General features: G+C 38.7%; 1 protein-coding gene across 1 annotated transcript; it reads right to left on the reverse strand.

The window, feature by feature from the left end:
* Positions 1-17,519: 17,519 nt before the first annotated feature.
* Positions 17,520-118,508, reverse strand: SLC25A12 (solute carrier family 25 member 12). The gene is made up of 18 exons (XM_055397322.2): positions 118,407-118,508; positions 117,412-117,459; positions 97,810-97,952; positions 82,925-83,040; positions 74,782-74,921; positions 63,516-63,662; positions 61,239-61,377; positions 60,336-60,429; positions 58,669-58,753; positions 45,392-45,473; positions 43,928-44,086; positions 40,882-40,934; positions 40,419-40,499; positions 24,890-25,030; positions 22,733-22,871; positions 20,150-20,308; positions 19,936-20,026; positions 17,520-18,624 (listed from the first exon to the last, which is right to left on the reverse strand). Exons 1-18 carry the CDS (start codon positions 118,416-118,418, stop codon positions 18,426-18,428), a joined length of 2,028 nt encoding a protein of 675 aa, XP_055253297.1. The 5' UTR covers positions 118,419-118,508; the 3' UTR covers positions 17,520-18,425.
* Positions 118,509-121,896: the final 3,388 nt, after the last annotated feature.

A 121,896-nucleotide genomic window follows, 5' to 3' on the forward strand; every position in this document is an offset into this window, starting at 1 on the left:
TTCTAGGAGCTTTATGGGATCAAGTCTTATGTTTAAGTCTTTAACCCATTTCAAGTTAATTTTTGTGAGTGATGTAAGATAGGGATGTCGTTTTTTCTGCTTGTGGTTATTCAGTTTTCCCAGCACCATTTATTGACGAGACTGTCCTTTCCCTGTTGAGTGTTGTTGGCTCCCTTATCAAATATTAGTTGATTGTGTATGCAGCGGGTTATTTCTGGGCTCTCTGTTCTGTTCTACTAATCTGTGTGTTATAACATACTATTTTAATTACTATAGTTTTGTAGTATAGTTTGAAACCAAGAAGTGTAATCCCTGTGGCTTTTTTCTTTTTCAGGATTGCTTTCGATATTTGGGGTCTTTTGTTTTAAATCTCATATGAATGTTAGGATTATTTTTTCTATTCCTGTGAAAAATGCCATGGGAATTTTGATAGGGATTACATTGACTCTATGGAGGACTTTAGGTAATATGGACATTTTAGCAATATTAATTCTTCCAGTTTGTGAACACAGGATATCTTTCCATTTGTTTGTGACTTCTTCAGTTTCTTTCATCAAAGTCTCATAGTTTTCATTGTACAGATCTTTCACTTCCTTGGTTAAATTTATTCCTAAATGTTTTATTGTTTTGATGCCATTGTAAAATGGGGTAATTTTTTTTTTCTTTTCAGATATTTTGTTATTGGTATTATATAAATGTGGGGCTTCCCAGGTGGCTCAGTGGTAAAGAATCTGCCTGCCAGTGCAGGAGATGCAGGCCCAATTCCTGGGTTGAGAAGATCCCCTGGAGAAGGAAATGGCAACCCACTCCAGTATTCGTGTCTGAAAATTCTATGGACAGAGGAGCCTGGCAGGCTACAATCCATGGGGTCACAGAGTCAGACATGACTGAGCATGCATGCATGCAAATATAAATGCAACTGATTCTGTATATTGATTTTATATTCATATCTTTTACCAATGTGTTGTATACCTTCCCATTTTCATGTCACTGACTAGCATCTTTTCATTCCAGCTTCAAAGAACGCCTTTCAGTGTTTCTTGCAAAGCAAGTCTAGTGGACTCCCTCAGCTTTTGTTTTTCTGGAAAGTATTTCTCCTCCATATCTCAGGGGTAAGTTTGTCAGATAAAGTATTCCTGGCTGGCAGTTTTTTTCTTTCAATGAACACTTTGAATGTGTTATTCTACTCTCCTGACCTGTAGGGTGAAATTTGCTTATAGCCTAATGGTGGTGCCTTTGTAAGTGATATAATCTTTTTTTTCCTGCTTTCAGAATTCTCTGATTTTTTGACAGTTTCATTATAATGTGTCTTAAAGGAGGTATTTTGCATTGAGATCATAGGTTGACCTGTTATCTTCATGAATTTGGATATCCAAATCTCTCCTCAGGTTTCTCTTCAGCTGTTATTTCTTTGAATAAATTTTCTGCCCCCTTCACCCTCTCTACTCTTTCTGGAACACTGATTATTCATACATTTGTTCTTTAGATGGAATCTCATAGATAACATTGACTTTCTTTACTCTTTTTCACTCATTTTTCTTTTTTCTGCTCTTAGTTCAAAATTCCTGTCTTCCAGGTCATGTATCCTGTCTTCCATTTGCTTCACAGAGCTATAGATGCTCTCTATCACATTTTTCATTTCCTTCATTGAATTTCTTCAGCTCCAGAATTATTTTTTATAGTATCTATTCCTTGGGTAAACATCTCATCTCGTTCATGTACGTTTTTCCCTGATAAAATTGAATTTTTTTTTTGTAACTCACTGAATTTCTTCAAAATAGTTGTTTTGAAGAATCGGCTAGATCACAGAACACCATAGCTATGAGCTCAGTTATTGGAAAATTATTATTTTGGTGATGATGTGTTTACTTGATTTTCCATGTTCTTTGTAGCCTGGCATTGCTGCTTTCACATCTGAGGTACCTGACATCTTAATTTAATCTTTACTAGTTGGCTTCAGATGGGGTATACTGTTCTTTGGGGCTGTTACATATGGAGATTTCTTTGCCTTTGTATAGGGATACCTACTGCACTCTTTTTGCTCCCTCTTGTGGCAGAATTCTTAAGCTTTTATGTCTTCTCTGGTTCTTACCACTCGGCTGACTTGCTGCAGGAAATCTCTTGTTTTCCAGAAGATGGCGCTATAGCTCCAGTTTGTGGTTGCTCTCTTGCCCACAAATCCTGGTGTATTTTTCTGAGTGTTCACTTGCCTTATTCTCACAGCTGCACCCCAAAAGTGCATAAGGACCTGGCCACAGAGTAGGGGAGACAGTTTAGCACCTGGGGCATTAGGGATGCCTGTGGATCCAGTAGGGTGATCCTTGGGTGAGGCACTCCCTGGGGATTATGGGTAGGCTTCCTGGTAAAGCCTTGAACATTGTTAGCAGAAACTGCATTCCTGTAATGCCTTTTGATATTCTTATCTGCCTCTTTCCTGATAACCCCCTAGTCACAGAGGTCCTGCCTCAGTACTTTGGGTACTGCTGGAGAGAAACTGGTTTCTCCAACTTGTGTCCTACATTACTGGGGTAGCTGGGCACACACTCATTACTCCCCTTTTTTTCCAACAGAGGTTGCCACCACTGGATAGTTCAGCCCCTTGCAGCGTTGCTTGGAGGTGGGAGAACAGCAAAGGGAAAGTTCCTCTTAATAGTCATCCAAACTTGGTGGGGGAGGTTGTTTGGTTTTACTTTTCTGATGGTAGGCTGGAATCTCTCCTTTGCAAGTCTGAATTTCTACAGATTTTCTGCTAGCATTATATCTGCGAAGGTCAGCACTCCGCTGGGTTTTTTCTGATTGGGAAAAAAGGGTTTGGGATAGTTTTGCTTGTCCCACAACCTGTTACTGCATTAACAGGTTGGGGAGACTCCTCCTGGGTCCCCTGACATATGGTTGTTTTCACAGTAGTGCTTTTGAAATGGATAGACATCTAATTCATTGCTTAAAAAGGAGGGACAAAAAGGAATGTCTTACCCCACCATGATGCTGACCAACTGAGTAGTTTTTAAGATCTATTGTCTAATCTTTCAGTGCAAATAAAATAGGGGTCACAAAATAATATTCAGTAATAACCTAAGAGTATTCACTAGTAGGATTTGCTTTTGAGTATCTGTAGGTTCATCACAAAGTTGTGCATATTAGGAAGCAGAGAAAAGAGCTGATATTTCAATAATTCCTTGTAAATAATACTTTCTGTGAATGGCTAATAGTACAGTACATTTTGTAACTATAGGACTAGCTCAGAGCCACTGCAGTACTAGTTCTTAACAATAAAATTAACTGGAGCAAAAGGAACACTACAAAAATTAGCTGTTACATAAATTAACATGGTAATAGTGAGCCTGTATGAAGGTGGCAGGTGGAACAGAAGCATCTACTCTCTCAACCCTAAATTCCATAAGGGGCTAGAGTAGAAGAAAAATAAGAAATATGCTATAGCACTGAAAATGACAGGGCTAGGATTGGAAGTGAAATTGTGAGGAATGCCAAAAAGATAGAGTGCAGATGGGATTAAGGCTAAAAATCACAACACTAAACAGAGAGAGGAATGGGCTGGAGCCCAGAATCAATAGATACAAAAAAGTAGGAGAGTGCCCATGGATACTTGGCAGGGTGGTTCATTAGGGAGCTGACTGAAAATAGCTAGACCAGTCCCATCCCCCAATCATGGGCCAAATTGGGTATTGATGGGGTGTGTACACCCAGCCTATACTCTAACAGTGAGTGAAGCCATTGGAATTGAAGAAGCAGGGCAGTGCCTCACAGGTACTTGCATACCATCAAGAGGAAAAAAAGCCCATATCCAGAATTCAACTACTGATATATCCTTGTCCGGAAGCACAACCTACCTATCCCATCACTGGCTCAGATAAACAGAACAACATCCACAAAAAGAGGCTCTCAATCTAAATGAGCAACTAAGCAAATTACAACTATGAATCACCAAAATACTTCAAGAAAGGCCTAAAGAAAAACTTGAAAAAAAAAAAATCCACAGAAGAAAGAAGATAAGTGATTCCATATCCCAAGGGCAGAGAAGATATCATAGGCATTAAACAAAGACTAAATAGTAAAGGGGTACAGCTTAAGAGAAAAGCTGTGAGCAGGATGACCATAAAGCAAGACTCTCATTACTCAACCTATAAGTATAGATGGAGAAAATATCAAGGAAAGCTGAAAGATACAGGTTCAAATATTCCAATATATAACTAAGGAGATAAAAGTATGTAGAAAGAGTAGAGTAGATTTAGGCATGGGGGGTGGTCTGAAAAGTCTTAGGGTTCATCCCTACACAGCACAGAACCAGATGAATTTTTAAAAGGCAAAATTTCAAAATAACCATGATTAACAAGTCCTAAAAGCTGCTAGCTGCCAAAAAACAGGTTGTGTACAAGTTAATACTACTGTCATCGGGCTTCTCTTTGACAAACAGTGTATGAGAAAGGAACTTACTTTGAACCAAGGATCCTAGACTTCCAGTTTCCAGTCCTGCATGTAGGCAGCTTATACACTGCTAGTCCATCATAAAAGGAGGTAAAAAAGCTAACTGAATATAACTCCTCCTAGATCCATAAGGGAAGTAAGGTCACAGGGCAAAGCATTGTCTCCAGAATTAGACTGACAGGCACATCCAGAAGATCACAACATATGGTAGCAGTAACCTCTTTAGAAATGAATGTCAGAGTAAGGAAAGCTGAACCGTAATAGACAAATCATTGGAGGTTCAGTATGGACAGCTCTCAGTTAAAACTCCAGGGGAACCCAATCGTGCAGCGGGTAGGATGGGGACACTTGTGAGTCTTACCTTCTCAGTGTCTCCCAGTTGCTCACAGTGAATGTATGAGAGTAATTCCAGTGTGTTTCCGGGAAGAGGAAAGGAACTATTCTGAAATACCTGAGGGCATTTTGCTTTATCTACTAAAGTCTACTTGGTGATGGACAGGGAGGCCTGGCGTGCTGTGATTCATGGGGTCACAGAGTCAGACACGACTGAGTGACTGAACTGACTGACTGCCCGACGCTGGGAGAAACTATTTGAACAAAGCCAAACTGACCTGGGAGGACAGAAGTGCCAACGAACACTCGAGCCATCCTGTCCCACCTAAGTGTGGTGGACTGGGGGACTGAGAAGCACATCTAATTCACAATCCAGAGGGATCAGTCAGACTGTTTGCGACCCCACGAACTGCAGCATGCCAGGCTTCCCTGTCCATTACCAGCTCCTAGAGCTTGGTTCAAACTCCCTGTCCATCAAGTCAGTGATGCCATCCAACCATCTCTTCCTCTTGACGTCCCCTTCTCCTCCTACGTTCAATCTCTCCCAGCATCAGGGTCTTTTCTAATGAGTCAGTTCTTCACATCAGGTGGCCAAAGTATTGGAGTTTCAGCTTCAGCATCAGTACTTCCAATGAATATTCAGGACTGATTACCTTTAGGATTGACTGGTTTGATCTCCTTGCTGTCCAAGGGACTCTCAAGAGTCTTCAACACTAGGGGATCTTCCCAACCCAGGGATTGGACCCAGGTCTCCTGCATTGCAGGTGGATTCTTTACCATCTGAGTTACCAGGGAAGCCCATCCAGAGGCTCACTGAAAGGCTAAGCTCTAATCACAGGCATATACATGTCTCCTCCCACACCTCACCACATCACCAAAGGCCTATTTACATTAATTCCTTTTACTTGGTTCGTCATGCTCATTTGTCAGGAAAAAATCACAGGCATACCGAAACTTAAGACACACAGTTGGAAGAGACAGCAAATATAAAAATTATGTAATATGGCACATTTGTCAAATGGCAGATGTGGAGGGATGCTGGAATTATCAGGCTAAGATAAAACTATGAAATGTTAAGGACTCTATTGAGGCAGCATGGAAGAACAAGTGAGCAACTTAGCTGAGACAGGAATTCTAAGACAGAATCAAATGAAATGCTAGAGATAAAAACTCTGCAACAAATGAATAATGCCTTCGATGGAGTTATGAGGCTTGACATGGCTGAGAAAAAATCTCTGACCTTGAGGGTATCTCATTAGAAATCTCTAAAACTGAAAAACAGAGAGAAAAGACTGTAAACAAACAGAACCTCCAGAATATCTAAGAACTGTAGGACCACTGCAGAAGGTGTAACATATGTATAATGGGAATACCAGAAGGAGAAGAAAGGGACAAAACAAATATTTGAAACAATGAGAATTTTCCCCAAATTTATGTCAGACATCAAAACCACAAATCTAGTAAGCTTAGAGATAAATGCTAAAAAACAAACAAACAAACAAAAAAACCTACACTGAAGTACACAGTATTGAAACTACAGATCAAAGATTAAAAAAAATCCTGAAAGAAGCCAGAGGAAATAAAATTCAATTTATCCTCAGAAACCATGAAAGCAAGAGGGGAAATGAATGAAATATTTAAAGTGTTGACAGAAAAAAGAACCCACCAACTGAGAATTCTATTGCCTGTGAAATTATCCTTCAAAAGTGAAGGGAGAAGGAGTTTCAAAATGTTGAAATAGACTCTGAGCTCACCTCCTTTCATGGTTCACACCAAAATCACAACTATTTATAGAACTATCAGTGAAAAAGGCCAGAACCTACAAGAAAAGATCTACAACTAAATAGAAGGAACTACAAGACAGAAAGGGTAGAGTTGTGGTATACTCAGGGCACATACTCCCAGGTGGGTGACCCAGAAACAGGAGAATAATTACAATTACAGAATTCTTCCTCAGCAAGGATCTGAGTCCCACGTGAAATCCCCCAGCCCAGGGGGTCTGCACCAGGAAGACAAAAGCCTAGAACATTTGGTTTTGAAGGCTAGAGGGGCTTTACTTTCAGGAGAATCATATGGCTGTGGAAATACAGACTTCATTCTTAAAGGGCACGCACATAATCTCACACACACCAGAAGACAAGGCAGAAGCAGTCATATGAAAGGAGCCTGGTTCAGACCTACCTGTTCATCTTGGAGAGTCTTGAAGAGGAAGGTGGCAACTGTAGCTTACCCTGGGGACACAGATCAAGGGATCAATTCAAGAAGAATACATAACAATTCTAAATATATATGCAACCAAAATAGGATCACCTAAATACATAAAGCAAACATTCCCTGGTGACTCAGAGGGTAAAGCGTCTGCCTGCAATGCAGAAGACCCAGGTTCAATCCCTGGGTCAGAAAGATCTCCTAGAGAAGGAAATGGCAACCCACTCCAGTATTCTTGCCTGGGGAATCCCATGGACGGAGGAGCCTGATAGGCTATAGTCCATGGGGTCACAGAGAGTCAGAGATGACTGAGCGACTTCACTTTACACTTTACCAGACATAAAGGGAGAAACTGATAGTAATAGAATAATAGTACGGAATTTAACACTCTACTTACATCAATGGACAGGTAATCCAGACAGAAAATAAATAATAGAAACACTGGCCTAAAATGACATATTAGACTAGATGGACTTAATAGATTATATATATGTAGGGAGAGGGCAGAGAAGGCAATGGCAAGCCACTCCAGTACTCTTGCCTAGAAAATCCCATGGATGGAGAGGCCTGGTGGGCTGCAGTCCGTGGGGTCGCTAAGGGTCGGACACGACTGAGCGACTTCACTTTCACTTGTCACTTTCACACATTGGAGAAGCAAATGGCAACCCACTCCAGTGTTCTTGGCTGGAGAATCCCAGGGATGGGGGAGCCTGGTGGGCTTCCGTCTATGGGGTCACACAGAGTCGGACACGACTGAAGTGACTTAACAGCAGCAGCAGGGAGAGGGAACATTCCATCCTTAAGCAACAAACTACATGTTAAAGTGCTCACAGAACATTCTCCAGGATAGACTGATTCCATGCTAGGCCATAAAACAAGCCTCAGTAAACCTAAAAAAATTGAAATCATACTAAGCATCTTTTCCAACCACAATGCTATGAGACTAGAAAACTATGAGAACAAAACACAAACATCTGGAAGCTAACCAATATGTAACTAACCAACCAACAGATCACTAAGGAAATCAAACAAGAAATTAAAAAATACTTGAAGACAAATGAAAAAGAAAACACAATGATCCAAAACTTAAGGGACACAACAAATACAGTTCTAAGAGGAAAGTTTATAGCAATATAAGCTTACCTTAAATATATAACCTAAACTTACAGGAACTAAAAAAAGAAGAACAAAACCCAAAATTAATGGAAGGAAATCATAAAGATCAGGGCAGATATTAAAGAATAAAGGTCAAGAGCTGGTTTCTTTGAAAAGATAAAACTGATAAACCTTTAGCCAGACCCCTCAAGAAAAAAAGAGACAGGGGCAAAACCAAAAAAATAAGATATAAAAAAGGAGATGTTACAACCAACACCATATAAAACAAAAGTTAAGAAATTACCATGAACAATTAAAAGCCAATAAAATGGACAACCTAGAAATGTACAATTTCCCAAGACTGAAACAAGAAGAAAATATGAAGAGACCAGTTACTAGTAATGGATTTGAATCAGTAATTAAACAATAACAACAACAACAACAAAAAAACCCAACAAATAGAAGCTGAGGACCAGGGGCTTCCCTGGTGGTCTAGTGGCTGAGACTGCGCTCACAGTACGGGGGACCTTGGTTTGATTCCTGGTCAGGGAACTATACTCCACATGCCACATCTAAAGATCCCTCATGTCACAGCTAAGACTTGGTGTAGTCAAATAAATAATATTTTTAAAAAGTCAAGGACCAGATTTGCTTCACAGGTAAATAATACCAAATATTCACAGGTGAATAATACCAAACATTTAGAGAAGAGTTAACACCTATCCGTCTCAAACTATGCTCAAAAAACTGCTGAGGAAGAATTTATGAACTCATTCTGAGTTCAGCATCCCCCTAATACCAAAACCAGACAAAAATACCACAAAAAAAGAAAAAGGAAAATTACAGGGCAATATCACTGATGTACACAGATGCAAAAATCTGCAACAAATAGCAAACTGAATTCAACAATACATTAAAAGGATTGGACCCCATGATCAAGTGGGATTTATCCCAGAGATGCAGGGACAGTTCCGAATCTGCAAATCAATCAATATGATACATCACAACAAGAACAACCATCTCAACAGATGCATAAGTAGATAAGATCATCTCTGACGGACGCATAAATATATATGATCATCTCAATAGATGTATATAAAAAGCTTTTGACAAAATTCAACATGCGTGATCACTCAGTTGTGTCCGACACTTTGTGACCCCATGGACGGTAGTGCGCCAGGTTTGTCTGTCCATGGAATTCTCCAAGCAAGAATACTGGAGCAGGTTGCCATTTCCTACTCCAGGAGATCTTCCCAATCCAGGGATCGAACCCATCCATGTCTCCTGTGTCTCCTGCATTAGCAGGCAAATTCTTTACCACTGCATTAGCAGGGAAGCCCATAGGCTCCTTCATCCAACAGCAACAGAATACACATTGTTCTCAAGCTCATGGTGAGCATGCACCAAGATAGACCACATTCTGGGCTATGATATATAAATGAATTTTAACCAATAGAAATCATGTTGTGGTGCTGAAGAAGACTCTTAAGAGTCCCTTGGACAGCAAGGAGATCAAACCAGTCAATCCTAAAGGAAATAAACCCCGAATATTCATTGGAAGGACTAAAGCTGAAGCTCCAATACTCTGGCCACCTGATACGAAGAGCCAACTCATTGGAAAAGACCCTGATGCTGGGAAAGACTGAAGGCAAAAGGAGAAGCGGGCAGCAGATGCTTCGATAGCAACACTGACTCACGGACATGAATTTGAGCAAACTCCAGGAGACAGAGGAGGCCAGAGGAGCCAGGTGTGCTGCTGCCATAGGGTTGCAAAGAGTGGGACCACAACTGGGCGACTGAACACAATGCCTCCTCTAAGACCCTGATGTAATTAAACTAGAAATCAGTAACAGAAAGGCAACCGGAAAAACCCATATGTGGAAATTAACATACTTGAAGTAACATAAGGGCCAAAGAGGAAGTCTCAAGAGAAATTTTTAAAAATATTTTGAATTATCAAAATTTCTGGGATGCAACAAAAAAGTGGTCAGAGGGCAATATTGAGTGAACATATTAGAAAGGAAAAAGACCTAAAAATAATCATTTAAGATTCTATCTTAGAAAACTAGAAAAAAAGGAAATTAAATCTGAAGTAAGCATCAGCCTTTGACTGCATGGATCACAATAAACTGGAAAATTCTGAAAGAGACGGGAATACCAGACCACCTGACCTGCCTCTTGAGAAACCTGTATGCAGGTCAGGAAGCAACAGTCAGAACTGGAAATGGAACAACAGACTGGTTCCAAATAGGAAAAGGAGTACGTCAAGGCTGTATATTGTCACCCTGCTGATTTAACTTATATGCAGAGTACATCATGAGAAATGCTGGACTGGAGGAAGCACAAGCTGGAATCAAGATTGCCAGGAGAAATATCAATAACCTCAGATATGCAGATAACACCACCCTTATGGCAGAAAGTAAAGAAGAACTAAAGAGCCTCTTGATGAAAGTGAAAGAGGAGAGTGAAAAGGTTGGCTTAAAGCTCAACATTCAGAAAACAGAGATCATGGCATCTGGTCCCATCACTTCATGGCAAATATATGGGGAAACACTGGTTGACTTTATTTTTCTGGGCTCCAAAATCACTGCAGATGGTGACTGCAGCCATGAAATTAAAAGATGCTTACTCCTTGGAAGGAAAGTTATGACTAACCTAGACAGCATATTGAAAAGCAGACACATTACTTTGTCAACAAAGATCCGTCTAGTCAAGGCTATGGTTTTTCCCGTGGTCATGTATGGATGTGAGAGTTGGACTGTAAAGAAAGCTGAGAGCCAAAGAATTGATGCTTTTGAACTGTGGTGCTGGAGAAGACTCTTGAGAGTCCCTTGGACTGCAAGGAGATCCAACCAGTCCATCCTAAAGGAGATCAGTTCTGGGTGTTCATTGGTAGGACTGATGTTGAAGCTGAAACTCCAGTACTTTGGCCACCTGATGTGAAGAGATGACTCATTTTAAAAGACCCTGATGCTGGGAAAGGTTAAGGGCAGGAGGAGAAGGGGGCGACAGAGGATGAGATGGTTGGATGGCATCACCGACTCAGTGGACATGGGTTTGGGTGGACTCTAGGAGTTGGTGATGGACAGGGAGGCCTGGCGTGCTGCGGTTCATGGGGTCACAAAGAGTCAGACATGACTGAGTGACTGAACTGAACTGAAGCATCAGAAAAGAAATTATAAAAGCTAGAGCAGAATTAATTAAATTAAAAGTAGGACATTAATAGAAAAAATTAAAAAACAATTTTTTAACTGTTTCTTTAAAGATGTCAATAAAATTGAGAAGTTTCTAGTTAGGCTATGAAAGAAAGAGACTATTAATCACTAATAACAGAGAAGAAAGAAGGAATATCAGTACAGATTTCAAGGACATTAAAAGGACAATAAGCAAAACTGTGAAAAATTCTGCCCACATACTTAATGATAACACCTAGATGAAATAGACTAATTCCCAAAAGACACAATTTGCCAAAACTCACAAAAGAAGAAACAGATCATCTGAATAGGATTATATCAAAGAAATTGAATCAATAATAATTAACCCTCAAAAAAAAGAAAGCAGTACACCCAGAAGAGTTCACTGGTGAATTCCACCAAACATTTAAGGAAGAAATTTTACTAATTCTCTACAATCTCTTTCAGAGGATACAAGAAGGAGGAATATTTCCTAACTTATTCTATGAGGACAGCATAACCTACTACTAGGCCAGACAAAGCACTACAAGAAAACTATAGACCAGTATCTCTCTTAAGTACAGATGCAAAAATCCTCAATAAGATGTTAGGAAATCAAATTTAATGATGTATAAAAAGAATTATATAACACAACAGATTGGGATTTATCCAAGGTAATACTGGTTCAACATTACATTTGAAAATCAATGTAATCCACACCAATAAGCTAAAAAAGAAAAATCACATGATCACATCAATAAAGAAAAAGCATTGAAAAAATGAAACATTCATGATAAAAACTCTCAGTAAACTAGGAAGAGAGGGGAATTTCCTCACCGTGATAGAAAACAAAATCTACAAAAAAATGTAGACTAACATCATACTAAATGGTGAGAAACATGAAGCTTCCTCATTAAGAGGGAAGAGGAACAGCTTTCCACAAGGAGGAAGAAGGCAAAGATATCAGAGAATCTGGAAACGAACCCTTTGATGCACAGTCAATTCATTTTTGACAAAAGGACCCAAAATTCATTGGGGATAGGACAGTCTCGCCAACAAATGACGCTGAGAAAATTAGATAGCCGAATGCAAAAAGATAAATTTAGACAAAAAGATAAATTTTATGTATGGTGCAAAATACCATACATAAAAATTAGCTCAAAATATACATACATACATACATAAAAATTAGCTCAAAATATATCACAGGTCTAAATGTAAGAACTAAATACTCATTGGAAGGACTGATGCTAAAACTGAAGCTCCAATACTGTGGCCACCTGATGCAAACAGCCGACTCGCTGGTAAAGACCCTGATGCTGGGAAAGATTGAAGGCATAAGAAGAAGGCCGTGACGAGAGGATGAGATGGCTGGATGGCATCACTGATTCAGTGGACATGAACTTGGACAAACTCCAGGAGATAGGGAAAGACAGGGAGGCCTGAAGTCTGCAGTCCGTGGGGTTTCAGAGCTGGACATGACTTGGCAACTGAACAACAACAAAAGATAAAGTAAAAAAAAAAAAAAAAAAAAACAGAGAAAATATTGATGGTCTTGATTTAGGCAGAGTTTTTAGATGATACCAAAAACATGATCCATAAAAATTAATAAATTGGACCTAAAATGTAAAACTCTTGGGTTTCAAAAGACCGTTAAGAAAACAGACTGGGAGAAAATAATTGCAAATCTTATATAGGACTCATATCCTATAAATATGTATAAAGAACCCTAACAACGCAATAATAGAAGGGCAAATCCCATCTTAAAAATAGATTAAAGACTTAAACACAAATATCTACAAGCACATGAAAAGATGCTCAACATCTTCAGTCCTTGGGGAAATGCAAATGTAAACCCAAATGTAGTATCACTTCACACCCATCGAATAATTATAAGATAGACAGTAATAAATTGTTGGTGAGAATGTGTAAAGTAGATATGTATTTTCCCTGGGGGAGGCGATGGAAACACATTAAAATTGGATTGTCGTGACGGTTACACAGCTCTGTAAAGAATACCTTGCTGCTGCTGCTAAGTCACTTCAGTCGTGTCCGACTCTGTGTGACCCCATAGACGGAAGCCCACCAGGCTCCCCCGTCCCTGGGATTCTCCAGGCAAGAACACTGGAGTGGGTTGCCATTTCCTTCTCCAATGTGTAAAAGTGAAAGTGAAGTCGCTCAGTCGTGTCCGACCCTTAGCGACCCCACGGACTGCAGCCCACCAGGCTCCTCCATCCATGGGATTTTCTAGGCAAGAGTACTGGAGTGGCTTGCCATTGCCTTCTAATACCTTAGTAGAGCTATTAAAAGAAAATTTCACTGCTAAACTAACTTCCTGTTTACACACTGGAACAAGTGAGACAACACCATGAGGAAAGAATCAGGTGTAAAATGTGGGACATTCTGTAGGAAACAATTTACAATGTTAAGGACAAACAAGCAGGGGATTGTTGCAGAATTAAAGACTAAAGGTACACAGCAACCTAGAATAACGCATAATCTCGATCAGATTCTGCATTAGAAAAACAAAAGACATTTCTGGAGTTGTTGAGGAAGTCTGAATTTTGACTGAATATTAGATGATATTATGAAATTATTGGTCAATTTTTATGCATGATAATGGTATTGTTCAGTTACAGTATGTCCTCTTTCTTAGTATATAGATGCTGAAATATTTAGGGATAAAGTACCATGTCTGCAACATATTTTAAAATGGCTCAGCAAAAATAAATGTGTATTTGTAAAGATAAAGCAAATAGGGAAGTGAACCTGGCTGAAAGGTATTAAAAAAGTTCATTTTACCTCTTCAAACTTTTCTGTAGGTTAAAAATTTTTTTTTTAATAAAAAGTGGGGAAACCTCATTCAGGCATACTTGGAATGACATTAAGAAATATATATATGTGTGTATATGCCTGTATACATGTGTATATATATATAGCATCTAAATATATGATTTACATAGGAATGAACATATATATTTACACATACAATGTTCAGGATCTCTTTGGTGATTATAAAATTTTATTAAGACATTAAAAGGACTTAGAATAAGACATATAACATGCTCATGGATTAAAGGCCCAATATAATGACACTAATTCTCTCCAAATGGCCCACAGAATCATGATCAAATCAGGCCCACCCTGTTTTGTTTTTTTTAGTTTTGGGGAGGAAACTGACAAGCTGTTTCTAAAATGGACACGGAAGAACAACAAACCAAGAAGAGCCACAAGCTCTTGAAGAACAGCAGCAAGGTGAAAGGACTTCCTATACCATGTATTAAAACTTTTTTTAAAAGATAGAGTATTGAAGAGAGTATATACAACACAGGAGAAATCAATAAAACAAAATTAAAAGTCCAGAAATAAATCTTTGCATAAATCAACCCTTAATATATAACTGAAAAGGCACTTTAAAGCCGTAGGAAAAAGGAAAATTTTTTTCAACAAATGATACTAGGATTAACCACACAAAGATACAAAAAAAAAAAAATACCACATGTCAAAGACAGTTCCAAGTAGGATGAAACCTCAACGAGAGAGGTAAACCTATAAACCATTTAAGAAGAAAATATCAGGCATATTCATAACCTGGAAAGAGAATAAATTTTTAAAACTTTTAAAATATAAAACATGCTACCCATAAGCAAAAATTAATATATTTGAACATATGAAAATGTTAATCAAAATAGTATAAAAAGACAAGCCACAAATTGAGAAGAGATTCTGCAATACCACTCATAAAGGAGTAGTATCCAGAATATATAAAGAACCCCCTGTAAATGCTTAAGAAAAATGGACAAAAAACTTGAACACATATTTCACTCACCAAAGATGAAATCCAAATAGTCAATAAACTTACAGGAATTTTCCCATGCTATCAGTCAGAAAGTAAATTAGTAAAGTCTTTTCTGAAGAACAATGTAGTAATATATATGAACAGATGAAAGGTGTTCAGCCTCATCTGATGTAAGGAAAATGCTAATTAAAACCACAAGATAACATTATACACTTGATGGAATGAAAATCAGCACGAACACATCTGGGAAAGTTTGGCATGATCTAGCTAAGTTGACTGTAATAAACCCTGTACCCCTGGGGCTCTGCTCTTAGGTATATTTCCTTTTAAAAACACATGCAGAAGTTGCTTTTTAGTCACTAAGTCATATCTGACTTTGTGCAACCCCATGGACTATATCCCACCAAGCTCCTCTGTCCATGGGATTTCCCAGGCAAGAATACTGTAGTGGGTTGCTATTTCCTTCTCCAGGGGATATTCCCAACCCAGAGATCCAACCCAGTTCTCCCGCCTGTCAGGCTGATTCTTTACCACTGAGCCAGCTGGGAAACCTTTCAAAATACATACTCCAAACTTGAAAAAAAAAAAAAACAACTCCAAAACACACATACAAAATATCTAGAGCAGCACCATTTGTAATATCCCCAAATTCGAGACAACCCAGATGCAGATGTTCAGAGTAAAACAGCAAAATAAATTATTATATTCAAACAATGGAATAAGCAAACTACAGCTTATATAGCAAATTACAGGGATGAATCTTATAATGTTTAGAAAAGGGAACAAGTCTTGAAAGTGTACAGTATAATTTGATTCACAAAAATTTCAAAAATAGGAACTAAAAAGTGTGTTTAAGAATGTATATGTGGCTGGTAAAACTATAAAGAAATGCGAAGAAGTGAAGAGCCAGGATGGTGCTAAAGAGGACAACAGGAGTTGTGATGGAAGGATCCTCTGAGGGAACTTCTGAGGTGTTAGAAATATTCTTTCTTGACCTGGGTAGTTACATAGGTGTTTATGACCATCTCCTTAAAAAAAATATCTATATGTATATATCTGTGTATATATACACATAAAGATGTTTTCATAGACTTTCTGCATCCTCTATAATAGTAAAAAGATACACAAATGGTCAGTAAATGCAAAAAGACATTTGCCCTCACCAATAATTAGTAAAATGAAAACTAAAACAGCATTGATGACCTATCATGATTTGCCTAAAATGTCAGATCGACACTATCCATTTTTGCTGAAGTTGCAAAGAAATGAGAGTTCTCCTTATGCTGTCAGAAGGAAAGTAAATTCGTAAAGCCTTTTTGAAGCAACGTGACAACACATATAAAAATGTAAAACCCATATATCTCACAAAGTACCAATTCCAATTTTAAATATCCATCCTAAGGAAATACTAGCACATGTACAAAATATGTGTAGAAAGGTGTTTACTGTTCACTACAGCTTTGCTTGCAATAGTTAAAAAAATGAGTAAGTGTCAATAAGGGAATATTTATGAAAAGTATCATAACCCATACAATGGAATACTATGCAGCTATTAAAAATTAAGATAAATCTTTATGAACTGACATGCAAAGATCTCAAAAGTGAACAAGTGAACAAAAGCAAGTCACAGAACAATACACAGAGTAATTCTATTTTAAAAATATAAAAATGTATATGAATTTATATATATATATATATGTATGAAAACAGACTAAAATTTTATTCTCTAACTTGTGAGCAGTGATTACCTTTGGGGCAGGGAGGGGAAGGGAGAAGTAGGGTAAAGAGGGTACTTTTACATCTTACGCTATATTTCTGAATTTTTGTAAGAACACATCCACAGACTACTTGTTCATTTTTAACAGGTGGTAATAGCAAAACAACTGTGTTGCTATTTATTCCATTCCAATGAGAACTGAATACATTGGGAAATAACTTGCTTTCAAAGCTAATTCTTTTGTTCCTGGAAGGCCTCAAGAGAGCCTATCATGTGTTACAGGGCTGTCAGCCATCAATTGATGAACCATGTGTAGGATATTAAGTGACTTGGTTCATCTCCAGGCTCACCCCTTGAAAATATTTGCATACATTCTCCTATCCCAGCTCACTGGCAACAACAATAATGTTTTTCCAAAGCACTTTGCTAAAGTAAATAAATTCTGATGCTACACATCAAATCACAAAGACTAAAGTGTAGATGTGGCTGTCAAGATGTATGTTTAGATCTAAATTAGCAATCACACCCTTGGTGAGTGACTTTTGGAATAAGCAGTTTGTATTTAGATTCATAAGGAAGAAGCTACAGCCCACTAAATCTTCTTCTCCACTTACTCCACCATTGCCCTTTCCAAGTCAAATGATTTCCTATAAAAGTGGGAAGGAGGGAAACCTGATCACGAGTCATTGGAACTGGTAGTGAATCAAAAGTACTATCAGTGCATTTATGAAGGAAAATCCAACTCCATGCATACATTTTGGTGTGCATTTTATTTTTGATTGGAATCATATCCATACGAATGAAAACTGCCAAAGTAGTCTTTACTCTTTTGAAAGCTAGGCCCTTGCCTTGTTGTGTCAGAGGAAGGCAAAAACTAAGCCGGTAACGCTGGAGACATCCCTGCTTCCATATGCACAACGACAGGAGAGGAGCTGTCCAGGAAATGCCTTTTGGTTGATGAACAGAGGAGAATCTATACACACGTGAAACACAAATGGAAACACATCAGCACACGCAATTCATTAGCCCGGGCCTCCGGCATCCGCGGGCATGCGTCTGATCCAAAGGGTCTCATTCAACGGTGTCAGCACGTGGTCTTGTTATGCCTCTTATCAGCAAACACACCTGTCTACTCCAGAATGGAAAACAAGCTAGGAATTAATTACATCCAATATTGATGCATTATTTCCATAAGTCACCAATAAAAGAATGAATTTAATTTTAATACATTTATTTTCGTGTGATTCTTAATAAAACACTTTCAAAACATTCTGTACATTTCAAGCCACTCAGAACTGCATTACATTCTATAAATGAGATTTGCTGGGATGAGGTGCCAAGATGTCTCTGTACAAAGATGTACAATATGTACAGTCGCCGTAAGTGCAAGCTGTGCAAAGCAGTCTAGAACACTAATTCATGCCAAGGCTTAGAAAACATTTCAACACATAAAACTAAAGCTTCAAACTGCATTGTAATTTTTTTTTCCTGGGCAGATGATTAGTTTATAAACAAATATATGTATATGTCATATAGAAAGAATAATTTGATTCTTCAGCTCAGTCAGCACCATGCAGCTGACTGGATACATTACAAGGCTGCTCTCCTAGGCTTCTCTTTCTAGGGCGCCATTTCTCCACACTGAATGGTTGTCTTATCACTGAGCTGCCACCACCACCTTTGGCTGAACCACAGCAACACTAGGAGGTTTAAATTTGGGGAGATAAAGGCCAAACTTGTTCTCAATGCCAGCAAAAGTGGCGGTGGCGAGTCTGTATCCACCGATGTGATCAGGATTGGCAGGAGGAAGGTCTGCGATGCGTGACTTAGGTGTTGGTTCTGAGCCAGAGGGTTTGCTGTTGATAGGAAAAGTCAATGGTCAGTGTGTTCAAGATTGATGAACAGCAGACACACGGCACTGTGGAGCAACTATACTCCAAAAAAACAAAAAAAAATGAAGAAGATGACACACAACTGAACACTTTCAGTCTGACCCATGTGTCACCAAGAAGAGTGTCCAATTATTTCCTTGTCAATTATGCTGCACTAGTCATGATTTATAGCTACATTGAACGCAACACATTCACATATTTGATTTAGAAGAGAAATGGCCTCCATTTCATACACATAAATTGATCCACAGAAAGAGAGGCTGGAAAGAAATACACTCATATATTACCACTCTGGGAAGTAGGAATACAAATGATTTTTCTATTTTCCCAATTTTTTACACTAAGCATAAATTAACTGCAGAAAATTTACATTTTCTTTTATTCTGACATAATTTTAAAAGCTAACTTTTTAAGTAATAAGCTCATGAAGGTTATTACTAAAATTATTTAAAGAGAAGTAAATATAATTCTTACTTTTTCCAGAATGCAAAAGTATTGAAAAGCCTGAAACTAAGTCCCTCAACTTCTTGGTTCAACAGCTAACTCCCTTACCTGGCTTCTGAGCAGGAAAAGAGTTCATAGGTTTATGCAGTAAAGACTCAGATACAGAATTTGATCTTCTGCTGAAAAGCTGGTAATTGCTTGCTTTGGGTACAACCTTCCCCTCCCAGCAAATTCAAGTGATTTCTCTTGTCCACGGTGAAAGCTTCAAGTACTAACCATCAAAAGGCCTAATTTGTGGCCTAAATCTCACCAGTGATTATGTCCATGGGCATAACCTTTCTTTGAACCTTTGTTTTGTTTTTTGCAGAGAATTAGTTCTAAGAACTTCTAAACCTATCTAATAATAAATTATGGTGAATAATGAAATCATGAGGGTGTGAAAGGGCTTGACTGAGTTTTCAAAAGTTTACAAAAGTGTAACTAACACAAATTTATATTACTTCTGGTAAAAAGGCCAAATAAGGACCTAAATCCATAAGCTCAGTATCTGCATACACTAAAAAGGCAACTATTCATATTACATTTTAATTTGCTTCCTCTCTAAACTTTCCCCAAGCAGTTGCTTAATGCTGTGTATGGGGTCACCCTGTCCAAGTCTTACTCCTCTAACAGTGAAGAGTCTTAAGCCCATGGTTTGTTTTAAACGTATTGCTCCTGCAGGGTCCTCTGTCCTGTCAGTTGCTATCCCAAAAATGCCTTTATAGACTGAACAAACACCTGTCTGGGGTTTTAGTGCTTTGTTTATAAGGGAGTTTGAAAAGTTACACTTACAGGCCTCCAAAATCAATGTAAAACCACCGTTGGAGAAGTTCATAGGTGACCAAAGTAACACCAAACTGGGGAGAGGATCGAAACACTCGAGCTAAAAGAGACAGAAACGGGGAGGGGGCAGTTAACAGCAGATGGCTACAGCAAAGACCACAAGTGAGTAATGGCAGCAGGACCCCAATGCCAACCAGCCTTTCCTCACGGCTCCAGCCCCTACCTGCAGTTCCTTTCCAAAATGCTGAGGGCCCTTCTTCCCGGAGTATCTTCCTGAAACAGTCGATGACACCACTGTATGTCGTCTGGCCAGCGCGGGCAGCCACCTGCAGTCTTGTCTTGATGACATCAGCAGGGGTCACCAGAGAAGCAGCAGGCACACCTTCCAGGAGAAAGGCACATTTAATTCATCCCAAATACCTTACAAAGGATAGATATACTGCTAACGACTAACAGTACAATTAGCAACTTTAACTGCTTTAACTCAGTGCTTCTTATACAGACACCTTGGGCACCAATGGAAAAAGGATATATAATCCCACTAGCTGCTTCAGTGGAATCAGGGCAAAACTCTTCTATTCGTTCTGAATTAGGAAAATCACTTTACATTACATGATCCCAAAGAACGGTGAGAGGAATAAATGAAGCAATTACTAGGACAATTCCCAGTGTTCCCCTTTGCGTTTCAATTATTTTATTACCTCTTTCCTTTTCTTAAATAAGACAGTAGTTTCATGTATAGTAAAGAATGAGGATAATATCAATTTAATGAGTGGCTAAATATATCTGATAGCAAACTGTAGTTTTTGTTTTTTTTTTTGCTGATTCCTGTCACCTTACTGTATGAGGTGAATATCAATACTCATATCCACTCACCCTTTGAGGGGCTAACTTGACAGTTGACTGTGACTCCTTTCAGACATGCTTACATGACAGAAGTCATTACAACTGAAGCAGAGGAGGCCAGGCAACCAGTTAGGGAACAGTGGGGGAACTGATCATAAAAAGGCCTTGTCAGCCATTTCCTGTGCCCTAGCTCCCTGGGGCCACGCTGAGATTCATCAGCGGCAGGACACTCAAGAAGGATTTCATAACCACACCTTTCACTTATAAAACAAAACAGGGAACAAAGGAGATAATCTTCCTCAGGGAGAAGAAATTCAATTTGGCCTGAATTTCACTGAATCATCACTAGGCAGCTGAAGCTGGCCACTCAGGGTAGGTAGTTGGGGCAGGCGTGGGCAGTGCTCTGTTAGAGACAATGCAAATTTCCTCTCACGAAGCCCTATACCTTATTCACATCAAACTAGGTAAATTGCTGCCTTTGGAATGTTCTGAATCCTGAATGTTCATAGTACCTGCCAGCAAAACTTTACAGGTAAAAATTAGAAAAATTCATTTCTAATTCTGAAAACTGACATCAAATGTCTGTGGGCAAGAAGCTGGTGCTGACAGCTCCATGAAAATGTTTACTTGGTTCCATCAGCTACTGGCAAAATGCATTTCCATGATTAGAGTGTTCTTTGCTGCTGTCTGGATAGCAGAGAGCAAAGATGAGGAAAGGTGTGCTGGCCCTCACTTCAACTGGGGAGGCTTTGGTGAATACCTGAAAGGAGCTGGATGAACACTCAGTACCGAGACTGAGCTGGCAGCTTTACTGGCTTTTGAATTATAACTGCAAGTGACTGCCCCAAATAAGGGCTCAAGGCTCCCTGGCAGAGTTTCTTAATCGTCACCAGTCATTCCCTGTCATCATGGATAAGAAGAATAACACGTCCACCCAGCACCCCTGGAACCCAGGGTTCCTGCTACATACCAGACCCCCAGGGGTGCCCAGTCTGTCCTGCTTTGCTGAGCCAGCAGACCAGAGGAGAAGGCACCCAGTGAGAGCCACGCAGTGCAGGAGCCTGGGTGGTCAGAGCCACCTGAGCAGCCAGGGATAGCACTAGGCTTGCGTTCATTCACCTCGCTCGTCTCTCTCCCTAAGCAGCAGTGATGGCAATTAAACACACACCCTTTCCTTCTTCTGCCAAGTCTGAGGATTGCCGCAGTGAAGGACAACCTGGTCCTCCCCTTCTATCTGGAATCAGCTCCCTCTCAACACAAGAGAAAGGCTGGAGCATGGAATTGAGAGGAAGCTTCTCAGTACCTTCCTACATTTGAAACCCCTGCCTTCGTGGGGCTCCGGGTACAGGAGAGAGGGCAGAATTTATGTAAACAACCATTAATAAAAGACAGAGCATGTTAGGAGCCAAGAAGAGATGCCACCGCGGGGTGGTGCTGCTGAGGAAGTATGGCTTTGTTTGGCCTGATGAGGATGATGGTAGAAGGAACACGGACAGTTTCAAACTTAAGTTGGAGCCAAATCATGTTGATTCCAATATACAGAATAAGAAAGTGAAGGGATGCTAGATCTGTGCATCAGGATGAGATGCAACAAAGCAGCTGATGTGATGAAGAACTTCTCTGTGTTAATGCTCAGCTTGACTGCACCCAAGGTTTCAGGGGCAGAGGAGGCTAAGAAACACGGTACTGATGAAAGCCCAAGTGAGATGGGCAGAGCTAATTTGGCTGCGAGTTCCTAAGCTGCATTAAGCTGTTTATCCACATTATGCAAATGTAATTAACGCTCATCAGAATTATAGCACACCCCACAAAGGAGAAAAAGTGATCATATTTAAACTAAGTCAGATACAAACAATAACCTTTCCAGAAATAAAGAAGAGGCGCACAGAGATTCTGTACTTAGAGAATGGGGGTGGGGTGGGTAGGGATTCTTTTGGCTTAAAAAAAAAAAAATAGTTACCTGCCATGGCTCCAGCTGCAAGGAGATTTATACCTCCCACGTGTCCGTTTTCATCAGCCAGAAGTAGTTTGCAGTGAGCATAAACAGGAAAATAAATTGCAGAGAAGGGAATGTCTCGGAGGAAACACGCTTTGGCACCCTGTCACAGAGTCAGGAAATAGTGCAAAACAGTTGTATAAACAAGGTGTGAACGACCCCGAGGGATCCAGGGTGACAAGCCTGAGATGTGCCGCAGACAGCATTGAGACTGACGTGGAAGCAAAGCAGGATAACAAGTCAGGCACAGGGACATCGAGGCGTGGCTCAAAGTTTGAGAAAGTCTGACGGATCTGGGAGTCCTAGAGTGAGTTAACGATGGTATTCTGACAACTAAGAATTTTCTGGCATTTCCAGTATGGATTTAGATTTTAAGGTTAATAAAAATTCAGTGTTCAGACCTCTAGGCTGCTTGTTCTGGTTCGCCTTGGTGAGTGCCAGGGGATGGGGTGTGGCTGGGAACAGACTTAGAAAAGTATGGATAGCTTGATTTCAAAGTAACCAACAAAGGCAGCTCCGCAAACTAACAAATTACCAACTCAATCCACCTCAGCTTAGAGCCCCCGAAGTACCAGGTAAGAAGCTATGGGTAGGAGCCATGGAAAAGGAAGGCAAGCTTCCTTGGTGGCTCAGATGGTAAAGAATCTGCCCCCAGTGCAGGAGACTTGGGCTTGATCCCTGGGCTGGGAAGATCCCCTGGAGAAGGGAATGGCTACCCACTCCAGTATTCTTGCCTGAAGAAGCCCATGGACAGAGGAGCCTGGTGGGCTGTAGTCCATGGGGTCTCAAGGAGTCAGACACAACTGAAAGACTAACACATTCTAGGGAAGGGGAAAAAGAAACCACCAAACTTCCCTCCTCACTTCCCATGTCCTAAATTGGCAGAGGACAGGGAAACCCAGACACAATACTTTAAGAGGAAGTTTCCCTGAGAGCAGAAGTCTAGTCAGACAGCTTGTCTGGCTGACTGACACTGCTCCGTCCTCAGCCCACACGCGCCTACTGCTCAGGCTTTAGCCGCCGGGGAAACTCTCCACCTATGGTACTTGTTTTTTGGATGGCTCTGTTTTTAAAGACAAACTCAAACATTAAAGAAAAAAAAAATTCCTGGGACTCTCTGAGAGATGCTACAGAGAGAAACAATTTTAATAAAGTCAGTTTTCAAAGGGAATTCTAAAAAGGATTGCAGTTGTGGGAAGAAGGGAGAGCATGTACAAAACTCTCAGGACAGGCATCATTGGTTTACTGGTCTCCTAAGAGCTTTGTAGCTGTGTGATTCTAATCGAGAGAATTTCTAATTTCCAATTTGCAGCCACAGAAGCCAATTTACACATTTCTGCAGTGATGGATCTATAAATAAATCAGACGCTGAGGAAACGCAGTTGTCTATAAAAGCTAAATTTTCGTATCCCTCCCCTTACACCAGGCAAAAGAAGAGAAAGAAATACTCTTCCTTGTTTAAGAAAAATAATAGCTTCTGCTCCATTACATCTGATCCATAATGATGGGAGTAAGCATACCTGCAGGGAAGGAATCTGTTGACTGGCATTTTGCTAAAGTACAGTACACTCTGGTTTGCTTTTGTTTTGCTTTTTTAAAATGCAATTCGTTATTGACAAATCCCACCACTTAACTTCTTAAAGACCTGAATCCTACCAAACTCTACTACTGCTTCACTGTGGTCAAATTATTAAGACAAAGAGAAGCTCCTACTGGGAAGATAACAATAGAGATAGCTCAGACTCAAAATAAACATAAGACTATTTTGAAGTCAGTCCTAAACCAGCCCCAAAAGAACACCAAAGAAACTTTTCCCATATCCACCGGTAAATAAAAGGCTGTGAGCCTGAAGCCAGCGGGTCTGTGGTGCTGAACTCCCTGCTGGCAGCTTCATAAGAGCGTGAAGATGACAACACGACGGCATGGCTGTACATCCCACTGCCTCTAATAGAAGTGGCCTGATTTTTTCTTTTTGTTTTGATTTTCTACTATAGGAACTACCCTGCTGGACAAGATTGCTTTTCCATTTATGGGGAGGAAGTCTGGTTTTGACATTTTTTCACATTTCTATGGAGTACACTCCAACCCCTCTATTGAGATAACCCAAGGGAATCTACCCACCTTATACAGACCAAAGAGCCCCAGGTCCCGGAGCACGTTCAGGGCGCTGACCCTGGGTCCTGTGGTGATCTCTCCAGCTACCTGTAGGCGAATCTTTACTATCTCCAGAGGGTTAGTAAAGATGACCTGAGAGCCGCCAGCCTGCAGGCAAGAAAGGAGAGACAGAGCAGATTTCCATATCAGAGCCTGACTGACCCGGAGTACAGCCAAAAAAAATCTGGGGACCTCCACACTGTACCTCTTTACTCCTCCCCCTTTGCAGGGAGGGGAATGAGAGTCCGATGCTTCAGGTGATGCTGGAAGGGCTCACAGGGATGGCCCCAAACTCTCTCTCAAATCAACTCATGTCTAGTTTTGCTTCTATTTGAAATGTCAGGAGTGTTTCCCAGACCCATCTTTCCTGGGTCAACCCAGCCATATCCAAAATGGCAAAACTAATAAACTCATTTGGAAAACAAAAGTGAAGCCAGATGTGGCAGCTGGTGTTCCAGTGAAAGGGGAAGAGATGGTAGGAGATTGACTGGGATCTTCTACCAAGCTGGAGCTAAAATTCGGATCTACATAGCTTCTTTCCTCTTCTCAAGAGCAAGCAATCTCCTTAGTTCACCCACTTGCTGCCACTTTCCTGGAGTGTAGAGCAATTAACACAGAGGTGTTTTTGCCCCACGCTAGTCAAAGGTGGAAAGTCTCCTCTGGTTCAAATTCTAAAATGGATTATCCTGAACAAAACTCTGCAACTACATCCACACAAAAGAAGATAATTTGGAAGGACAATTGCAGTATCACTTCAAGACCAAACTAGAAACACCGTTCAAGACAGAGATGGGAAATGGAGCATCTAGTTATCACAAGTACAAGAGAGGGCAAACCAAGGCCACACTCCACACTCACCCCTGGTGAGCGACCACAGATATTTAAATTGAGATAATGAAAAACAGTGGAAACAGTGTCAGACTTTATTTTTTTGGGCTCCAAAATCACTGCAGATGCTGAATGCAGCCATGAAATTAAAAGACGCTTGCTCCTTGGAAGGAAAGTTATGACCAACCTTGATAGTATATTAAAAAGCAGAGACATTACTTTGCCAACCAAGGTCCATCTAGTCAAGGCAATGGTTTTTCCCGTGGTCATGTATGGATGTGAGAGTTGGACTGTGAAGAAGGCTGATTGCCGAAGAATCGATGCTTTTGAACTGTGGTGTTGGAGAAGACTCTTGAGAGTCCCTTATACTGCAAGGAGATCCAACCAGTCCATTCTAAAGGAGATCAATCCTGGATGTTCATTGGAGGGACTGATGCTAAAGCTGAAACTGCAATACTTTGGCCACCTCATGCGACGAGTTGACTCACTGGAAAAGACTCTGATGCTGGGAAAGGTTGGGGGTGGGAGGAGAAGGGGACGATGGAGAATGAGATGGCTGGATGGCATCACCGACTCTGTGGACATGAGTTTGAGTGAACTCCGGGAGTTGGTGATGGACAGGGAGGCCTGGCGTGCTGTGATTCATGGGGTCGCGGAGAGTCGGACACGACTGAGCGACTGATCTGATCTGATCTGAATGAAAGTGTATCTGCACGGGAGAGGGGAGATCTGTTGGGGGGAGGGGAGAGAATATTTAACAAAACTGCTACCAACTCCTTTTTTGGTTTCCATAAGAAAAAAAGTGTGTGTGTGTACACATATGGATACATAAAAATAAACAAAAGTTTAAAAACATAAATATATATACATTTCCATTCATGAAGTGAAAAAAATCTCATTTGCACATTGTCATCTTAAGTGTAGCTGTTTACAGTATATAATCAGAACCACACTCGTACAATCATAATTACATTACATAATCATAACTTGACTGTAATAGCATGTCACATGTGAAACAGGTGCCTCATTGGGCACTGGAATTCCACAGGTATAGAAGGACTATAAACAACACCATAAAGCCCACAAGCAACATTCATGCCACTTCAATACTCCACCTTCACCCATATTCCTGTTCATTTTTCTAAAACCCACAGCCCTCCAGACCCCGTTTCCAAGGGGCAGCAGAAAGTCCCAGACCATTCTCCTAACTGACTAGGGGCTGTAAACCAACAAAACACTCCTGTTCTCACCCTGATCCCTCATTCCTATCAACACCCACAACTGCCAACACCGACAGAAGATTCCTTTCCTCCTGGTGGGAAGTTGATGGCCCTGGATTCCTCAGGGCCCTAACCCTCTTTCTTTCCACCACGTACTGAGGGTGCAGCAATTTGCTGTCTCTCTCTGGATTTCCTGCACCTCCCAAATCTACGCAACCCAGACCACTGCACAAGGGCTCCTGAATGGCGACTGACCCAATTTTACATGTTGACTTGCCCCTGCTTCTGTCTCTTAATCTGTTGCACCGCAGGCAGGAGAAAGTATTTCAATGTTCCAATCTAAGGAAACAATACTCTGAAAAGGATTGCTGGGTGAAAAATTATGTTAAAATGATAATCCAAGTAATTGCTCCTGTAGCTAGTATTAAAGACCAAACCAATTACAAAAGTTTACTACTTCCTTGAAACCTCTTGTTTAAATAATGGTTGCAAAGACTATCTCTGGGAAAATGAGCTTTATGTTCTAAACTAAAGCAGATTAAAAAAAAAAAAGCATAAATTTTTATTATAATCCCCCAAATTTGCCACCACCGGATGATGTCAACCCCTGGGTTCTACTCATTAAATATGGACGTTATGTTTAAATAAATACAAAGTTCTTTCATGTTTTTAATCATGAGTAAATTATAACATCCTGCAGAGTAGGAATACTCCAAATAGCACTGTGCCCTCAACCACACAGACACAGTTTCCTCCTCCCCTTCTGTCTCTCACAGACCCTTCTAGAAATAACTGTCAGTTTAGTGAAGTCTGTATTTAACAACTCTCCAAATTTCTTTCTACATGAACATGTAACAGGCTTTCAATTAAAACAGTACAACTAAAAGAAGGAAAACACAAACACGTTAACCATTACACGCCTTTAAGACCTGTTAGCCAGCACCTGGACTGCATATACAAAAGGGGCCATACAGTCAAAGCTACGGTTTTTCCAGCAGTCTTGTACAGATGTGAGAGTCGGACCATAAAAGAGGCTTTCCTTTCAGCTTTCTTGCATCAGTTAGAAAGAATTGATAACTTCGAACTGTGGTGCTGGAGAAGATTTGACAGTCCCTTGGACAGCCAGGAGATCAAACCAGTCAATCCTAAAGGAAACCAACCCTGAATATTCATTGGAAGGACTGATGCTGAAGCTCCAATACTTTGGCCACCTGATGCGAAGACATGACCCACTGGAAAAGACCCTGATGCTGGAAAAAATTGAAGGCAGGAGGAGAAGGGGGCGACAGAAGATGAGATGGTTGGATGGCATCACCAACTCAAAGAACATGAGTTTGAACAAACTCAGGGAGATAGTGAAGGACAGGGAAGCCTGGCATACTGCACTGCCTGGCGTCACAAAGTTAGACACGACTGAGCAACTGAACAATAACAGCATATACCAAGTCTCATCAACACATTGGACACAATCACAAAACTAAACATATAAGTATTTATGTTCATATATATGTAAAATCCATGAAATATAACAAGTGAATGTGTAAACAATGAAATGACACTATAAGCAAGGCACACACCTATGTGTTTGTTTCACACCTATGTATGTACTCTACTATGATTGAAGGAGAAAATTTCTACCAATTTCATGATCTATATATTCTTTAAAAATAATCACTTTTAAGAACTTTACGACAGACTTAGGCATATATAGACCATATCCAGATGAAAAGGAACAAGACCCTGTGGGATCCTTTCTGTCTCCTGTTTTTGGTTTGTAGGAAATAGGCTTCCTTCAGCCTCCCTGACCTTCCCTGAGTTCCAAAGGACAGATTCAAAGAGTTGCTTTTCAGGAAAGGGAGGGAGCAAAAGCCCAGAGATGAAGCAGGAGCAGTCTAGTAACAACAATGCAGCCGGGAGCCAGGGTTCTGGTTCCTCCCCAAGAAATATACATAACAAATTACCTTTGACTTCTATAGGAACTGAGTCCCCCATGCAGGTGGAGGATGGTGACTTCAGGCTTAGGACGACTGCAGGAGCACTTCCCTGTTACCTCACCACTGACTCTGTACACAGTGGAAGATAATGAAGACTGATCCCCCTCCCCAAATGATTCTCCCTTTAAAAACTTTCACGGTTGAGCAGAATCTTTGAAGTTGGTTTTTGGACACGAGTCTGCCTTCTGCCCAGATTGCTGGCCTCCTGAATTAAGCAACCTTTCCTTTTCTAACCCACACTTACTTCTCAAGCACTGGCTTTCAAGATGCAAGCAGCCAAGCCTGAGTTCAATAACACAGAAACACTGAATAATAAAGATTGCTATCTAATTTGTCTAAAACTTTGGGTACGTTATAACACTTGAAGGAAAACACACAAGGCAAATATGCACTGTCCTTTTTTAAGCTCTGAGGTTAATCACTATCATACATATTAAACTGGGAACAGGGAGAAGGGGGAATAAAATCTGCAACTAATTCAATTACTCTGATAAGAAATCTAGCGACAAAGAACAAGATTATGATGTTATCACATCCTTAACTGTTTCCCCTCTGAGAAACAAACACACCAGGAAAATATCATTTCTCCTCTATTTTAAGACTCTACTGATTCTGATATCATGAATTTAACAACATATTCACAGGGAAAAAAACACTGCTTACAGTAAATATAATCACTGAATATACAGAATTTCAGATGTGTTAAAGTGTGAAATAAAAATACAGTAACTTTTCAATTAAAAAAGTATCTGTATTTTTACAAGTAGGCTGACATTTGCTATTTTTAAAACCAACAAAATTAGACAAAAAAATTAAAATGACCAATAAGTAAATATTTAAGCATAAATAATTCCATGCTCTTACTCAGTCTATAACATTAGGTAATAAAATCATGCTAAGTGACATAAACAGAACATAAAACATTAGGCACCCATTTATCACAAATATGTCAAAATTTAGTTAAGTTTATCAAAAGCAGAATAGCTTAGATGAAAACATTGGTTGCACCCCCGGGAGGAGAAGTAAATAGCTAGGAGAAAGAATTTGCAAAGCATATGCCATTATATCTTTTAAATTCTGAATCAAATGAATGCACTAACTACTCAAAAACAAAAAACAAGCCCCACCCCTACCACCAGAAATAAGAAACAGAACTGTTCTTAGAAGTCTTTTTACAGACCAGGTCCTCTCTCATACATGCTTCCCCACGGTAAAGCTGGGAATTTATATACTTTAGATGCATTTGAAAAAACTAGTTAGCCCTAGTTATCTGTGGATCCAAAATTTTTAATAGGCTTATCTACCTAGGCATATATGGACATCAAAAAAAAAAAAAAATCAAAGTAAAGCTAGTGATCTGAAATAAAAGACACAGATAAATAAAACTTCAGGTTAAAACATGATGATACAAAGCTATGTAGTCTTTAATGAACACTGTGTAATTTGATGTCTTCCTACCTTCCTACCTTGTACTTGTGTTAACTAGCATACCATTTCATACAATAATACCTTTGGTGAATTTTTTCACTCATCAAATCACCAAAATTAATTTCTAACCTCTAACTGCTAAACTTCCCTCTCAAACTTGTTGTTTATTGTTTTAAAGAGATGCAAGCATTAATGTTAAACTGACTTAGATGCTTCCATTTTTCAGTATTGTCATTTCTTTGTTCCAGAACTGAATTACAAATGACATAATGAGACAGAACAAATCTCATTTTGAATGAGGCTTACCCACATTCAACAGAAAATAGAGAATGGAAATATCCTCTTGTGTTGCATAATTTTTTAATGAGAAAATAAACCAGCTTTAGTTATTAAAGCTTTAGTGACTTCCCTGGTGGCTCAGACAGTAAAGAATCTGCCTGTAATGTGGAGACCCAGGTTCGATCCCTGGGTCAGGAAGATCACTTGGAGAAAGGAATGGCAACCCACTCCAGTATTCTGGCCTGGAGAATTCCATGGACAGAGGAGCCTGGCAGGCTACAGTCCACGGGGTCGCAAAGAGTTGGACATGACTGAGCGAATAACAGACAAAGCTGACAGCAAAAGTTAGGAGAAAAGGATGTAACACTGAGACGTCACCACTCACCTTTGATGTGCCTGAGACCAAGGGGCTGCACACAGGACCGGGCCTGTTCGACCTGCCTGCATAATCCTGCCCAGGGGCAAAGACCACAAAGAGGCTGGGGATCCAGCCACGGTGGCATGACCCCCACCCCCACCCCCAACCCCCATGTACCAAGTCCCCTGTTTACTTCCCTCTTTGATCTGTTGTCTCTTATAGTTTGAAACTATTTCCCTCCAACTGCCAAATGTCCAATCTAAACCATTTTATAAAGTCTTCCCTTACAGAGACAAATGAAAATCTAACTTCAATTTAAGGCCATATCAGCTCCTTGAACAGATATACAATACGCATTTAAAACAGCCAGAAAAACAAATAAGCATAGAATTAGTTTTCACTTTGACTCAAGCAGGATGGAGAGAGACAGTGGCTCTGGCTCACAATGCCATCAACCAAGCATTCTTACTTTATAAATCAATGGGAAACACTGTAGATCGCTCTAAAATAGTCCAAGACAGTCATAGTTTAAAAGGAGTGATGATAACTGCCAGGGTGTTCAGAGATATGAACAGATTACACATACTGACATAATATATGTGGACTTTTAATATGTGTGCATATGTATGTGCGTTCATGTAAGTATGCAAGCATAAAGTTGAGACCACACTGGTTCCTGGGGATGAGAGCTGAAGAGACCATTTCCAAACAGCTCTTTATAGAGATCTGCAAGCTCAGCTTGCTGAGAAAGACATGGCTTAGGGAGCTAGTGAGCTACCCCTTCGGGCTCCCAGGAATAGTAAATGCTCCAGCTAACAAGTGGGCCTCTTGGCACACCTCTGTGGGCATGGATATGGTGGTGTGTGTGAGCCCGTGTGCGCACACAGAGGCCAAAGGGAGAAAGAAGAACAGAAAGATTCAGGGTTTGGAAAGCTGTCGACCTATGTGGTTGTTAGCTTTGTAACCACAGATAGGTCATAACCTTTTCATCCCTTGGTTTCCTAATATGACAACAGAGACGCCATCACCTACCTTATCCACCTCACACGGCTCCTGTGCAGTAACTAAGGCAGGGGCACCACACCGACTGGCAGCAAGACACACGGGAAGCGATGTGGTGTTCGCACAGGGCGATGGGAGCCCCTGCAGCACACTGCGGCTGTCAGTCCTTTGCTGAGCAATACATACATTTTGAATTTTACGACTTTTATCCTTTCAGAAGTAGGTAAATGTGATCATTTACCTGAAAGAGGTGAATGTGATCAGTTAGGTAAGTGCTCTGTGCTGTGCCTAGTGGCTCAGTTGTATCTGACTCTTTGCGAGTCCATGGACTGTAGGCCGCCAGGCTCCTCCGTCCATGGGGATTCTCCAGGCAAGAATACTGGAGCGGGTTGCTATGCCCTCCTCCAGGGGATCTTCCCAAACCAGGGATCGAACCCAGGTCTCTCACACTGCAGGCGGATTCTTTATTGTCTGAGCCACCAGGGAAGCCCAAGAGTACTGGAGGGGGTAGCCTATCCCTTCTCCAGGGGATCTTCCTGATCCAGGAATCAATCCAGGGTCTCCTGCATTGTGGGCTGATTCTTTATCAGCTGAGCTACCAGGGAAGCTCCTAAGAGCTCTGGCTAGAGTTTAAAAACATAAAAGCAGATACTTAGCCAGAGAGATCATTAGAAAATACATATAGGTCAGTCCCTTTAGACTTTTCAAGGGACTTCTCTGTTGACTCAGAGAGACACTAAATTTTTTCCCACCTAGGTTTATGGACATGTCTAAGAAATGCACATAATCCTTTTCTTTCATAAAACCACTGCTGCTGCTGCTGCTGAGTCACTTCAGTCGTGTCCGACTCTGTGTGACAGAGACCATTAAGATAATAAGCAAGTCACAGACTGGGAAGAATATTCATAACACATGTATCTGACAACAGACTGTATCCATGGTGTCTACAGAACTCCTACAAATCAACAGTAACAATGAGTAACCTAAGAAAAACAGGTAGGAGACTGGAACAGATAATTCACCAAAAAAGATAAACAGCCAATAAACACATGAAAGCATGCTCAATATCTTCAGGCATCAGAGAAATGCAAATTAAAACCACAAAAAGATGTCATTTCAGACCAAGCAGAACAAATAAAACAGACTAAAAACACCAAACATTTTGAGGACGGGGAGTAGCTGGACTATCTGTACACCGCTGGTGAGACCGTAAAGTGACACACCCACGCCAAGGAGCCAACTGGCAGCTTCTGTTATAATAAACTGAATATACCTCTACCCGAGTCTACTCTGGGGAGTAGCTGGTACATCTGCACACCGCTGGTGAGACCGTAAAGTGACACACCCACGCCAAGGAGCCAACTGGTAGCTTCTGTTATAATAAACTGAATATACCTCTACCCGAGTCTACTCTGGGGAGTAGCTGGAATATCTGCACACCGCTGGTGAGACTGTAAAGTGACACACCCACGCCAAGGAGCCAACTGGCAGCTTCTTTTATAATAAACTGAATATACCCCTACCCAAGTCTACTCTGGGGAGTAGCTGGAACATCTGCACACTGCTGGTGAGACCGTAAAGTGACACAGCCATGCCAAGGGGCCAACTGGCCGCTTCTATTATAATAAACAGAATACACCTCTACCCGAGTCTACTCTGGGGAGTAATTGGAATATCTGCACACCGCTGGTGAGACTGTAAAGTGACACACCCACGCCAAGGAGCCAACTGGCAGCTTCTTTTATAATAAACTGAATATACCTCTACCCGAGTCTACTCTTGGGTAACAAACGATGTTTATAACAACCTTATTTATAATAGATAAAAACTGAAAACAACCCAAAATGTCCTTCAATAGAAGAATGGAAAGCAAATTGTAGTTAATTCATACTATGGAATAATGCTCAGTAAAATTAAAACAAACCAATACTGATACCCACACAAGGATGTCTCTTGAAAACACTTTATTCAGCAAAAGAGGCCAACCATAAAAGAAAGCATTTAGTATGAGTCTGTTGATATGAAATCCAAGAAGAAACAAAACTGTTAACAGAAATCAGAACAGTGGCTGCTTGGGGGACGGGAAGCATGACTGACTGGAAAGAGGCATGAATTAATTTCCTGAGGTGAAATGTTCTTCATCTCACTCTTGAGTCCTGATTTCATGGGTGTATACAATTGTTAAAACTCATTAAGCTGACATCTAAGATTGTTTTATATATTATGTACCTAAATAACATATATATTCAGATATATGTTAAATTATTACAATATACATCCATATAATATTTTTCAAAAGAGAAAAGCCACTACAAAGTTGAATGGACTCATCTAGATTTAGTTTGATAAATGGACAGGTCTTGATTTGATTTCCTAAGATAGTATTGTAGAACAAAAAGAGTTGATCTTAAAATTAAAATACGTGGGAATACATGAAAACTGCAACATATATTAGCTGTGTGATCTGAGGTGAGAGGTAGACTTTCTGAGTTTCTGTTCTTCATCTTCCCATTTTATAGGAGATGATAATAGTGTATGTGAAAGTACTTTGAAAAATTCTGAGTTGACATAGTATTATTCTGCACACAACAGATTTATGTCTGATATGGACATATATATAATGTGTGTATATACTTATACATATATAAAGAGAGACTTTTTTTTATAGAAAAATAAAAACATACAGCCTGATAAGGATGGCTTACCTATGGGAACAATGAGAAAAACTATTTGAAGCCTGTTGTTACATATACATTACTCATACGCACCCACAACAGATATTTACTGAGTGACTGTACCCACATGTATACACTCTTATCCCATCTCCACCTAAAAAAGGGTGGAGAAATTATTAAATCTAAAATTCAAGTTATAGAAACAACAACAAAAAAAACATGCAATCACACCTAAACCATAAATTCTGAACTAGTGTTTCTTGAGAAGACTTTAATACAAATATAAAGTAAGTTTGGTTAATGTTCATGAGGAAGATTTAAATTAGGAAAATGCACACACTGTTAGTGAGAAGCTCCACTGTGATTTTCTGCTGCCCTTGAAATCAGTGAGGGCTGCCTGCATTTCCAATCAGGAAGTCAGAGTTAACAAAACTTGGACCTGGTTTAAAAAATACTGCGCGTGCATGTGTGCCCATGTCCGCGGACATGCACACGATCATGTGTATAAAAACATTAAGAGGAAATATAACAATATGTTGATGATAAAAAATAAAACCTTCATTTGGTAATATCTCTGCTCAAAGCAAAATACTGCAAAATAAGGTTAAAAAATTGTGTGAAAGATCAAAGAGCTAAATGTAAGATATAAAACTATAAAACCCCTAGGAGAAAATAGAGGTATAAATCTTTATGATCTTGGATTAGTCAATGACTTCTTAGATATGACATGAAAAGAACAAACAACAACAAAAAATAAAGGTAAGTTGGACTTCATTAAAATCAAAGTTCAATTCCGCAAAAGGACACAGTCAAGAAAGTGAAAATTATCTGGAAATCATATATCTGATAAGGTACACTAAATATATAAAGAACTTCTATAATTCAATAATAAGACAAACAACCCAACTAAAAATGGCCAAATTTTCTGAATAGATTGCTCTCCAAAGATATATAAATGCCAGTACATTCAAGAAAAAATGGTCAACAGTGTCAGTCATTAGGTCACAGTAAGATACCACTACATACCCACTAGGATGGCTATAAAGGACAGATAGTAAGTATTGGCAAGAATGTGGAAAAATAAGAACCCTCATACACTGCTGGGAGGACTGCAAAATGGTGCAGCTACTTTGGAAAATGGTCTCACAGGTCCTCAAAATCCTAATTAGAGTTACCGTATGACCTACCAATTCTACTCCTAAGTATACACACAAGAGAAATGAAAACATATGTCCACAAAACTCTTCACATGAATGTTCAGAGCAGCACTTAATCATAAAGCTAAAAGGTGGAGAAAACCCAAATGTTTAACAACTGATGAATGAATAAACAAAATATGGTATTACCTATATATTATTTATAGGTATTACTTATATACATTATATATAGGTATTAGCTATATATAATTTTGCTGAAATATTATTCAGCAATAAAAAGGCTTGAAATACTGACACATACCACAACATGAATGAACCTTGAAAACACTACTCTGAGTCAAAGGAGCCAGAAAAAAGGCCACATGTTGTTTGATTCCATTTATAAGAAACACCCAGAAATGGTGAATCATTAGAGACAGGGTAGCAGGTTTCTTTGGGGGATAAGAATGTTCTAAAATTGACTATAGTGATAATGGCACAGCTCTATGAATATACTAAAAGCTACTGAACTGTTTACTTCATGTGTGGGGAATTACATGATATATGAAATCTATCTCAATAAAGTTGTTATTTCAAAACTTTTCCTTAAACATAGCAATCACTCGACGAATGAGAGAAAGACTGAAAGACTGAATGGAGTGAGTGAGTGAAGTCGCTCAGTCGTGCTCGACTCTTTGCGACCCTGCAGACTGTGTCCATGGGATTCTCCAGGCAAGAGTACTGGAGTGGGTTGCCATTTCCTTCTCCAGGGGATCTTCGGGATCGAACACGGGTCTCCTGCATGCTTTACCATCTGAGTCACCAAATTACAGATTTAGAGACAGAAGTGGTTTGCATCTCAATTTTTCCATTTACTAAGTGCTTGATTTCACTGAGCTTTTAGTTTCTTCAACTGTATTAATAGCTGGGAATAAAAAAGAGATAATGCCTATAAAGTGTTCAGTCTAGTACAAGATGCTCAAGAAATGGTAGCTATTATGATGAATTATAATCATAAGCATGTACTTTCTTTGGTGACATGTAGAAATGAAGTAAATCACGATAAGAAATTCTACTTTCAAATTACCAGAGTGGAATATGATTAGACTTAAGATTAAGTTTATCTGGTAAGAATGGTCAGAACTACCCTTTTTCTATGAGATATACACATATCTTAAGTCTGGTTCCTTGCACAGGAGGAAACTCTAAATCTTTCTCAGCCTTGACAGCTTGTTGAATGAGAAAGAATAAATGAAAGAAAGAGAATGAAAACATACCAAATATGAACAGCAATACAGTATACTAACGCATATATATAGAATTTAGAAAGATGCAAATGATAACCCTGTATATGAGACAGCAAAAGAGACACAGATGTATAGAACAGTCTTTGGGACTCTGTGGGAGAGGGTGAGGGTGGGATGATTTGGGAGAATGGCATTGAAACATATATATTATATGTGAAACGAATCACCAGTTCAGGGTCGATGCATGTTACAGGATGCTCAGGGCTGGTGTGCGGGGATGAACCAGAGGGAGGATAAGGGGAGGAGGGAGGTGGGAGGGGGGTTCAGGAAAGGGAACTCATGTACACCCAGGGCGGATTCATGTCAATGTATGGCAAAACCAACCAATATAATATTGTAAAATAATTAGCCTCCAATAAAAAAAAAAGAAAAGAAAACATACCAAATATGTACTAACAGAGATTTGGAGACAAAAGTGGTTTGACTGTCAATTTTGTCATTCACTAAGTGCTGTATCTTCTCTCAGGTTTTATTTTCTTCAACTCCAATTGGAAAGAATAATGAGATCATGCCAATAAAATGTTCAACCCAATAAGAAAAGTCTCTACTGCTCATTAGCATTCTATCAGATTAGTACTAGAGTAAAAACAAAAACCAGCATCAATCATAATAGCAGTATTTAGTTGGAGTGGTAGGTTTATGGATGCTTATTTTATTATAACTTTTAATCTATATAATGTGTTCTCTTTTGCATGTATCTAATATCACATACTTTTTAAAATAGATCACAAAACAAAAACCAAGAAAATACATAATGCTTAGGACCAGATAATTTCATTTCTTGGTTTCCACATGCTCCAGTCAGTGCACATCATTTTGCCTAAAGGACAGCATGGTCATTTTCAGAGCAGTAGACTTTCCCTTGCACATGTAGGGAACCTGAGGCCCTGGTCCTAGCTGACCCTTCTGCTAAGAAAAAATACGATAAAGTCAATAGTGACTATTTCTTCTGAATTAACTTGCATTAGGCTAACACATTAAGTACATCTTTAAAACTGAGTGACCACACTCCTGTTGCCTGGTGGCACTGACAGCATTTAACCAAACACCCATAGGGCCCTCCATGTTCTATCACTGCCCATACCCAGGATCCTAAGGTTTTTATGATCAGGCTTCCCTGGTGGCTCAGACTGTAAAGAATCTGCCTGCAACGCAGGAGACCCAGGTTCAATCCCTGGGTTGGGAAGATCGCCTGGAGAAGGGAATGGCTACCCACTCCAGTATTCTTGCCTGGAGAATTCCATGGACAGAGGAGGTTGGTGGGCCACAGTCCACAAAGTTGCAAAGAATTGGACATGACTAAGCAACACACACACAGGGACAGGGAGCTTGGCAGGCTACAGTTCATGGAGTTGCAAAGAATCAGACATGACTAAGCAACACACACACACACACCCCTACACACCCCTACACACCCACACACACCCCTACTACCTGCCTACCTCTCAGGTAGCCACTCTTCCTAGTGTTTACCTGGTGATTGCTTACCAGATTTCATTCAGCAAAAAGACTATTCCTATATTCCACAATCCCTGATAGTCTATCAACAGAGACCTCTTCTTTGTTTAGGGCTTTATTCTCCATTGAAATAAGTAGACTTTTTGGAGAAGTAGCAGATTCTGCTTCACCAATCACTTACACTGTAATGTGATCGAATTTATCAGTGGAAACTTGATAATTGTACATTTCCTTCTATCCCTGAATGAAGAGATTTAGAGGGAAGAGGGAAGCAGAAGTGTTTGTGGTGAAGAATTGCAGACAATGAAATCATTCTGCCTAGAGCCCAACCTAACTATTTTTCATGCTGTCAACTTCCAGTTAGACAATCCATCAAAGCCTCCAGAAATGAGTCATGATTAAGGAAGAAATGGAGAGTGTCAGTATAACCCTCGAGGTATCCCCAGACTTCAACAGAAATTCCCAAAGTTCAAACCTAGAAACAGGGTCTTTACCTAGGAAGAACAAAGGAACCAAATACCTGATCATAATGTAACTACTTAGGTCACAGGTCAGACATAGGGGAACAAGTCAGTTTTGTGGGCAAAAACCTCTGGATATTACAAATGGAAACAAATAATTATCTATATGGAACAAGAGAACACGACTTGAGAGATTCCTGACAAATGTATAACATGTATTGTGGCAAAACCGAGTTAGGAAATTTCTTAACCAAATTAAAACTAAAACCACTGAGAAAAAGAATATGATTTGCAATGGGTCTTTAATTTGAAGAGAAACAACTGTAGCCTCTAACTGGAGTAAAGAGGAAGAGAAACTATAGTAACAGCTAGCCAATGTCTCAGTCTATGTTTATTATTTGTCCTTCATGAAAAAAAGAGAGACAGCCAAAGACCTGAGTCTCCTTTCTGAGAGTGCACTTGGGCACGCGTGAAGGCATACAGGCAAACATACATAAACACACAAGGGAGTGCACCAAGTTACCTCTTCCGTAAGAGCTTTGGCTGCAGAAAGGCAAGGACCTAGGCATGTGCCAGGCTGACAAATATCATGAAGGAGAGTCCAGAGCGCCCTCTCTCTGACCCGCAGGGCATCTTCTCTGAATTAAAAGCTGCGAAAGTCACTGACCTCATCACCTCAGTTCCACAAACAACTGAAGAGGATTGAGCCAAGACTGTCAGCCAGGTCAACTGGAAGTCATTAAAGGTTTCAGGGACAAAATGGACTAAACAAATGCGGTACTGCTAAATGTGAAAGGGACACCACAAATTAGCTGAGCTGCAAACTTAGATTTGAGAATTGGACAAAATCCAATGTCATGCTCACACTGTAAAGACGAAGTCTCTGTGTTCAGAATTGTCAACAGCGTCAACATATTTATGGTTGCTTGCTCTGGTCCCTAAAAGAAGGGAAACTGTAATGATACTACAATGATTTACTCAATCCTACACCTAAAATAAAAGGGCCCAATTAATCAGTCACCTCACACTTACTCCAGTCAATAAAAATAAATGGTAACTCTACCCACTATTCAGTTTTCTGTGGTATTTAAAAAGAAAAAGAATTAGAACTTCAAAAAGTGTGAAAGGTAATGTTTCAGGAGCTTCTAACAGACTGAGTTGACAAAAATACTCTTTTCTGCCTCAAAATCAGTTAGATTATGCAATAAAATATTTTAAAAAATCATACGATCTGAGAAAACTGCTTAGAATTCCTTGAGCTCGAGGGGATGTCACTCAGGTATTATATCTGGTGTGCAAAAAGGCTAAAGGAACATATTTGTTGTGAGAAATCACAGTATTAATACTTACACAACCTCCAGCGAGGATTTCTGCTAAAAGTGGAATGGAGCCATCTCTCCTGGTAAATTTGTCCCGGACAAAATCATTAACCTAATTAGAAAGACAACATTAATTAACCAGAACTCCCAATCATTGCCTTTAGTGGTATATTATTAGCTTCCCAAGTCAGCAAAATACTTGTCTCATATAAAATTTAAAATTAGCAGATGTCTACATATAAATTCAAAATTTTACAAATGCCTCGACAGTGTTCTAGTCTTAGCAGCATCAGTTTTGGTTTTGTTAATTTTTTTGCCATGCTGCACAGCATGAGGGATCTTAGTTCCCCAACCAGGGACTGAACCTGTGGCCCCTGCAATGAAAGCGTGGGGCTTAACCACTGGACCACCAGGGAAGTCCCAGCAGCAGTTTTAATTTTTGGCTTAGTGATAATCGAAACAAAACACATAAATTCAACAAGTTAGCAACTTACAGTCAGTTTAATGGCCTTCTCTGGAGCAACCCCTATAAGTTGCGGTATCAGACCTAGGTAAATAGAGAGAATTGTTAGCAACATAGATGTACTAGACATGAACATACAAGCCCAATAAGGCATTTCCCTCCACATTATTTACCCATCAAACATCTTAGAATTTTCATGAAAATGGGAAAAAATGGATTATCCTAAAAACTATGCATATGTATATAATAATTATTTATGTCAAATACAATGTTATACTGTCTGTTGCTATAAATCCTTTTCTTAAGCATGCTTCCTTTTACAGCCTAGTTATCTAACACCTCTCAAAAAGTATGAGGAAGAAACGGAGCCCATGGATCTTATCTACTCTCAGAACACTACCAATAGAACCACATTCCCTCTCTTTACAACCAACATCATACTAACGTACATAGACATTTTAGAGAAGCCAATGATGTATGCCTGGGAAAGCTCTGGAAAACATCCTGTTAAGTAGACCCAGGTTCTGCCACAAATGATGCTACCTGTGTAATAGCACACAGTGGCTTGGCTATTACAGAAAATCAACTCCCATAATTTTCTCTTTAGAGAAATGCAGAATTCAGTGCTCATTTACTTAAAAGAAAGCCAAAACTATAAAGAAAAATGCAGCTTAAAGTACCAATTAATGGGTATGCGCTACAAGCAAAACACAGCCCACTGTTAGCCTATGTACTAGTATATGTCAAACGTAAGTCATTTCAAAAGAATTCTCCTAAAATAAAGGAAACCATTATTCTTAGAAAGTTAAATTTTCCAGGCTGGCTGCAAAAGAAAAAAATTTATAAACAATTCAACATCTGTAGCTATTCACAGGGCTCAACTTTCTAAAGCACACAGATTATCCAAATCGTTAAAATACATTTTTGCATAAGTTTTTAAAGATGCTAACAATAAACATATTATAGACTTTAAATCACCCTGGCAAGGGGAAATTATGTATGTGTTTGCATGCTCACTGTTGATCTTAAGCCTACTTTGAGGATATTGCTGAGTGATTTTCTACGACTTGAGAGCCAGTACATAATCACATATACAGGCTACTGTCAGTCAAACTGAATTATCAATGACAAACACAAATCTGCACACACCTTTAATGGGTAGCAGCTGATTTAAAAGAATAAATCAGCAGATGGCAGTCTTAACTTTCTCTCATGATTATCAGGCCTTATTACTTTTAATCTGATTCCCATACAACCTTGTCAGCATGAGTATTTGTTTTACAACTTGCCACAGTAAGGCTCATAGAATTTTAATATAGTACTGATAATTTATGTCATTTTATCATTGCTGCCTATAAAGAAATTTAGGCTAATCTGTCAACAGTTTTGTCAATCATCTGACAAAATAATGGACCAGCTCTAAACAATATAGGACAATTTCAACATAGTGTTTATATATAGGACTCCTACAATCTTCCCCCCAATATAAGAGTTTCTCATTTAAAGGACTGATTTTATCAGCTCACATCTTAAATCAAGTGAATCATTTCTTCACCCCCTACACCCAACTTGCTATACTGGACCCAAATAATATGACATCTCTCTCAAATAAAATCTTCTGTAAGCATCCCTCCATTGAGAAGGCAAACTGTGCAGTGTGTATGTCCAGGTTCCTTCTCCTTTAAAGTATACCAAACAGGGAGAAAGAGTCTCATTCAACAAAGAAAGATTGGAGATGTCAAAGGAAAACACCACTTAGCACCACTTAACCCTCAGGTTTCATATAAACAGAATTCAGATATGCAGTGATTAATAAAGTCTCAAACAACACTGACATGCACAGATCTGCATTCTAGATAGATAATGTACACCTCTGAGCATGTTGTACAGCTAGAATTTTGTTGTACGGCTAGAATTTAAGACAGGCTAGAGTTCTGAATATCTTAAGAAAATTCATCACATTCCTTCTCAAGGGCAGGGTATTTGAGCCTAATTTGATTCCAGAACCACTCTCTTGTTCTAAATAAAATGCCCAAAACGAACATCCTTGTGACCCTCTCCTTCAAGTACATCAGAACTACATTTTCACTTGAGTATCTGCACATAGTACCAATCAGAGGTGTTTCTCCTCCTGTCCATGAGCGTAAAGCTTTGTTCAGGCCCAGTCTTTGCTCAGGCTCAGAATGAGCTCAGGATTAACGAGACTGTGTGTGCAAACAAACAAGTGCATAAACGCCCTGGACCTGAGCATGTAGAGTTTTTCAAAGAATTCCAAGTGGCGCCCAAAGGGATTAAAAAATTAATCTCCCTCCCAAAGGAAACTCTAAATTCTAATGTGAAAACACGTACATGAAAGTCTCCCTCTCCCTAGAGAACAAGTTCCTACAAAGCCGACGGTGGTGGGGAGAATCCTGCATGGGCTGCTGCCTCTGACGCCGACAGCACTGTGCTCAGCTTACAGCTGGTGATCACATTCCCTGCAAAAGACAGTCTGCTTCCACTCAGTGCCTCTGAGCTAAGAGGAGGAATGGAGCAAGAATGAGACTTGGAGCAGAAAGCTTTCCTCTTCTGTTTTTTTTTAAACTTCAGATGACTCACTGGCAAAGACTTATGAATGGTCTCCTTGGAAGAGACAAAAACATTCGCTATTTCTTTGAGCTGAAACAAGTGAACAGAGAGTAAACTCACCTCCAAGGGGCAGCCTGGCTTCTCTTTCAGAGAAGAGGTGCTATCTTCCTTTACAATTCACTGAGAAAAGCTCTCTATTTCTTACCTGTCATCCTTGTATTCCACCTGCAGACCTGTGCTTCAGTTTGTAACAGCACAGTGACTACAAACCCATTTTGGGACAAATGCAGGCTTTGGATGGCAGAAATGAGAAATAAAGACCTTGTTTGCAGACTAACACAGCTAGTTAACAGCAAGGATGTAAAAAGGGGAAACGAACAAGGAGACAATAAAAAGAAAAACAGCCCTGGTCTGACTGAACAGGCTATGCACTGATTTTCATAATGAGTGAGGCCAAGTCTGCTGTGGTGAGATAAACTCACTTCAGCAGCTGAGATTCACTTACTCACCCCGGTAGAGTCCAAAGAAGCCCTCATAACGCAAGACTTTCTTAAAACAGTCAAAGCTGTTTTTGTACATCAGCTCTCCCACAACAGAGCCGGTGCCACGCTGGTTTTGCATGCGGGTCTTCACCAGATCTATAGGATATACTGCAGTGGCTCCCACAGCTACAAATAAAACAATTTTTAGGCTTAAAAGAGAGCACAATTAAATGGAGGATCTGTAAGGGCAAGAAATCTCATCTCAGAGGACTAGGAAATAGAACACAGTATCTATTCTCATAAAAGAGACTTTATTTTGTTTTTCTTTCATACACAGCTGAAGGATCAGAGGCTAGCAACCACTGGGATCCATAAATACAGCTGCTACAGAGAACACTGTAGCGAATTTTCAAGTTGTCACCAACATTAGATAGTCAACATTCAATTTTCTTTAACATTAAACTATTACACACAACATATTTCTTTATATGTTCCAATAAGTGTCCATATATTATACCAGTTACACCTTAAAATAACTACATATGTACACAGAAGTGGCTATAAATTTACAATTTAGTTTACTATAGCACTTTGGTAAATTGACCTTAGTTACAGCTATAACATTGGCACCAAATCTCAACATGACCCTCCCCCTACTTACAGAACTCAGTTTTTTGTTTTTAAAAAAAGCCCAAGCCTCAGAATATCTCAGGCACTAAAAAATTTATAACATGAATTAGAGTATTAAATTTTCCAACTGTTGAAAACCAAAACATGCTTTGCAACTTCTAAAACAGACTGAAAAGAAAAAATAATAGTTTCATCAGTTCAGGCTTGTTTTGAAAAATCATAAGTATTTTAATCACATCTACTAGGTTCTCCTCAACAAAGCAACTTCAGGTTTTACACATATTCTACGGAGAGATTTAAGCCAGAAAAAAAAAAAAAGAAAGCCTCTTAAATTTTGCCCGAGAGCAGAGAAGGGAGGTTCATTTTAGCAAATCACTAACAAGTCTAGATATTCTTCAACCAACAAAAGATGAAAGGGGGAAGGGCAAGATGAAAAGGCAAGACACCAAACACAAGCAGAAAAGCAAAGTGAATCACTTTAAGAGGTTCTTTTATTTCTTATTTCTTAAGCGTCTGGGATTTGTACCCCAAATTTTGATTTCCCACCTTCCCTCACTCCTAACACCAAAAAACATTTCTTCATACTGGCTTTAACCATAATAACTAGCGGAATGCAGCACGCATCCAAGACATTCACATGATTCCAGAGGTTTCTGTCCTGAAGACAGACTGGAGCCAGAGGAGCCATGGCTGTGCTATGACAAGTCCTCTGATCATAGGTAAAATTAAAGAACACTTCAGAAAGCTCTGAACTCGTGACCCTTGAGAACAATGAACTGCACCTTTGCTGATCTGTCCCAGTCTAGTGAGATAATATTACATGAACACAAGCTTGAAACAGCACACAGACATGTCACTCACCTCCAGCAACTGAGCCCAGAGTGAACCTGTAAGCAGACTCGGCAATCTGGAGCCAGATAGGCCTGCCTAAACCATGAGATTGCTGTGGGGGATAAGAAAAAAAAAAAAAAAAATTGGAAAAGCATACAGCAAATGAAAAAAGCTACAATTTGGCTACGTTAATTTAAGATTATGAAATAGATACTTCTACTATCGACATTTAAAAACCATATTTGGCCAAATAGATACAGCAGCTTTCCCCCCTCATTTTCACAAGCCTGTTAATGCCTCATTTATCTGCTACTATTGGGGAACACACTATCATTCTACAGAAGTGAATCTTTCAGGTAAATAAATATTTTAGGTATAAAATCTTTACGCCTTCTTTGCTTTAATCAACTTAAAATGGAAAAATCTTTCTAAAATGCACAAAAACGATCTTGTTTCCTCAATCAGAGAATATTGATCATAATCTACCATCTCTGGTAGATTAGATGAAGGTCAACATTAGACAGAAGGTCAACATATTCATACAACTATCATACGACCATCATACGCCCATTCATACGAACAGGATCTAAGGCAGATGTTTGTGCTATCTTCCCACGCTTGACGGCTATAACTTTTTTTTACCAACAGCCTCCTAGTTTGATTTTGATGCTTCCCTCCCATCTATCAAGGCTGGAGAAATCACATAACTAGAACTATCAGGATTAGACATAAGCAAGGTCAAAGACGTCTTTTGGGGCTAACGTGAAAAACTTTAACAGCTGCTGTATTTCAAGAGTTCAGAGCCATTGCCCCCCTACTTCTGGCTCTGAAGCTTAACCACTGAGGTTATCACTAGATAATTATAGTACTTCTCACCTACGCTACTGAGCATCTGCTCTCCTACACCTGCGTGTTCCTTAATTCTGCCTGTGCAAAGAGAACACCTGAAAGACTTAAAGATATCCTTGAGGCCTGGGGCTTGTAAATTTTTAAAAGACTTCAAATCATCCTGCTGTGTAGTTAGGTTGAGAGCCACTGTCCTAGCCATATTTGTAGTTCTAATACAAAATCTGTGTTGAAAATAAAGCAAATGGGAAAATCCTATTATGATTCAGAATGGTATTTCATTGGTATCCCACAGCATTAACGACCTGAAATAATTTGTCTATATTAATGTGTCAGTCTTCTTTAATATTTTGATTATGAAAAACAGCAGCTACAAATGATAAGTCTGAATGAAATATTGTTTTATCATAAGAAAACTTGAAAAATATCAACTTGAATGAGCTTTTAAAACACTAGCATAGTAAAATAAAGTTTAGATACTCTCACTAGAATAATTTAATGGAGAGGGACTCCATGCCTAAAATCTAAAGGAAAGAAAAAGGTAAGCTAATCTACTTTGATTTGCTTTCATTTGTACAATCTCTTCAAAGTTCAATGAAGCTAGCTAAAAATGACAAAGCCAGATATTTATTAACAATTTGGGAAGCAGCCTATAGAAAGGTTTTGTGTTCTTGTTTTGTAAATTTTGCACCACAGTAAGCATGTCTTTTAACAAAAGCATCTGATATCTAAATACTAATATTTACTACCTGAATGTGATCTCTGTAGGCAGAGATCTTTAAAACCTCATTATGCTTGCCACAGTGTTATGGTTCAATAAATTCTATAGTAAGAAGGAAAATCAGTAATGTTTGATGAAAAGTCAATATGAAACCCTTGGAAAATCTGGCAATTAGTCAAATATCATTACTTCAAATAAAATCACTCTTGTATAAATGTCAACTGTCCCAATATAGCAAATTTGTGTGCTTAGTCGCTCAGTCGTGTCTGACTCTTTGTGACCCCATGGACTGTAGCTCACCAGGTTCCTCTGTCCATGGGGATTCTCCAGGCAAGAATACTGGAGTGGGTTGCCATGCCCTCCTCCAGGGGCTCTTCCCAACCCAGGAATCGAAGCCAGGTCTCCCGCATTGCAAGTCGATTCTTTACCATCTGAGCCACCAGGGAATTAGCTGAAAGTATTGGCATCACCGACTCAATGGACATGAGTTTGAGTGAACTCCAGGAGTTGGTGGTGGACAGGGAGGTCTGGTGCGCTGTGATTCATGGGGTCGCAAAGAGCTGGACACGACTGAGCGACTGAACTGAACTGATACATCCATTACATCTAAAACAGAATTTAATATATGGAAGAAACCATTATTTAAAAGGTGAGGGCTTCTCTGGTGCTCTAGGGGTTAAGAATCTGCCTGCTAATGCAGAGGTCACAGTTCAATACCTGATGGGGAGGATCCCACATGCCACAGGGCAACTAAGTTCTTGAGCCACAACTACTGAGCCCTCACACACGCCTAGATTCTGTGCTCTGCAACTAGAGAAAGCCCAACAAAGAGTAGTTTCCTGCTCTCTACAACTGGAGAAAGCCCCAGCACAGCCAAAAATAAATCCTAAATAAAATTAAAAGATGAAAAATTGCACATAGGACATAACTATGATTTTGTAGGTGATACATTTTTTCCTAGTAAGTTAGCCCAAGCAACAACATAGCCATCCATTATGCTTGATTTATATACTGTAGTGAGCAATTAATCATTTAATACTGATATTTTATTAGAAATTTAATAAAGGGAAAGAGAATATTTTAACAAAAGCTTGTGTATAGTCTAATTTTGATTCATTCAGAGAACAGTAAAAAAAAAAAGCCATCCAAAAAGATAATTATTTTGTGCCATTTATTACTATAATAATACTATTAACTTTATTTAGAGATTTGCTGTCCTCCAGAAGATGAAAGCACTTTACCAAGCACTCAGGATAGGTGACCAAATGTAGCTCTCAAGGGGTCCAATGTTTTTCTTTCTTTCTTGTTTTTTATGGGAATAAAATTGCTTTACAATGTTGTGGTAGTTTCTGGGGGTCCAATGTTTTTCAATCTTCTGGAATAAATTCCCCTGTGAGACCATCAGAAGGGTGCTTACTCTCAGCAATTTCTACCCACAGTAGAGACCACACTGTACTAATTTGTCAGTCAGTCCACTATACATACACAGGTAACATGGCCAGACTGTGGACAGGACAGGTGACTTGCCAAAGGTCTTACTGTGAAATGGGGAGTAAGCAGAGTGATGGCCTGTGTCACCCCACTGTCTTCTCCATCATTCTTTAAGTCAACAGTCTTCAACAACTGTTTCTGACTGAACACTCCTGCCAGGTACTACATGATTTCATTTATAATTTATATGTATGTTTCACTGTATTGATTATATGCATAAAAATCTAAATATTATATTATTAAATTACATACAGTATATATTCTAAACATACAAAAGTAGAAATTATAGAAGAATGAGATGAAATTATACAAGAATGAGAGTGAAAAAGTTGGCTTAGAGCTCAACATTCAGAAAACTAAGATCATGGCATCCGGTCCCATCACTTCATGGCAAATAGATGGGGAAGCAGTGGAAACAGTGGCAGACTTTATTTGGGGGGGCTCCAAAATCACTGCAGATGGTGACTGCAGCCATGAAATTAAAAGACACTTACTCCTTGGAAGGAAAGTTATGACTAACCTAGACAGCATATTAAAAAGCAGAGACATTACTCTGCCAACAAAGGTCCGTCTAGTCAAGGTTATGGTTTTTCCAGTGGTCATGTATGGATGTGAGAGTTGGACTGTGAAGAAAGCTGATCACCGAAGAATTGATGCTTTTGAACTGTGGTGTTGGAGAAGACTCTTGAGAGTCCTTTGGACTGCAAGGAGATCCAGCCAGTTCATCTTAAAGGAGATCAGTCCTGGGTGCTCATTAGAAGGACTGATGTTGAAGCTGAAACTCCAATACTTCGGCCACCGATGAGAAGAGCCGACTCATTTGAAAAGACCCTGATGCTGGGAAAGATTGAGGGCAGGAGGAGAAGGGGATGACCAGAGGATGAGATGGTTGGATGGCATCACTGACTCAATGGACATGAGTCTGGGTAGGCTCTGCTGCTGCTGAGTCACTTCAGTCGTGTCAGACTCTGTGCGACCCCAAAGACAGAAGCCCACCAGGCTCCCCCTTCCCTGGGATTCTCCAGGCAAGAACACTGGAGTGGGTTGCCATTTCCTTCTCCAATGTGTGAAAGTGAAAAGTGAAAGTGAAGTCGCTCAGTTGTGTCCGACCCTTAGCGACCCTACGGACTGCAGCCTACCAGGCTGCTGCATGCATGGGATTTTCCAGGCAAGAGTACTGGAGTGGCTTGCCATTGCCTTCTCCGGGGTAGGCTCTAGGAGTTGGTAATAGACAGGGAGGCCTGGCGTGCTGCGGTTCATGGGGTCGCAAAGAGTCAGACACGACTGAGCAACTGAACTGAAATGAAAAAAAAATAATTTAATAATTTAAATTTTATTTTGCATTAATGCAAAACCCTTCTTGGTGTCACTTTAAAGTATTAACTGAAAATACTTCAGTCAGTATTTCAAATATTGATTGAATACATGAGGCTAACCAGTTAATTCTGATATGCTGTTTCAAGGACAATTCATTTGAAAACAAACATAATCTGTATCTTTGAGGCAAAGATGATGGTCAACATCAAATATTTTAAAGAAATTCAAGTTATGGCATTTTGGCTTAGATTTTAAAATCTTTCATAACCATAGCTGTTATACTACCTCTACAGCACATACGCTTTTAATTTCTAATCACGCACACATGAAACTTTTCTGAAACTGGAGTTTCTCAATCACAAAACTGGGTGAAAACAAATCTCATGCTCACAGAATATGAATTATTTCCAATCATGACTCCTTTCAAAAGAATATGTTGAATTTAAAACTGACTAAAACAGCTATGACCCCAAATAAGAATCAAGTATTGGGAAGGGGCAAGATAGGGGTGTGGGCCAAATGGTATCCTGACAACTGGAACCTAAAATATGAGAAAAAGGAACTCTCTATGAAACAGACACACAGAGAAAACAGAACTGTAGTTGCCAAATGGGCGGGGGAGGGAAGAAGTGGGAGTTTTGGATTAGCAGATGCAAACTATTACATATAGGATGGATAACAAGAAGGTCCTACTGTATAGCAGAGGGACTTATACTCAATATCTTGAACCATAACAGAAACGACCATGAAAAACCGTGAATGTATATGTGTATAACTGAGTTGCTTTGCTGTACAGTAGAAATTAAACACAACATTATAAATCAACTATACAATAAAATTTTAAAAAAAACTAAAACTAAAGGGGGAGTATGTGATTAAGAGACAAACTGTTATGTATAAAATAAAGAAGCAAATAGGATATATCATACAGGGAAATACAGTCATTATTTTGTTATAACTTTAAATGGAGTATAATCTATAAAAATACTTTACCACTGTTATATACCTGAAATTAATGTAATGTTGTAAGTCAACTATACCTCAATTAAAGAAAGAATCAAGTAACCACTAATTCCCTTATTCATATAAAAGGTTTCTCCTGTGTTCAATCATATATTTTCTTTATATGCTTGTCCTTTTAAGAGCGTTTTTAAGCCCTACAAAATCCTATGAACACTGTAGGATTATTCTGTGCTTTAATCCTTAACTAAAAACATCTTTAACTCTAAATACCCAAATGTCTTTTGAAAGAAATGTCATCTCCACCCTTATTAAATAGCATTTATTTTTTTAAAAGCATACAATATACGGCTACTAAGGGTTTTTTTGTTTTTTTTAGGCTTAGCTATCACTTATGGTTCACTTATATTCAGGTATGTAAATTAATGTAATTAATGCTATGGATTTCATTTCATGAATATTCATAAGTACAATGTTACCATAGCTATCATCTCTATTAATGACTGTATACTGAATTTTTTAGCATTTAGGCTGAAAGAAAATCTCAGCACTAAGAAGATCACCCACCGTGAACAAATGGGCCAAAGGAAAGAGGCACTCTTTTCCTTAAGGTTATGATTATGATCATGAAGGTGATATTTAACAAGATTAATTAAGTGTTTTTCAAAGCACAATAAGAGCTGAGAACCTTAAACGATTTTTAACCTGCTCTCTAAGCTATGTGGATGATAGAAAATGAGGAAATGGTTCAAGATCTCATTTTCAGAAGAGAAAGTTCCTTTACTTTGTTGTTAACCATAACTCATTCTATAAATGAGAATTAGATAAGGCAAGATCATGTCAGTTAACAAGTCAAGCACCCTGCCCCAACAAAGCTACTTCACGTAGTATGCCAACCCAATAATGAGAAGTGCCTCTTCCAAATGGTACACTATCGATGAACAGAAAAAAAAAAAAAAGAAGGAGGAGGAAAGGCTTCAGTTTTCATACTGAGCATAGGTTGAGGCAGGCGGCGAAGACTAGACTTTATACCAACTAAAATGCATGACTGTAATGGCAAAATGTGCTGTGCTAAATCACTTCAGTCCTTTCTCTTTGCGATCCTATGGACTATATTATGCCTGTCAGGCTCCTCTATCCATGGCATTCTCCAGGCAAGATTACCGGCGTGGGTTGCCATGCCCTCCTCCAGGGGATCTTTCCAACCCAAGGATAAAACCCACATTTCTTATGTCTCTTGCATTGGCAAGAGGGTTCTTTACCACTAGGGCAACCTGCGAAGCCCCCTAAAAGGTTAGGGAAAATTAAACAAAATTCTTTTGTCTGCAAATCACATCTACAAATTTAACACACCTGAATTTGAGCTGACAAAACAAGATTATAATCCAAAGTTGTGACAGTCTATGGGATGGAAGAAAAATATACATACACACACATATACACGTGGTGGTATAATCACTAAGTCGTGTCTGACCCTTGCAATCCCATGGACTGTAACCTGCCAGACTCCTCTGTCCATGGGATTTCCCAGGCAAGAATACCAGAATGGGTTGCCATTTCCTTCTCTCAGGGATCTTTCCCACTTAGGGATTGAACCGCTGTCTCCAACCCACGTCTCGCTTTGTAGGCAGATTTTTCACCACTGAGCCAGCAGGGAAGTCCATATTTGTATATATATTTCTCCCTAATGCTAAATAATATATACTTCTGACTAAGAAGTGAGGTTAAATTGTGTTAAAAACTGTAATAAGTCTTTAATTCTAACACTTCAAATAAGGTAAATGGTTAATAAATAGACAAATCTAGTATAGAAAGTCAATCCCTTCTTTTCTGAGAACAGACTTCAACCTATGGTAAAATTATCACAGATGACAGGTGTTAAAAGTTAAAAAAAAAAAAGAGGAATTGGTAACTGAATTATAATGCTTCTATTTACTCAGCAGTTATCCAAAGTTTTAAAGAAGGTCTATTTGAATGAAAAATACACAAACGCCTATGTCTAAGAAACGCTATACATGAAGCAGAGGGAAAAATCATTCTAATAATGTTCTGACAGAACCCAAGCCATCTTATATTCCAAAAGTTTCTTGTGCGAGTGGGCTGCAGCTTAAATGTAATTTCCCATAGAAACAAAACTTTTTTTAAAAAGTATGTATATTCCCAAGCAGGTCCATCATAGATAACATTTACCCCATACAGTTGAAAAAGTAATTATGTGATACACAGTAAAGAAAAAATAAAGAAGTTGTCTACCTAGTCTCATATTGGACCAGAATTGGTCTTTAACCTCCAAAGCACTTCATGGTCCAAAAATGTCACATTCTCTTCTCTCTGCAACCCACCTTCTTTTATTTAACTCATTGTAATCAAATGAAAATTTCCATTTTTCCCATTGGTCATCTCTATACCACAACATATCTACCCATTCTACTGCTGATACATACTGCAAATAATGTTGATACATTGTTTCCTGTTCCTTTTAATCAACATTCTTATTCCTGTTAGGGACTACACCCAGGAGAAGAACTGTCAGGTCAAAGGTATGTGTCTCTTCAACTGTAGCTGATACTCCCAAATAATTTTCAAAGTTGTGATGCCAGCAGTTTATGACCGTCCTCATTCCTCCACCTCCTCAACAAACACTTGCCATTGTCAGATGTAATTCTGGCCAATCTGGATAGTATAAAATGGCATCTAATTGTAGTTTTAACACGTATTTTTTTCTCTTTACTGATACAGAATTCTCTTTCCCCCCTTTCTTTCTCTCCTCCCTCCTTCCCCCATTTGGATATCTTCTTTCTCTTCTGTGTAGCCTATCTTCTCACCCTTTTGGTGATATGTTTTAATGAACACAGTTTCTTAAGTTTAATGAAGTTCAACTTTTTTTATTATGACAAGTATTTTATGCCCTGTTTGTAAAAATCTGTTTATCTTTTGATTATGAATATAATCTCCTATGTTATCTTCTCTAAGCTTTTATCTTTCAAGTTTAGAACACCCCAGGTGGAAGAGATTTTGGGGTATGATGTGGGGCGGGAATTTTTTTTGTATATGATATCCATCAATCAAAATTTTAAAAAAATACAATACAGAATTTCAGCCAGCACAAAAATTCAAAAAGTGAAACATTTCAGGCAATAAAGGAGAAGACAATATATAATTCTTCCTCACTTGCCATTCTTCTAAGGAAAGCAGATGAGGGTGAATGAAGTTGTGCAATATCAATATTTGGGTTCGACTTGGAGCTTGCTCAGACAGCCTTCTCATATTTAACATCTACCACCACCACAATAATAGCAGTTAATATGTATTGCACACTTAGTAGGTATAAGTGCACGATCTCATGTATTCTCACAATAATCCTGTGAGATGGATACTACGCTCTCTACTTAATAAATGATGAAACTGAGATAGGAAAGATGTTACCTAATCAGCACCCAAAGCAAGAGAGTTCCAGAAAAACATCTATTTCTGCTTTATTGACTATGCCAAAGCCTTTGACTGTGTGGATCACAATAAACTGTGGAAAATTCTGAAAGAGATGGGAATACCAGACCACCTGACCTGCCTCTTGAGAAACCTGTATGCAGGTCAGGAAGCAACAGTCAGAACTGGAAATGGAACAACAGACTGGTTCCAAATAGGAAAAGGAGTACGTCAAGGCTGTATATTGTCACCTTGCTTATTTAATTTATATGCAGAGTACATCATGAGGAATGCTGGGCTGGAAGAAGCACAAGCTGGAATCAAGATTGCTGGGAGAAATATCAATAACCTCAGATATGCAGATGACACCACCCTTATGGCAGAAAGTGAAGAGGAACTCAAAGGCCTCTTGATGAAAGTGAAAGAGGAGAGTGAAAAGGTTGGCTTGAAGCTCAACATTCAGAAAACAAAGATCATGGCATGTGGTCCCATCACTTCATGGGAAATAGATGGGGAAACAGGGGAAACAGTGTCAGACTTTATTATTTTGGGCTCCAAAATCACTGCAGATGCTGATTGCAGCCAGGAAATTAAAAGACGCTTGCTCCTTGGAAGGAAAGTTATGACCAACCTAGATAGTATATTAAAAAGCAGAGACATTACTTTGCCAACAAAGGTCCGTCTAGTCAAGGCTATGGATTTTCTTGTGGTCATGTATGGATGTGAGAGTTGGACTGTGAAGAAAGCTGATCGCCGAAGAATTGATGCTTTTGAACTGTGGTGTTGGAGAAGACTCTTGAGAGTCCCTTGGACTACAAGGAGATCCAACCAGTCCATTCTAAAGGAGATCAATCCTGGTGTTCATTGGAAGGACTGATGCTAAAGCTGAAACTGCAATACTTTGGCTACCTTATGGGATGAGTTGACTCACTGGAAAAAACTCTGATGCTGGGAAAGGTTGGGGTGGGAGGAGAAGGGGACGACAGAGAATGAGATGGCTGGATGGCATCACCAACTCATGTGGACATGAGTTTGAGTGAACTCCGGGAGTTGGTGATGGACAGGGAGGCCTGGCATGCTGTGATTCATGGGGTTGCGGAGAGTCAGACACGACTGAGCGACTGAACTGAACTGAACTGAATCAGCACCCAAGTTCTTAAACTCTGCCTCTCTCATAACCTTTATTTCTGAGCTCGGAGATCCTCCATCAAGCACATATGTTTGCATAACTTTCACAGGTTGAGAGAACACAACATGCCTTTCTTCCTATTTTTGTCTAGGTTTCAAGAAAATTCCTATAGGGGAATACTCCACATACAAAATGTAAATAATTATGTACTCCTAGTTTGATAACATAGGAAAAATTGCAAGAGAATGAAAAGTGTCTTCTGGAAGTAACATGGATATGGTTATGGTTAGCACTACTGTGATTTTGTGGTCTAGAGAAGTTTTAAAAACAAGTCACTAAAATTACAGTCTACATGGCTACCTTAGAATGCTTCATGTTAATAAGTTTAAAATAATTTAACTAAGAAAAGCTTTTCCTAGACTGAAAACTGCAGAAAGTTTATCACTTTGTTTGCTGTAAGAACTTAGGCATATTTTTATATTATTCTGCTTAGGTCCTAGCCTATATTCCTTATAAAGCTTTTAATGTTACAAGGATAAAGGGAGATACATTAAAATTTTTGAAAAAGAAAAAAAAAATCCATTGCTTCACATAATTTTTACAGGATGCAGGAACTTGAAGGATTCTTAGAAAGATCTGCAGGTACTCATTTTACTAAAGGAGAAACCAAGGTCCATAGAAACTTATACCAGATCTCAAAGACAGTAAAGATCAGATTTTACAATGGCTGTAACCAGGGATAGTAATTTGAATCCCTCTTAAATAATATTCATATATCTGTTTCATGAAATTCTAAAAATTATTTATGACTTGAGTTTTATTTTTTCCATGTGGTGTTTTTACAATGATTTACAGGGGAAAAAAAACAAACAGATTTTAAATCTTCATTTTTATTTCTTTATTCCAAACTCTCAGCAATGTGTGTGTGTGTTCAATTGTTCAGTCATGTCCAACTCTGTGCAAGCCTATGGACTGTAGCCTTCTAATTCCTTTGTCCATGGAATTTTCCAGGCAAGAATACTGGAATGGGGTACCATTTCTTCCTCCAGGGGATCCTTCCAACCCAAGGACCAAACCTGCAACTCTTACGTCTCCTGCATTGGCAGGTGGATTCTTCACCTGTGCCACCTGGGAAGCCCAACCGCTCCGCAATAAGACTACCCAATCTAACTGATATGTAAAAGGAAAAATAAACAATACAGGCTCTGAGCTTCCTCCTTTGGGACCAATATAAGTATACCCAGGATGTCTCCCTGTTCTCTGGAGACCACAGATCCCCATGCCATTCTACCAGTTAGGGAAAAGGAAGAGAAGGCACACTACACCACCCTGGAGGCCAATCAGAAACACAGTAAGAGATAATGGTGGTTTCTATCACTGCCCATTTTCTAAGTAAGTGACAAGAGCTTTGAGCATCAGTGCTGCCACTGAAGGCAGGCAAATCTTCTAATCTGTCTTCAAGAAAATTTCCAACAGTAGCAGAATTACAACACCTTCCTAAGGAATCAGAACTATGAGCAATGCAGACTTAGGGCGCCAAAGATTACAAAAGCAGCCTTCATTGATGGCCTCCAGCAAATTAGCTCGGGGCGAGAAAGGCCAGTAAAATAAGAGCACCAGAAAGGTTGAAAAAGGAGGAAATGAGTTGGGTTTTTTAATTCATTACACTCTTTTTAATAAGGTAAATGAGATAGTCCCCAGTTAACAATTATTAAGGGCACCCCCAAGGAAAGCTTTATTCACAGACATGTAACACTAAAAAAAAACAAAAAACTCCTTTTGAAATGAAATTTTTCAAACTTCAAGAAAAAATGCTTGTTTACAAAATGTGTACGATAAAATATAAAATTATATTCAGTAAGAGCTCTTTAAATATTTTAACACATCTCCAAATTTTAAATAATTTTATTAAATTTTACTATAAATCTATGAATTGGAATAAATCCGCCTATTTCTTTTAACGGATCTGAGAACTTATAACAAAAATACACTTTGAAGGCAGCAAATAAGAGCTTTTTACTACTAAAGAGGCTAAATCTCAGTGGGTTACTGATATATTTTAATTGACAGGAAGCTTTAATATATCCCAGGCAAAGTATTAACATAAAATGTAGATATAAAAGCAATTAGTTTCCATTTTCAATTTACTTACCTGACTATAGCACTGTTATAAAAACTTTTCACTAAAATCCTATTTTGTAAATTTCTTAGCAACCTTTAAATAAGATCTTATAATACCTATGAAGTTCTTAATTATTACACAGAGTAAAACTGAAAATTCTAATTTGTTTCAGAGGCAGAATCATCATTCCATGGAGCTCAAACAGAAGAAAGTTTTGCTACTGAAACTTCCCAGAGTGAACCATACTCAGATACCTTGATCTTTTGCTAGCACATCTGGCTACCCATCAATGTGGTAGCAGCAAAATAGACATGGGCCTTTTCCACGGTACGCCAATGTAGCTTTTCTCTCTCTCTGCCCCCCTCCAGCCCCTTGTCCCCTATCTTCTCTGCCCCCCACCCGCCCGTCTCCCCTCACCCTCCCCACGTCTCCTAGCCGCATAGTGTATCACAGTCTTCTAAAGAATCATGAGGGTCACAGGTCTCATGTCTGTTAGACAAGGACTAGCCCTCCTATAACCGTCATCCCCACCCCCAAAACTATGTGACCACCACTGCAACTGAGGCTTCTTCCAAATGCCTCAGAAATAAGGCTTCAGTTTAAAACAAGATTTTTTAAAAATCTGCTCAATTCCACTCTTCAAGGTAATATAATGGAGTTTATTTTCCTACCAGGAGAGTATTATTAAAACCATAAATAAGGCTGCATTAACTTTATAGGACTCAGAAGTTACTGTTTTTATCACTCTTAACATAAACAAAAAACGAATATTATAAAAAATGTAATAATAATCAATGTTTTCTTCCTGGTTCATTATTTACATAGTTTTCCTGTGTTATTGTTGTAATCTATAAGACACTATAGTGAAAGATTCTCAGTCAAAGATTCACTTCAGTAGAGGAATGTCTTGTATTTTAAAAACCCTATAAATACCAGTTTGATAATACAAAGTGAACTTCACACTAATCTTTGAATGTCACTAGACAAATGAAAGGAAAAGACTGCTACTCTGGGGGAGGGAAGCCAAGCCCATATATGTCTACACTCTCATTCTCCTCATCTTAAAAAGCTAAAAGAAAACCAACCAACCAAACAAACACAAACATAAATCTAGCTGCCCCATAAGAATACTCTATAAGGGTGGGGGTAACAGTTCTATAAAGGTAATCTTCGAGCTAAGTAAAGTCTTTCTGTAAATCACGCTTTCATTTCCATAGATTCAGAAGGTTCAGACTGTCATGTCCATACTACTTTAGCATTTTTGAAGATGATTTTGTTTATGAGATGCCTCCTACCTGTCTCTGAAGTTCTGCCAGGTTGTAAGGTAAGGCTCCTTCAGCCAGTGGGGCTATTCTCTCAATATCTGCCAAAGTCAAGCGCCTTCAGGCAAAAATATGGGAAAGAAAGAACTGTTAGACACCGACAGACACCGCATACTAAGATCACCTTTCTTCAGAAAGAAAAGGGTAAAAAAGAACTATGGTTTAAAAGTAGTATTTCCCTATTCACACATATCATTTTAGTAAGAGGGAAGAAAAAACTTCAGACCTTGCTTGCCACACAAAAAGCAAAAGACTCTAAAGAAATAATAGAGAGTACACAAATTTAATGACTCTAAAGATAGATTAAAAAAACTAAAGAAATAATTCTTCTCAGAAGCAAAGTATAAACACTGACTGTTCAGTTCATACACATTGAATATATTTCTTTAGCTTAAGTGCAAAGTATCTTGAGAAGGATAAACACAAAAGTGATAGATGCTGGTTGCCTTTAAGGGTAGAAGAGAGAAGGGGTGGATGGGAGATGCTTTTACAGCGGGCTCTTTAAAACTCTTTGAGTTTTGAACCAAGTGAATGAACTACTGTTTTAAAATAAGTGTATTCCATGAACCAGGTAGTAGGTCACTTCAGATCCAGTTTTGAGAAGCACTCTCTGCAAGCTTTTATTATCATGAAGGATGTTCAATACCTTTACTACAAATGTAAATTCTAGATGGATGAGGTATGCCTGATATTTCAGGTCAATCATCAAAGACTGGCTGGTTTATCTAGTATCAACTCCAGATTGACAATTTATTATGTAACATGAAGACAATAAATTATCTAGGTACACTCAACTTCTACTAGTCTTCAGTTCTAGGGTTAAAACCTATTTTTCAGATATGCCTACACTTACATAACTGCTAAAGCTGACTAAGAAAATCTGATCACTTAGTAGGTCATGAGTCCCCTATCCCAAGGTCCTACTGGATGCCCACAGACAAAGCTTTTTCATCTGGATTTGTGTAAGACTTCACAAATTAAATACTCTCTATGCGCTTTGGGTTTTTTCGATCTATAAAAGAGACATAAAACATCTAAGCTTAATTATGATGATAACCATGATAATAATGTCACAGGTATATTTCAAGAAAACGATACCCTCCACACAAAATGGTAATAGGAAAATGCCCACTCACAATGAATGAAAAAAAGGTTGTAAGAGTCCTGAACATGGACTTCAATTTATTTCATAAATTTAGGCAAATATCCACAAATCTCTACAGAGTCCAGATTAAATCAATTTTTCTGCCCCTCACTTCCTTCTCGTTTCCCTCTCCCCCTCCTCCATCATTCTTCCTTCCCCACTCCCTCTCCCGCACCCTTCAACCCTTACTCCCTTCTTTACCTCTCTCTCATTTCTTCCCTTCCTTCCTCTTCCCCTCCCCTTCCTGCTTCCCCTTTCCCTTCCTCCATTTCCCCCCACCTTCAGTCTGTCTTCACCAGTCTCATCCTCCTCCCCTGTTCTCATATCGGCCTGTGTCTTTTTCTTGAAATTTATATACTGAGCAAACTATTGTTTAAATGAACTAAAAGAACACCACTGAGAGCTTCCCTGGCGGCTCAGATGGTAAAGACCACCACTGATTCACATTAAAATAACTGTCCTAAAAAGTATCATGAGGAATTACTGAAATAGTTACCCTGTAGCATTATATAAGTCTGAAAGCTGGTACAGGATGTCAATTTCTAGTGGGGTGACTTGTCCATAGCGTATGGCACTCTGGGCAAATTCCTCTGGAAGAAAAAGAAAATACTTTAAAATCTTCAAAGACTCTTAACATATAACAAAATTCTACCTTAACTATTATCTGAAAGCTAAAAGCATTTTCAGTTCAGTTCAGTTCAGTCGCTCAGTCGTGTCCGACTCTTTGCAACCCCATGAATCACAGCACGCCAGGCCTCCCTGTCCATCACCAACTCCCGGAGTTCACTCAAACTCATGTCCATCGAGTCGGTGATGCCATCCAGCTATTATTTTAAAAATCTAAAACTGAATTTCAATATCTAAGTTCAGCTACATAGAAATAACTACAAAAATATGAAAACTGGCAAAAGATAAAATGTTAAGATGATGAAACAGTAAAAGCAGGTAAATTAACTTCAGAGGTAAAACAATCTCTTCAGGTTCCTCTAACCTCATCTTGTTTATTTACTTTGGTCTCCAAAGCTACAAGATAAAAGAACTGGCTCTTCTCCAGTCACTTAAAACATCCCACTACAATTCAGCAAAAGGAGTAGCTCTGCCCATCTTTCTGTGGCCACTCCTTCCTCATACAAAGAAGCCATTGCCACTGACCTGTTTGACAGACTGGGCCCAGGTTCCTTTTAAAACTGTCAAAGCCACTTTTCCACTCCTGACCTCAGCATCCCATTAAATCCAACTGGATTTTTGGAGACCATGATGGTCCAAGTGAAATATACACACGTGGTAACATACTTTCTAAATTGGCTTCAAAGTAGCAAACCTAGATCAACCTCTCACCCTAGATAAAGAAAAGTGAAAATGCTGAGATTTCAATCAATATGTATTTTAAAAATCTTACCCTTTGTGACTTCAACATCTTTCCTTGTGCCAGCTAGAGTGCTATATATCTTACGAACAAGCTCCATGTTATTCAGTAAGGAGTTAAATGCATTGAAGTATGAGAAGCTAACCTGGTGTGAGATACTTCCTCCGGCTGCCTAGGAAATGACAACACAGAAAGTTACACAAACAAACAAAAACACATTTATGGACACTGAACTTTCTCAAAGAAGAACCAAAGGAGTCTTCATTACTAAAATGATAAACAACCAGTCCATAAACACAAGGAAGGTATCATGCTGAAACACTGTCAGTGCATTTCAAGCCCTCAGGAAAGTCTATGTAATTTAGGTGTTAAGGAAGAAAGCAACATCTGGAAGTTGGACTTCATGGTTCATCTACCTATAAGGTCAAAAACAACAAATATAATTATCACAGATCAAAACCAATGATTATTTAAACAGGATTTTCAAGACCTTCAACTATGAAACTCCTGCTATTTCTGGATAATCCAAACCTCAACATACAATATAAGAAACATTTTTTAAACTTGCTTTTTTTTTCACATCCATATACAAAAACCAGTGGTAACTTTAAATTTTAAGACTATTTCACTTTGTCAACTTTACTAATCTTTTCTTTTTTAAGCTTCTTGTTATAATTAACATATAGAATGGTCTGTGCTGAGCTCTGAATCTCTATGACAAAATGTAAAACTACCAAAAAATTCCAAAGAGATGTAGAGAAAATCTAGGGAGGATTTACTTGCTATAAATATGTCTTTAGTGGAATAGTGCTAAAGAGGCTCTCTCATGCCTGGGGAAGAAGGGGGACAATACAGCCTACCCTACTCTGCAGGGTAGGAGGTAACTTCTCCCTCTATCCAACAGTTGGACATAAACTCAAAAGAGAATATTTTTCATAGCTTGCAAACATTTAATTTCTAAGCCAAGAGTCAGAGGAATCCAGGTGATTAAAAACATTCTCTATTAAAAACTCAAATACTTATGGAAATGACAGTGTGACAACCTTAATCATAAAGATCTATATTAAGGACAGTATAGGTAATGATGGGCATTATGTTCCCACCCCCTTCCCTCACACACAAGCCTTAACCCAAATATATGTAATATTTGTATTAGCCTGAATTTGGGTACCAGGGACCCAAAAAGCCAGATTCAAAATATTTAACACATTCCTCTAGAAACTGAGATGGCATTTGGTAACTGAGGCTATAACAGGTCTATCTAACCCAACTGGAAAAGATTAAACAGGTTCCCTCACCCCAAAGTACTGAGTCTTTCTCTCTAGGATTTTCTTTTCTTCCCTCCTCCGTCTCTCCCTTGCTTTCTTTTCTTCCTTCTTTCATTTTTTTTGGCTAGGGTACGAGGTGAGGGTAGGGGAGTGGGAGATGGGTGTCAAGGAGGTGAAATGTGTAGGAGAAAGTGACATGCTCCATGTTCAAATTCACTGAAGAAAAAGAACAGAAGTTGATCTTTCTACCCTGGTCTAAATCAGGGATAATGATCTTCAGCTGAGACAACAAAAGTGCTCATTGGCTTCCCTCCATTTAAAACAAGCAGCAATCAAAAACTTATACATAAGTACAATACAGGAACAAGAAAACTGGTAAGTGAGGACAGTTTCACCATTCTTTGTGAGGAAGTAGATGACATCAGTTTGCTAGTGGCCCAGATGCTTACTTTAGCAGTTTAGAGAACAAAAAACTATCTGGTCCATGCAGACTGAATGCACAGGTGAAGGGGCAGAGAGAGGAGTGAGCCAGAGAGGCTGACGGCCACGTATTTCCTCCATACCTTCTGCCACAGCCATGGTTATTAAAACAGTGTAGAGGCCAGTGATGATCCCTCTAGCAAACAGCACCCTGCAGGCAACAAAGGAAGGAGCCATCCTTATAGCAAGGCTTTGGGAGCCTGGTGGGATGGAAAGAGGCCAGAGGTGAAGGCAGTAGTGTCAGTGAGAAGTACTGCCCTCGGGAAAAAGTAATTGCACACCCTTGTCTACATACTCCCTCGTTTTCTTTAGGTGGACTCTGTAAATGGAAATAAACAATTTGGAAATATATGAGAGCAAGATTGTGGTGCTGATCTGGGAGAAAACTATTCACTATCACTGCCCCCACACACACACCTCCCTTACACACATCTGATTACCTCCTACCAACAAGAGTAAAGTTACAACAGATGAGAGGCAGACATGCCGAGGGATGCAATCCGGGACAATGGTTTCAAAGGTTTAAGGAAACAGAAAGTTGAAGTCATTGCTTTTTACTTACTGAGACTAAGTTCTCCTCCACGAAGGGAGTAAGCATGTGAGACCGGATGGTAACCATGATGTCACTGAAATCCAGACCAGAAATCAGGCCACTTTTGCTTTTGTCTTTGAGAGCAAAGGCTTGCCTTGCATGTTCCAATTGTAGTTCCTGGAGGGAGAAGTCAGAAACAGGGCCTTAGGCTGACTGAAGCATACCCCAAATGTGTGTTTTAGAAAAGCATGGACATCCTTCCTCTACATGCATTTACTTTAAAAATGAATAATACACATCTCAATGTACGGCAAAACTCTTCATGTCCTATATTTTCATATATCTTATATCTTCATGTTTCATATATTTTCCTGAAAATATACTTACTACATGTTGTTCCTCAGGAAGAAAAGTGAGTCACAGAACGCCAATAAAAAGGGAGGGGGAGAAAAACCCTTTGTTTACGTGAAAAATTTTCATCACTGAAAACAGAGTATCTTTTCAGTGCTTTAAGTTTTTGCTTTTAAAATATGTAGTAACTCTCCTGCTTGAAAAAGTTCTTGTCATCCCAGAGCACTTTCTAGATTACAGGTGGCTCTCCCTATCCGAGGGTTTGATGTCCTTAGATTCAACCAACCACAGCTCAAATTCTAATATGAAAGTTATGAATAAGAAACTGCATAAACACTGTTCATCTATCACTCTATGTGGCTTTGAGTGAGACCCACAAACTGTAGAACATCCAGAAGATTGTGAAACTTTTCAACTATTGGACAGCCAAACTTTGTAGTAGATGATATAGGTGATATCAATTAAAATTTTTAAAAAGTGGGCTTCCCTGGTGATCCAGTGGTTAACAATCCACCTGCCAAAATCAGGGTATGCAGGTTTGATACCTGATCCAGCAAGATCCCACATCCCAACTAAGCCCGTGTGCCATAACTACTGAACTCACGCACCCTAGATACCATGCTCTCCAACAAGAGATACCATGCTCTCCAACAAGAGAAGCCCCCACTCGTTGCAAGTAGAGAAAGCCCCTGCACAGCCAAAAATTAATTAAATTTTTTAAGTGCAAGTAATACCTTAAGGACTACTTAAAAGTCAAAATTAGAGCATTTCTTTCCTAGGACATATGACGTAAACCAAATAAATCTGTTATCACAACATCATAATAGTGCTATTCAGTTCAGTTCAGTTCAGTCGCTCAGTCGTGTCCGACTCTTTGCAATCCCATGAATCACAGCACGCCAGGCCTCCCTGTCCATCACCAACTCCCGGAGTTCACTCAAACTCATGTCCATCGAGTCAGTGATGCCATCCAGCCATCTCATTCTCTGTCATCCCCTTCTCCTCCTGCCCCCATTAGATGCCATTTTCACACTATTTGCGACTCTAGAAATAATGAAAGTGAGTCGTTCAGCTGTGTCTGACTGACCCCATGGACTGTAGCGCTCCAGATCCTCTGTCCGTGGAATTCTCTAGACAAGAATACTAGAGTGGGTGGCCAGTTCCTTTTCCAGGGTATCTTCCCTATGGATTTCAGTCTGACCCACCAGGGAAGCCCTTGGAAACAATATTCCTATCTAAATATCTAAATATTATTCACAGAAGAAATATTAAACATTGCAATTAGCATTATCATTCATTTATAAAAGCCTACAAATCAATGTTGCTTTACCCTTTTCTGACATTTAAAATAGCTTTGATAGAAGTTTCACCATTTTACTAATTATATTTTTCTGTATCTCAACAGTGGTTGACTCATAATTCATTAAACTATACATTTGTTTTATATGTATATAAAACATACACATAAATATGTCCGTAGTTGTACAATATTTAACAATAAAACAAGTTTTTAAGTATTTTCTTAGCAGGTTGGTAAGCTAGAAACAAGTTTATCAAATTTACTAAATCTTTCAATAATCTTAACTTTTAAAAAATTTAATATCATCATCACACATATTTGGATTTTCTTTTTTTTTTTTTTAAAGAATTTTATTAAAAAAGCACAAATGCAAAGAAATGAACAGAGGAAAATTTATGCGTCGAACCTGGACTGGTCACTTATGATAATATACATGCTACAATTCCATTCTCTCTCTTTTCTTGAAAAGACCAACAGAAGCAGAGAAACTAAAAACCAACTGGTAAAAATATATAAAAGATAGAGCACAAAATAAACAACCAGCATGACTTAACAAGGACTTCCAGGTGGCACTAGTGGTAAAAAAGTCCACCAGCCAATCCTGAAGACTCAAGAGATGAGGGCTCGAACCCTGGGTCAGGATGATCCCCTGAAGCAGGAAATGGCAACCCACTCCAGTGTTCTTGCCTGGAGAATCCCAGGGACAGGGGAGCCTGGTGGGCTGCCGTCTGTGGGGTCACACAGAGTCGGACACGACTGAAGTGACTTAGCAGCAGCAGCACAGTATTCTTGCCTGGAAAAATCCATGGACAGAGGAGCTTGGCAGGTTATAGTCCATGGGGCACAACTGAGTAACTAAGCACACACATGATTTGACAAAGTAGTTTTCTTTTCCACGCCTTCTACTTTTTAAATTCCAACTTATTAAAGTATAATTGACAAATAAAATGGTAGTATATTTAAAATATATACAACATTATGATTTTATATATGTATACATTGCGCAAGGACTCCCACCATTGAGTTAACTAATACATCCATCACTTACTTTTTTTTTTTACGAGAACACTTAAGTTCTACTCTTAGCAAATTTCAATGATACAATACAGTATTTTCATTTTATTCATCTTATAATAAAATCTATAACCTTTTTCCAGCCTCTTCCTATTTCTCCTACCCCCTCCAATCATAATCATTATTCTACTCTGTTTCTATATGTACAATGTTTTATTTTTTAAGTGATACCAGGAAGTATTTTTCTTTCTCGGTCTGGCTTATGTCACTTAGTAGAATGCCCTCCAGGTTCATCCATACAGTTGCAAATGACAGGATTTCCTTTTCTGTTGTTGTTGAATAGTATTCCATTGCATAAATGTGGAATGATGTGTGTGTGTTTGTGTGTGTGTACACACACATACCACATTTTCTTTAACCATTCCTTTGTCAATGGACACTTGTTTCTATACCTTGGCTACTATGATAGTTGAGTGAAGTCGCTCAGTCGTGTCCGACTCTTTGCGACCCCATGGACTGTAGCCTACCAGGCTCCTCCCTCCATGGGATTCTCCAGGCATGAGTATTGGAGTGGGTTGCCATTTACTATGATAATGCTGCAATAAACAAGAATACAGATAGTCTCTTTGAGATGATGATTTTGTTTCCTTTGGATACACACTCAGAAGTAGGATTGCTGGATCACAGTAGCTCTTTTAACTCCTTGAGAAACTCCCGTATTGTTTTCCATGTTGGCTGCACCAGTTTACTTTCCCATCAAGAGTGTACACAGGTTCCCTTTCCTCCACATCCTTGATGATATTTGTCATGTCTGGTCTTTTTAATAACAGACAATGCAGTAAGTGTGAGGTGATATTTCATTGTGGCTTTGATTTACATTTTCCTGATTAGCAATGCTGAGCAAGTTTTCATCTATCTGTTGGCAATATGTATATGTCTTCTTTGGAAAAATGTTTATTCTGGTCCCTTGTCCATTTTGTAATTGCATTTGAGGGTGTTTGCTTTATACTGCCACTGAGCTGAATGAGTTCCTTGTATTTTTTGGATATGAATCCTTTATCAGATATATAGTTTGAAATATTCCATAGCTTAAGTTTTCATTTTGTTGTTGGTTTTCTTTGCTGTGCAGCTTTTCAGTTTGACATAGTCCTACATGTTTATTTTTCCTTTGGCTGCCTTTGCTTGTGGTGTCAAATTCAAAAAAATCATTGCCAAGATGGATGTCAAGGAGCTTACTCTCCATGTTTTCTTCCAGGGGTTTAAAGTTTCAGGTCTTACATTCAAGTTTTTAATCCATTTTGAGTTGGCTTTTGTGTATGATTTAAGATAGGAGTCCCGTTTCCCCAACATCATTTATTAAAGAGATTGATGTTGAAGCTGAAACTGCAATACTTTGGCCTCCTGATGCAAAGAGCTGACTCATTTGAAAAGACTCTGATGCTGGGAAAAGATTGAGGGCAGGAGGAGAAGGGGACGACAGAGGATGAGATGGTTGGATGGCATCACCGACTCGATGGACATGAGTTTGGGTGGACTCTGGGAATTGGTGATGGACAGGGAGGCCTGGCATGCTGCAGTTCATGGGGTTGCAAAGAGTTGGACACGACTGAGTGACTGAACTGAACCCTTTCTCCATATATACATGGCTTTATTTCTGGGCTCTTTATTCTGCTCCATTGATCTATAGGTCTGTTTTATGACAATATTATATTGTTTTGAATGCTATACCTTCATAACATAGTTTGAATTCAGGAAATGTCATCCCTGCAGCTTTGTTCTTTCTCAAGATAGATTTGGCTATTTGGGTTTTGTTTTTGTGTGTGTGTGTTTCCATACAAATCTGAGGATTGTTTTTTTCCATTTCTGTGAAAAACGCTGCTGGAATTTTGACAGGGATTGCACTGAATCCATAAATCGTTTTGAGTGTTATGGATATTTTAACAATATTAATTTCTCAATTCATGAACACAAAATCTTTTCATTTATGTCTTCAATTTCTTTCATCAACATCTTATAGTTTCCAGATCTTTCATTTAGTTAAATTTATTCTGGTTTCCTTCTTTTTCATATTATTATGAAACTATCTTCTTAATTTACCTTTTCAATAGTTTGTTGCTGGCGTACAGAAATGCTACTCAGTTTTGTATACTAATTTTATATCTGACAATTTTCCTGAAATTATTTATTAGTTTTAACAGTATTTTGTGTAAGCATAAAATCTTTAGGGTAGTCTACATATTATGTCCTCTGCAAGCAAGGAAGAAAACTTTAATTTTTCCTTTCCAACTTGGATGCCTTTTATTTCTTTTCCTTGTCTAATTGCTCTGGTTAGGAGTTCCACTCCCTTGTTTTTAAAATTTTTTTTAATTTATTTTTGGCCACACTGGGTCTTCAGTGCCATGCACGGGCTTTCTCCAGTTGCAGGGGCCACCCTCTAGTTGTGTCTCCGGGCTTCTCATTGTGGCAGTTTCTCTTGTCATGGAGCACGGCTCCAGGGCATGTCGGTTTCAGTAGCTGTGGGCTTAGTTCCCTGGTGGCATGTGGAATCTTCCTGGACCAAGAATCAAACCCACGTCCGCTGCACTGGTAGGCAGATTCTTTACCACTGGATCACCAGGGAAGTCCCCCTCCATTGCCTTTTGAATAATTGATAATAGTGGACATCCTTGAGTTGTTCCTGATCTTAGAGGAAAAGCTTTCAGCTTTTAAATACTGAGTGTCATGTTAGCTGTGGATTTGTCAGCCACAGCCTTTATTATGTCCGTACATTCCATCTACATCTAGTTTGAGTTTTTATCACAAAACGATCTTGAATTTTGTCAAATGTTTTTTCTGCATCTATATTGAAATGATCATGATTTTTATCCTTCATTTTGCTAATATGGTCTATCATATTTAACGATTAGCATATGTTGAACCATCCTTACATCACAGAAGTAAGTTCCACTTGATTATGATCCTTTTAGTCTACTATTGAATTCAGTTCGCTAATATTTTGTTGATAATATGTCCATCTATCTTTATCAGAGATACTGACCTGTTCTTTTCTTTTCTTATAGTGCCCTTGTCTGGTTTTGGTATCAGGGTAATACTGATCTTGTACAATGAATTTGGAAGAAGTGCACTCTCCTCTGTTTTTTGGAAGAATTTGAGAAGGACTGGTATTAATTCTTCTTAAAATGTTTGGCAGTATTCATCAGTGAAGCCAAAATCACTGCGGATTGTGACTGCAGCCATGGAATTAAAAGACGCTTGTTCCTTGGAAGAAAAGCTATGAGAAACCTAGACAGTATATTAGAAAGCAGAGACAACACTTTGCCAACAAAGGGCCCTATGCCAACAAAAGCTATGGTTTTTTTCAATAGGCATGTACAAATGTGAGAGTTGGGCCATAAGGAAGGTTAAGTGCCGAAGAATGAATGATTTCCTCTAGTGGTGTTAGAGGAGACTCTTGAGGGTCCTCTGGACAGCAAAGAGATCAAATCAGTCAACCCTAAAGGAAGTCAACCCTGAACATTCACTGGAAGGACTGATGCTAAAGCTGAAACTCCAATATTTTGGCCACCTGATGTGAAGGGCCAACTCACTGGAAAAGACCATGATTCTGGGAAAGACTGAGGGCAGGAGGAGAAAGTGGCAACAGAGGACGAGATGGTTGGATGGCATCATCAACTCAATGGACATGAATTTTAGCAAACTCTGGGAGATGGTGAAGGACAGAGAAGCCTGGTGTGTTGCAGTCCATGGGGTCACAAAGAGTCGAACACAACTGACCAACAACAACAGTGAAGCCATCTGGTCCCGGACTTTTCTCTATTGAGAGGTTTTTAATTACTAATTCAATCTCCTTGCTAGTAACTGGTCTGTTTAGATTTTCCATTTCTTCATGAAATGGAGGTAGGTTGTATGTTTCTAGCAATTTATCCATTTCTTCTAGGTTAGCTCATTTGTTGAGGTATAACTGTTTATAGTAGTTTCTTATGATCTTTATCAGTTGTAATCAGTCTCCTTTTTCTGATTTTGAGTCTTTTTTCTTAGTGTAGCTAAATGTTTGTCAATTTTATTTTTTTAAAAAAAACCATTCTTGGTTTCATTGATCTTTCCTATTGTCTTTCTAGTCTCTATTTCATTTATTTCTGCTTTGATGTTTGTTAATTCTGATTTTGAGCTTATTCTCTTTCTAGTTCCTGAAGTACAAAGGTAGACTGAGATTTTTATTTTATTTTTTTGTAATGTAGGTGTTTATCACTATAACCTTCCCTCTTAGAACTGCTTTTACTAAGCACCAAAGAATGAATGCTTTGGTATGCTGTGTTTCCATTTTTATTTGTCTCAAGATATGTTTTTACTTTCCTTGTGATTCCGTCTATGAACCATTATTTAGGAGCATGTTGTTCAATCTCCAATTTATAAATATTTTTCCTCTTCTACTTTAGTCCTTCTCCCTAACCCACTTCATATTTTTATCACCTCAGTTCCAACCACATCATCCTTCAAATGAAGCAAGCATTTTAAATCTCTATTTCAGCCTTAGAATATAGTTGAAAGCACTCCCCAAGGAAAGGATATTCCTGAGCAGCATCAGAAGCAGACACACATCTACTCCATCTTATATAGGCTTTCTCTTCTTCACTCCTGCTTATTTTCCTCCCGAGTTATGCCTTTGTTATATCTTTTTCTTCTCCATGCATGCATCTTAACCTCTCAGAAATACCCAGTGGCAACCATGGGCATGATTAAGCCTTTATTAATGACACTCATTATTGAAGAAAATGTGCACCTTTATGTTAAAGACAAAGCAGAATCCTCATTGCAAGACTAATGTCAGAAGAACAGATTTTCTATTTTCTATCAGGTCAACAATTGAAGGACTCTTTTGTATCTTTTAAAGATATATGTATTTGAAGTATCACATATGCAACTATAGATTAAATGGAATTGGCTTCCAAATTCTCGAGTAGGGAACAGAGTGGAAAGTATAGGTTAAAAAAATAAATAACTGGTCAATATATAATTGCTGGAGCTGGTTCACGGGTACATGGGTTTTACTTTTAAAATAGACATCTTTCAAAATAAAAAGTTAAAAAATTAAAATTAAGGCCTTCAAAAAGAAGCAACTAAAGGAAAACAGTTCTGCACATATGCTCTCCATTTATGTAGTATAATCAAAACATCTGGGTAGACTAGATAATGTGATCACCCTAATGAAAAAAAACACAATACTCCGGACTTAGATAAAATAAAGATATTCTAAAGAGATAAAAATATCCTAATAAATAAAATAAATTGGCTTCTAGATCGAAAGGGCAGGAAAAGCAACTGAGGGAAAGGGTAAATAAAAGAAGTTATACTAAAGCTAAAGATCTAGAGTTCTTAGAAGTGCATCTCATCTAACTATGAGATAAAAATAGCAGAGCTTCAGAAATACTGTGGCTTTGAATGAAACTGAACTCACACATTTAGCTCTGTCTTTCAAAACTATATTCCTCACCAAAAATCACAGTAAAGAATGAAAAACAAAACAGAAGCTCAAAGACAAAGAGAATAAAAAAAGCAACTACATTTTTAAGATTAGAGTGCAAAGAGGCAAATGATAACTGACTTAGAAGGCCCAAGAAAACTAGAAAAAAAAAAAGCAATCCAATGTACATAACCGAATCTGCCAAAGGCTCATGCATTGGCTGTACCAGTACCCCTACAGGGATGATGAAGGTGGAACTGAGAATAGGAAGCTTAGATGGAAGTTTGTTTATAAAGCAGTTAGTTGCCTGCCATACTCCACCAGAGTCAGGACTCTGGCCCTTTCCCAACCTTGGCAGACAACTAGGTGAGTTTTAACAGAGGATCTCTGGACTAAGACAAGGCACAGATAAAAGGAGGAAAATAAACGAAAGTCCACTTCCACTGGAGGAGGAAAGGGCAACCCACTCCAATATTCTTATCTGGAAAATTCATCAACAGAGGAGTTTGGCAGGCTACAGTCCATAAGGTTGCAAAAAGTCGGACATGACTGAGCACATATACCACCTCCATACTGAATACTGAGACCTGTAACCCTCTTGTCTTACTCAGCAACCAGAATATCAAAAGCCAGGTCTAATACTTCAGATGGGAAGCCAAATGATTATTCTGATTCCCCTATCCAAAATAAAAGACCTGAACTAGAGGGTCCCCAATAAGAGCACCCACCCAGAGAAGGTTATACAGTAAGGTACATGAACCCAAAGCTCCCAATAAGCCTCAATCCTAATTTTAATATGAGCAGAGGACCCAGAATCATTAGACTTGGAAGAAGAGCTGCTGCTGCTGCTGCTAAGTCACTTCAGTCGTGTCCGACTCTGTGTGACCCCATAGATGGAAGCCCACCAGGCTCCCCCATCCCTGGGATTCTCCAGCCAAGAACACTGGAGTGGTTTGCCATTTCCTTCTCCAATGTGTGAAAGTGGAAAGTGAAGTTGCTCAGTCGTGTCCGACCCTTAGCGACCCCACGGACTGCAGCCTACCAGGCTCCTCCATCCATGGGATTTTCTAGGCAAGAGTACTGGAGTGGCTTGCCATTGCCTTCTCCGGGAAGAGGAGCTACTAACATGAAAAACAGAGATCCAAACAAAAAGAAATAAAGTAACTTGAAGGAAAAAGGCAAATTGCAAGAAGAAGAAAATTTAAAAACAAAACACCTGTCTATAATATTTTTAGAGAAGTTAAAGAAAATAGTACATTCATGAAAGAAGAACAATATAGTATTTTAAAAGGAATATTAGGAAACCAAAAAGAACTCCTGAAAATTAGAAATATAATAAAAACAACTTAAAAAAAGATTCAGGAGAGAAAAGAGAACTAAAGGATCATACAGTTATTATATTTACTAGTTCAAGACAAGAAAAAAATAGAAGAATATTTTCAAGAATTGAAGTACACAAGCTTTCAAATTAAAAAAGCCCCTGAATGTCCAACACAATGAATAAAAATAAACTCATATCAAGGTACATCATCATGAAATTTCAAAACAGTGAAAATAAAAAAAATCTTAAAACCCTCTAGAGTGGGAGAAAAAAAATGTCAAAAGAGAACCAAAAATTAGAATGGTAATTAACTGCTCAGTGGCAACACTGGATGTTAGAAGAAAAAAAAAAAGAGATTTTCAAATTAGGTGGAAAATAAATTCCTACTAAAATTCTATACCCAGCCAAACTAAATGTAATGATAGAGCAGAGGTTTTCAGATATAAAAAGTCTCACTAAAGAATTATTTTACTTTCCTTAGAAAGCCCTTGTAGTAAGTATTCTACCAAAAAGAGGGGGAAAATCATAGCAAATGAAGAGATTAAATCCAGCAAATGGAAGGTTCAACATAACAGAAAGGCAAACGGACTCCCCAGCATGAAGGTGAAGGGAGATCACAAGCTGACAGCTATGTAATAAGTACAAAGTCGGTTATCAGAAAGTTCCAGAAGTGGTGCAGGGGCTGTAGAAAACTGTCTGGTAGTTCCTCAAAAAGTTAAAATTATCATATGATCCAATAATCCCACACCTTAGAGATATACTCAAAAGGTTCAAAAACAGGTATTCAAACAAATATATGTACACCAATGTTCACAGCAGCACTATTCGTAACAGCTGAAAGGCGAGAACCCAAGTAAGTGCCCATCAACTAATGAACAGATAGACAAGATACAATACACCCATACAGTGGAATATTATTCAGCCACAGAAAGAATGACATGCTATACATAGGTAATCCTTGAAAACACTAAGCTAAGACAAAGCCAGACACAAGAATTCATATTGTATAATTCCATTTATATGAAATATCCAGAATAAGTAACTCCATGGAGACAGAAAGTAAACTGGTGGCTTCACGAGCTGAGGAGAGGCAAGAATGGAGTTTGACAGCTTCTTAGGTACAGGGTTTTCTTTTGGGGTAATGAAAAGGTTTTCGAATTAGAGCTGGTGAATGTACTAAACGCCACTAAATCGCGCACTTTCACATGGCTAATTTAATGTTAAGTGCATTTTACCTCTAATTTTTTTAAAAAAGAAAGCTCCTGGATTGCTCCAAGAGAACAAGACTGATCAAACACTTATTCTGTTTTAAACATATTAAAAATGAGAGTTTAATAACTGAGGCAGAGTCTGAGAATGAATTAGAATTAACACCCACAAAATGAACCAATAAAAATTAGAGTCTCTAAGAAAAGTAATCATTTCAGTCATGCACGGTGTTTACAAAATTGTGGTGATTCAAATATGATAATCTAAGCAGAATCATGACATAATTACATGGAGGGTGGGGACAGAAAATGTCTGAGAGGGAAAGGTGAAAGAGCTAGTTGCTAATCTTCAATTGTTCAAATTAAATTTAAAAAATATCTAAGAGTGAAAAATTAAAAATTGAAGTATCAGCACTTCAAAACATTTAAGTAATGTTTATTATTTCAAGCTATGAAAGTAAACACTGAAGGAAAGAAACAATTATAGGAATTTAAATAAGTTGCCTCTGGGAGTGGGAAATGAAAAATGAGGTTAAAATTCCACAGAGAATTGCTATTTTTTGGTAATAAACCTAATAAAACTAAAAGGGAAGGAGATGGAATGTCATATATTTACACTGGTTATGAAAAACTAAGCTCACCTGAAGAAACTGGGTGAACTCTGTGTAGTTAAGGTGCTTCTTCCGATTATGCCCAAAATGTAGCCGGATAAATTCACAGTCCCAATTAAAAGGGATATGATGATGAATAGTAGTCTGTCCAAAAATTTCTTTGACATTTTCTTGAAAAGGAAAATAAAAATAAATAAATTATATCTGGAATAAGTAGTTTAGTCCACTGCAATGTTCCTACAGAAAGAAATTAAGAGAAATTTTAAAAGTCAATATTATCTGCTTCTATTAAGATTAGCTGCAAAATTTTTTGTGCCCAGAAACCCATGCACAGGAACACAATTTATACAAAATATAATTTTACAGTTAAGATTGTGTACCATTACATATAAGGCCATGAGATTCTTAATTTCTCTTGATTTAATTTTAATTAGGAAGTGATTTATATCTTGCACTATAAATGGCTGCTACTTTGCATTCCAGTATAAAATCAATAGTGTTTTCCCAGTTCCTCAAGGAGTTGAATTAAGCCCCTTATCAGAAGCATGAATACCTAAATTACGGTATAATGCAATATTTGTCATACTAAGTATGGCTTGATTGAGGCTTGATTATTACATTCACACTAGCCTGAATGTATCTATTGAAGATAGGTATAAGAAATACTACCCAAAGCATATCATTAGCTCAGCAGCAAGTACCTTATTAAAAGCTTCTGATATTGTCAAAAATATGGTCTCGACACAAAGCTTCAAAATCCCCGTAAAAACCATGATTATTAGTCTCAGCTATTAAAATATTTTAAGATAAGTGAAATTAGTGATTCATTTTTAAATAAAGAAGGACTAAACACAGTATACTAACTTTTAGAGAGGAACCAGTCACACCATGTAAGATACAACCAAAACCCTCTGACAGCTTGTCTTCATGCACTGACAATGGCATTCACTTTCTTACACAGTTCTACACTTACTAGAAAAGTCAATTCACAAATGACTGGTACTTTAACAAGCATAGACTAATTTAGAAGCTCATGCCAAAAAAAAAAAAATCATTAACAAAGTTAAGAAAGCAGGAAGCCTCATTTACTGATATCTTAAGAACAAAATTATTTTCAAATTTAAGCCAATTATATTAGTGAAAGGGTTTTACTATCTATAGCTATCAATTATATTAAGAATTAGTAAATATAAGCTTAATGTTTTATAATCTCCAACTATGCTATTTTATCTAATTTCTGAAAATTCTCTGAACAGATATAAATCTCACATTGTAAATGGTTTAATGGATTCCCTTTAGCTTTAATATACTTTTTTTTTGATAAAAGCATTGCTATGGTGGGGAAGTAGGGGAAGTGTAAGAATCCTGAACTGGAAATCCTACCAGTCTGGACTCAACACGACAGCTCTGAATAGGTCACAGCGATCGGTCAGTTGGAAGGCAGCATTGGATGTCACTGGGGAGATGGGATTCTCATCTTTTCTTTCAAATGGAATGTAGCATCTATTTCTGGCCTAAATAGCAACAGTATTTCAGAGTTTCAAATCATGTTGATTATTTTCATCTTCCATAAACACAAATCAAAGATATGAGCTTTAGTTTCTGAAAGCAAAGAATTAATGCAGTAGCAAGTTATGGGATCCTAAGCAACACAGAGGATTACCCTCAACTCTATGTGAGACTTCAACAAGTTGTAAAATATGTTAAAGTTTACGAAATTATTAACAAGGATGGCAGAAAACTCTTTTGAGCTTAAAAATACTATGGCAGTTTAGCAAAGATTTTTTTTTTAGGATCCTTCTACCTGCATCTCTTTCCAAATTAATTTGGTTTCTTATTTTAAGTATTAAACTAAGGGAATATGAAGAAATTGATGGGGAGCATATTAGGATAACTTAATTACATTAAGAGAAATTATTAAAGGGAATAAGTTATTTTATAACCTTTATTTAAAGGTCACAATTCTCAAAAGTCAAGTGCTTGATAAGAAATATACTTACTGCTACCTTAGTTTTATACAATAGCAGAATAAAACTGAATTCCCTTTGTATGACTGGAAAATACCAGAATCTCATGTGAAACTATATCAAATAAAACCAGACTCAAAATCTTTCAAACTTATGAAAATTTAATGAACCATAAAAATTGCTTTTTCTATCACAAAAAGGACATTTATAAACCAAAATTACAATGTGTAATTTACATTCAGAAAAAAATAGTACTATAATAAAAACTTTTAACTAAAATCCTATTTAGTAAACTTCTTAGCAACCTTTAAATAAGATCTTACAATACCTCTGAAACAATTAAACTGATGGCTTAAATTACTCATATTAATTTCTTCAAATATAGAAGTGTCATTTTCCATGAATATTTGTTTAAACATTTCCCACTTCTCCCAAAGTGGTCAGTTGACAGTTTTGTACATGGTTTTATTATGACCATTATTATGTGCTATGGTTTATTAACTACCCCGAGACACTTTTAATTATTTTAGCCATGTCACAGGTTGCAAACTTTCAAACCTACTCTGGCATCTCTTGATGTATCCCACTTCCTTTCTGTTATTGTTTCCACTACCAACTCCCTAAGGCTAAATCAGGAAGCTTAGAGAAATAATTAGTACAACTACTGTTTTAAAGTCAAATTCATAATTACCACTTTACTTTTACCAGGATATGCTTATCAAAAAAAAAAAAAAAAAAGTTGTACAAAAGCTCCAGAGCTGGAGAGCTTAATACTGAGGCAATAGCCCAAAGCACGAATGATCTCCTCTTATCCAGTTTTATCAGGCTCTGTATGACATGAGAGGGGGCACCAATAATCTCAAAAACACCCAATGTATCCAACTGAAACTACATATTAAGTTTCTCCCCAGAGAGAATCCCGTCTTTCCAGTGGCAAACAAAGGTCTTTAGCTCTCTAAGCAGTGCTATTTCAGTGGCCACAGTTCTGGCTTGGATGAAAGTGATAAGAGAGTCACATCTTATTGGCAACAGGATCATGATCAAGTGTTTTATATCAGGTTGGCATTGCTAAGGGAAATAGGAATCCATTTGTTTTCTGACATACAGAAAACAAAAGACCACTTTTTCACTTCCTGCAGAGCATGGGCTTATAAAAGAGATGGTTTACAATTCCTTTGAAAAGGGAAACGGGGTCAGATACAAAAGTAGCCTGTCATGTTCTCTTTGCTTAAAGGAGAGGAGCACAATCATTTGTCAGGAGGGCAGGTAAATGGTGACAACTGTGATTAAGTAAAAATGTTCACAGACCTATAACATTAGTCAGTTTAGCTGTATCAGTCACTTATGATGATTGGACTAAATGAAATACACTGAAGCATATATATTATGTAAACATGTCTTAACAGAGGTTTTAATTTCCCCAGCAGCCCACGCTGTGTCTCCCCATCTTATCCACCCTCTTCCCTCCCCTGGTCCTTATGGGAGCTTCCTACTGGTCTTGTTCACCTTTCTGCAGTACAAAATTACCTCTGACCGGGGCTGGCACTCTTCTCCAAGACTGCCACCATGCCTGTTCCATGAATGAGCCTGGAAGGAGCTGCTGTACCAACGGTGTGGCCAGAGAACTCCTCCTGTAGGTATACAAGCCATCAGCCCTGTGACACAGCCCACCTACCATCAGCCCAATGACATCCTGATTCCAAGGATTCCAGCCCAGCAGGAGCCACTGCTTCCAGCTTATAGGCTTGAGAGCAAACATTTTTATTATCAGAAGGGAAAAAAGAAACCTCAACAGCTGAGTTTCACCTGCACAGTTCTTAAAGTGAAGTCAGAGAGAGTTTTAAAAGGACTCCCACCATGAACAATGAATATCCTTGTGTATAACTGAACAAAAACAATGGCAAGACTTGTGGAAGAGTTTCTCAGAGAAAGAAAACTTGAGGGGAAAGAAGAGGAACAACTAAGAGACTGAAAAAGAAAACAAAGGAAAACAAACAACAACAATAAAAAGATCAACAACAGGAGCTTGTAGAAGTCCCAGCCAACACAGCATGTCAAGCCAGACTTCTAAGTCCTACTTCAGGTGGTTTGTTAATTTCTGGGGTGACCTCCTCTGTTTTACTGAGGGAAAAGTATTTCTATTAACCCCTTTACCTACCTCCAAAAGGGACTACTGCACAATCAGTCCACACAGTAGTCCTGCTGCCAAATATATGTAAAGGTCCATTTCTCAGGAAAAGTGAGTTTATATTTAAAGAGCACCTATTACTATAGAAGGTAGATATTTCAACAATCTATCACCAAATGGCATAAAAACAAGTGATACCATGTCCTTTTTTTTAACCTCAAACTCTAAGCTACTCTAGCAGTCTTGAGTATTAATGTGACTTTCTCTGTAATATTTGAGTCTCAAAAATTCTCACTGATTTAATTTGAACACCCAAGTGAAGCTCTCATTCTTACCAAGTTAAACTAGGTATTCATTACCATCAGGATTTCGTATTATACCATGTCTATAGCTTTGTTTCCACTGACAGAGGATATGACATTTTTCATACCTAGACTCCCATCTCCTAAACCTTTTAACCATAGGAGCAGTCATGCCTAAAACACTCCAATCTGATTATCATGCCCTTTATGGAAAAAGAGTATTTTACAGGCACAAATGGAACACGTATTTATTTGCTATACATATTGGTGGTCAAACAGCATAAAATTAAAAGGAATCCCTACTTTTTGAGAGTTATACAGTCACACTGATGGTCAAACAGCATAAAATCAAAAGGAAACCCTACTTCTTGAGAGTTCTACAGTCAAGGGATAAAGATATGCCCCTGGAAAAGTTTCCTTATAACAGTTCCCATTCCTAGGCAAACACTTTTAGAACACAATAGTGATGAGATTTTTAATAGGAAGTTTAGAATACATAACATGTTCTATATTCATTTATTAGTTAATAGGTAAAAGTATTGTTGGTTTTTTTAGAATCCTTGTTAAAGCAATAGGTTTCTTTTTTTTTTTTTTTTAACTTAGGACAAAGGTATGGCAACTATTGACAACACAGTGTAGAAGAGCTGGTTATCTTGGTTACTTCAATCCAATTCTATTGAGCAGAACACCCAGTACACTAGTGGATGATAGTGAAAGCAAGGCAAGTTTACACTATATCTAGCACACACCAGTCATGCAATGGCCCGTAGAAGGCTCATGCCACCAGGCAGAAACAGATATACAAGCCATTAAGTAATCATCCACAGCATGCATTAGAAGTTTCACTAAAAGAACACCAAAGAAGAAACAACTAATGATGTTATTCTTTCTTTAAAAACTTCAGAACCCTCTTCTGAGCTTGTACATTCTGAAATGGATTATCAACATCTTGATCTAAGTCCTCTCCCCTAGAGCAGAGGCATCTTTAAAAAAAAAAAAAACAACTCGTCCAGCATTCAAATAAATGTTGCTCAATACCACTATATATATAAATACTTGCAAAGATGTACACAATTTAAGTACACAATTTGATGTGTATAAAAGCCATATCTAAAAAAACAAAAGCATAGATGAGAACAATATAGATAGACGTACAGATAAATCATCAGAGTCCATGAGATAGAGATAATACTGATGGCGTAATAGTCTTGCCCTATTCCATTGTATTTTGCATCCAATATTCTCTCCTGGCTTTCTCTACTGATATGCACGAGAAAAAACTATACTTTAAATAAGCTCCAAACCAGAAAACCTAAGTCTATCAGGTGAAAAGGATTGAGTTAGAATGGATCTAAATTTTCTTTCTACCTAAACATACATCTATAAAGATATAAGCATAGTTCTTTTTATTAAATGAGTACAAACATGAAAACTGACCTTTATCACAGATCCAAAATTCTATTAAAATTAACTCCAGGTTAATTATTTCCTTATGCTGAAATTCTGTAGTTGAACACAGCCTGAAATGAGTGGGCCTTAGAAATCTTGTTAAATGGCATCTGTAACAGTTTCGGTGCTTTTTTCTCTCCTTCATTATGATTCTTTTCATTATAGTTAAGGTTTGCCTAAAAATGAATCCTCAACACTAGGGAAGGGAATGGTCCAGGTCCCCAGGATTTAGGTGAACACCGTCAAGAGAACCATCCAGTTGGCCAGGGATCCACAGGAACAACATCAAAAGGGAGTTCAAATTCATCTTATTCTGTAAGAATTTTCCCAACTCTAATATGAGCAGTAGAATGAAGGATTCTGGAGGAATTACATGTTCTGTTTAAACCAGGTGCTATAAAAACTAAAACTGATTCATTTTGCTTTTAATTCTATTTGTATTTTCTTGAAGTCTTAACTCATAAATCAGTATGAGGGGAAAAACAAAAGATCTATAAAATGCTAAAGCTGGAGTCTAATAACTATAAGCTTTCATTTGCATGAAATAATATGGTGTGTATAAACCATTCAGCGACTTCCTACACATTTTAATCCACTAATCAACAATGGCATGAGTCTGTTGAATAAACTGACTTGAGTGACTTATTTTTTAAAATAGAAATTGGAAAAGGCAATCAAAGAATCATAATACCAAGGTAAAAGGGACAAAGTAAGTTAGAATTTGGCTTTGGGAAATCTAATTTTTAAGCAAGGGCACATGATAGAAGTATGGGTATACTGTCGTTAATACAGATATTTATATCAAGTTATTTCCCAAGCATTTGTGCACCATATTTAGAAGGCATACGAACATGTGTGATAACTATTGAAAATAGAAAATGCAGCATTCTTAGAGGTACAAAATTAATGCTGAATGATGAGATGATAAAGCCTTTATGTTTTAAACTGTAAAACCTAGGCTTTTCTGAGGAAAGTCAACATTCTTTAGGAGGCAGAAAAGGCCAAGTCTTGCTCCAAAGAGAGAATGCCAAGATAAACACAGAAACCTAAAGAGCTCTGTGTAGGTATTTACTTGGGAAAATGTTCTTATACAGATGACAACTGGGTCAGTGGGCAGAAGAAATCAATTAACGCCATGCTAGAACATATGCCCACGAAGATGACAGCAAAAGCAACACTAGTCCTTTCCAATGCCTGTACTTTCTCACCATTCTTACCACAGCAGTGATACTTCTCCCTTTGGGTTTAACAAGAGGATGTTTGTTTTCTAACAAACACTACAGTGAATAAATATTTAGCACCATGGCTCAGGGGAAGCCGGATTTTCAGGAGTCTCTCTACCACAAACTGATGCCAATTCACAGTGGACACCACTAAAAGGGCTCAAGTTCAGTTTCACAAGATGAAAAAGTTCTGGAGATGTGTTTCATGACAATGTGAATATATTCAACACTACTGAACTGTACGCTTACAAATGGTTAAGATGCTAAGGTTAGTATTACGTACTGTTTACCACAATGAAAAGAAATTCAAATATTAAAAAAAGGGAGGAGTGTTCTAGGTCCTTGAAAACGCTACTTTTTAATTGAAAAGCCTATTGCAGGAAAAATTAGCTGATACTTTTAGTAAACACATACTAATTTCTGGAAGTAAGCCTCTTTTAAAAAACTAACATATAGCTATATATAGAAAACCTAGCTTGTACACTTTTGAGACATCCACAGTATGCTCACTGATGTGCCTACCAAATGATTTAAATGGATTTCTACACCCAATTCAGAAGACAACTTTAATATTCTAGCCTTCTTTTCTAAAATCAAAAATTTTAAATGGGGCTTCAGAAAATGCTAACTATTCCTGCTTTAACTCCTTCCTTCAGTTCCATTCTTGGGCGTTAAAATGACACAGTAGCAATTTTCCAAAGAGGCTTCAAAGAAGCTCTGGATTCTCTACCCTGAAACCCCTTAAAGAATGAGATGATTACTCTGTGTTGTTCAGTCTGTTTCATAAAAAATCTATCCCAGGCTGGCCCAGAACACGGTAATTCTATACCACCAACTTTAGGAATGTGAAAGTGTCAGAGAGGCAATGAGTTGAAGCAACAACATTCCTACGTTCCTTAATTTTTTTTGCAATAGTTTAATGCTTTAAAGAAAATAAAACCATTTTAATTGTATCTACATAAATTCTTTTAGGAAAGTAAAACTTCATTTTCTGACTAGCTCTTAAATAAGCAGCAATCTGTATGCAGTTACTAAATTTAGCAATTAAAGACTGAACCAGCCTCACTAACTTCACTTAACTATATAATCTTTTTTTTTTCTTACCAAATGTCACCTCTCCATTTCCACTCTTGTCAAACAATTGGAAAGCCACTATGAACATGGAATCTGGAGCACATAATACAGATTCAAATGCCAAAAACTCTTGATAGGAGATCAACCTGTAATAAAATATAAAATATCATCAGCTGGTAACCTGCCTTTACAGTATGAACTATAGCTCAGGGTAACCAAATAACTGATGAAAGGAAGTTTCTCTATAGTGGTATTCCAGATAATAAAGAAGGAAGGAATCATAGAATATTGGTTGATGGTGGTACAGTCGCTAAGTCATGTCCAACTCTTGTGACTCAATGGATTGCAGCCCACCAGGCTCCTCTGTCCATAGAATTTTTCAGGTAAAACCCACTAAAGTCTTGCTGACTCAGGGACTGAACCTGCATCTCTTGCACTGGCAGGTGGATTCTTTACCACTGAACCACCAGGGAAGCCCATGATACAATATTACCCTTTTGTAAACTCTTAACACATTAATGGATCTAAGCAATAATCAACAGTCCCTAAATATCACAGAAAGAAAGAGACTGGATGAAAAATAATTGAAACTGAATCTGACCAAGTCTCTAGATCAGAGTTTCTAAACCTCCACACTCAACAGTGACATTTGAAGCTGGATAACTCTGCTGTGGGGGCCTCCTATGCGTTGTATCATGTTTAGCAACATCACTGACCTCTACACACTAGACGCCAACAATACCCAGCACATTGAGAACCAATGTTTTATATGTAATCAACAATTTTCAGAAAAACATAAAGGACAAAGAAACATGTTAAATTAAACATTACGACAGAAACACAATCAGCAAAAATGTAGACTGTGGGAAATTAGAAGTAAACATTCTGGAGTTGGAAAAAAAAAAACTTTTAAAGAAGATATGGAAGAGAACCACATTAAAGACCTAAAAGATATATCAATTAATTACAAAGATACAGATCTTATTTGGATTCTGATTAAAACAAAAAAAAAAAAAATTTTTTTTTTAGTTTATAAGAAAATCAGGAAATGAAAATACTGATAAAACACAAAGGCTTGATAATACTGAGACATCAACATCTTTGAAGTTTGTCTTTGGTAATTTTTCTTATCTTTTAGAAATACACATTGAGATATTTACAGATGAAATATGTCACCTAGAATTTGCTTCAGAATAATCCAGGGGATGGAGGAATGGGTGGAGACATAAGTGAAACAAATTTAGTAATTAGCTTCACAATTATTAAAAGTAGGTGTATTTTAAAAAAAGGTGTAGTCACACTTCATTAAAGAGAACTCTAACATGAACTGGGGTGATTACATGCATCAGCGCAGTTCACCCTTGGTTAAAAAAAAGTCTTGAAAAAGAATTAATACTCAAGGTGGATAATTTTGGCAAAGTTTTGTTTCACTTTTACATAGATATATATGTATGTGTGCTTGTGCATTGTGATGTAAAATCTACTTTTTAGATCAAAAGAGTTTGTAGGCCACTGTAGTTAAACTATACTGGCAAATAAAAGCATAAATTAACCTCAAAAAAAAGTGGGTGATGAGTATATCGAATTCATTACACTACTCTTTGTTTTATATATTATATTTGAAATGTCACTAATAAAACTTTAAAGGAAAATTCAAAACAAAAAGGAAAACTAAAGCTTATTCATCCTATAACAGTAAAGGTTGTGAAACTAGCCAGTGGCCAAAACTACATTGAAATAGCCTTCAGTGATTTTTTTTCTAATTTATTTTTTTACTGAAGGATAATTGCTTTACAGAATTTTGCTGTTTTCGTTGAAACCTCAACATGAATCAGCCATAGGTATACATGTATCCCCTCCCTGTTGTTCCATTATGTATATACACCACAACTTCTTTATCCATTCATCTGTCAATGGACATCTAGGTTGCTTCCATGTCCTAGCTTTGTAAATAGTGCTGCAATAAACAATGGGAAACATGTGTCTTTTTCAATTTTGGTTTCCTGAGGGTATAATGCCTAGGAGTGGGATTGCTGGGTCATATGGTGGTTTTGTCTGTTCCTAGTTTTTTAAGCAATCTCCAAACCATCTTGAATAGTGGCTGTCTCAATTTACATTCCCACCAACAGTGCAAGAGCATTCCCTTTTCTCCACACCCTCTCCAGCATTTATTGTTTGTAGACTTTGATAATGGCCATTCTGACCGGCGTGAGGTGATATCTCATTGTAGTTTTGATTTGCATTTCTCTGATAATGAGCAATGTTTGAGCATCTTTTCATGTGTTTGTTACCCATCTGTATATCTTCTTTGAAATGTCTGTTTAAGTCTTTTTCACACTTTTTGACTGGGAGAATGACTATATTACCAAATGCAATCTACAGATTTAATTCAATCCCTATCAAACTACCAGTGGCATTTTTCACAGAACTAGAACAAAAAATTTCATATGGAAACACAAAAGACCCCAAATAGCCACAGCAGTCCTGAGAAAGAAGAATGGAGCTAGAGGAATCAACCTTCCTGACTTCAGATTATACTACAAAGCTACAGTCATCAAGACAGTATGGTACTGGCACAAAAACAGAAATATATACCAATGGAACAAGAAAGAAAGTCCAGAAATAAACCCATGTACCTATGGGTACCTTATTTTTTACAAAGGAGGCAAGAATATACAACGGGGCAAAGACAGCCTCTTCAATAAATGGTGCTGGGAAAACTGGATAGCTACATGTAAAACAATGAAATTAGAACACTTCCTAATACCATACACAAAGATAAACTCAAAATGGCTAAAGACCTAAATCTAAGACCAGAAACTATAAAATTCTTAGAGGAAAATATAGGCAGAACACGTGACATAAATCTAAGCAAGATCCTCTATGACCCACCTCCTAGAGTAATGGAAACAAAAACAAAAGTAAACAAGTGGAACCTGATTAAACTTAAAAGCTTTTGCACAGCAAAGGAAACTATAAGCAAGGTGAAAAGACAACCCTCAGCATGGGAGAAAATAATAGCAATGAAACAACTAACAAAGGATTAATTTCCAAAATATATAAGCCGTCCATATAACTCAATGCCAGAAAAACAAACAACCCAATCAAAAAATGGGAAAGAGCCTTCAATGATTTTACGGAGCATTTGGGTTTCCCTTGTGGCTCAGCAGTTAAAAAAAAAAAAAATCCACCTGCTAATGCAGGTTCAATCCCTAGGTCGGCAAGATCCCCTGTAGAAGGAAATGGCAACCCACTGCAGTATTTTTGCCTGGGAAATCCCATGAACAGAGAAGCCTGATGGGCTACAGTCCTTGGGATTGCAAAAAGTCGACTAAGCACACACACCCACACACACAATCTTTACAGAGCTCATTTCAAATATCATTTCCTCAAGAGAATCATCTTAAAGTCCCCAGATAACTTCACATCCTTACAGCATTTGTTTCGTGCCCCTCACAAAATTCCTGTTAAAGTAATTACATAACTCATTATTTCAAATCTAATTCCCTGTCAGAAAGTACGCTTGTCAGAGCACAGGCTTGATTCAGGGCAGGAACTCAAATATTCTTGAATAAACTCAATTCAGGATATATGACTTTTTAGAGACATGTTTTCCAACACATTATTAAGAAAATGACTACATTTCACATTTCATTTTATGCCCTCACTCATCTAAGTCACATTACACATTCAAAGTTACATTTTTATTACTTAAAACATTTTGAAGTATGTTTAAATTACATTATATCCAAAAGCAATGCTGCTGCTATTTAGTTGCTAAGTTATGTCCAACTCTTTTGAGACCATGTGGACTGTAGCCTGCCAGGCTCCCTTGTCCATGGGATACTCTAGGCAAGAATACAGGAGTGGGTTGCCACTTCCTTCTCCAGGGGATCTTCCCAAGGCAGGGATCGAATCTGAGTCTTCTGCTTGACAGGCAGATTCTTTACCACTGAACCACCTGGGAAGCCCAATATACTCTATGCCTTTGCCCTTTATTGAAGGAAAAGAATGTCTTTGTGGCAGTAGTATTCAGGGCACTGGAGACTATGCCCTCACTGTGCTCATGCTAAACAATCCTGGGAGGAACAAGCCAATCAAAAACTGTTTATCAAGCCACGTGTCATAAAACACATCTTATGCATTACTAAAAAATATAGTAAAACTCTACAAAGTATGATTATCAGTACACAAAGTTTAGGGTAGTAAAAACAGTGGTATCATCATGACTATATCCATACACTACTAAAAAGCAATGAGCAATTTGTGGTTTTAAGTTCTGAACAAAACTCAAGATCAATGAGAATGTATAACACAAATACAGTAGTGATCTAGGGAACCAGTTAGAGTAGATTGTCACTATCTGCTGCTGCTACTGCTGCTGCTAAGTCACTTCAGTCGTGTCCGACTCTGTGTGACCCCATAGACGGCAGCCCACCAGGCTCCCCTGTCCCTGGGATTCTCCAGGCAAGAACACTGGAGTGGGTTGCCATTTCCTTCTCCAATGTGTGAAAGTGGAAAGTGAAAGTGAAGTCTCTCGGTCATGTCCGACTAGTAGCGACCCCACGGACTGCAGCCCACCAGGCTCCTCCGTCCATGGGGTTTTCTAGGCAAGAGTACTGGAGTGGCTTGCCATTGCCTTCTCCGTCACTATCTACATTATGCAATTTAGAAACATTTGAAATTTTTATATTTATAATGAAGAATTAGCATTATTTCACCTGCTCATAACATTAACTTTTAAAATAAAAACTAAAAGTAACTAGGCTGATTATAGGGGGGGAAGAACAATGCACAGCATCTTGATTCTTCCAAAACAGGCCAAGTCTCAGCAATTAGACATGAAAATACAACTACCCTGAAATATAGAATATTAGATTTTAAACATATTTCATGTTCAGTAGTAAAACTTTCTGTATTTATGAGAAGAGGTCAAAGGTTTTTTCCTTAACTAGCAAAGGTCATAAATGGTTGGCTGGCAAACCAATCATTTGCTTTATAGGAGTGTATGGATACTCATGTTGGTATCACTTACATGTGGAGTCTAAAGTATGTCACCAATGAACATATCTACAAAACAGAAAGACTGACAGACACAGAGAACAGACTTGTGGTTGCCAAAGGTGGGTGGGGAGGAAAAGGATGACCTGGGAGTCTGGGCTTGGTAGAGGCAAACTATCACATTTAGAATGGACAAATGACAAGGACCTCATGTATAGCACAGGAACTATATTCTGTGATAAACCATAAAGGAAAAGAAAATTGAAAAAAACAGTGTATATACGTATATCAGTGAGTCATTCTGCTGTATGGCAGAGATTGACACAACATTGTAAACCAACTATACTTCAATTAAAAAAAATGTTCTATAATAACCTAAATGGAAAAAGAATTTGAAAAAAAATAGATGCATATATATGCATAAGTGAATCACTTTGCTATACACTCGAAACTAACACAACATTGATGATCAGTTATATACTCCAATGTAAAATACAAGTTAAAAAATAGTTAATAAAAGAAAAAAACAGAGGGAGAAAAAATATATATACACACTATGAACTTTATTAAATATCTACATTTTTATCTACTAGGATATTCAGAAAGGCAAATCATATATTTATGCAATTTAGAGTCAGAAGGACCCTTAGAAAATTCAAAGAAGTGATTTGTACAAAGACATTCAGCAACTCAGTGAGCCAAGGTGAAGACTCAACTCCTACCTTCAATCAATCCAGTATACACCACCCTGTCCCCCAAAAGGGTATCGGGTATCTCTAGCAAGTAGAATATTATTATAAGAAGTCATTTGGGGGATATTGAGCCAAATACTCAGTTACCTTTGTTATACAGGGTGATTTATTTGAATAAAGTCAATTAAGGAACACAAAAGCATCAGCAACTTCAAAATCAGTCACTTTGTACTATTCAGCCTTAAAACGGAATGAAATTCTGATACATGCTACAACATGAATGAATCTTTAAAACACCATGCTAAATGAAATAAGCCAGATGCAAGAGGACAAACATTATATTATTTCACTGATATGAAGTACTTAGAACAAATCCATAAAGACAGAAAATAGAATAGTCGTTACCTGGAACTGGGTACTGGGAGAGAATGGGGACTTGTTTAATGACTGTGGAGTTTCAGTATGGGAAAATGAAAAAGTTCTGAATAGTGGTGAAGAAATGAATGTGAATGTGCTTCAGTTCAATTCAGTCACTCAGTTGTGTCCAACTTTTGTGACTCCACGGACTGCAGCACGCCAGGTTTCCCTGTCCATCCCCAACTCCCAGAGGTTACTCAAACTCATGCCCATTGAGGCGGTGATGCGATCCAACCATCTCATCCTCTGTCATCGCCTTCTCCTCCCACCTTCACCCTTTCCCAGCATCAAGGTCTGTTCAAATGAGGCAGCTCTTCACATCAGGTGGCCAAAGTATTGGAGTTTCAGCTTCAGCATCAGTCCTTCCAATGAATATTCAGGACTCATTTCCTTTAGAATAGACTGGTTAGATTTCCGTGCAGTCCAAGGGACTCTCAACAGTCTTCTCCAACACCACAGTTCAAAAGCATCAATTCTTCGGCACTCAGCTTTCTTTGTAGTCCAATGCTCACGTCCGTACATGACTATTGGAAAAATCATAGCTTTACTAGATGGACGTTTGTTGGCAAAGTAACGTTTCTGCTTTTAAATATGCTGTCTAGGTTGGTCATAGCTTTTCTTCCAAGGAGCAAGTGTCTTTTAATTTCATGGCTGAAGTCACCATCTGCAGTGATTTTGGAGCCTCAAAAAAATATAGTCTCTCACTGTTTCCCTTGTTTCCCCATCTATTTGCCATGAAGTGATGGGACCAGATGCAATGATCTTTGTTTTCTGAATGTTGAGTTTTAAGCCAGCTTTTTCCCTCTCCTCTTTCACTTTCACCAAGAGGCTCTTTAGTTCTTCTTTAATTTCTACAATAAGGATGGTATCATCTGCATATCTGATGTTATGGCTATTTCTCCCAGAAATCTTGATTTCAGCTTGTGCTTCCTCCCAGCCTGGCATTTCTCATGATGTACTCTGCATATAAGTTTAATAAGCAGGGTGACAGTATATAGCCTTAATGTACTCCTTTCCCGATTTGGAACCAATCAATTGTTCCATCTCCAGTTCTAACTGTTGCTTCTTGACCTGCATACAGCTTTCTGAAGAGGCAAGTCAGGTGGTCCGGTATTCCCATCCCTTTAAGAATTTTCCAAGGTTTTTCATGATCCACACAGTCAAAGGCTTTGGCATAGTCAATAAAGCAGATGTTTTTCTGGAATTCTTTTGCTTTTTCTATGATCCAACGGATGTTTGCAATTTGATCTCTGGTTCCTCTGCCTTTTGTAAACCCAGCTTGAACAACTGGAGTTCATGGTTCATGTACTGTTGAAGCCTGGCTTGGAAAATTTTGAGCATTACTTTACTAGCGTGTGAGATGAGTGCAATTGTGCAGTAGTTTGAACATTTTTTGGCATGCCTCTCTTTGGAACTGAAATGCAAAGTGACCTTTTCCAGTCCTGTGCCCCCTGCTGAGTTTTCCAAATTTGCTGGCATATTGAGTGCAGCACTTTCACAGCATCATCTTTTAGGAGTTGAAATAGCTCAACTGGAATTCCATCACCTCCACTAGCTTTGTTCGTAGTGGTGCTTCCTAAGGCCCACTTGACTTCACATTCCAGGATGTATGGCTCTAGGTGAGTGATCACATCATCGTGATTATCTGGGTTGTGAAAATCTTTTTTGTATAGTTCTTCTGTGTATTCTTGCCACCTCTCCTTAATATCTTCTGCTTCTGTTAGATCCATACCATTTCTTTTATTGTGCCCATCTTTGCATGAAATGTTCCCTTGGTATCTCTAATTTTCTTGAAGAGATCTCTAGTCTTTCCCATTCTATTGTTTCCCTTTATTTCTTTGCACTGATCACTGAGGAAGGCCTTCTTATCTCTCCATGCTATTCTTTGGAACTCTGCATTCAAATTGGTATATCTCCAGGTATCTCTTGACTTCCTACTGTTGCATTCCAGTCCCCTATAATGAAAAGGACATCTTTTTGGGCAGTTAGTTCTAGAAGGTCTTGTAGGTCTTCATAGAACTGGTCAACTTCAGCTTCCTCAGCATTACTGGTTGGGGCAAAGACTTGGATTACTGTGATATTGAATGGTTTGCCTGTTAAACGAACAGAGATCATTCTGTTGTTTTTGAGATTGCATCCAAGTACTGCATTTTGGACTCTTTTTTAACTATGAGGGCTACTCCATTTCTTCGAAGGGATTGTTGCCCACAATAGTAGATATAATAGTCATCTAAGTTAAATTCACCCATTCCAGTCCATCTTAGTGCACTGATTCCTAGAATGTCAATGTTCACTCTTACCATCTCCTGTTTGACACTTCCAATTTACCTTGATTCATGGACCTACATTCCAGGTTACTATGCAATATTGCTCTTTACAGCACTGGACTTTTTACTTCCATCACCAGTCAAATCCACAACTGTGTGTTGTTTTTGCTTTGGCTCCATTCCTTCATTCTTTCTGGAGTTATTTCTCCACTGATCTCCAGTAGCATATTGGGCACCTACTGACCTGGGGAGTTCATCTTTCAGTGTCCTATCTTTTTGCCTTTTCATACTGTTTATGGGGTTCTCAAGGCAAGAATACTGAAGTGGTTTGCCATTCCTTTCTCCAGTGGACCATGTTTCATCAGAACTCTCCACCATGACCTTGGGGGGCCCTACACCGCATGGCTCATGGTTTCATTGAATTAGACAAGTCTGTAGTCCATGTGACCAGCCTAGACAGCATATTAAAAAGCAGAGACACTACTTTGTCAACAAAGGTCCATCTAGTCAAAGCTATGGTTTTTCCAGTAGTCATGTATGGATGTGAGTTGGACTATAAAGAAAGCTGAGTGCTGAAGAATTGACGCTTTTGAACTGTGGTGTTGGAGAAGACTCTTGAGAGTCCCTTGGACTGCAAGGAGATCCAACCAGTCCATCCTAAAGGAAATCAGTCCTGAATATTCATTGGAAGGACTGATGCTAAAGCTCCAATACTTTGGCCACCTGATGCAAAGAACTGACTCATTGGAAAGGATCCTGATTCTGGGAAAGACTGGAGGTGGGAGGAGAAGGAGACGACAGAGGATGAGATGATCCATCACCGACTCAATGGACATGAGTTTGAGTAAGCTCTGGGAGTTGGTGATGGACAGGGAGGCCTGCCTTGGTGCCATCCATGGGTTCGCAAAGAGTCAGACCCGACTGAACGACTGAACTGTAACTGGATCTGTAATGAAGACAACGGCAATCTCCTTCAAAAGGGCCCATGCACGCACTGTCGCACTCAGTGCCCCGGACCCTGCACCCAGGCCACTGTCAACCCACAGAGACTCCCAGACACTCACGGGCAGGTCTCGGTCAGTCTCTTGTGGAGTCACTGCTCCTTTCTCCTGGGTCCTGATGCATGCAAGTTTTTGTTTGTGCCCTCCAAGAGTCTATTTCCCCAGTCCTGTGTGAGTTCTGGCGGCTCTATGGTGGGGTTAATGGTGACCTCCTCCAAGAGGGCTTATGCCATACCCAGGTCTGCTGCACCGAGAGCCCCTGCCCCTGCAGCAGTCCACTGCTGACCTGAACCTCCACAGGAGACACTCAAACACTCAAAGGGAGATCTGGCTCACTCTCTGCGGCGTCTCCTGGTGTCCACAGGTTTTATTTGAGCCCTCCGAGTCTCTGGCAGGTATGGGGTTTGATTTTAAATATGATTTCGCCCCTCCTACCGACTTGCTGGGGCTTCTCCTTTGCCCTTGGATGTGGGGTACATTTTTTTGGTGGGATCCCACATTCTCCTGTCGACAGCTGTTCAGCAGTGAGTTTTAATTTTGGAGTTCTCACAGGTTGCACACTTCAAATGCATATACATGTATACATTCTTTCTGTTTTGTAAGTTCGTTAGTATCATTTACTTTTAGATTCCACAATAAGTGATGTCACACAATATTTCTCCTCCTCTGTCTGACTTACTTGACTCAGCATGACAATCTCTAGGTTTAGCCATGATGCTGCAATAGCATTCATTCTCTTTAATAGCTGAGTAATATTCTACTGCATGTATGAACCACATTTTCTTTATCCATTCCTCTGTCGATGGACATTTTGGAAAACTCAGCAGTGGCCACAGGACTGGAAAAGGTCAGTTTTCATTCCAATCCCAAAGAAAGGCAATGCCAAAGAATGCTCAAACTACCACACAATTGCACTCATCTCACATGCTAGTAAAGTCATGCTCAAAATTCTCCAAGCCAGGCTTCAACAACACGTGAACCATTAACTTCTAGACGTTCAAGCTGGATTTAGAAAAGGCAGAGGAACCAGAGAGCAAATTGCTAATATCCTTTAGATCATCAAAAAGCAAGACAGTTCCAGAAAAACATCTACTTCTGCTTTATTGACTATGCCAAAGCCTTTGACTGTGTGGATCATGAAAAACCTTGGAAAATTCTTCAAGGGATGGGAATACCAGACCACCTGACCTGCCTCTTCAGAAATCTGTATGTAAGTCAGAAAGCAACAGTCAGAAAGCAACAGAAAGCAAACGACAGACTGGTTCCAAATAGGAAAAAGAGTACGTCAAGGCTGTATATTGTCACCCTGCTTATTTAACTTATATGCAGAGTACATCATGAGAAACACTGGGCTGGAGGAAGCACAAGCTGGAATCAAGATTGCCAGAAGAAATATCCATAACCTCAGATATGCAGATGACACCACCCTTATGGCAGAAAGTGAAGAAGGACTAAAGAGCCTCTTCAGTTCAGTTCAGTCGCTGAGTCATGTCCGACTCTTTGCGACCCCATGAATCACAGCACACCAGACCTCCCTGAAGTGAAAGAAGAGAGTGAAAAAGTTGGCTTAAAGCTCAACATTCAGAAAACTAAGATCATGGTATCTGGTCCCATCACTTCATGGCAAATAGATGGGGAAACAGTGACAGACTTTATTTTGGGGGGCTCAAAAATCACAACAAATGGTGACTACAGCCATGAAATTAAAAGATGTTTACTCCTTGGAAGGAAAGTTATGACCAACCTAGACAGCATATTAAAAAGCAGAGACATCACTTTGTCAACAAAGGTCCGTCTAGTCAAGGTTATGGTTTTTCCAGTGGTCATGTATGGATGTGACAGTTGGACTACAAAGAAAGCTGAATGACGAAGAATTGATGCTTTTGAACTGTGATGTTGGAGAAGACTCTTGAGAGTCCCCTGGACTGCAAGGAGATCCAAACAGTCCATTCTAAAGGAGATCTGTCCTGGGTGTTCACTGGAAGGACTGATGTTAAAGCTGAAACTCCAATACTTTAGCCACCTGTTGCGAAGAGCCGATTCATTTGAAAAGACCCTGATGCTGGGAAAGATTGAGGGCAGGCGGAGAAGGGGATGACAGAGGATGAGATGGTTGGATGGCATCACCAACTCAGTGGAGATGAGTTTGAGTAAACTCCGGGAGTTGGTGATGGACAGGGAGGCCTGGCGTGCTGTGGTCCATGGGGTCAGGAAGAGTCAGACACGACTGAGTGACAGAACTGAACGGAACTAAACTGAATGGCTTTTACTTTTAGAAAACCTATCATGCTATTTATACAATGTTGTCTCTCCATGGCTCTCCAGGGACTTCCATGGCAGTCCAGTGGTTACAACTCCGAGCTTCCAATGCAAGGGGCCCGGGTATGATCCCTGTTCAAAGAACTAAGATCGCATATGCCACGTGGCACAGCCAAACAAAATATTTAGAAAACAAACAAACAAAATACACAGCTGTCCACAGCAAGCACCTGTATCAAAACACTCTTGCTAACTTTACTATTTTTTAGAGGAAATGGAGCCAGGGGAAGAGAAGGGGAGCAGTTAACATGCTAAGAAAACAAGGAGGGCAGGCAAGGATAGAACACAAAAGGGACATAGTACTGACCACCCTGAAATCTGCTCTTCTCACACACTTAACTAAATCACTCAAACTTGTTTATGCTACCTCTATTAATTCAAATTTTGTCTGGAGTAATTCTAAACAGTATTATGTGATTCTTGTCAAGTTACATACCTACAGGCCATGCTGTGCTCATTCAGGTCCGACTCTTTGTATCGCCATGGACTGTAGTCCACTGTCCACAGAATTTTCCAGGCAGGAATTCTGGAGTAGGTTGCCATTTCCTACTCCAGGGGATCTTTCTAACCCAGGGATCTAATCCATGTCTCTTGCGTCTCCTGCATTGGCAGGCAGATTCTTTACCACTGCGCCGCCTAGGAAGCCCATATACATACAGAACTTGTTCTCAGAAAACTCTAATAGAATCAAGAAATACCTCTTGGAGTTGGAAAAAAGATAAACCAACTAAACTATCCTAACTTTTATCACTGCCCTGCTTAAAGGAGTAGGAAACGGAACAATAGAGAAAAGATAGCTTTTTAAAATGATTACAAGAAGATGAGCTAAAAATTAAGTAAGAGAATTAATCGTGTGTTATTGGACAAGTCAATCAATCTCTCTGGAGTTCATTTTCCTTATATGTGAAATGAGGAAGGGCTGGCTACTTGGAATAAGTTTAAACATCATCAACGCCTTTGATTTTCTTAAATTAAAATATACAAAAAAAAACTTTAACAATGATATTTAACACTTCTGAAGTCATAGACCCTTTGAAAAACCTGTGATTTCTCCCCAGAAAAATGAAAATACAAACTCATTCATTTTTGCATTATATTTCAGTAAGTTCAGGAAACTACGAAGACCATCCATGAAAGGGAGGTTTCTAGAAAATTCCACCTTTCTCTGCTTTTAGAAATAATGTATATGTTTATAATTTTTATGACCTAACTCTATGAATCAAATTTCCTACCCAATCTTGATCTGACTTATTCTGAGGAAGGAGGGAAAAAAGGAAGTTTAAGCAGTTTTCAAAAATTTAAATAGAACAGATATACCTTTTCAAAGAGAAACAGCTTGCTTTTTTTAAGTAAACAGAATTCAACATTATTAGATTCTTTACTAGCCAAAACCCATTTTTGATCGAGTCTACTCTGGCAACTTAAACACTCAATTCCACTTGACCACACTTTAACAACACAACTGCTTCCGACAGAACCACATGAAGCTTCGAATAAGATACGCCAGTGGAACGGATCAGAACAGATGGTCACAAAAGGAAGCACCTGAAAAGATATGGAGGAAGCGTCTGAAACGACATGTCTGGCAAGTCATGTTAATGACAAGAATTAAAATTTCTAAATTTGAAGAAGGAATTCTGATTAAATATGATTAATTTTTATATGCCTCACTCTAATCACTATTGAGAGACCCCATGACTGAACGGTCCACAGTAACCTAGCAGCCAATTTGACTTTTTCTAGAGACTGGGCACAAAATGTATACAAGTTCCTCAACATCTGTCAGTGATGAATTACATAAAATTTTTCCAAGACATAAAAATACTCATAGTAAATTTCATGCACTGTGCTAAATTCCGTGAGAAAATACAAATGAATACAATAACCCTGGATTCAAAGAACTTAGAAACCAGCTCTTCCCCTGTATTACGACAGCCTTCTAAACATTTTAAAGAGTTAAAACTCATTTCGCCTAGTTTTTCACACAAGCCCCTCTACAGGCAAGAAAGAGAAACTGGAACTCACAAAACAAAGAATACAAATATTCCATTCCCTCCATAACACAGTACTACTAGATTTTAATATAAAATGCCTTCCCCCCTTGACTTGAGTAAACTGACACTCAAGTAAGATGCACTTTGTAATTACTGTGACTGCACACATGCCTACAATGCCAGGCTAAAAATACCTCCAAGTCTGAGAGTCACAAGCCTATAGGATACAGTCAAAGCTCAGCACACAAGGTACCCAGCTCTGTCCCGACCATTACTCTGACAACCTGCCCACTGTGGAGGCAACACAGACACGCAGGTGCCCCTTGATGGGTTTTGTAGGGGGAGGTGAAGTAGAAAAGAATAGCTTTATTGCTTTGCTAGGCAAAGGGGACACAGCAGGCAAATGCCCTCAAAACTGCATGTCCCTGCCCCTTCACGTTTCATACCAATTATTCCCTTTCCTGGAATTCTCACTCTTTGTCCAGCAAACTCTTTTTGTCTTGCCAGATTCATTCAAGCATCACTTCTCCTAAGATGCTCTCCTGAACACCCAAAACAGAGCTAATTATGCTGTCTTAGGTGTCCTTTGTATATTTCATATGGCACCTTATTCCCAAAGTATTACTTTTTCTCTTTGTTTACTCATCCTTTCTCACTAAGCCATGAGTTTCTTCTCAAGGTCATGAACCTCATTTTGTTTATATTTCTAATGTTCAACAGTGCCTGCCAAATGACGGCTGTCTCATAAATACCTGACAGATAAATGGACAGATAAATGAATAAGTATCACTCTAAATGCTTCCTTATTCCTTATAGCAGTTATAACCACCTAACATTATAGTTTACTTTTGAATTTTGTTTATTGTTTTCCTGTGGTTTATTCACTGATGGAATTCTAGTACACAGAATGTGCCTAAAACATAGTAAGTACTCAATATTTACTGAATGAATGAATAAAAGATAACTTAGCTATCTGAAAACCATTCTGCTCAGATTATTCAACATAAAATACAGCTTTGCATGTATTTTTTTTTCAAAAAAAGAAACAAATGCAAGTATACTTGATAATGGCAGTAAATAACAATTTTTTTAAACTTCTAAGAAAAGATATGGTTTATTAATATTAAAATTCTAAATGGTCACAGGTAAGTTTATGGTTTTCCCATTTTTTTTAGTATGATATTGAATAACATTAGTTTTTAAGAAGAGCATACAAGTTCTTACCCATCCTTGGTTTGATCGGCTACTCCTGCCAAGAGCTGCACAATCTTCGGATTGCTATTTGGATCATTATACAGTCCAAGATAGCGCTGGACAAAGTCTTCCGGGGTCATGTAATGTTCTCCATCAACCTCAGTACTGGCATACTAAAAAGTAAATAATGTATACTTAAAATTAAAATTGTTCAGTATCTATTTGTACCCAACAAAAGTTTTCTGAAAAAGTACGTTAAACGCCAGTATCATAATCAAGGTAACAATAAATGCAGTTTTCTCTGGATAGTCCAAAAACAGACACCCAGAGCCTGAGTTCAGAACATTAGCAAAGTATCGATACATGCCACAATATGGATGAACCTTGAAAACACTTTAACTTAAAGAAACCACACAAAAGACCACATACCACATGACCTCATTTATACGAACTGTCCATAACAGGCAAATTCATAGCATCAGAAAAGTACAGGAGTAGTTGCCAGGAACTGGAAGGAGTGGGGAATGGAGTTAACCACTTTACATAGGGGGAGTTTCTTTGGGGGTGATAAAAATGCTCTGGAATTAGACAGTGGTGACAGTCACACAACATTGTAAATAAACCGGGAAAAAAAACACTTGGACACTTTAAAATGGTGAATTTTATGGTGTGTGTGTGTGTGTGTACACATGAAGCAATATGAGAAAGATAAAGAAAGGTGAAAGGGCAACCAAGGTTAGAAAGCCTCAAAGCCTCTGGAGGCTTCCTGACAGCAAGAATTGGGGGTGGGGACACATCTGCCAAACCTTAAAAGGGAAATGAACAACAGCAGCATAACAAACAAGACCTTCCAACACAGTTATTACTTCTAAGTACCAGGAGCTGGAAAAAAGGAACAAAAAAAGTCTGCCTTTTATGTCAATAATTTTAGAGAATAAAATAATACCTGCTTATTAAATAAATACCTCAATATATAGTAAGGGTTTTATGTACTATGGTAAAGAAAGCTCAGCACCAAAGAACTGATGCTTTTGAACTGTGGTGTTGGAGAAGACTCTTGAGAGCCCCTTGGACTGCAAGGAGATCCAACCAGTGCATCCTAAAGGAAATCAGTCCTGAATATTCATTAGAAGGACTGATCCTGAAGCTGAAACTCCCAATACTTTGGCCACCTGATACGAAGATCTGACTCACTGGAAAAGGCCCTGATGCTGGGAAAGACTGAAGGCAGGAGGAGAAGGGAACGACAGAGAATGAGATGGTTGGATGGTATCACTGACCTGATAGACATGAGACTGAGTAAGCTCTGGGAGTTGGTGATGGACAGGGAAGTCTGGCGTGCTGCAGTCCATGGGGTCACCACGTCAGATATGACTGAACTGAACTGACTGAACTGCTGGCCAAACATGGACAACCAAAGCCTTCCTCTATGGGTTGCAGTTGATTAACTTAGCTACTTCAGTCAACTATCAAAGTAGTAACATCAGAACATTTCCCAGAATTGAGGAATACAAGGGGCTACTAAGTGCCAAGCACAGTCAATTAAAACAAAACAAAAACCCACACCAGGGCTTGACTCATCATCATAAAATTATAGAACATCAGAATAAAGAGAAAATCTTAAATGTTTTCAGAGAGAAAAAATAGGTCATGTATAAACAATTATGAATCATGGGCCTCAATGTTTCCCAACAGAAACTTTGAAAGCTTGAAGACAATGCAGTAAGGCACTGAAAATTCAAAGAGAAATGATTTCTAACCAAGAATTCTAAACTGAGCCAAACTTTCAATCAACTGTAAGGGTAGGTTAAAAGTACTTTGGAATATCCATATTCTCAAAATGCTTTTCCTCCCTTTTATATACCCTTTCTCAGGAAGATATGGGATAATTTGTCCCATCAAAAAGACAGCATGAACCAAGTAATAGAAAGATGGAGGATCCAGGAAACCAGATGATCCAACCCAGTGAAGTGGCCAAGGGAAACCCCAGGATAACATTTGTGCTGCAGGTCTCTGGAGTGCCAGTCCTGGCTGGCAGAGGGAGGGCTCCAAGAGAGCAAGCCGCTAGGGACACTGCAATGTCAGATTATTCAAGGCATTTGGCTTTGTGGAAAGTAACCCCGGGAGGAGACTAAATCTTCACACAAATGCCATCTTCTCAATGAGACTTACCCTTCATCACCCTATTGAGCATTACCACCCAGACTTGTATTTATATTCTCAATTCCCCATGGTGTTCTGCTTTCCCCCTTGGCACCTATCAACTACCACACTACGTATTTTACTTATTATGTTCGTTGTCTATCTCAGAAGTGGCATGTAAATATTACAAAAGAAGGAATTTTTGCCTAGTATGTTCACTGATGTATCCCAGGCACCAAGAATAATAGCTGACACATGGTAGGCACTCAGTAAATATTTGTTAAGGGATCAAGTAACAGGTACACAAATTACTAAGTAAATGAAAAGTTAAGCAATTTTTAACTCTATAAAAAGTAAATTATGAACAAGTATTTTTGTCATATAAAAACAGAAAACATTACATGATTTGGCCAAAAATAAACAATTTAGAGTTACAATAATGTAGATACCAAATATTAATTTAATAACAATTATAAATATACTGATAAGCATGGAGGGAGAAGAATGGGAGAGGAAGTAAAATACCTCAGCTGCTATAAGAGAAAGTCAATAGTGTCTAGAAGCAGCAGTACAAAGACATGAAGTATTTCTATACTTTATGAAAAGTATAGAAATACTTCTATTCATGAAAAACGAATAGCTAGAAAAGTTACAAGAGGTTGCTTCTAGGAAAGACAAGGATCAAAAGATCAAAGGACTGTTGGTTCGCTTTTGGTTAAGCATTTCAAATGTCCTCATTTGTGAATCTGACTAAACCAAGCCATTAGCTCTTTCAATAAGGATAGAATTAAATTTTAAATTGTTTCCTTTGTTGTATTCTGAAAAATATCATTGAGGTTATCACAGCAAATGCTCTAACATCCAACATAAGAAGTAACCCAAAGGTGGATACATTCTTACTAGCTGGTACTACCAAAAGCACCTAACTACTATAACCCCAAAATAAAGTCATGTTTTCTCTACATGCTATAAAAGTCATACCTGAAAGGTTCCTGTGTTTACACCCTGGCTCTAAACTTATTCACTGTGAGTCCTTCAACAATGCCATTCTCCTCCCAGGCCTCTAGACATATATCACATATCTATAAAATGAAAACTAAATAATCTCTGACATTTCAAAATAGGCATGAAAACAGGATAAAGAAAAAATAAACTGTATGACATTGAGTGGATTCTACTAACTCTAATCAATTGCTTCTTCTCCTCAAAATTCTCCAATGCATGACATAATCGGACACATTTACCAAGATATGAAAACCAGCAGGGTCAAAGACAGGCAGGAGTGGAGAAAGGCACAATTTTGGCAAGACTGCTGGAGCTGGAAAGAGGGATCAATAGAAGGAAGTCCACAAATAGAAGCTAAGCAACTGGTAAGTGAGCAATTAACTAGAATGAGTGCCAAAGGTATGAGAAACATACAATGGGAACCAAAAATAAATGATTCATTTTGAGGATAGATGGCAGGGAGTTGGTGAGAGGAAAAAGAAAATAATGTTCAGAACAGGCCTTGAAAGCAAAATTCAGTTTTAACTGCAAATGGAGAGAAAGGGTACTTCAGGCTTAAAAAAAAAAAAACACACAAAATTTTAAAATGAATTTATTTCTTTTTTGGGGGACGGGGTTGTTGTCTGGTAAAAGATAACAAAGAGAGGGTATACAAAGATATGTAGAAGTTGGCATTGAAAAGGCAATTTGAGGCCAGATAGTGGAAGACTTGGAATGCTAAAACAAAGAGTTGGAACTTTATCCTGTGGGCCATGGGATACCATTGAAAATTTTAGGAAGCGAGAGACATGATCTGACACGTGCTTTCCCCAGCAGCAATGTGAAAGATGGACTGGGGAAACGATAACCTGACTGGGGGCAGGGAGATCAAGGAGGGGCTACTGCAAAGATCCAGGGGAAAGAGATTGAGGCCTGCACCAAAGCAGTGGGAGTGAAAATGAAAAAACAATGGGGATTTTCACCCATGGCTAGAGGCTTTGTGCTTTATTTATGGTTTTAACACTGTCAATTCACAGCATTCAAAATAAGAATATACAATGAAAAAAGTCTTCCCCTCACCTCTTCCCAGTCACTCAATTCCTCACTCCAGACGCAATCAATTTCTCGCACACGCTTCCAGAGATTTTTTTGGTGCAAAAACAAGTAAATTTTTATATAAGATATATATACAGAGAGAGAGACGCCAATATGCATGCACGCACACTAAGTTGCTCCAGTTGGTCCGACTCTTCGCGATCCTACGGACTGTAGCCCGTTAGGTTTCTCTGCCCATGGAGATTCTCCAGGCAAGAACAGTGGAGTGGGTTGTCATGCCTTTCTCCAGGAGATCTTCCCAACCGATGGAATGAACCCACATTTTTTATGTCTCTTATATCTCCACCAGCACCACCTGAGAAGCCCCATATATGCCAATATATACATACAAATATGTATGATTATCAGAGAAGGCAATGGCACCCCACTCCAGTACTCTTGCCTGGAAAATCCCATGGATGGAGGAGCCTGGTAGGCTGCAGTCTATGGCGTCACTAAGAGTTGGACACAACTGAGTGACTTCACTTTCACTTCTCACTTTCATGCACTGGAGAAGGAAATGGCAACCCACTCCAGTGTTCTTGCCTGGAGAATCCCAGGGACGGCGGAGACTGGTGGGCTGCCATCTACGCGGTCGCACACAGTTGGACACGACTGAAGTGACTTAGCGGCAGCAGCAGCATGTATGATTATTCTTATCCATGTCTTTTTAACACAAATGATAACATACTATTCACATTGTTCTATCCATCTTGCTTTTTCACGTTCAGTCCTTTAAAAAGGTGATTCAGCTATACAGCAAATACCAACACAATACTGTAAAGCAATTATCCTCCAATTTAAAAAATTAAACAAAAAAAGTAATTTAGCAATATATAAATCAGTTCAGTTCAGTTCAGTCGCTCAGTCATGTCTGACTCTGCAACCGCATGGACTGCAGCACCCCAGGATTCCCTGTCCATCACCAACTCAGGAACTTACTCAAACTCATGTCCATCGAATCAGTGATGCCATCCAACCATCTCATCCTCTGTTATTCCCTTCTCCTCCTGCCCTCAATCTTTCCCAGGATCAGGGTCTTTTCCAATGAGTCAGTTCTTCACATCAGGTGGCCAAAGTATTGGGAGTTTCAGCTTCAGCATCAGTCTTTCCAATGAACATTCAGGACTGATTTCCTTTAGAATTTACTGGTTGGATCTCCTTGCAGTCCAAGGGACTCTCAAAGAGTCTTCTCCAACAACACAGTTCAAAAGCATCAATTTGTGATCCCATGGACTATACACTATACAATGAAAGGAATTCTCCAGGCCAGAATACTGGAGTGGGTAGCCTTTCCCTTCTCCAGGGGATCTTCCCAACCCAGGGACTGAACCCAGGTCTCCTGCATTGCAGGAGGATTCTTTACGAGCTGAGCCACAAGGGAAGCCCATAAAGAACCATAAAAATGCTCATATTCATTGATAAAGACTCCTGGGCCAATTTCTACAAAAAATTTAAAATAATTAAGAACTAAATATAAAACAAGAAAATATAAGAGATGGGTTATGGTGATCTTTGTTCTCTCACTTCACAATTGAGTTGCTTTCTTTAATTAGCAGATATGAATTTTCAAAAGGAACAATATGAAAACATTTCAGTTAGTATTAACAAAATAAAGCAACTAAGTGTCCATTTGATGCTTTTGAACTATGGTGTTGGAGAAGACTCTTGTGAGTACCTTGGACTGCAAAGAGATCCAACCAGTCCATCCTAAAGGAGATCAGTCCTGAATATTCATTGGAAGGACCAATGCTGAAGCTGAAACTCCAATACTTGGCCACCTGATGTGAAGAGCTGACTCATTTGAAAAGACCCTCGGAGAAGGCAAGGGCAAGCCACTCCAGTACTCTTGCCTAGAAACTCCCATGGATAAAAAAAGAAAAGAAAAGACCCTGATGCTGGGAAAGATTGGAGGGGGGGAGGAGAAGGGGATGACAGAGGATGAGATGGTTGGATGGCATCATTGACTCAATGGACATAAGTTTGAGTAAACTCCAGGAGATGGTGATGGACAGGGAGGCCTGGTGTGCTGCAGTCCATGGGGTCGCAGAGAGTTGGACACAACTGAGTGACTGAACTGAACTGACTGAAGTGTCCATTTCTTTTTGTCACAAAGATGTCTGATATCTAATACCTGAATCTTATTGCCAATTATCACCACTATATACACAGATTACATACACACAGAAAGAAATACCAACATTCTTGTCTTTAAAACTATCAGGAAATGGAGCAGCCTTCGCACAAACCACCAAGGACACAGTAGCCAACAAGGAAAACAACTGCTTTTGTTGACATGTACTTGGAACAGACTTTGCCAATATCTGGGGTTATAAATGATGCCAGAGAATCACTTACCCTGAGGTATTTTGCTAGTGTTTTTCCCAACTCTCCTAGTCTATTTTAACTGAAAGATAAAGTGCATAGCTCAGAGGAAAAAAACACAAGTCTTCTCAGCCACAAGGAGTCAGTACTTGACTTCTGCAGCAGACAGTTAACTAATTAACTCATTAAATTAGAGACAATTACTTGGCAATGTCACTGAGCCTGCTGCCTGAACAGACAAAACAGAAGAGGCAATTTAGAACTGAAACTAGAATCTACCCACAGTCAGCCAAAAGGCTAGAACATTTCCTTAACAAAGAAAAGCAGGTACCTCAAAAATGGGTGATACATTTAAACTAAAAATATTTTTAAAAATAAGAATGACCTATTTTATTTTAAATAACTTCACTATTTTTAATGCTGATTTTAACTGACTGGATAAACAAACAAAAAAGGAAACATGGCCGAAAGTAACACAGCTAGAAACAAGAAAATGTTAAGTGGGCTTACTAAGACTTTTTCTGCTAACCAAAATGACTTGCATGTTTACACTAAAAATGAAAAAAAGCAATTTAAAACAAACTTTTGGATCTCCTAGGCTAACACTTATGCTAAAAAATTAATATACTAGTGTAGTTGCACAATATTGTTTCTATTTTGTTCCTACCATTTCAAAGACTAAACTAAAATGACTTGAAATGAAATTAGCCAAATATTATACCCATACTGCAAATAACTTTAGAATTAATCATTTGCCATTTCAAAGATGTTTCTTAAGCAGTCATAAATCTTTCTTGGGCAAGAAGTCAAGGACACAGAAAAGATAGACAAGAAGTAGCTGAGAGTATCAGAAAAAAAATAGGTAGTTTATTTTCTCAATTAAATTTTTTTAAAACCTAACTGTTTTAATGTAAAAATGCCCATAGCTTTGGCATTCCCAGAAATATTTGAATTTGAGTATAGTTCATGTGCGTTTGAAAAAGCCTTGACATTATGAGGCATGAGAAAGAAAATGGATCTAAAGAAAGATTAGAATCTTTATACATTTAATCAAAATCATTGCTGATAAAATACAGTATGGTTTCATACACAGATTTATGTTATACTTTCACTGAACTACCTCTAGCTTCAAAAGAGATGATCATGTTATCCAGAAATGTTTTGTCTATCAAGCCAACAGATCAACACATCAAGACCTCACGTGACTGTAGTTAACTGGATACTAATAACTCCTTTGCAATTTTACCAAATGTAACCTTAAGTAACCTTCAGAATGTATGCAACCAACATCACAGGTTAATTATAAAGCAGACAAAGAGTTGACACACTACATTTCCACTGAGTAAGGGAAGAAATAAAAAGGTTAACTTAAAATTCAAGAACATGAATGAGTAAATAGACCCAAATAGTTTTAATGATATAAATTAGCTGTTTAAATGGTGTAAGTTTAAAAACAGAAGTTTTTTATTTTTATATTTCTAAAAGATTTTCCAGAAATTAAAAGGGAAAGTTCTGATAGGCTGTGACTAAAAAGTTGGTTTTTTAAAAAATTATACAGTGTGTCAAGATCAAGGATTTTCTTCTTCAGTATGCTCACCAAAACCAAGGTAATATATCTAGAAGCACTTCTTATTAAGCCGAAAATCTGCTTAAATCTTTCAGGTTATTTTGCATTCGTTTTAAAACATTTATCAAGTACCCACTTTGTGCTGGGCATTAGGCCTAGCATTCAGTTCAGTTCAGTCGCTCAGTTGTGTCCGACTCTTTGCGACCCCATGAATCACAGCACGCCAGGTCTCCCAGTCCATCACCAACTCCCGGAGTTCACTCAAACTCATGTCCATCGAGTCGGTGATGCCATCCAGCCATCTCATTCTCTGTCGTCCCCGTCTCCTCCCACCCCCAATCCCTCCCAGCATCAGAGTCTTTTCCAGTGAGTCAACTCGTCGCATGAGGTGGCCAAAGTATTGGAGTTTCAGCTTTAGCATCAGTCCTTCCAATGAACACCCAGGACTGATCCCCTTTAGAATGGACTAGTTGGATCTCCTTGCAGTCCAAGGGACTCTCAAGAGTCTTCTCCAGCACCACAGTTCAAAAGCATCAATTCTTCGGCGATCAGCTTTCTTCACAGTCCAACTCTCACATCCATACATGACCACGGGAAAAACCATAGCCTTGACTAGACGGACCTTTGTTGGCAAAGTAATGTCTCTGCTTTTTAATATGCTATCTAGGTTGGTCATAACTTTCCTTCCAAGGAGGAAGCGTCTTTTAATTTCCTGGCTACAATCAGCATCTGCAGTGATTTTGGAGCCCCAAAAAATAAAGTCTGACACTGTTTCCACTGTTTCCCCATCTATTTCCCATGAAGTGATGGGACCAGATGCCATGATCTTCGTTTTCTGAATGTTGAGCTTCAAGCCAACCTTTTCACTCTCCTCTTTCACTTTCATCAAGAGGCCTTTGAGTTCCTCTTCACTTTCTGCCATAAGGGTGGTGTCATCTGCATATCTGAGGTTATTGATATTTCTCCCGGCAATCTTGATTCCAGCTTGCGCTTCTTCCAGCCCAGCGTTCCTCATGATGTACTCTGCATATAAGTTAAATAAGCAGGGTGACAATATACAACCTTGACGTACTCCTTTTCCTATTTGGAACCAATCTGTTGTTCCATGTCCAGTTCTAACTGTTGCTTCCTGACCTGCATACAGGTTTCTCAAGAGGCAGGTTAGGTGGTCTGGTATTCCCATCTCTTTCAGAATTTTCCACAGTTTATTGTGATCCACACAGTCAAAGGCTTTGGCATAGAAAGCAGAATCAAGAAAACATAGTTCCTGCCCTCAGGTCACTCAGAGACCATGGCATGATGGATACTGAAACTAAGGTCAGAAAAGAGGTTCTAATCTCCTGTGTTGTTGAATAGTAGAGATTTCTGGAGCAAACACACACTTCTCAGAGTCTCTTTAATGAGAAATTACAGAACAGTATATCTTTTTGTAAGGGAAAAAAGTGAGATCTTGAACATCAAAGTACTTGGAAATTGTAAAGCTAATGCAGATTGACACAGTTATTCTAAAATGCTTAGAAACACAGAAAAGCAGCAGATCCCAGTTTCCCTCCTTGCATACTCAATGTTTCTGCTTCTGCTCAAACATGAAGGAGTTTCTAACTCTTCAACCTTATTCTAACCAAGGTTTCCTTGAGTTTAACAGAAAATCAGTCCTGACTGGTCTAGGCAGCTTCATCTCTGCTTCTCCAACATGTGGCTGTAACATGAGTCAAAACAAACTGTTCCTCCCTGACTTTGTTCCAATTGAGATAAACTGACATTTTCAGACTGCAAAATCCTTGCCATTTCTAACTCTCAAAGGACAATGTCACAAAATTTGCTAACTACAAATATCACAGAGCATTTCCTACACAGAAAAAAGAATTACACGAGCAAAGGAAGAGAAAGACTTGTACCAAGGCAAGAGTTGAGCCATGAAGCTAATCTCGTCCTTCACTATTACTGCTCTTACTCCTAATGCAAGCCAAATTTAGTCCGGAATGCATGCCCTTTCACTACTCAAGCACTCTATGTAACAAGCAAAGACCACAACAGATCCAGCAACACAAGTTCTGTTACAATAGTGCAATGTGGAAATCAATACCAGAAATAATATTTTAATGAGAAAAAAGAATTTTTAATACATATAGCCACATCAATTTTAACAACTCTATGAAGCCACATTAATTTTGTAAAACAGATTTTAATGATAACAAAATTTTTCTGGTATTTACTAAAATCTACACATGCATTTTTTAGGAAAAGGCAGTTTTATACATCTAATTAGCATTTTCAGTTGCATATTTCACTTACACTGGAAACAAAACCTATTTAATATTGCAAAAAAAATTATCCAGAAACCTGCCTTTCTCAGATTGTTTCATGAAATAGTATCTTCTTTTTGTGTTAATGTGTATTTTTACTATCCGTTACATCAAGGCCTACTGTCAGCTACCATGCAGTGTCTAACAAAGTCAGGAGGTGCAAGACTCCAGTTAATCACTGAAATTAACAGAAGTTACCATAATAAGCCTAGCCTTTCAAAACAATTTAACCCCTAAAAATGGCCAAAATCCTTGGAAATAATGACCCGAGAATTCAGTAACTGGAACTAGAATGTTTCATAGCAGATTAAGTTGAATAATTTGCATTGTTCTTAAAAATACTTCAATTTCTTGGTCTAAGTAACCAAGGGAACATTCAAGGGGCATATATATTTACAAGCCTGGACAAATCACGTGTTTGATAATCAAGGTGTAGCTCCCAGGTGTATTGAATGTGTTACTGTTGGTAAGCCTAGATTACATAGCAAGATTTTTGCCATAAGGAAAAAAGGCCTTTTATCCCGGCAGGGAGCAGTGACAGATCAACAAAATGCAATGTAGGAACCTGGCTTGGATCCTGATTTTAATAAAATAACTTAAAAAAAAAAATGAAACAAGCATGGAAACTGCAACTCTGAATTGAAATTCATTTGTCAAGGAAAAATTTTAGGTGCAAGAAAGTATTGTGGTTTGTTTGGTTGGTTTTTCAGAGTCATCATCTTTTAAAGATAGACACTGAAGTATTTATGGGTGCAGTGATAAGATGTATGAGAATTGCTTCAAAATAATCCCCTGCAGCTGCAATATAAATGAAGCAAAATAAGCCATGATAGTCGAAGATTAGTGATGGTAGATGGCAATTCATTATGCTATTTTCTTTAAATTCATATATGTTTGAAATTTTTCATAATAAAAAAGGCTACCCCAAAAATGAGATGATTCTATATGTACTACCATACCTGCATTGCCATACAATAGTAAGTAAATAAGGCAAGTTGTATTAACATACATAAAGCAAGTTTCCTCCATTTACTATATAACCTTGAGCAGGTTGTTTGACCATTCTGGGGCTCAGTTTTCTCATCTATATAATGGGAATATTAATGGCACCTACCTTATAGAGTTGTCCTGAGGATTACATACCGTGATTTGTATAAAAAGCTTTAAATAGTCCCTACGACATAACAGTTAGCAAGCAATAGTACAGTTCTAGAAGCCATGGCACTGGTTTCAGTGAGCCATGTTTCAGAAATTTCAGCAGTGCTAAGTAAAAGAGAACTGAACAGAACAGGAAAATGATTTTTTTTACAAATTACAAACATAAAGAATGAATTATAAGTCTCTCTTTCAGGTCTGTGTCTTGGTATTCCTTGGTTGGACTACTATTCCTTCTCTGGTTAAGACAGAGCAACAGAAGGTTTAAATGAAAACTGCACATACTTCCACAGTCTCCCAGTTTTTAATCATAGCTCTATCCCTTCTCAGGATCTATAGACTTGAGAGAGAAATTATCTTTTGTGGAGATATTTCTGAATATGGGGATTTGTGACGATCTTCAGATATATATCTCAAGAATGTAATTAATAATTAGCTGATTACATGTACATAATCATCAATACTTATTAGCATCCTTAGTCACTTTCTAGGTCCAGCACAGTTATCTGGGGAACACAAGGCACTGAGATCCTTTCCAGGAAAGGAAAGTCCTCAGCTGAGAAGAAAAGGAAAGGGACAAAGATCTAAGTTTTACCAGATTCTCTGAGTGCCAGGCACTATTTACACATTATCTTATCTTTGTAATATCGCTATATGCTAGATGCAGTTATCCTTTCTCAGACAGATGAAAAGACAGACTCCCACAGAAATGTAAACACCTACGGTCACTCAGCAAAAGGGATCAAAGAGGATTCAGATTCTGGTTAGACTACAAAGCCCATGTAAGGTTCTGGCTACATTCTGTTGCTTCCTGGATGAAAAAGAGTCAACCAAGGCCCAGATCAAGATATCCTAAGAATGCTACGGACAGGAGGAAATTAAATTGGAACAATCACAGTCGACGCAAGATAGAGCAGAAAATCCATGAGAAAGCACAGAAATATATGAGAAAGCTTACATTTCAATATGATCTATCTTTAAATACAATCAATTTAACATATAAACTGAATTGTTCCACTTTCAAGGCGAAAGACCTCCAACAGGTTCCACAACATTTTTTAGAAAAGAATCCAAACTCTTCTTCATGGCCTATAAACAAGGTCCTGCTTGGTGTGATTCCTTCAGCCTCATCTCTTACTGGCCATTCACGCCCTCGCTCACTGAGGGGGCACTGGTCTCATTTTTGTTTGTTGAACATACCAAATCCTATCCACATCCAGGCCTTTGTACATGTGGAATTCTCTCCACTTACCTTTCAGTTCTCAGCCCTGATATCACTTCCTTAGGGGCCTTCACTGGCCACCATCTTGAAAAACGATCACCTTTTCCATCATTCTACTTATTGGAATCGTCACAATCCTGTGGCTGATATTTGTTTTTTAATGTGTGGTCTTTGTTATTGTCTGTCTCACCCCTACCTAGAATGCAAGGTCATACCTTCATCAAACAGCTCTGTCGTACCTACAAACCTCACACAGTGCCTAGCCTACTAGGCAATTAAAAATGTATTGACTGGTAGAAGGACATAGATAGCATTTAATAGCTCTAATGTTTTAATCTTAATTATTTTTTCATCTGTCTAGTTGATTCAAGGATAAAGTCTTCACTATGTTGCTAGCATGCCCTTAATGCCTAATACTTTTTTTAAATTAAGAACTCTATATAGTTTATGGCAAATACTTTATAAACTAAAGCCTATTATCTTCAATTCCTATAGCCTGAAAAACTGGTGAAAACCCTTAATCAGGGTGGCTAAGAAAACTATAGATCCCTTTTTATGTTTCTCTTACTGGTTTATTCAACCCAGTTCATGCTGGGAAGTCTCTTTTAACTTCATGTTCTGAATTACTACGGAGAAGGCAATGGCACCCCACTCCAGTACTCTTGCCTGGAAAATCCCATGGATGGAGGAGCCTGGTAGGCTGCAGTCCATGGGGTCGCTAAGAGTTGGATACGACTGAGTGAGTTCACTTTCACTTTTCACTTTCATGCACTGGAGAAGGAAAGGGCAACCCACTCCAGTGTTCTTGCCTGGAGAATCCCAGGGACGGCGGAGCCTGGTGGGCTGCCGTCTATGGGGTCGCACAGAGTCGGACATGACTGCAGCGACTTAGCAGCAGAAGCAGCAGCTGAATTACTAAGTTCTTACTTTTAAATTATGTACTTGCTCAAATTTTAACACATATACATTGAGATTTTGTTTTTATTTCCCCTGAATTCTTACCTCAACCAAGTTAACATTATCCTTCCGTATATACACCTGTCTTCCCTCATTTATAAAGAAAAAAAAGTGTTAGTGGCTCAGTTGTAACCCACTCTTTGTGACCCCATGGAATATAGCATGAAGGTTCCTCTGTCCATGGAATTCTCCAGGCAAGAATACTGGAGTGGGTAACCATTCTCTTCTCCAGGGGATCTTCCTGATTGAACCTGGGTCTTCTGACTGCAGGCAGATTCTTTACCATCTGAGCCACCAGGAAAACCCCAAGAATACTGGAATGGGTAGCCATTCCCTTCTCCAGGAGATCTTCCTGATCCAGGGGTCAAACCTGGGTCTCCCACACTGCAGGCAGACTCATTGACAGTACATTTGAAATCCCTCTAAATCAGCTGGAATAAGCCTAACTCATTCTTTTTAGTATCTGCTTAATTTTCCACAGTTGTTGTTTCATAATTTTTCTACCACTGCCCTTTGATAGCATTTATTATGTGCCTCCCAACTTTTCTTTGTTTTTCAGGAACAACTAAGTGCTGCCACTAACAATCTTGTACATATATATTCTTATGAGAATTTTTATTTCTCTGGGATAAATATCCCCCAAATAGGACTGTTTCTTTAAATGGTATCTTTTATTTTAAACCATTGCCAATTGCTTTGCAAAGAGTCTTTGTTTCTACAAATGCACTGTGAGAGCACCTTTTTTCTCCACATTTGGCCTCAGTAGATGTTATCATCTTTCAATATCTGATTCTCTTATTATAACTGTAATATTGTAATACACTTCCTACTCTTTGGAAAACATAGCCCTAACTCATATTTCAACAAAATAGAAGAGTCTCCTGCTAAAAGCTAATTCCCTTTTCAGCTACAGGTTATTGCCAAAAGTAAATAAATACATAATATGTAAAAAAATAGTTATTGAATAAAGGACATTTCTTTCAATTAAAAATTTATGTTATCATAAAAACCCTAAAGAAGAATCACTGTGTGCTTTACATTAACAGCAGCATCTTCTACTTACTTTCTAATGTAAAATAAACAAGACAGAAAAAACGGATTTTCATAATTTGATATGGGATACGATCTTCTAGTTACACTGGTGGTGAGAAAAAAGGATAAAAACAGTATTTGATTTCTACATTGCCACACATTTTGGGTCTAGCATATATTATGCTACAGTCTCAACATGTATTGCTTTTATCATAGGATACATTGGTAAATGAACAACAGAAAAATCTATCAACTTAAAAAGAAAAAAGATCTTCAAAAATCATTCACTTAAAACAGTTTTTTGTTTTTGTTTTTGGGCAGCACTGTATGGCTTGCAGGATCTTAATTCCCCCAACCAGGGAATGAACACAGGGCCACAGCAGTGAAAGAGCCAAGTCCTAATAATCACTGGACCACCAGGGAAGTCCCTTAAAACAGCTTTTTGATAAACCTACTTTGCCACAAAACACAGATCAAACCAGATGAACTCTTCGTTTTAAAATTTGCCAGGTTTATAGCAAACAGCCTATGACATTCCTGTTGTCCTTCCCTCACCTTCCTCTCCACTGCTTCCATTGTCTCCTTTTGCTAGTATCTACCTCTGATGGAGCAGATTTGGGTCAATGATAGTGTGTGGCTGAGAGAGGCAAAAGAAGACATAAATCCAGAATTGACAGTTTCAAGGGTACTAACAGTAAAATATTAGCTTGACAGCTGGTTGTAAAATTACAGCAGTCTAACACATAAGAATTCATTTGCTGTGCTTCAATTTAATGTACTTGGAGGAGGGCAGGAAAAAGAATCCTAGTGAATACTATTGTTCTTTTTCTTTAATTGATAGAAAACACGGCTCATCAAAATTTGAGAAATGATGAACATAAAAAAAAAAACTATTTCTCTATACTCAGAATCAAAATGCTTACTTACTCTTATCAACTTCCTCATAAATGGACTTGCACATAAAATAGTGTCATTAAACACAGGTATAACATCACTTTCAAACAGGAGTATTTTGCTGTTTACAAAACAAATGTGAGCCACACCAGCTAGTTGTGAATTTAGACAGTCAATGCCATAGATCTAAATTTTCCAGAATTTTTCAATTGCATTCTAAAATTCAAAATTATATCTTCTCTGTAGTCTTTAAGTAGCTCAAATGACCCTGAATTCAAGTGACCCCTCAAATCCTACCAAAACAAAATTATATTAATAACAGAAAAATCTAGCTTTTACTCTTTGACTAGACCCTTTTCTGTGACACCCTAAACTCCCATGAGGTCATTTTCCCTCCCCCACTTCCATTTCAATTGATAATATCACTTATAAATCAGTCCTTTATTCCCTGTCTTGTTTATTTTATAATTAATCCTCCTAATCCAAGTTTTCATCTACCATCCTAATCCAAGTTTTCATCTACCACCTATACAAAACTTGTATCTGACTTCAATTTATTGGGACACATTTATTTAGCAACCAAACTTTAACAATCCCCTCACCCAACTCCTAAAATAGATGCCTTATAAATTAACATCTATCATAAAAATGCTAGATTCACTACTCTTTCCTTTACTTTCTTATTTAACACTACATTCAATTGATTTCATCCCTTCCAAAGTCCCTGGTATCGTCCTCCCGTTCCATTTCCCCAGCCATCAGTCACTCCAGGTCATTATCTTCCACATGAATTATTTCAATGGCCTCTTAACAGATCTCTCTACCTACTTTCAACCTCTCCACACTTTATCCAACATACACAAAGAGCTGCCAGAATTTACCCACTTTAATTTGCCCACTGAGAAATCCAGAGTGCCTTCCTACTGTTTCAAATCCAAAGTCCTTGGCCAAATGTTCTAGATAGTCACAGTGGAAAGGTATTTTATTTCATCACCTAAGAAACCATGTTTTTTTCCTTTAATTTCTTAACAAACACAGCTGCGGTTAGAATTTTACATGTCTCTAGCTTTCAAAAGTCATTCCAGTTCAAGAACCTACAAGTGGTATCATGTAAGGGTTAAGAATACGGATTCTAGAGTTTGACTAGAATCCAGTCGCTACCATTTATGAGCTAAGTGACATTAACCAACTCATTTAACTTCGTCTATTTAACAGGAGGGGTTTCCCAGGTGGCTCAGTGGTAAAGAATCTGTCTGCCAATGCAGGAGAATCAAGAGATACAGGTTTGATCCCTGGGTTGGGAAAATCCCCTACAGAAGGAAATGGCAACCCACTCCAGTATTACTGCCTAGAAAAATCTCATGGACAGAGGAGCCTGGTGGGGTACAGTCAATGGGGTCATAGAGTCAGACACAACTTAGTGCCTGAGCATGATTTAACAGGGACAATAATGCTATCTTCTAAGGTTGTTAAAGAATCTGCCTGCAATCCAGGAGATCCAGGTTCAACCCCTGGATTAGGAAGATCCCTTGGAGAAGAAAATGGCAACCCACTGCAGTATTCTTGCCTGGAGAATCCAATGGACAAAGGAGCCTGGTGGGCTACAGTCCATGGGGTCACAAAGAGTCAGACACGACTAAGTGACTAAGCATGCAGAAAGGTTGTTATGAAAATTAATAAAATATCCTAACCTGAAATATTGTAAATTTAACTATATATCAGTTTAAAAAGAAAAAAAATATAATACCCTAAAAGACTAGGCCAATGCCCAGCACACTTCAGAATCATCAGTAAATGACAGCCATTGTCATTACTATTACAAGACTACAAAGATCTAGACAAATCAATTTAACTATCGTACCAGAGGCTACATATTTGCCTTCATTGTTCTTGACTCCCTCAACCACAAGTTGTGGGACATGGGACAGGTCTCAAAGAGGGACTAGTCACATTTACCTGTCCATTCAAGTCTTGGCTCCATTCTCCCCTTTAATTATTCAACATGTTTAATGTCTACTACTAAACTAAATACAAGTACATACATGACACCCAGTAAATAATTCCCAGTGAATATTTCAATAAATATGTTAAGTTGCTAAAGAAATGCATAGTTAGTATGTATTTTTGCTGCTACTGTTTCCAAAATATTAAAAAACCATATGCATCTAAAACAAAACTGTTTCTAAATAATGCCCTATAGCTTCAAGTAACTATAGTTTGAAGTATTTAAGATATAAATTTAAAATCTGTGTTACTTGCTAACAGTTCAAACTGATTCAACTAACTATATTCTATATCAAGCTGTTTCAGCTACCAGAAGGTAGTATCTATGTTCTGACCCTTACCAATACTCTTGGGTCAATGTTTTACCGTTACTGCTAAACATGTAGTTAATGAATTCCACAAATTTTCAGTATAAAAAGGGCATCATCAAAATAATGTGTAAAAAGATAAAATTTGAAAGTTTTCAAAAAGCTAGGCATAGTTCCAGCCCTCTCCTCTCCAAAATCAAATCCATACGGAATCACAGATTTTTTTCCACAAGATTTTTTAAAGCTGAAAGGACTTCAATTCCCATTTCCTTATAGCCCACTGAGATACTCCATGAGAAGATGAAGCCCAGGAAAGCCAGATAATTAGCTCACAGGTAAAACCACAAGATAGTGGAAGGCCTGGCAATTGAACGCAGTGTTGCCAGCACCTGGTCAATGCTGTTCATTAGTTCATGAAGCATTTCCACTGATTTTTCCTATGCCTACTTCATTTACAAAACAAAATTAACTACATCACATGAATTCCTCATGAAACAACTGAGTACATGGCGTGGTTAACACTGACATAGTTTTGGTTATTTTCAAGAACACTTGTGAGAAATCAAGGTTTCAAACCACAAACAGAACATTTCTATTACAATTACTTTTGTTCTGGAAATGATGCTTCCCTTTACCAGAGTTTATAAAATCCAAGATTCTCATTTTCACTAATTGCTCATCTATGAAGCCTCCTCCCCAACAATAGCTTAAGCAATCCACATTTCTCAGATAAAAATGTCATCTGCACCAGGCTGATGCGCATGTTAGAATCTGTTCCTAATATAGAATCATAGACTTTTGGAGTTGGAAGGAACCTTGGAAGATCACCTCTCATTTTACAGAGGAAACTAACACCCAGCAGGGACCTGCCCAAGGTCAAAGTTTCTATACAAGAACGGGTCCAGAATAGACCCGCTCTCAAAAATTCTCAAAAGAATTCAGAGAAAAATACAGTATTTGGTAGGACACCTAAGCTTGTCTCCCTTTATATGTACTTAAGCACAATTTCCTGCATGCAGAACTTCTGAAATTAAGAAATGAAAGCAAAACAAAAAACTAAATCAGTTTTTTAAAAGTCTACAGCCAAGTCACTGATCATAAAAATTTAGCATAAGTGAAGGTGGATTCTTGCAAGAATCACAGATAGTAACATTTTGTAACACAACCCCCAAAGCCCATGAATACAATAAAAATAAACTGAGGAAGAAAAGACACACACAAATTAAGAATAACTATCTCTGTAACAAATTGCACAGAGTTGCTTAGAAGCAGGAAAACTTTATAAACATAATTTTCAAAGAACAAAGAATTTTAATCATAACTATCAATGGCACAAGTGTGTCACTATGCTTTGTAATTTTATTTTGGTCACAATGCTTAAGGGAAGCTGAAATTTTTCTCCTTAGTGATTTTTTTTTTAATGTCTTAAGTCATTTAAAAAAACAATAATTTGAGGGAAATCTTTTTATCAAATCTTAATAAAATAAGGGTTATAATCTATATTATTTATTCTCATGTTCTGAAGAAAACAAGAAAATACTGATAAAACATTCCTGAAAGTTAAGGCCTGAAAAGTACTAGATTTATACCTTACCCCCACCCCTGCCCTACCAAGAAGAAGCACAGCACATAAGCCATTACCTGTAGGAATATGTTTCTTAACTCCTGAGGATCACCTCGCTTGGTTGTCTGTAAGTGAAAAAAAAAAGCCAGTTAATGCTTCACTAGAGATCACATAATCTCTGCAGATTAGAGTTCACAGATGCCAACAATCAATGCTCTTATCTTTTACAAGTGCATTTAGTTGAAAACAAATTAAAAGCACTAATACTGATAACAACTGTCAAATTGGAGTTGTGCGATCACACGGTGGAAAGACAGGTGTGAAGAGCCTAAGAAACAGCAAATCTATCAGATTGATTTCCCCTGGGCTGGAAAGACAAGGCCATGAGGATCAAGCCCTTACTTTACTCCACATCCACTAGCGACACAGTGAGCATCCACCCATCTTCAGACCAAGAGTCCAGCAAGAGTAGAAACAACAGCAAAGTTGAAACACCCAAATTAATCGCATGGCCTACTGGCCTTTCTTCCCGTGGAAAGCAATGCAGAATATAATTATCTCCACGCCTCTTTCTTTCTCCACCCAACCTAAAATAATGAAAGCGGCTACAACGTTTCTAAATACTTTAGACATCCTGCCACCTGCAGCTCAAATGCCAACCGCGGCCCCTGGCTCCAGAGGCCCCCAAATACTCAATTACTCACCCCCTCCCCCACCACAATACACGGATGCCTTGGGTATCCCCGGCTATCCATGCCACTTCCTCCCACTCCCTTTCCGATGCCCTCCAACTGCTGGCTCACAATCCCATGTACCTAGGGCATGTACTCCTCCTCCTTCACCGACCAGTGGTCCTTACAAGCCCCTCCAACTCACAATCCCTCCTCCTTCCCCTCCCCCCGCCGGGCATCCCCTCCCTCCGGTCCAAGCCCCGCACAGTTCTCCCTGGAGCCCCAGGACACGCCATCTAACAATCAGGCAAAGAAGTCAACGGGAAGAGGTGAGGGGCTGCAGGCAGGGTCCCCGGAAGGTCTCTTAGGAAATAAAGGCAGCGGCAGAGAGTTAGAGTCACCTTGACCGCCATGCTGTGCTCGGAAGCCGGGGACGAGCGAGTGAGCGAGCAGGGCCGAGCTGTCAGGGCGCGCGCGCGCCGCCTCCCCGGCCGCGCCCGCCCTCCCGCTCGCCGGCGCCGCGCGCGCCCCTATGCAAATGAGCCCGCGCCGGGCGGGGCGGCCTCCAGGGCCGCGGCCCGGCCAGAAGCGGCCGGTGCGCGGCGCGGAGGCGGGCCGCCGGCCTCCGGCGGGGACGACCTCCGTGCCGAGCCGTGGGATGCCGACGCGCCGCGTGGTTGCCAGCAGCTGAATCGCTGCCAGGAAAGCCCCAGGTCTCTTAAGGCCTCTTGGAGGGTGTGGCTTTGGGCGCCGACTTCAGCCAAAGTCGTTTTCCCTTGAGACTTACAGGAACACTTGAGGCCTAGATTGAGCAGGATTTCGAAGGATCAAAGAACGTGTCTCAATAATAATAACAACAATAATAATTGAATCGTTGACGAGAGGGAAATACAATAAAACAGACTAGGACTCATTCATTCTGGGGCAAACCTAGGTAAACGTAATTTGAGAAATATGCCTTTAAGTTGGCATGGGATGCATACACTTAATATACGAGTGCCTCCTGTAATAAATAATAAAGCATTATTAGTAGACTCCACCTTCCTAATCACCCAGATCCCTTTTTGGTTGAGGTGGGACACAAATGTTTAGGGGGAAAAATCCATCTGCCAGGGCTGGCACTGAATCCTAGCCCAACTTCCCTCTACAAAAACATTTCCAGCTCCATCCAAAAATAAGTAGTTCTCCTTTGAACCAAAATAATGTCTCTCAAACTGAGGTTTGCCATTACCACTATACTGAGCCGAATATTGAGTCACTCAACAACTGTTTGCTTCCCAGGTGGCTCAGAGGTTAAAGCGTCTGCCTACAATGCAGGAGACCTGGGTTCAATCCCTGGGTCGGGAAGATCCCCTGGAAAAGGAAATGGCAACCCACTTCAGTATTCTTGCCTGGAGAATCCCATGGACAGAGGAGCCTGGTGGGCTACTGTCCACGGGGTCGCAAAGAGTCGGACACGACTGAGTGACTTCACTTTATTATATGCCAGATACAGTCCTGCTTATAAAGAATACAAAGATTAATAACATATAGCTCCTACTTTTAGTTTACAGATGGTCAGTGCATCCGGCAATCCCAGCTCTGTGTATTTTGTTTGTGTCTTTAAAGGAAGCATGAAAGTTAAGTGTTGGTTGCTCAGTCTTGTCCAACTCTGCAATGCCCACCAGGCTCCTCTGTTCACAGAGTTCTCCAGACAAGAATATGAGAGTAGGTAGGAAATGGCAACCCACTCCACTGTTCTTGCCTGGAGAATCCCAGGGACGGGGGAGCCTGGTGGGCTTCCGTCTGTGGGGTCGCACAGAGTCGGACACGACTGAAGCGACTTAGCAGCAGCAGCAGCAGCAGCAGTCATTCCTGTTCGTAACCCAGGGATCAAACCCAGATCTACTGCACTGCAGGCAGATTCTTTACCATCTGAGCCACCAGAGTAGCCCAAAGAAAGCATGCTCCCTATTTAAAAAAAACAAAACAAAAAAAAACAACTAACACTCCAAGCTTTATCTTATCTCATTTAGTGCAATAATCCCTCCTCCACCCTCTTTCATGTTTCCAATGTTGCATTTCACAAAAGGTTTCCCTTTTCTAAAGTCTCACTAATGGTTTTACTTCCGTTAAGTATCCAAGCTAATGGGCTTTCCAGGGGACATTGCTATGCTATGCTATGCTAAGTCACTTCAGTCGTGTCCGACTCTGTGTGACCCCATAGACAGCAGCCCACCAGGCTCCCCCGTCCCTGGGATTCTCCAGGCAAGAACACTGGAGTGGGTTGCCATTCCAGGGGACATTAGTAGTGAAGAATCTGCCTGCCAAAGCAGGAGACACAGTAGGTTCGATTCCTGGGTCAGGAAGATCCTCTGAAGGAGGAAATGGCAACCCTCTCCAGGAAAGTTTCCTTGCCTGGAAAATTCCATGTACAGAGAAGCCTGGAAGACTACAGTCCATCAGGTTGCAGAGAGTCAGACATGACTGAGCACCCCGCACACACATCCAAAGAAACGAGGAAAGTGCGACGGCAGATGGGAATTGTGGCTAAGGAGCAGTATATTACAAGTGCTCCTAAAGTGAGCTCTTCCTCTGCAGTAGATTCAACTGTCTGCCACCAACACACCTCTTTCTTCAGTCTGCTCAAACTTCTTTTAACAAGGTAATTGGATATAGGTACTAAGTCACTTCAGTCGTGTCCTACTCTTAATGACCCTATGGACCAAGATTTACAGATTCATAATTTGTTTTACTAACGCCTTATGTCCCTGACCCTCTGCCCCCTTATTTTATGAAGTTTCTCTAAGTCGGACTCTCAAGATGTTTATTGTATGTTACTTTTCAAGGGAAGGATGTCTGTTTGTAGCCCAAAGCCCCTCAGTTTGAATAAAAGTACTTAAGGGAAAGGAAGGCATTTATTTAAATGAAGGGATTATTTGCTAATGGGACATATTGTTATTTTCCAAATCCATACTGTTGGAGTGAAATTTAGGGTCAGACTGGCCACTTAGAGAAAGGAAGACAACACTACCTTTAGACAGAACTCACCACAATAATTCATAGGAATAAACACCAGGCCATAATAACAATATTCCTGGATAAAAAATAGATGATTTTTAAACAAGTTTAAGAGTTTCACTGGTGCCAATCTGTTCACAATGGAGATGATATTAACAACTTAAAACTAAGGTTGCCAGCTACCCTAAATAATGAGAAGTTAGAAAAACTCAGCTACCCTAAATAAAGATGAATTTTGCTGGATTTTTCATGTATCCAAATATAACAATAAAGTGAATAAAGGTATTAAAAGTAGGTACCGTGGGATGAACTAAGTATTGAAAGGAATACAAAAACATGAATTGGAGCTTCTGCCTTCAAAAACTTTGCAAACTGTCATTCTATTATGATGATTGGCTAACAGTATTATTAGATATTAAAACTTATGTTTTCCTCAATTGTAGATGATCAGGGTTGAGGGAAAACTTATGAGTTAATGGGATAGCAAAAGACAAACCTGTCAAAAAAGATTCACAGTATATTTGGGAAAGGGAGGTAGAAATAATTCAAAACTTTTTACAATTTTTAAAAATAAAAATCCCAGTATAGTAATTATAACTTTCTTTAGATTGCAAAATGATATTTATAAACAAGAAGTAATTTTAAAACTGTGGCACAACAACTATAAGTTGAAAACTTGAAGATTGAGTCGAAAAGAATAACATTGCAGAAAGCAAAACTGGAAGTTAAAGGCTAAGATACTAGCTGCAAAAGTATTGTCATCAGTAGTCACTTTTTAGTGTTGGTTTCATAAAATATTTAATATGTAGCTTGATGGAGAAGGCAATGGCAAGCCACTCCAGTACTCTTGCCTAGAAAATCCCATCGATGGTTGAGCCTGGTAGGCTGCAG

This window comes from Moschus berezovskii, chromosome 2 (genome assembly GCF_049115385.1).
Source record: "Moschus berezovskii isolate FMDL1 chromosome 2, NW_MosBer_1.0, whole genome shotgun sequence".
Classification (NCBI taxonomy): domain Eukaryota; kingdom Metazoa; phylum Chordata; class Mammalia; order Artiodactyla; family Moschidae; genus Moschus; species Moschus berezovskii.

Bases quoted from the DNA above. Each gene is read 5' to 3' on its own strand.
- SLC25A12 (XM_055397322.2), bottom strand. The intron at 83,041-97,809 runs GTAAGAACTTGT...ATTTTATTACAG, and splicing joins GCCGATCAAACCAAGGATGG to GTTGATCTCCTATCAAGAGT. The intron at 44,087-45,391 runs GTGAGTGACATG...TTTTATTTGTAG, and splicing joins TCTGGGCTCAGTTGCTGGAG to CTGTGGGAGCCACTGCAGTA.